Here is a 144,179-nt window from a genome sequence, read left to right as displayed (position 1 = left end):
GTCTTTAGGTTTTCTATGTAGAGGATCATGTCATCTGCAAACAGTGAGAGTTTCACTTCTTCTTTTCCTATGTGGATTCCTTTTACTTCTTTTTCTGCTCTGATTGCTGTGGCCAAAACTTCCAACACTATGTTGAATAGTAGTGGTGAGAGTGGGCACCCTTGTCTTGTTCCTGATTTCAGGGAAAATGCTTTCAATTTTTCACCATTGAGGGTAATGCTTGCTGTGGGGTTTGTCAAATATATGCTTTGTTATTATGTTGAGGTATGTTCCTTCTATCTGGCCTTCCTGGAGAGTTTTAATCATGAATGGGTGTTGAATTTTGTCAAAGCTTTCTCTGCCATCTATTGAGAATAATCATATGGTTTATCTTCAATTTTTAAATGTGTGTATTACATTGATTGATTTGCGGATATTAAGAATCCTTGCAATTCCTGGAATAAAGCCCACTTGGTCATGGTGTATGATTTTTTTTTAATATGTTGTTGGATTCTGTTTGCTAGAATTTTGTTAAAGATTTTTGCATCTATGTTCATCAGTGATATTGGCCTGTAGTTTTCTTTTTTTGTGGCATCTTTGTCTGGTTTTGGAATTAGGGTGATGGTGGCCTCATAGAATGAGTTTGGAAGCTTACCTTCATCTGCAATTTTTCTGGAAGAGTTTGAGTAAGATAGGTGTTAGCTCCTCTCTAAATTTTTGGTAGAATTCAGCTGTGAAGCCCATCTGGGTCCTGGGCTTTTGTTTGCTGGAAGATTTTTGATTACAGTTTCAATTTCCTTGCTTGTGATGGGTCTGTTAAGATCTTCTATTTCTTCCTGGTTCAGTTTTGGAAAGTTATACTTTTCTAAGAATTGTCCATTTCATCCAAGTTGTCCATTTTATTGGCATAGAGCTGCGGGTAGTAGTCTCTTATGATCCTCTGTATTTCAGTGTTGTCTGTTGTGATCTCTCCATTTTCATTTCTAATTTTGTTAATTTGGTTCTTCTCTCTTTGCTTCTTAATGAGTCTTGCTAATGGTTTGTCAATTTTGTTTATTTTTTCAAAACACGAGCTTTTAGCTTTGTTGATTTTTTGCTATGGTCTCTTTAGTTTCTTTTGCATTTATTTCTGCCCTAATTTTTAAGATTTCTTTCCTTCTACTAACCCTGGGGTTGTTCATTTCTTCCTTCTCTAGTTGCTTAGGTGTAGAGTTAGGTTTTTTATTTGGCTTTTTTCTTTGTTTCTTGATGTGAAGCCTGTATATGCTTGACCTTTCCCCTTACGCACTGCTTTTACAGTGTCCCATAGTTTTGGGTTTTGTGTTTTCATTTCATTCATTTCTATGCTATTTGATTTCTTTTTTGATTTCTTCTATGTTTGGTTGGTTATTCAGAAGCGTGTTATTTAGCCTCCATATGTTTGAATTTTTAACAATTTTTTTCCTGTAATTGAGATCTAATCTTACTGCACTGTGGTCAGAAAAGATGACTGGAATGATTTCAATTTTTTTGAATTTTCCAAGACCAGATAATCTTGATTCCAGCTTGTGATTCATCCAGCCCTTCATTTCTCATGATGTACTCTGCATATAAGTTAAATAAGCAGGCTGACAATATACAGCCTTGTCATACCCCTTTCCCAGTTTTTAGCCAGTCCACTGTTCCACCTCTGGTCCTAACTGTTGCTTCTTGACCTATAAACATGTTTCTTAGGACACAGGTAAGGTGGTCTGATATTCCCATCTCTTTAAGAATTTTCCACAGTTTTTTGTGATCCACACAAAGACTTTAACATAGTCAATGAAGCAGAAGGAAATGTTTTTCTAGAATTCCCTTGCTTTTTATATGATCCAATGGGTGTTGGCAACTTGATGTCTGGTTCCTCTGCCTTTTCTAAATCCAGCTTGTACATCTGGAAGTTCTCAATTCACATACTGTTGAAGCCTAGCTTGAAGGATTTTGAGTATTACCTTGTTAGCATGTAAAATGAGTGCAATTGTATGGTAGTTTGGACATTTTTGGCATTGCCTTTCTTTGGGATTGGAATGAAAAACTGACTCTTTCCAGTCCTGTGGCCACTGCTGAGTTTTCCATATTTGCTAGCATATTAAGTACAGCACTTTTACAGAATCATCTTTTAGAATTTTAAATAGCTCTGCTGGAATTCCATCACCTCCACTAGACTTGTTCATAGTAATGCTTACTAAGGCACCCTTGAATTCACAGTTGAAGACGTCTGGCTCTAGGTTAATGACCACATCATTGTGATTTTCCAGGTCATTAAGACATTTTTTTGTAGAGTTCTTCTGTGTATTTTTGGCACCTCTTCTTAATCTCTTCTTCTGTTAGGTCCTTGCCATTTTTGTCCTGTATAGTGCCCATCTTTGCATGAAAAGTTCCATTGGTGTCCCTAATTTTCTTGAAGAGATCTCTAGTCTTCCCCCATTCTACTGTTTCCTCCATTTATTTACACTGTTCATTAAGAAGGCTTTCTTATCTCTCCTTGCTATTCTCTGGAACTCTGCCTTTAGTTGGGTATATCTTTCCCTGTTTCCTTTGCCTTTTGCTTCTCTTCTTAGCTATTTGTAAGGCCTCAACAGAAAACCACTTTGCCTTCTTGCATTTCTTTTTCTTTGGGATGGTTTTGGTCACTGCCTCCTGTGCAATGTTATGAATCTCTGTCCATAGTTCTTCAGGCATTCTGTCTACCAGGTTTATCCCTTGAATCTATTCATCACCTCCACTGTATAATCATAAGGGATTTGATTTAGGTCGTACCTTCATGGCCTCATGCTTTTCCTTACTTTCTTCAACTTAAGTCTCAATTTTGCAATAAGGAGCTCATGATCTGAGCCACAGTCAGCTTCGAGTCTTGTTTTTGCTGACTTTATAGATCTTCTCCATCTTCAGCTGCACAGAATAGAATCAGTCTGATTTTGGTATTGACCATCTGGTGATGTATATGTGTAGAGTCGTCTCTTGTGTTGTTGGAAGAGGGTGTGTGCTATGACCAGTGCGTTCTCTTGGCAGAACTGTTAGCCCTTGCTGTACTTCATTCTGTACTCCAAGGCCAAACTTGCCTGTTAATCCAGTGTCACTTCTACCATATTATATTGACCAGAACATTCACAAAATCCCATTCAGTTTCAGGGGGTGGGGATAGAGACCTTGCCTCTCAATGGGAAGGGTTTCAAAGCTACATTGTAAGAGTATACAGGAGGAAAGATGTTGCAGCCATTTGGGGGTGATAGAATCTGGAACACAACTCCTCCATCTGATTTTTTCCCTTTTTTTTTTTTTTTTTTTTGGTATGACCAAGAGTTTTTAAATTATGAAATGCATCAGTCATATAAGAAAAGTACAGAGAATAATATAATAGACACTTTCATATTCAGCACCTTGCTTTTGAAATAAAACATTTAAAATAGTTAAAATCCCTCTCTGTTTACAGTCCTCTTTCCATTTTCCAAAGAGATAAACATTATCTTATTTATTATTGTTATGCCTGTCTTTACACTCCAGTATTTTTGCCTGGAAAATCCCATGGACAGAGAAGCCTGGCAGGCTACAGTCCATGAGGTCAAAAAGAGTTGGACATGACTTAACCACACGAACACACACACACACACACACACAGCTTTATACAAAATGATTCTTTATAGCATTGAAACTTATTTTTAAACTCAGTATTATTTTTCTGAGACTTACTCATGATGTAAGATATGTAGCTTTAATACAAAGTTTTTTAAAGGCTCAGATGGTAAATATGTTAGATTTTGTGGGCAGACAATCTCTGTTTCAACTACTTATTCTGCAGTTGTAGTACAAAAGCAGCTCTACTCAATATGTAGATGTATGGTGTACCTGTGTTCTGATAAAACTTTAGTTATAAAAATAGATGACACAGTACAGAATTTGGCCTGTGGATCATAGTTTGCCATACTATGCTCTAGTATGCAATTTATGACACTTTAGATATCTTGTGTTCACTGAAAGCTATTCCCAACCCCATCCTTATCATGCTTCTTTGCCTTAAGAAGAAATTTTGAGACACACTAATTTAGGAATAAAATTGACAGATTTACTAAAGTTTTGATTTATGAAAAGCCACACTGGACTCCACTTTTCATCATTTATTCTTGAGAGTAAAGGTCAATGAACATCTACCTTTAGACCCCTCTAGTCACCCTCTTTTGAACTCAGACTGGCTTCTTCCTACCATGCCTTCTCTGCCTATATGAATATATTTAATTCATATATTAAGATTTTCCACAAATGCCACTTGCCCTAGTATGCCTTTCTTGATACCTCCCAGCTGAAGGAAAGACTGCTTCTGTGTTCCCATACTTAGTTCATACATCTAACACTAAATTCAGAGCTGTAATTATTTGTTTACATGATTGTCTTCTCCACTGAGACAACAGAGACTTATTCTATTTATCTTTGTTTCCAACACAGAATTCAGTGCTTGGTACCTAGTTGTACTTAACAAGTGGTTGTTGCAAGATGGAAGGGAGGGAGGAAGGAACTAGTATTTAGGTGTCTGCTTGGAAAAAAGCAAGCTCGCTTAATATGCAATTCTCTAAAAGTAGACACCTCTCTTCATCATTCTACCCCACCTCACCTGAGAGTATTTCTTCATGCCCTCTCACTTCCTCTTTGCAGGGAGGCAGATAAATTGTGTCCTTTATGTGGTTATAATTTTTGCATAGAAAAAACTTGCCTGTACATTTTCTCATGGTCTTAATTCCTAGGTTCTAAGGTATTGAACACCCTCAAAACTATTACTATTTATGAAGGACAAGAAAATTGGGATAATAAAAAATGGATTTTATTTCCTAGACTATTTTGGACAAAAAATAATAGTGTTTCAGTCTCACTAATATAATATTTAGCTTGTTATAAGGATTATTGCCTGTGAAGAAGAAAAGTTATTGACCTTAAAATATTGATACTTCCTATAGAAAAATATGTCCCCTTCTCATTTCCAGTTAAAAATACATGTTAAATTTATTTTGCAGATTTGCATAAGTAAGAAATACTGTATAACTTATCTATATCCATTTAGTAATTATTTGTTTAATACAGATTTAATGAAGTTATGTAGCATGATGGAAACAACAGGTACTTTAGAATTACATAGACCTGAATTTGAATCTGGGTTCAGCTCATTACCAGTATTATGGCATTGGGTGACTTACTTAATTTCCCTGAGCTTTGATTTCTGTATCTGAAAAGGGTATCATAATCCCACTCATGCTTCCTGAGTGGCTCAGTGGTAAAGAATCCACCTGCCAATGCAGATGTGGGTTCAATCCCCAGGTCAGGAAGATATCCTGGAGAAGGAAATGGCAATGCACTACAGTATTCTTGCCTGGGAAATCCCAGAGACAGAGGAGCCTGGCAGGCTACAGTCCATGGGGTGGCAAAAGTGTCAGACACAACTAAGCAACTAAACAAAACAAACTTCTAAAATGCTATTTATACAATGTGAGTAAACCAGATACCTCTAGCAACCCCTTCCCAAAACATACTATTAAAATCACATTTTATAAAGTTTCCACACAGGGAAGAAATTTTGTTATTTCTTGTAGGTTTTTGAAGAGAATTTTTCTAGAATATTTAGCTTACATATTTTGTTTACAAACTACCACAATGTTTTTTTATCATAAGCATTAATGCAATTTATAGACTACAAAGAATTTTAGCAAAAGACTATATTATACTGGGAGTTAGAAGGAACTGCTTTGGGCAAATCATAACTTTTCTTGGCTATCAATTTTCTATATGTAAATCAAGATGAGCAGGAAAGGTAGTATTGGGTTAAACTACTTGCTCTCAGCTGATGATACAATGGTTCAGAACTTAAGCTTTGGGTTCAGTTTTGGAGTCAACTGTGAAGCAAATTTCAGTTTCCTCAACTATAGCTGATTAGATACCTAGTAGATCTGTGGTAAGAATAAATAAGATATCATGTAATAAATAAGATACATATAATACTTAACATTACCATTTAGTGAATGTTGACTGTCACTGTCAGCAGCAGCTGTTGGCAGGGTTCAGAAGTGTGAGTTTCTTGGAATAATACTTAATAATAATTAAGAATTCCTTTCCCATCGAGTACTTGAGATATACTTCTTGTATATCTCTTGTATTTGTTATATTTTGCTGCCTAAGAGACCATCTCAAAACTTTGGGCTTAAAGCAAAAGCCATTTATTAATATTTAATTCATTATTCTATGTGGTAACAATTTGGTCTAGGCCAGTTGAGCAGTTATTCAACTCTCAGATGACAGCTGGCTGGATCTAGAATGGCCTCACCTGGGATGATCTGTCACTGCACCATATGGGTCTAGCCTGGGCTTGTTCACATGGTGGATGTGCAGGGTTCTAGAAGAAACAGTGAAAGCCACCAAGGCCTCTTGAGATCTAGACTTGTAGTTGGCACAGGGTCAGTTCATCAGTTTTATTGACCAAAGCAAGTCATATCAGCCCAAGCTAAAGGAAAGGGAAAATTGACTCCTTCTCTTAAAAGGAGGCGCTGCAACGACTCATTGCAAAGGGATAGAGAGGGAAATAATTATGGCCATTTTAAAATTAATCTGAAACACCATCTCCTACCAATCCTAGTCAAAATAGATTACCCATTAATAATATTTTATGGCTTTAGTAATTTTGTTACTCTGCTTCTCATAATCTTCCAGTATTTCAGTCTAGCACAGATTATTGCTATAAGTGTGCACATATATGTGCTGGTACAGGCTGAAATTTTTTGTCACATTACTGGGTGATGCTCCTAAACTGATCTATCTGAAATTTGTGATCAAGTATCATTTCATCTAATTGTAAGATGAAATTAGATAATTTATTGAGTGACCTCTCAGAATATATTATGATAAAATCTGAAAGACTTCAGAAAAATTTTTTTTGTTTTTATCCATAAAAATAAAAACTACTTTTAAGAATATCACAATATTTAGTTTCTTAAAACTTATCACAAGTCTCAGTAGAATGGACTCAAGATAAAAAGATTAAAAATGCTGAGTGTTAGCCAGAATATAGAGCCACTGGATTTTAATACATTGCTAGTGAGAGTACAAATTAATTCAATCAAATTTGAAACCTGAGCATAGAAATTAGTGTATATGTTTTAAAAAATGTATATAAGAATGTTTATAGTAGCTTTAGTTATAATAGCGTCAGATTGTAAATTGCCTGAATGTCTATAAATAGGAGAATGGATGAAAAAAATTGTAGTGTCGTCCCCTTCTCCTCCTGCCCTCAGTCTTTTCCAGCATCAGGGTCTCTTCCAATGAGTCAGTTCTTCACATCAGGTAGCCAAAGTATTGGAGTTTCAGCTTCAGCATCAGTCCTTCCAATGAATATTCAGGACTGATTTCCTTTAGGATGGACTGGTTGGATCTCCTTGCTGTTCAGGGGACTTTCAAGAGTCTTCTCCAACACCACAGTTCAAAAGCATCAATTCTTCAGTGCTCAGCTTTCTTTATAGTCCAACTCTCACATCCATACATGACTACTGGAAAAACGATAGCTTTGACTAGATGAACCTTTGTTGGCAAAGTAATGCCTCTGCTTTTTAATATGCTGTCTAAGTTGGTCATAACTTTTTTTCCAAGGAGCAAACATCTTTTAATTTCATGGCTGAAGTCACCCTCTGCAGTGATTTTGGAGCCCCAAAAAATAAAGTCTGACACTGCTTCTACTGTTTCCCCATCTATTTGTCATGAAGTGATGGAACCAGATGCCATGATCTTAGTTTTCTGAATGTTGAGTTTTAAGCCTACTTTTTCACTCTCCTCTTTCACTTTCACTTTAGCCTCACTAAAGAGGCTCTTTAGTTCTTCTTCACTTTCTGCCATAAGGGTGGTGTCATCTGCATATTTGAGGTTATTGATATTTCTCCTGGCAATTTTGATTCCAGCTTGTGCTTCATCCCCACAGTGTTTCCTATGATGTACTCTGCATATAAGTTAAATAAGCAGGGTGGCAATATACAGCCTTTCCCGATTTGGAACCAGTCTGTTGTTCCATGTCCAGTTCTAACTGTTGCTTCTTGACCTGCATACAGATTTCTCAAGAGGCAGATCAGGTGGTCTGGTATTCCCATCTTTTTAAGAAGTAAAGCAGAAATAGATGTTTTTCTGGAACTCTCTTGCTTTATCTATGATCCAATGGATATTAGATCATATAAAGCTCAAGAAGATGCAAATTTAGTCCATATTGTTAGATGTCAAACCTTTGGGGAGTAAAAGAATTTGTAATGTTAATTGTTAACAGTAAAAGTGAAACTTCTGGGTTTTGGTAATATTCTGTGTTTTGATCTGGGTAGGAGCCACAGCAGGGTTTAGATATGTAAAAATTTAGTGAACTATATACTCATGATGTATTCACTTTACCATACATATAAATTATACACATACTTATATAGATGTTCTTTTTAGAAAAAGTGGTTTTTAAAATTCTATCTAGTGGTGTTATAAATGAAAATATAAATCTTACTCATGGCCTCAAGTTGATCTGTTTATCGAAATTAAAGTTTTCTGCTATTCCTCCTCCTCTTGCAGAGATTAATTAGGAGGAAGTCCAGTATAAGAATTTGATCTAGTCAAAATTATAAGACAAACTAAATTTAAAAGCTTCTTAAAAGACAAAACACACCAAAAAATAGCACACATACAAAATAAATAAAAGCTTCCTAAGTGTTCTACAGTTTCATGAATTAAGAATATTGATGAGAGATTGGTTGTTCTATTTGTTGGGAAAGGTATGGCACATATACACATGTATGAATATGTATGCATTTGTGTAACCATGTGTGTTCATATGCTCTGTTCACACTAATGTGTACATGTATGCATGTGTGTTTTCTACTAAACTCCCTTAGTAAGAGTGAGGAGGCATAACTGTTCTCTAAAACAGCAGAAGTTTCATGAAAGGGTGTAGGCTTTGAGTCCCAAAATTCTGCTGAAGATCCCAAGGGCTATTATTCTGGATAACAATGCAGATTTGGGGAAATGTTCAGCTTCAGATGAATTTCCCTAGATGGAGGTGAGATACAAGGCAGAGAGCCTAGGACTAGGAAGTCACTTGTGTGTTAGGGACTAGAATATTTCTAAAGTGGGTTAATACCACATTGTGAAGAGGAAACAAGGGTAAAAGTGAACTATGAAGGAGGTTAGTCAAAGCAAGTCTAGAACTAAAGTGCTGGTCCAAGGGGACCCTTATTTCTGTTCCTTTAGACCTATATCATCCAGTTCTATGTTTTTTCCTATATTGTAATTCACTCTATATTTCCCACAATTTTTCAGGAAAGCATAGTACTCATTCTGCAGCCTTACGTGCTTGGTGTTGTGGGGACAGTGGGCAGGGAATTAAGAAGACAAGGCAGTAAACAGAAGAGTAGCCTTACCACCTCACTTCTCCCTGGGGCCAATGTAACTAGATAAACAGGATGTAGTGAGGGAGGATGGTGATCCTAGACTTCACAAAGCCACCAGTAGTGAAGTGAAACAAACCTCACTATGGAGGTGGTGGTTAGGAGTTATGTGACCACAGAGAAGCTGCTATAGCATGGACAAATGCAGGAGGGGATGAGAGACAATCTCCTGAGGTGAGGCAGGAGTGAAAAAGCTGGGGGAGAATGAGCAGACACTTGGCTCACAGTGTGGTATAGGATCTTTGATAAAGAGACTGGGATGACATGTGAATGAGAAGATATGAAAGAATAAGAGCTACTGGATTTTTATTTTTTCCATGTGTTGAGATATCCCATGCATATAGTTTTAAAAAGTCAAAAATTAAAAGCCAAAATACATTTGCATTTAGCTTCCTGATATCATAATTATGGGGACAAACTGAAGAAAAGTGTGAATTTTTAAAAGTAGGATCATATTAAAAATATATTCCTTGAGGTTTTTCAGCTATTCTGAATTAATCATAGATCGGTGGTGGAAAATAATGGATTAGGAATGAATGTGACTGAAATCATTGCATTGAAATTATCTTCAACTACTTTATCCAAAGTCAGCATATATGCTGAATGAATTATAATTGTCAAAGAGGTCAAAAGAAACTCAAGGACAGTGGATGTAATTGAGATAGGGTCATGGCCTTGTCAGATTTTATATTCAGTAACTTTAGCAAATCAACCCTTAAAATATTGCTTGAGGGTTTTTATATGTCCCATAGTTTGGGAAGCTAAGTAGAAATAGAATAGATGCCCCTGCATGTCTCCTTTGAAGAAAGAAGTCCAATCAAAACAATAAGAGAGGTAGTAGTGGTTCACAGAGGAAGTATGATTTCTCTGTATCTTTTCTGGGCTGAGTCCCAACCCATATATGGTGATTAAGTTGGTTACTCTGAATGTAGCCTAGCTTTGGAGCAATCAGTTTAACCATGGTATAGTCATTAAAGCATCTAGACACATGGTCTTTCTATTTGCTATTGTGTATAGAACCAATTTATTATTTTTCTGTTAAATTATTTGCAAGATTCCTGTGGGTTTTTTTTTTTATTATCATTTGTAGACATTTATCTATGACTTAAAAGTACTTGGTGATTTAAATGCCTCAGATGTTGTTATTAGTTTTCTAACGTTGTCATGACAAAACACCACAAACTTGGGTTACTTAAACAAAAGAAATTTATTTTCTTACAGTTAGGAGGATGGCAGTCTAAGATCAAGGTGTCCAAGGTTTGGTTTCTCCTAGGCCTCTCTCCCTGGCTTTCTAATAGCTGCCTTCTCACTGTATGTTCACATGGTCTTTTTTTCTGTTTAGGTGCATTCCTGGTGTTTCCTTCTTTTCTTATAAGGATATCATGTTGGATTAGAATCTTACCCTTATGACCTATTTAACCTAGTTACCTCTTTAAAGGCTTATCTCCAAATACCATCACCCTGGGGATTAGGACTTCAGCAGATAAATTCTGGGGAGGGGGATACAGTGAGTCTATGGGATGATGCTATACCATGAACTTAAAATTGTCTTGTTATCCACTTTCCTTTTAATATTACAACTTACTACTAATCACAAGCAGTAAAATACCTTAAATAAAGGGTAAATTGCTATTTAAAAAACAGACAAACCAATCCAGAACTAATTTAGGAATTTAACATTTGCTTCAGCCAGGTAGAACTTCAGATTGCTAACAGCTGAATGAAGTATAACCACCACCTCATGCGAAGAGTTGACTCATTGGAAAAGACCCTGATGCTGGGACAGATTGGGGGCAGGAGGAGAAGGGGATGACAGAGGATGAGATGGCTGGATGGCATCACCGACTCAATGGGCATGGGTTTGGGTAGACTCCGGGAGTTGGTGATGGACAGGGAGGCCTGGCGTTCTGTGATTCATGGGGTTGCAAAGAGTCGGACACGACTGAGCAACTGAACTGAACTGAATCAATATTAATCTTAGAAAACACAATTATCTAAAAATGTTAGCACACTGGCAAATAGATAACAACAACAAAAAAAACACTGCCTAGAGAAAACACTGTGAGAAATAATACAATGGTCTTGTCCTTTTTACTTTGCAAAAAAAACTCTAGATGAGATTATTCTCAGAGTTCCTTTTCTTTTTAATAAATCAGATTAAATCCTAAAATAGCTTAAATAAAGAACTTTGCTTTCTAAAGCTAGATAGTTAAGATGAAATGTTTTCCTTAAAAAACACAAAACTCAATAATTCAAATTAATAATTTCCAAAAATAGGTGGTAAGAAAAGACAGAGTTTTGTATACATAACCTAAAGAGATAGAATCTATATGTATATTTTATCTTAAGAATAGATACTGGCTTTAGAGAAATAAGGAAGAGTATACTGAATCTCTTTGAAAAATAATTGTTCTTATTTGGCCTTCATGATGTGCATACAAGCAAAGAAGCCTGTGGTTGCTTGGCTGGTTTGTCCACAAATCTGGAGTGGCTCCTGTGTGTTGGCAAGTTTTGGTGTGCTTGTTCTCAGAAATTCTCCCTATTTTGAAAATCCAAACCTTTCATTGAGGTTTAAAATATGATATCTTGATCACATAAAGTTACAGATATAAAAGAAGTTTTTAATTTGCTTTTAAAAATTCAGGTTAGAAAAATTTACAATCTATTCCTTTTCTCCCAGCAGCTATAACCACAGATATTATCTACTGTAAATATTGTAATTTTGTTGAAAATCATCCAGGAAAGATATTTTTGCTATTACTGCTCAATGATGTTTTCTGAGGCAAAGGAAATGGTTATATACCCATATGCTTCACTGTAATAGCTTCTAGAATGGCTTATGAAAATCAGGAGAAAGTCATTCCCATTTCATTTTTTCCCACTCTGATTCTGGTAAATAAATGCACTTCAAAAGCCTATAAAGCAATAATAAAAAACCTATTGCAGGGAGTAGCATGATATGTCAAAGTCCTGAAAAGGGAAAACCTACAAACCAGCGTGCTCTATCCTAAAAGATTATCATTTAGAATAGAAGGAGAGAGAAATAATTTCTCAGACAAGGAAAAAACTGAAAGAACTCAGCAACACTAATCCTACCCTAAGAGAACTATTGAAGGATCTTTGCGAAATAAAAAAGAAGCAAGATTCCATAGGAAAGGGAAAATCATAATGGGAAAGACACATATATAAGAGGACTGAAGATCATTTAAATAAGCCTTTACACATATTAAATAAATAAATTGTAAAAGCAAATTACAACTACAATTAGCAGTGAAAAATAAGCATGAAGATGTAAAAATATGACACCAAAATCATGAAGTATGGGGGAGGGGAGGGTAAAAGTGTAGATATTTTAGAATGTTTGAACTTGAATGATTATCAGTTTAAAGGGAGTGGATATAGTATTGAGTCACAACACACTTGAACTCTATACTATGGGAGTTCAAAAATATGCAATAGATTCACATAAATAAAAAAGAAAGGAATTCAAGTATACTACAAAAAACCCCATCAAACCACAAAAGGAAAAACAAAAAAGGGAATGAGCAAAGAAGAACTGGAAAACAAGGATTAAAATGGCAATGAGAATATACTTATCAATAATTATTTTAAATGTCAATGAACTTAATATTCCAATCAAAAGACGTAAATGGCAGGTTGGATTTTTTTTTTTTTTAAACCAAGGACCTACAATATACTGCCTACAAGAGGCTCACTTCAGGGTGAAAGACACACAGACTGAAGGTGAGGGGATGGAAAAAGATTTTTCATACAAATAGAAATTACAAGAAAGCAGGGATAGCAATACTCATATCAGACAAATGAGAGTTAAAACAAAGGCTGTGAAGAAAGACAAAGAAGGGCATTATATAATGATAAAGGGACCAGTACAAGAAGAGAATATTACATTTGTTAATATGTATGTACCAGAAATGGCAACCCACTCCAGTATTCTTGCCTGGAAAATCCCACGGACAGATGAGCCTAGCCGGCTACAGTTCATGGGGATGCAAAGAGTTGGACACAACTTGGCAACTAAACAACAACAAAAATATAGGTACATCTAAATATATAAAATAAACGCCAAAAAACATAAAGGGAGGAATCGACAATAGTATAAGAGTAGAAGATGTTAATACCTCTGTGACATCAATGGGCAGATCACTCATAAAGAAAATAAATAAAGTAACAGAGGTCCTAAATGACACAATAGACCAACTAGATCTAATCAATTTCTACTGGACACCACAGCCACCCCCTTCAAAAAAAAAAAGGAAAACAACCAGAATACACATTCTTTTCAAGTGCTCATGGGATGTTCTCTAGGATAGACCACATATTAGATCATAAAGTAAACCTCAACAAACTTTAAGGATAGAAATCATTTCAAGATTTTTTTCTGACCACAACTGTGTGAAACTAGAAATCAAGCAGAGAAAGAAAAACAGGAAAAGAATGAACATATGGAGACGAACAACATGCTAGTAAAAAAACCAATGGGTCAATGATGAAATCAAAGAAGAAATGACAAAATATCTTAAGACAAATGAAAATGAAAACACAATCTTGCAAAATCTATGGGATGCAGCAAAATTGGTTCTAAGAGGGAAGTTCATAGTGATACAGGTCTTTCTCAAAAAAAAAAAAAAAAAAAAAAAACAACAAGAAAATAATCTATCACTTAAAAGAATTAGAAAAAAGAAGAGCAAAAACCAGCAGCAGGATGGAAATAATAATCATGCGAGAAAATAACTTAATTAGAGATCAAAAACAATAGGAAAGGTCAATAAAACCAAGAACTGGTTTCTGAAAAGATAAATAAAAGCTTATTTTTATAAAAGCCTTTAGTCAGACTCACCAAGAGAGAGGACCCAAATAAACAAAATGAGAGAAGAAAAATAACAACTGATACTACAGAAAAACAACAACATAAAGATACAGAAATACAAAAATAAAGGAGAATATTATGAGCAGTTTTATACCAAAGAATTGGACAACCTAGAAGAAGTTTCTAGAAACATACAGCCTGTTAAAGCCAAACCATGAAGAACAGATAATTTGAACAGATTGATCACCAGAAGTGAAATAGAACCTGTAAAAAAAAAAAAAAAATCTGCAAATGAAAGTTCAGGACTGAATGGCTTCAATGGAGAACTCTATGAAACATATAAAAAAGAACTTATACCTATCCCTCTCAAACAATTCTGAAAGACTTACAAGGAGAAAACAATCCCAAATTCCTTCTATGAAACCACTGTCACCCTGATACCAAAACCAAAGACACTAAAAAAAGGGAATTACGGGCCAATATCTTTGGTGACTATAAATGCAAAAATTCTAAACAAAATATTAGCAAACATAATCCAACACTACAAAAAAGTATCATACACCATGATCAAGTCATGATCACCGTGATCATCACCATCATCAAGATTTATTCCAGAGTCACAAGGATGCTTCAACATATGCAAATCAGTGTGATACAACACATTAACAAAAGGAAAGACAAGCACTGAATCATCTCAATAGAAGCAAAAAAAGACTTTGACAAAATTCAACATATATTCATAACAAAAACTCTCCTTTAAGTGGGTTTAGAGGGAACATATCTATCTCAATACAATAAAAGCCATTTATGACAAACTTAGAGGCAACGTAATACTTACTGGTGAAAAACTAAAAGTCTTCCTGTTAAATTCAGAAACAAGACAAGGATGCCTACTTTCACCACTTTCTTTTAAAAATTTTATTTAAATTATTTCTTTATTTTACTTTACAACATTGTATTGGTTTTGCCATACACTGACTTGAATCTGCCATGGGTGTACATGTGTTCCCCATCCTGAACCCCCCTCCCAACTCCCTCCCCATCCCATCCTTCTGGGTCATCCCAGTGCACCAGCACCAAGCATCCTGTATCATGCATTGAACCTGGACTGCTGCTTCGTTTCACATATGCCATTCTCCCATATCATCCCACCCTCACCCTCTCCCACAGAGTCCAAAAGACTGTTCAATACATCTGTGTCTCTCTTGCTGTCTCACATACAGGGTTATCATTACCATCTTTCTAAATTCCAAATATATGCATTAGTATACTGTATTGGTGTTTTTCTTTCTGGCTTACTTCACTCTGTATAATGGGCTCCAGTTTCATCCACCTCATTAGAACTCATTCAAATGTATTCTTTTTAATGGCTGAGTAATACTCCATTGTGTATATGTACCACAGCTTTCTTATCCATTCATCTGCTGATGGGCATCTAGGTTGCTTCCATGTCCTGGCTATTATAAATAGCACTGTGATGAACATTGGGCTACACATGTCTCTTTCAATTCTGGTTTCCTCAGTGTGTATGCCCAGCAGTGGGATTGCTGGGTCATATGGCAGTTCTATTTCCAGTTTTTAAGGACTCTCCACACTGTTCTCCATAGTGGTTGTACTAGTTTGCATTCCCACCAACAGTGTAAGAGGGTTCCCTTTTCTCCACACCCTTTCCAGCATTTATTGCTTATAGACTTTTGGATAGCAGCCATCCTGACTGACGTGTAATGGTACCTCATTGTGGTTTTGATTTGCATTTCTCTGATTATGAGTGATGTTGAGCATCTTTTCATGTGTTTGTTAGTCATCTGTATGTATGGAAATACAAAAAACCTCGAATAGCCAAAGTAATCTTGAGAAAGAAGAATGGAACTGGAGGAATCAACCTGCCCGACTTCAGTCTCTACTACAAAGCCACAGTCATCAGGACAGTGTGGTGCTGGCACAAAGACAGAAATAAAAATCAATGGAACAAAATAGAAAGCCCAGAGATAAGTCCATGCACCTATGGACACCTTATCTTTGACGAAGGAGGCAAGAATATACAATGGAGAAAAGACAATCTCTTTAACAAGTGGTGCTGGGAAAACTGGTCAACCACTTGTAAAAGAATGAAACTAGAACACTTTCTAACACCATACACAAAAATAAACTCAAAATGGATTAAAGATCTAAATGTAAGACCAGAAACTATAAAACTCCTAGAGGAATACATAGGCAAAACACTCTCCAACATAAACCACAGCAGGATCCTCTATGACCCACCTCCCAGAATATTGGAAATAAAAGCAAAAATAAACAAATGGGACCTAATTAAAATTAAAAGCTTCTGCACAACAAAGGAAACTATAAGCAAAGTGAAAAGACAGCCTTCAGAATGGGAGAAAATAATAGCAAATGAAGCAATGGACAAAGAATTAATCTCAAAAATATACAAGCAACTAGTGCAGCTCAATTCCAGAAAAATAAAAGACCCAATCAAAAAGTGGGCCAAAGAACTAAACAGACATTTCTCCAAAGAAGACATACAGATGGCTAACAAACACATGAAAAGATGCTCTACTTTCACCACTTCTATCCAACACAGTATTGGAAGTTTTAGCCATAGCAGTCAGACAAGAAAAGGAAGTAAAAGTTAGCCAAATTAGAAAAGAAGAGGTAATGGACACTATTTGTGTTTAGTCACTCAGTTGTGTCCAGTTCTTTGTGACCCCATAGACTGTAGCCCGCCAAGCTCTTCTGTCTATGGGGATTCTCCAGACAAGAATACTGGAGTGGATTGCTATGCCTCTGTCCAGAACACTATTTGTAGATGATATGATACTCAGAACCGCAAGGTCTCCACACAAAAAGTATTAGAACTAATGAACTCAGCAATGTAGCAGCATACAAGATTAAAAGCATAAATTTGTCCATTTCTTTACACTAATTAAGAAATATCAGAAAGAGAAATTTAAAAAAAAATCCAGTTTAAAGTCACATAAAAAAATACCTAGGAATAAACTTAACCTAGGAGATGAAATACCTATATGCTGAGAACTGTGAAACGCTAATAAAGAAAATTGGAGATAATTCAGAGAAATGGAAAGATTATCCATGCTCTTGGATTGGAAGAATTAGTATTATTAAAATGACCATGCTACCCAAAGCAATCTACAGATTTAATACAATCCCTATCAAATACTCACAACATTTTTCACAGAACTAGAACAAATCATGCTAAAATTTATATGGAACCACAAAAGACTCAGAATTGCCAAAGCAATCTTGGGGAAAAAGAGCAAAGCTGGAGGCGTAACCCTTCCATAGACATGAAGTCAATGGAGCAGAATAGAGTCCAGAAATAAACCCATACACCTATGGCCAGTTAATCTATGACAAAGGAGGCAAGAAGATACAATACAATGGAGAAAGGACAGTCTCTTCAACAGGTGTTGTTGGAAAAGCTGGACATGTGTGCATGTTCAGTTGCTCAGTCATGTCTGACTCTTTGCAACCCCATGGACTGTAGCCAACTAGGTTCCTCTGTCCATGGGATTCTCCAAGCAAGAATGCTGGGATGGGTTGCCATTTCCTCCTCCAAGGGATCTTCCTGACCTAGGGATCAAACCTATGTCTCCTGTGTCTCCTGCATTGGCAGGCTGATTCTTCACCACTAAGCCACCTGGGAAGCCCTTGGAAAAGTTGGACAACTACATGTAAATCAGTGAAATTAGAGCACTCCCTCACACCATATAAAAAAAGAAACTCAAAGTGGTTTAAGACCTAAACATAAGACCTAAAACCATATAATCCTAGAGGAGAACATAGACATAACATTATCGGACATAAATCATAGCAATGTATTCTTAGATCAGTCTCTAAGGTATAATAAATTTTAAGAAATGAGACTTAAGCAAACTTAAAAGCTTTTGCATAGTAAAGGAAACTACAAACAAAAATGCATTGGGAAAAAATATTGTAAACAATACAATGACAAAGGGTTAATATCCAAAATATACAAACAACTCATATAACTCAACATTGAAAAAACAAATAAGCTGATCAAAAAATGGGCAGAAGACCTAAACAGATATTTTTTCCAAAGAAGACATCGAGGTGACCAATGGGCACATAAAAATATTCTCAGTACCTCTAATTATTAGAGAAATGCAAACCAGAACCACAATGAGCTATCACCTCACACCTATCAGAATGGCTGTCATCAAAAAGTTTACAAATAATAAATGCCATAGAGGGTGTTGAGAAAAGGGAATCTATCTATGCTGTTGGTAAGAATGTAAATTGGTACAGCCACTCTGGAGAATAGTATAGTAGGTTCCTTAAAAAACTAAAAATAGAGCTGTCATATCAAGCAATCCCATTCCCGAGTACATATGCAAAAAGACAAAAGTTCTAATTTGAAAAGATGCAGCAATGCTGTTTACAAGCCAATACACGGAAACACAAATGCCCATTGACAGGCAATTGGTTGAAGAAAATGTCATATATATATGTGTGTGTGTGGTGTGTGTGTGTGTGTGTGTGTGTGTAAAATACCAACCAACCATTTCTTAGGTGGGCAATTAGTCCAAATATTTAACTCAAGGATGAGTCAAAATGTTTAACTCAAGGATGAGTTAAATATGAGCAAATGGGCAAAATTTCTCATTTGCCCACAGTCTTCTAACAAAATTTGGTTGAGATAAGATATAACCTATCCAGGTCATTTACCCTCCTTGATCCAATAGAGTATTACTAGAGAAATAACTCTTTGGAAAAGAATTCTCTCGGTTCAGGTTTCCTATGATAGAGATTTTTGACAATCTAATATTCAGATTTATTTAAAAAATTTGAAGCTAGATGTTTGAAAAGTCCAAATGCATCTTTGCAGTAGGGAGTAGAGCCTCTGAAGCCACACCAGGTAAGTTTTTCACAGAGTTGAATTAGGATTCAGAGGTAACTCCGATTGCTGGCTCTATATCTGTATTAAACAATTTCAGAGGGGCAGCTTCTCAGTTTTTACATAAGTTGCTTTGCTGTTAAACTGACTTTAAATAAACCAGCAGCCAGTTAAATGAAGTCAGTGAGACTAAAACATGAATTTATAATAAGTAGGTGGCAATGCCTGATATCCCCCCAAACAGCAGCAGCAACAACAGCAACAAAATACCAATTTCTCTTTGAACAATAAGAAACCAGAGTTATTTCACACCTTTGGAGGTTTAGAAGCTTAATTAATCTTAATTGCAGTGTCTTTCAGAGAAGAGTCAGGAGTTGAGGAGATGTTTTACAGTTTTTCTTGCTGTTTTTTTCAGGGTTGAGGAGATGGTGCTTTTTTTCAGGATTGAGGAGATGGTACTCAATTGCAAAGGAAGATAATCTTCTTACTGGGATTTCTGAACTTTTTTTTCCCAACTGGGGCTCTGGGACACTGAACTAGCTTGGTGAGTCAGGACTGGCCTGCTGGAGTCAGTGGAGTCAGAAGAGAATGGCTAGAGGTCTGGACAGAGTTGAAAACTGAAGAGACTACATGTGGCTCTAGAAGGCTAAAGTAGGGGTCTTATTTTAAGGTGGCTGAGGTTTCCATCTGCAAGTCAGGCAGGAACTGTTAAAGCCTCCAGGCTTCTTAGAGGAGTGTGGGACTAAATGTACATGTGTTTGTGCATGCTAAGTTGCTTCTGTAGTGTCTGACTTTTTGTGATCCTATAGACCAACCTCGCTACCCATTTTTAAAATATAATTTTCCTCTTCCCTGACTTTGTTGAGCTTCTACTTACTTTCTCCCTCTCTCCACTTCATCTTTCTCCCTTTAAAATGCCCAGTCACCTCTACATGGATCAAAGTTGAGCTTGGTTTACATTGGTCTCTCTTAACTATAGCAGTAGGTACTGAGTAAATCTGTTTTTACTGCCTTTAATTCATATCCAACTTTGTTCCTCTTTGAGAGTTTTAACAATAATTTTGAATGGCTCAAAATTGTGAGAGAACATTTCTCCCTACTTGTGCTATGGCTATGCAAGACCTAGACTATATATCTGTCTTCATAGATCCATTATGTTCCAAGGTTCTTCACTGCTTATCACAGTAACTCTATGACCTGTTTGATCGATCTGGAACCAGTAGATGTTTAGAGGGAATGTGGAAGAAGGGGCATTAATGCTATATGAGGCAATCTTGTCTGAAGAGAGTAGGAAACAGAAAGCAATCAGTAGATAAATTGCCCACCTTTCTTTTCCCTAACAGGTAATTTCAAGACACTGTAGCTCTTACGGTTTTTCTAGAGAGGTCCCATGATGACTGGACATTTCATTGTATGCCTTATGGAGCTATGGTCAACTTATTAATGCTCTACTTTGTATTTACCTCCTCTCCTTCCCTGGCTGACTTCTCTTTTTTCCTCTTGCTTCTGTAGAATTGCACTCCCAATAAAACAATTGCACAAAAGCCTAGACTCAGTTGGAACTGAGGCGAAGAAAACAGATTCCAGTGTGTGCATATGTGTGTGCCAAGTTGTTTCAGTCAAGTTGGACTCTTTGTGACTCTATGGACTACTGCCCACCAGGCTGCTCTGTCCATGGGATTCTCCAGGCAAGAATACTGGAGTAGTTGCCCCGCCCTTCTCCAAGGGATCTTCCTGACCCAGGGGTCAAATCTGTGTCTCTTATGACACCCTGTGTTGGCAGGTGGGTTCTTTACCACTAGTGCCACCTGGGATGCCCCAACAGATTCCAGGATTAGTCCTAAGAAGCAAACTCTCAGGATGGAATTTTGGAGTTGAATTGCCTACTTGACTAAAGGCAATAGAGACCCCACTGCTCAGTGGTAGTGGGGGTAATAATAACCCCTGGCAGTGAGGTCACAATTAATGAAATTTCACCCATGATTAGTTGGAAGGAGATGCAAGGCAGAAGGCAAGGCACTGTGAGATCATAATGTGGTAAATGGTAATTATGAGATTTGTTATGTGGGGTGGCTGCTTTTGGTGGCAGTGCAAGTCTTATTAAAAGAAAATGATAGACTCAGGGCAGCTCCTTGCTAACTTAAAGGATCCTCTGAAAACCAAAGGTGTCAATAGCAGTCTGGTCTCAGAGTAGAATGAGTTGAAAATCAGATACAGATTATAATTATAAAGACAGTAGAGAGGTAAAGGGAAATTAAATTTGTAGCATCCATGAATATGCTATATGAAAATCTCAGGACCCAGGTGGGAAAGAGGGCAGGAAGACTTGTCTGTAGTGAAGATATTTGAGTGGATATACCTAAGAAAGAACTAAAAAAAATTTCCTGGAATGTTTCTGGGCCAGTGGAATCTACCTGCTTTCTTTGCCAAAGGGAAGCAGCCTCCTCTTTCCCTTCCTAGAGGCTGTGCAATGATCTCACCAAAAGGTGCCTAACAAGGTGATGCTTGTTCTCAAAAACTGCCTCTACTACACCTCATTGGCAGCTCCAGACAAGGAACATTAGAATGGAATTACCATGTACAGCTGGAGAGCTTATCACTGATTATATCCCCTGGAAGGGTGCAGAGCTCACTCCCATCTCTACAGCAATAAGAAATATACTAGTGCTAGGTATTTCAGTTTCTTTAGGAAGCTTGGTGGTGCCTGTTCTCTGCTGGCCATGACTGTAATTGCGGCATAGAAGTTAAGCTGCCTGATATTAATGAGGCTGGTGGGATTTCAGAATGACAGAGACCAGTGGCAGGACTTAATTCTCAGAGTCACAATGGACACAATTACAACAACGGGCATCAAAGTCAGAGTAGAAATCAGAGTGACTTGGCCTACATGGATCTATGGTGATTTTAGGGGTAAGATAGATGGAGAACTGACCTGGGCATTGTTTGATTTGTGTAATAGAAAATTGAGAGCTGGAAAGCTGACGTCAGTGCCACAGTGAAAAACTCATCCAGTTTCTAGAACTAAATAGGATTATAGACCTAGAGTTCATTTACTGAAAGGGAGACCTGTCCCCATGAGGAAGAGTCTGTCAGTGTCACCGTAGATATATATGATAAATGTCTTTTCTGATTCTTCCCTAAGGGGACCTTTGGTCATTTATTGGAGTAACTGTTCCAGAGGAAAGGGCAACTACTCAGGCTTTTCAAATCTGTTAGATATGGGGTTTGAGCTGGCACTGACACTGCTATTGTGCTGTGCTGTGCTTAGTCACTCAGTCGTGTCCGACTCTTTGCAACCCCATGGACTGTAGCCCTCCAGGCTCCTCTGTCCATGGTATTCTCCAGGCAAGAATACTGGAATGGGTTGCCATGCCCTCCTCCAGGGATCTTCCCAACCCAGGGGTCGAACCCAGGTCTCTCACGTTGCAGGTGGATTCTTACCATCTGAGCCACTAGGGAAGCCCGACACTGATATTAGGAGACCCAAAATGCTATCCTGGCCTTCTAGTTAGAGCAGAAGTTACTGTAGCCAGATGATAAACCGGGTATTAGCCCAAGTCCAATTCAGTAGGACAACTGAGTCAGCAGACTGGCCCTGTAGTCTGTGGTTATTTCCCTAGTCCTTGAATATATAAATGGAGTAGGTGTCAGCTGGAATAGATATCAGAACTCTTATATCAGATATCTTCCCTCCACTATGTAGATTAAGGACCATTATTTTTAGAACAGCTAAGTGGAAGTTCCAGAAACTGACCATTCCCACCCTCCCATTCAAGAATGTAAATTAGAAACAAATGTCTCACCTGAGGAAAGATTGCAGTAATTAGTGCTACTATTGGACTGGAAGGATGCAGGGATGGTGGTACCCATCATATTCCCTTTCAGTTCACTTCTATGTCCTCTCAAAACCATATGGATCATGGTGGATGATGGTGGGTCCCCATTCATCCAGTCTGGTGACAGTCCCAGTAATGGCTAGTGGGCAGGATATGGTTATCTTTACAAAATCATATCAATTTATCCTCTGGCATTTGCCATGCAAGTATTGGTTAATAAATGCTTTTCTTCCAGTCCCCAATAGGAAGTATCAAAATCTCTTTGTCTTTACATGGCAAGAACAGCAACTGAGTTAATGTCCTATGGGAAACCGGACAAGGAAAAAGAGCTGAAAGATAAATTTCTTGCCCTTCAAAGATTCCAAAATGCAATAATTCCAAAAATGCCTTCCTGGAGATATCCTACGTTACCAAACAACTTGTGAAGTCTCTTTTAAAGGTCTAGTGAGCTCAGTAAATACGAGAAAGAGTCTATTACCTTTTTCTTCTTTGCCGTCTTTGCTTTTTCCCTTCATTCTTGCCACCCTGGGACTGAATCCTCAATGAAGGGTTAGGAGAAAGTTTTACTTCATGCTCTTTTCTAATAAATTTGAGTTAAGAAAATGGATCTCCACACACTCCAAGTGGTTTAACCTAGAAAACATAAATATGTAGCTAAGCAGAGGTGAGTTTTGAAAGAGCGCTGCACTTCTCCTTACAGACCTTCTGAATAGCCATATAGCATCTGGTCATTTTAATTTACATTTATCATTTAGTTTGTATCAGCAAGCCAGTGTCCATGAGCAATTATTTTAAGACTGCAGATACTAAATATTCTCATCTCTGTACCACAGTCCAAATATGATTGACATTCTGGCTTGGAAAATATTTTAAAAAGACAGTCTTTACTGTCAATGATAAAGTTTGTGTTGTAGCACTGATTTGGCAATGAACTTGTGAAATGCTGGGTTTAATCCTCAAACCTTGAAGCACTGCATATATTGAAAGACTAGGAGCAAGTTCCTGGGTTTTCATCAAAAGAGACAAAAACTAAAGTTGTCTTAGGAGTAACTTGAGCTCTGAGTTTCCCTGACTTTCTAGTTTAATGAAGTTTTAGTGAGTTGATGTTCAGGCAGGGCACAGCTGAAGGCACTGCTTTTAATTTAACTCTTCATATTTCTAACCAAATATGTTGAATAATTGTATTTGTTTGTTCAATAACTACATTGTGTCACTATATTCCAAGATATGCTACATAACAGAGAATCTAGAGGTGGGGATGGTTCTCTCAGGAGGATGAAGGTAGGGAAAACCTCCTTGCAGGTTCTAGGGGCAGGTTGAAGGCTGTTTGGCCAGAGCCTTCTGTGGTCCTAGGAATCCCAAGTGTGATCTGAAAGGATGGGAGGCACTGGGTCTCAGTGGCATCTCCATTGTCTTGTGACCTCACCCTACAGGGAAGGACATGAATGAAGGAAAGGTAGATGGAACCCTATAGAGTACAGGACTTGAGGCAGGGCCTGGGTCTAGGAGTGGAAGGGGAGCTTGGAATGATCAGGGGACAAAAAGACTAGTGAAGCTAGAAGGAGGTAAGCATGGGAAGCTATAATAAGTTGAGACTGATGATCTAAGCTTTGAAGACCATAAAAAGGCTTTCAGATTTTTGTTCTATCATATCTTCTTTGCCAGTCAGCCTGCAGTTAGGTCTGCAAAGCTTTAAGTGAGAGTTGATTGGGACCTTGAGACTTATCTGCAAAGCTTTTAGGCAGAACATCTGAAAGAAGGAACTTGAGATTTCAGCTGGTCTGTGGTCAAATATAGGTAAAAGTAGACAAAAATATTCAGAAGGAGCCAAGGTAATATCACAGCTCTGAGGAAGGAGTTTTCTATAGTGTAACCCACTGATGCATACTCCTGGGCCTGAAACTGTTCCAACTCATGTGAAGGCTGGGCAGGAGCAAGAAGTATGCATACTTTGCCGTAAACCTGACAAACCTGCCTGTATATCCTTTGGCTCAGATGGTAAAGCATCTGCCTACAATGAGGGAGACCTGGGTTCAATCCCTGGGTCAGGAAGATGTCCTGGAGAAGGAAATGGCAACCCACTACAGCATTCTTGCCTGGAAAATCCCATGGACGGAGGAGCCTGTTAGGCTACAGTCCATGCGGTCGCAAAGAGTCAGACATGACTGAGCAACTTCACTTTCACTTTCTTTTTCACTTACAAACACTCTAAGGTTCTTTACAACAGTGCCCTTAGATACCTTTCTTTGCTCTCTACCTTCCTGTGTAACAAACTGAATCACAGTTTGTCTGATTCTCAAGTCTTTGTTTTGAAATACTAATTTCTGGCCTTTGGGTTATATATTAGCTATTTGTCTTGCCAGCTTTCAAATGTAAGATTTCCCTACTGGATTGTGACTTAACTGGCCCAACTGACCTCCTGATGTCACATGGCAAACACTGTTCCAGTTCTGACCACTTGGAATCTAACTTCTATCCTAGCTAGAACAACTTCTGCCTCCAAGCAAGGAGAAATTGAGCATTTTGTTATGAACCACTGGATTCAGAGCACCTGTTTGTTCGCCCTGGCAAGAAGGCAATGTCTCTGCTTTTCTTTACTCCCTTGTTGTTTAGTCACTAAGTCATGTCCAGCTCTTTTATGATCCCATGGACTGTAGCCCACCAGGCTCCTCTGTCCCTAGGTGTGGGGACTATGACGCTACAAAAGGAAAATTCAAAATCCTGAGGACAGATTTCTGCTGGATCCATCCAGTCAGTGGAGGCTGAGATGCAGATTCAGACCCTGCTTTCACGGATATTGAGTCTAGCAACTGTTCTGAGCAGCTAAGCCTTTCCTTATTCACACATCCAGAGAAATTTAGAGGCAATTCAGTAGAGCTCACTGGGATTAAGTAGTCATAATAATTCATGAATATCCAGAGCTTTGGTTGGGAACTGGTGGGGAGTTGGGGTGGGTAATACTGTTGGGTGCACACTGATTGCAATTCTGAAATACTACATTTTAGGAGACATGGAGGGTGATAGCTTTAGAAGCCTAGCAGTCATTTCCCAGGAGGGAAGAGGAAGCAATGAAGGTCTACCCACAAGAACTGATAGACATTGATCAGCTGCCAGGAGAAAGAATTGACAGCTCTTAAGCTTTATGGACTCTCTTGGGGGAAAGGATCCAAACTTCCACCACAGTTTAGCCAGAGCCTCAAGAGTGGGTTATGCAATGAACTAGTTCAGGTTACTAGACTTGAAGCTCCCAATATTAACAAGCTTCTGTATAAGGCTAGAGATGGAACAGACCATGACTCCCTTTTTCTCTTGGATGATAACAGAACTGTGCCTCAAGGTGCACACACATGTAAACACTCTTGTGCCCCTGTGTTTGCCTGTCCACCTCTGTTTGCCAGCTCCCCCAAGCAGGGCATCTATGTCCCTCCAAGACATTATGCTTATTTTTATGCAGATTGCATTAGTCATGGCTTATTTCTAAAAATGGTACTTGTTTAGATTGTTTATTGCCCAAAAAGTATAGATTAAGTTTAAGGATTTGTTACTGGTAATGATATTCAGAAACACCTTCCTCTGGCAAGTGTACTCTTTTCTAAAGAGAAACCCTTTGGGAGTGTTTTGCACATGATACTTGCACTACAAAGATCCCCGTGGGCAATTCTTGGTAATAATGGCTAATGTTTAATAGTGGCACTTGGACTTCTGCCATTTGTGAGGCAGCAGAGTAGCTGAGAACCTGGCTGTGAGTTATCTGCACCTGGATTCAAGTGTCCATTCTGTTATTTGCAGACTTCGAAGACTTGGGCAAGTTCTTTAGTCTCTCTGCCTTAAGTTTCTCATTGATGAAATGTGGGAGTTAATTTCTTCCTTTAGTGAGGATTAAAGAACGTAATAGAAGTAAATCCCTTAGCACATAGGAAGTGCTCAAATGTGTGATATCAAGGTTTACTGGACTTTTTTTTTTTTTCATCTCTGTCCTGACACTTATGAATGTTCTTTAAATATTTGCAGGACATTTCTTTTATGTAAAAATGTTAATTACTGAAGAATAATTTTTAAAAGTCTGTTTCATCTCTTGCATTTTCAAAGCATGGGGTTTCTTTTACCAGAAAAAAATGTAAAAATATTTCCGTGTACTAGAAGTTAAATGTTTAATTTTGCTAAGGGCCCCCAAAAAGGATACATGTGATCTGGTGGCTAACTTGCACATAAACAATGAGCTATAGCTCACTTAATAATGGCATCTTTTCAAGGTTAACTAAACTTTCAGTTTCACTAAGAATAACTGCACGAATAATTTTCTCCGTTTCTCCCTAATCTGTGTGTATGTGCATGCACACATACAATTATACTAAAGTGGTTAAAGTACAGTTTAATAATCTGAATTTAGATAAACTTAATTTACTGATCTCACTTTTATTTGGTATACTTTAGTAGTTTTCATTATCAGAATACCCAAAGAAGCTAAAATTAGATTTCCTTCTGATTTTTACTCATTCTCTTATATTTTACTTGTTCTCTTGTATTTCTTTATCTCTAGAATGATCAGGAGGCAATATAAGAAAGCTCTCAAGCAAAAAGGACACAAAGTCTTTCCTTGTCTGATGAAGTCAACAGTCCCAAAACACATTAATTTATCTTCCTCTCTCATTTGAGAGTTGCACAGTCAGTCCTGTTGGAATGCCAGAATTCCAGTGGTTTGTTTGTAGAAGTGAGTTATGTGGAACTCAAAATGCATTCTCCATAGAAACCATATTATACATGGTGGTTAGTTATATTTAACCCATAATACTTTGAAGTAAAGTTCCAACAGAACTATATTATGTGGCCATTCAATGAGCAGTATTTTTACAGGGAAATATGTTCAGGGATCTAACTATGGATGCCAGGAATGGAGCCTCTTCTGTCCTTCCCATCCTCCATTTCTGAGCCTCTGTTGCCTACGGCAAAGAATTTCCCTAAGAGATGATTGAAAGGAGGGTAATGAGGTGTGGAGCTGGAGGCTCTCAGAGTCTGGGGACCAGAGGATGATGTGTTGTGAGAATTCTCCCTTGCTTAGCTTCGGAGTAGTTCCTGATATACTTTCTTTTTTTAACTTTCCTTTTAAAAACATTTTTATTTTATATTGAACTATAGTTTATTAACAATGCTGTGTTAGTTCCAAGTGTACAGCAAAGTGATTGAGTTATACATACACATGTGCCTGTTCTTTTTCAAATTATTTTCCTATTTACATTATTACAGAATATTTAGCAGAGTTCCCTGTGCTGTACAATATGTCATTGCTGGTTATCTATTTTAAATAGAGTCATGTGTATATGTCAGTCTCAGACTCCTAGTTTATTCCTCTTCTCTTTCTTTCCCCTTTGGTAACCATGAGGTTGTTTTCTAAGTGTAAGTTCATTTGTATCATTTTTTTAGATTCTGCGTATGTGTGTGCATGCTAAGTCACTTCAGTCATGTCCAACTCTTTGCAACGCTATGGACTATAGCCTGCCAGGCTCCTCTATCCATGGGATTCTTCAGGCAAGAATACTGGAGTGGGTTGCCATGCCCTCTCCAGGGGATCCTCCCGACCCAGGGATTGAACTCACGTCTCTTACTTCTCCTGCATTGGCAGGCAGGTTCTTTACCACTAGTTCCACCTGGGAAATGTTTTTCTTTTTTTTTTTAGATTCTGCATATAAACAATATTATATGGTATTTGACTTTCTCTGTCTGACTTAGTATGGTAATCTCTAGATTCATCCATGTTGCTGCAAATGAAATTATTTCATTCTTTTTAATGGCTGAGTAGTATTACGAAAAAGCAAGAGAGTTCCAGAAAAACATCTATTTCTGCTTTATTGACTATGCCAAAGCCTTTGTGTGGATCACAATAAACTGTGGAAAATTCTGAAAGAGATAGGGATACCAGACCACCTGACCTGCCCCTTGAGAAACCTGTATGCAGGTCAGGAAGCAACAGTTAGAACTGGACATGGAACAACACACTGGTTCCAAATAGGAAAAGGAGTATGTCAAGGCTGTATATTGTCACCCTGCTTATTTACCTTATATGCAGAGTACATCATGAGAAACGCTGGGCTGGAAGAAGCACAAGCTGGAATCAAGATTGCCGGGAGAAATATCAATAACCTCAGATATGCAGATGACACCACCCTTATGGCAGAAAGTGAAGAGGAACTAAAAAGCCTCTTGATGAAAGTGAAAGAGGAGAGTGAAAAAGGTGGCTTAAAGCTTAACATTCAGAAAACTAAGATCATGGCATCTGGTCCCATCACTTCATGGGAAATAGATGGGGAGACAGTGGAAACAGTGTCAGACTTTTTATTTTTGGGCTCCAAAATAACTGCAGATGGTGATTTCAGCCATGAAATGAAAAGACGCTTACTCCTTGGAAGGAAAGTTATGACCAACCTAGATAGCATATTAAAAAGCAGAGACATTACTTTGCCAACAAAGGTCCATCTGGTCAAGGCTATGGTTTTTCCAGTGGTCATGTATGGATGTGAGAGTTGGACTGTGAAGAAAGCTGAGCGCCGAAAAATTGATGCTTTTGAACCATGGTGTTGGAGAAGACCCTTGAGAGTCCCTTGGACTGCAAGGAGATCCAACCAGTCCATCCTGAAGGAGATCAGTCCTGGGTGTTCACTGGAAGGACTAATGCTGAAGCTGAAACTCCAGTACTTTGGCCACCTCATGGGAAGAGTTGACTCACTGGAAAAGACCCTGATGCTGGGAGGGATTGGAGGCAGGAGGAGAAGGGGACGACAGAGGATGAGATGGCTGGATGGCACACCGACTTGATGGGCATGAGTTTGAGTAAACTCCGGGAGTTGGTGATGGACAGGGAGGCTTGGTGTGCTGCGATTCATGGGGTCGCAAAGAGTCGGACACGACTGAGTGACTGAACTGAACTGAGTATTACATTGATATATGTACTACATCTTCTTTATCCCTTCCTCTGACAATGAACTTTTAGGTTGCTTCTCCTCCCTCCTTCCCATAACCACCACCACCTCAAAATAGCGTGTGACACTCCTGTCCCACAGCACCCCAGCCAACTGGCGATACATGTCCAAGGCTCCCAGGCACAGGTGGCCCTCGGATCCCACCGTGCCTGCACTCCATCCACCCCCCAGTCCTCAGCCTGTGTGCCCCTCCTCTTTTCCTTTCTTTCCATCCACCAACCCCAATAATTGATCCTGTTCCTTCTCCCTCCACTGCCACAAACAACCTCTTTCTTCAAAGAAGGGTTTCTCTCTTCTCATTTTGCATCAGAACAAGCAGTCCCCTCTCCTTGCCTAGTCCTGAAATGAATACACAGAACACATAGAATCAGATACTCTATGGAGTTAGCAAAAGAAATTCCCCCCTGACCTTATTCTCAGTATTTCAAGTAGGTTCTACAGGTTAAGGTCAAAACCCTAGTTAATGGTAAGTTCTCTTCTATCACATAAGGAACAGGTGCAAGATTTATCCATATTTCAAGAAGGGCCATGGATTTAGTCTTTAGCCATAAACATATTAAGAAATGTAACTGGTGGTTGGAGGTTTAACAGGGTAAAATGACAGTGTGACTAGCACCCCCTAGTGTTGAAGGGAAGCTATGAGTAGAGGGGAGGTGGCTGAGAGATAGGGGTGTTACAGAATTTCTCTTTGTTGGTGCTAAGTCTCTCAGTCACGTCCGACTCTTTATGGCCCAATGGACTATAGCCCGCCAGATTCCTCTGTCCATGGAATTTTCCAGGCAAGGATACTGGAGTGGGTTGTCATTTCCTACTCCAGGGGATCTTTGTGACCCTTGGATTGAACCTACATCTCTTGTGTCTCCTGCATTGGCAGGTGGGTTCTTCACCACTAGTACCATCTGGGAAGCCCCTTCTCTTTATTGCTGCTTTGAATCCACTTTTTCAGGAGCAGAATTCCAGGATGCTGGATTCATATGCTAAGAGACTTCTGAGTAAAGTGCTTAAGGTAATTCAAGAGAAGCATCCAGGGATGAAACCAAAACTAAGATGCCATCAAAAGAGAACGGGGAGAGAGGTGAAAATCAGGTTGCCAGGAATGAGCTATAGACAGTAGTGGAAGCTAGGCGGAAGCAAGGGATTCCTGGTGGAGCCTGGAGAGACTCCTAGCTGCTACCTGAGTGAACATTATAAGCATTTATTTTTCTAGGACTCTCGAGCTTTTAAGGGAAGGAAATTTTTGAAGACCCTGGGTAAACTTGCATATCATTCCTCAAATCACCACCAATCTTGCCTTAGCTAAGGACAAAAGTGCTAAAGTAAGAGTGAGAAGGCTTCTGGAGGCAGAAGCATTCTGAAGACAGACATCTGAGTAGGTAAAATAAGCAGAAGTAAAAGTCACAAGCATTGAAAGTGAAGTTGCTCAGTTGTGTCCGACTCTCTGCGACCCCGTGGACTGGAGCCTACCAGGTTCCTCCATCCATGGGTTTTCCAGGCAAGAATACTGGAATGGGCTGCCCTTTCCTTCTCCAGGAGAGCTTCCTGACCCAGGGATTGAACCGGGGTCTCCCACATTGTAGGCAGATGCTTTACCATCTGAGCCACCAGGGAAGCTCCCAGTCATGAGCCTTAACAAGCAGGTATAGGGTAGAGTTAGTCATTGGTTGCCTAGATGCCCTTAAGTTTTTAGTGATTTTAGATGTCTCTTTGGTTTGCTTTTCTGACTCTGGCTACTCTGATTGTTTGTAGAGGTTGGTATTTGTCATCATGCTGAAACCATTCTACATACAGACAAGGTTTCATTTATTGTCCCAGCCCTGCCTCCTTTCTGTCCTGTGGAGTTTGGTGAGATATGAGGAGAATGGAGCCAGTCAGTTCCTGGACTCTCTTTCCTCCTTTCATTTATTTACTAAACACTTAATTTGTGCCAGACACTTCATTATACACAGGGAATATATTAGTGAACAATATGACAAAAATCTTGCACTTATGAAGTTCACGTTCTAGTGGAAAAGGCAGACAATAAACAGATTGCAAAAATATAATCTGTGACATATGATGCTAAACCCAGAAACAGGGATATAGTGGTTAAAACTGTACATATAGGGTGGCCAAAGGGGTTGTTTTTGAGTAAAAATTTGAAGGTTAGTCTGGTAGGGCTGTCATAAAAGGATAGCATAGACTGGATGGCTCAAATTGTGGACATTTGTTTTCTCATAGGTCTGGAGGCATAGCAATTGTATAAATTACTAAATAAAACAGAACATATTCTGGGTTTGGCCCATCATGTTAGCTGGAGATTTTCTCTAACACAAGGCTTTCTGTAATATGGGGTCAAAGACTTTGCCTGTTGGGCTACTTTGGCTTCATGAATTCTGCAAGTTTCTCTCTAGTTCTTCAACTCATAAAATTACAACAAATTGGACTTCCCCAGTGGTCTGGTGGTAAAGAATTTGCCTGTCAATGCAGGGGACACAGGTTCAATCCCTGGTCCAGGAAGATTCCACATGCTTCAGGGCAATGTACCACAACTACTTAGCCTGCACTCTGGAGCCCATGAGTTGCAACTACTGAGCCCATGCAATGCAATTACTGAAGCCCAGGTGCTCTGGAGCTCATGCTCCACAAAAAGAGAAGCCACCATGATGAGAAGCCTGTGCACAACAGAGTAGCCCCTACTCACTTCAACTAGAGAAAGCCTGCAGAGAGCAACGAAGACTGAGCACAGCCGAAAATAAATAAGCCCCAAATTTTAAAAACTACAACAAATTAAAACACAACTTGTAAGACAAGTTGAACATCTTGTTTTAATCCAAGCAAAACTTTGTTTTCAGGAATAAGTGGACTTTGTATCAGTGACTTTATAGTTTACCAAATGCTTTTGTATTTATAGTGGTATTTTGTTTTGCTTATAGTCAAACCAAAAGAATATAGGTGAAGCAGTCAAAAATCAACAAAACAGGATCACTTTATTACATTGTAGGGACTACTTTTAGGCGATGAGACGTTATCAATATATATATCCAAGAAAATAAAGACTCTAGACCCCTGCTAAAAGCCAATATAAAACATAAGCTTTTAATCCAGGCAGTGTTACAGGAGGAGTGAAAGAAGCTGCCAGATCCTGACAGTTGAAAATAGAAAAAAAAAAAAAGTAGCTCCTATGAAAATCAGATATGAGAAAGTTCAAATAAACCCAAACCAGGTCCTACAGGGTCCTATTATCTTGATATCCCCTGAGAGTTGGGTTTTTGTTTCCTTCTCATTCGGGATTAGTACAAACAAGTGCTTATAAACAAGTACAAACTTGGAGTCAAAATGACCAGTGATGTACAATCAGTTAGGTCCATTCAAAGGTATAATGGCCAGAATTTCAGGGGAAAGACAGTCTGTCTTAAATGTCACTTAAGACAGAGGTTTACCTTTCTTGAATTTGGCAATGCTCTTTTCCCTCAGTCTCTCAACTGAAAATGATAACTAGGAATTGCTGCAGAACAAAGAAACAATATTCTTTTTTTATAGGTAGCATGCTGCTGTGGCAGAGACACATAGCCACAATGATTAAATTATAAGGCCCTCATTTTCATATATAAAAAGATTATAAACAAAGCACAAAGCAGAATAAAGTTGCAATTTCAGCTTGAGTCCAAAGTACTTGACAATCCCTAAATTGAAGCTACTTTGCTTAATTAGCAATTAAAAAAAATCATTTTATAAAAGTCATAGTATCCTGTACCAGTTAGTCTACTAGTATTTCCCCCCTTTCTGAGGGTCTCAGAGAAAAACAACAGTTTTATCACCTTTAAAAAATAAAAATCATAGGCCAGGCAGACCTTTCAAAGTTCTTTCTAAGATTTAGAGAAAGGAGGAAAGAAACTTGCAGTTCTTTCATACTTTGTTCCTAGATCTAAACAGAAGCCTATTTTGCCCTTTTTGTGCACTAGTTTTTTAAAAAAAAAAAAGTTTTGGCTTTGGCCTAAAATCCCTCTGGAACCATACTCCTGTCCATTTAAATGCAACCCCGGGAAGGCTAGTATAGTGATACATTTCATCTACAAACTTCAGTGTAAAACAACTGGGTACAAAACGTTGGACTTTTTTATCTCAACAGTAGCAAATATCTATGTACAAACGGGGATTGCTTTTCTCAAAACCGGACTCTCTCCATTTCCTAAATTCACTTTACCATTGTGGTTTGGTTACTTGTTTTTGATGGGCAGAATTGCAGTTGGGATCATGGAAGGGAGTTCTTGCACTGGTTACGTGACCAGGCAAGTTAACCAAGGAGTTCATTCTGGCTCCAGAAAGGGAAGTAGGTCATCCCTACTTGCCAGAACTGGATCATTCCCACTCCCTGACACCGGGAGCGGATCATCCCTACTCCCAGAAACTGGGAGTGGATCATCCCCACTCCCCGCTGAAGAAGGAAGACAGTCACGGCCAAGCTCTCTGCTACCCGCGACTCTGGACTTGATTGTCCCCATAAGACCTTCAAAGGATCTGAATGTGACTGATTTCTTCATGTCTCCAAGCTTCCTGCAGATGGCAGAGCTCATGGTGGACAGGGCAGCTGACGTCTTTTGTTTCACGTAGGCGTTGGAGACCTGAACGTCGTGCCAGCTCTTGGACAGATTCTGCCTCAGCCCCACTAAGGCTGTAAGGCCCAGCTTCCTCTTGAGCTCCACGCAGCGTCTTTCTTTGGCTGCCAGCGCCTGGCGTAGTGTTACAATTTCTGCCTCCAGTTTAGCGAGCTCAGATTTGAGCTCCTTCTGCTCTGCCTCAGTAAGATCCTCTGGTTTGGCAGTCGAGTGGGATTCATAAGGGCCTGCAGAGGTCTCTGTCAAGGCGTCTGGCATAGACTGAGAAAGATCTTCATTAAGAGAGTCCAGGTCCAGTTCTTGGTAGAGAGAGTCGAACTCGTGACCAGAGGAGAAACAGTCTTGGCCAGCAGAGTTGAAGTCTAGGCCTTCCGGGTCAGACTCTAGGGTGGGGTGGGACTCTAGGCAGGAAGGATCCATGTCTTGGCTGGTAGAACGGATGCCTTGGCCAATGAGTGAATGTCCTGGCTGCGGAGTAGATGCCTTGGTTTATAGGGTCCACTTCCGGCTAGGGTTGTGGGGTGGGGGTGGGGGTGGGGGTAGGGGGGTGGCCGGAGGGTAGGGTAGTTGGGTTGGGGTGGTGGAGGTCGGACTTCCGGCCTGAAGGTGGCGGAGGGCGGAACTTAGGCTCAGTACCTGCGCCTCCAGTATTCATAGTGGTTTCGACATCACAACGTCCCTGTGAGGTAGATACTGCAGCAGTTGTCAGGGAGAGGAACTTTCCCTCCTACCTCAGTAGGTGACTGGTTCTGGCCTTCAAACCAAATCTGACTCCGTGTACGGACCTCTTTCCATCACAGCAGCCATTTTAAAAACTCTGAAAATCAGTTGAACTTTTTTGTGCTAACAGATTTATAACAAAGCCTCATACATGAAATAAATGAAAACCGCCTCAAAGTGGGACAGGGAGTCTAGAACTCCAGTTGGTACCCTCCCAATTTTCCCTTCCCAAGTTCCCAACGAGGCCTGAGAAACTTCTGGCACCACTTATAAAGTGTATTTGAAGGCCCCTCAAAGCTCTTAAATTTAACAGTGCCCCCATGGCATGGAGTATCAACAGTGCCAGAGGCTTGGGGTGGTAGAGCTTAGAAAATGATCCTGACCAGTCACAGCTGTCTGTTATTTTGAGGAAGGAAAGGGAGTGAGAATTAGTAAATTTATAATATTTGTGTCAAGTTTAAGCTTAAGAAAAGAAAAGGTTACTGTATTATGAGAATTTAAGACAGAAGAAATATGATATATGCAGATATATGCATGGGTTTTCAATTTTTTTTTCTTTTCCAAGCATCCACTTACATTTCTGAAGGCATGTCTGTCCACATACACAGTTATCAGTTGTGGGAGGTGGTCTGCAAAGAAAAGTAGTAGTAGTATATCCCCTACTTCAATCAGAGCTGGTAACTTATAGAGTGGAAAAATCAGGACTTCAGTCCAGTGAGGGCAGGTGGCTAGGTATCACTTAGCTCATTACCTGACTGCCCGTTCCCAGAGGATAGCCTTGAGGCAGGTCTTAGTTTCTAGTGGTTTTGTTGGATATTCTGGTAATTCTTATAAGCATGATCTTGTGGAAGGTGATATGATTGATCCTCAGCAGATTTCAGCGATTTGCCATACTCATGTCTATATAGCTACAATGAAGCATCTAGCTGGGCATCCAAACCAACCACAAACCTTTGGCTTTATATTTAATAATCCTTTCATATAGTTCAGTAATGTTTATTATTGGCTTACCTTGAAGCATGTGCCTCCCTAGATTTAAAAAAATGAGGATTGCCCTTGTGGAAACATGAAGGCTGATAAGGGATTTTCCTGTATGTATAAAGGCCTGAAAAGGGCAGTAAGGACTGCTTAAAAACTGTTTTATTCCATAGGGTAGACTCTTCCTTCATTGCCTGCAGAAACACTAGTGGTTTCAGGAATGTTCTGACTCTGAACCAGTACTTTTCTTTCAAAACTGAAGGTGAAGGGCAAAGAAACCTCCGAATTAAGCTAAATAATGTGGAGCACACATTTGTCTATTTCAAATCACTGCATTTGAGCTTGCACTTGATTATCCTCTGAATTGTTGCAGCCACCAACCTCACTGCCTATTTTCTTATTTTTCTGTTTCCTCGCCCTTTAGTTTAGTGTATGAAATCTTTTGTTAAGTTTGATTCTTTTTGTAGAGTAATGGTTTCTCTCATACAAAATTGACCTGACCTCTCTGAGCAACTTTGTTTCCAGATTCCGTATCAAAATATAGCCTCTGGAAGGGGGCCTCCTAACTAGTAATGTTCTGACCTGAGTAGACCTGGAAAAATAGGTAACACAATGAAATAATCCATGTTATTAGGCTTATGCATAACCACATACAAAAAACTCATGTATTTTGGAAACATAGATCTATCAAATGAAATTTCAATTGATTTATAGTGATTCTAACAAACTGTTTGAATAAACTGTTTTTTTAAGATGTAAAATGCTGAGCTACTGCCTCATGACTTTAGAAGCTCACATCTCTAGATTAGACAATGAAAAAATCTGTATTATACAGCAGGGCTCACAAAACTGTTCATCTGAAACTGAAAGCTTTCTGATGCTATTTATGCACTAAAAGGGGCTTCCCTGATGGCTCAGATGGTAAAGAACCTGCCTGCAATATGGGAGAGCTGGGTTCAATCCCTGGGTCGGGAGCATCCCCTGAAGAAGGGAATGACTACCCACTTCACTATTCTTGCCACTGCAGTATTGCTGCATGGAGAATCCCATGGACAGAGGAGCTTGGCAGGCTACAGTCCATAGGGTTGCAAAGAGTCAGACACGACTGAAGCAACTCAGCATGCACACACATGTACTAAAACCAGTCGAAATATTTGATTCAGTAACCTCTGAAAAGAGATCTTGAAAATTATTTTTATTCCTACAGTGGTTTGCTATCTTTTGTTGCCAAGGAAGACATTATTGACCCATTTTTAGTGAAAATAAAAATTTGAATTATTTCTCTAGTAAGAGTGGTGGATTTATACCAATCCTTTGTAAAGGTAAATGATACAACAAAATGATTGTTTTTCTTTTACCGTTTAGAAGCCTATATGTTATCTTTTAGAAATGAGTTAGTAAAACTTGAATGTAAAAGCAGAGTTATACCACTCACCAGGTCTGGGTTGTTTTGGGGATGGAAGGAGTGATATTGTATTAATTGATACTCGAGTCTAGAAATGGTTCGGGACTTGCACCAGTGTCAGCGATTTTCACTACTTCTTTTGTTGCACTGTGTTACAGACTAAGTCGCTTCAGTCCTGCCCGAATCTTTGTGACCCTGTGGACTGTAGCCTTCCCTGTTCATGGGATTCTCCAGGCAAGAATACTAGAGTGGGTTGCCATTTCCTTCTCCAGGGGATCTTCCCCACCCAGGAACTGAACCCACATCTCTTAAATCTCCGGCATTGGCAGGTTGGAAGTGCCACCTGGGAAACCCCTTTCATAACTTCTTTTGTTATGAAAGGTCAATATAGAGCTTCCTGATTATATCAACTCGTAAAATAATCCACAACGGTGGTTAAGATTGCTTCTAAAGAAGTGATAACTCACCCTGTAGTCTGATCGTTTGCACTGCTAGATTTAACCATAGTGATTTCCCTAGGGTTTTATTTCTATGATGACAGAACTATAATACTATCATGAATATTTTGTTCATTTTAGCTGAATACCAGAAAAATGTTCAAATATTTAATTGGGCCTTAAAATAAGACATATAGTTGAAAGCCTAATCCAGTCAGAATGTTTCAAGAGTAGGAGGAGAAAATTGGTAGTTAGGCTTTTCTGTGGAAAGCCATAATATTATATTTGATTTCAGTTTGTAAGTTATTTTCATAACTATCTCACATCACAGCCCAGCTCCATCAGTAATGTATGCAGTGAGTCACCCTCTGCATAGATATTCTCCAGCATGAACTGATTTATTTGCTGCAGTTCACAGCTGCTTGAGTTATTGGTAATAATCCTCACAGTTCAGCAGTTGAGTTGGTCTTCATTTAGAACCAGGATGGCATTTCCTTTCAGTATCCCTTCTACATGGACTAATTAACTAAAAAAATAATGAGGTATATTATAGAGTAGGATTTTCCTCTCTGAAGCCCAAACATACTCTCAGGAATTAAATAGGAGCTTATTTTATTTGGAGAGTTATTCACTGTCTTTGGTGGTGTATATAATTGTAGCAAGAATCCTTGGAGGAATCAAATTGAAATTCAGAATCTGGTTGAATCTGAAGAACTAGTGTTCTCCCTCTTCCATTTTGCAATAGATGATATGTATGAGATGAAGTGGCTTATTAGGAGGAATTTTGTGTGTGGCTCCTCAAAAGGAGAAGAAGAGGAATTGACAGGGAGGTGGAAGGGTGGAAAGAAGGGAAAGGAAAATGATCAAAAGATATAGGAACTTCTCCAATTAAATAAATTAATTTAAAAATAGATATAGGAACTTCCCTAGATTAAAAATGAATATTTTTCTTGTTGGGAATGTGAAGGCTATATAAAGACCTACAAAGGGTAGTTTGGACTTCCCTGGTCACTCAATAGTAAAGAATTCACCTGTCAATGTAGGAGACTCAGGTTCAGTCCCTGGGTTTGGAAGATCCCTTGGAGAAGGAAATGGCAACCCTCACCAGTATTCTTGCCTGGGAAATCCCATGGACAGAGGAGCCTGGTGGGCTACAGTCCCTGGGGTCACAAGAGTCAGATATGACTTAGTGACTAAACAACAACAAAGAATAGTAAGGGCTCTTTAACCACTATTTTGTTCCAGAGAATGGACTTTTGTTTTGATACTTGCAGAAACATTAGCGTTTTCAGGCATTTCCCCAGATTCTAAATGAGAAACTCTCCTCTTAATGCTGAAGATAAAAGACAAAGCAACCCCAAAAGTAAGCTAAATAAAGGGCAATATGAGCAGACTTTAGGGGGATTTTCACAACAGAATATGTTCTCATTTGTTTTTTTTTTTTCCAGTTGGATGAGGAAAGTGTAGGGAACAGATTCTCCCTTTCCAGAAGTTTTTATTTTATTTTATTTTCTTCTTACATGATGAAAGATAGTATGTTGGATGGTAAGTCCTGGGAGTGACAACAGGGAGTCATCCAAGAGAAGAATGTATGTGAAGCTGGTATATGAGCCAGAAAAGACTTGATTAGTTATGGGCTGAGAGAAATAGGTTGTCTGTGCTCTGCCAAGGAACCCAGGGATTTTTGTGTTTCTCTAGTCTGGATCTAGGAGAAGGTAATGGCAACCCACTCCAGTACTCTTGCCTGGAAAATCCCATGGACGGAGGAGCCGGGTAGGCTGCAGTCCACGGGGTCACGAAGAGTCGGACACAACTGAGCGACTTCACTTTCACTTTTCACTTTCATGCATTGGAGAAGGAAATGGCAACCCATTCCAGTGTTCTTGCCTGGAGAATCCCAGGGACAGTGGAGCCTAGTGGGCTGCCGTTATGGGGTCGCACATAGTCGAACACGACTGAAGCGACTTAGCAGCAGCAGCAGCAGCAGTCAGGATCTAAGAACTAGGAGGATTCCTTAAAGAGGAAGCAGGGGATTATTGAAAGACATTTTGACACACTTGCTTCTCACTATCACCCTCTTCCCCAAGTAACACACTTCCTGAAGTACATGCAGTTTCAACAAAGGCACAGACTGCTGTTAAAATGTGTATAAGGGACCCAGATTACTTGACACTTTAACTAAGCAGGAAAATTTGTCTGGAGGATGTTGAGATTTTGAAGACTGGACATCTACAGGGAGAACAGATTAGAATCTCATGTAAAGGCTGATCCTGAGCATAGAGGACTTCAAGAAATAACTGGGGAGACTTGGCAGTGGAAGATGTGCTTAAGTCCTGAAGCTTGGCCCTGAGGATTTAGAACTAGTGAAACATGGGAGCCAAAGCAGTTTGACTCACTTGTATCCATAGGCTGCAGAGGCCTGGAAACAATCAGGCTACAACCAATAGAAAATTCAGTCTTTTAAAGGTTATGGCTATTGTGGTGAATTTGTTATAACACAAAAAGCCTAAGGCCTGGACTCTACTCCATAGTTGCTTAGCTATTCTTGTCTTAAAATTGTCATGCTTTCTATAGCAACAGCTTAATTACCTTATTTCCTTGATTCTGAGACACAATCAATTGTAAGACACATCTTCATTTTAATAAGAGGTTTCTAGGAGGAAAAACCTGTATTAAATCCTGCTGATTAAATCATTCAATCCCAATTTTAGAAACATTAAAATGTCACAAAATGTAACTATTAGAAGTGAAGAAATACAGTAGTAATGAAGCAAAGTATAAACACTAACGGCTGTGCTTGATTCTTCTATTGGAATTCCAAATGGACCTTCATTTGCACTGATTCCTCTTCTCTTTCTGAAAGAAGGGACAGAGGAAGTTAGCATTTATTAAATACCTGCTACAGCACCCTGCTTATTTAACTTATATGCAGAGGACATCATGAGAAACACTGGGCTGGAAGAAGCACAAGCTGGAATCAAGATTGCCGGGAGAAATATCAATAACCTCAGATATGCAGATGACACCATATGCAGAAAGTGAAGAGGAACTAAAAAGCCTCTTGATGAAAGAGAGTGAAAATTTTGGCTTAAAGTTCAACATTCAGAAAACTAAGATCATGGCGTCTGGTCCCATCACTTCATGGGAAATAGATGGGGAGACAGCGGAAGCAGTGTCAGACTTTATTTTTTGGGGGCTCCAAAATCACTGCAGATGGTGATTGCAGCCATGAAATTAAAAGACGCTTACTCCTTGGAAGGAAAATTATGACCAACCTAGATAGCATATTAAAAAGCAGAGACATTACTTTGCCAACAAAGGTCCGTCTTGTCAAGGCTATGGTTTTTCCAGTGGTCATGTATGGATGTGGGAGCTGGACTGTAAAGAAAGCTGAGCACCGAAAAATTGATAGTTGTAGAACCACAGATACATAGGGCCAACTGTAAACTGTATGTAGATATTCAACTGTGTGGGGATTGGCATCGCTAACCTCCATGTTGTTCAAGAAGCAACTTTATTGTGAAATGATCACTATAATAAGTCTAGTTAACATCTGTCACCATTTTTGAATGTTATATAAATGGAATCATACCTTATGTATTCTTCTGTGACTTGTCCACTGTTTTTAAGATTCATTCACTTTGGTGTTATTGCTATAATTTATTCATTTTTCACTGCTGTATAGTAGTCCTTGGTATGCCTATAACACATTGTATTTGAACATTTTATTTATGAAAGTTCTTTACCAAGATACTGAGTGACTAGAAGGTGAGTTTTTCTGGTATACCACCCCCAGATCAGAGGCCTATCCTGTCTCTTCCTGCATATACATTTAATGTTTTCTTGCACACGTGACTGCATTTGTTCATAGTAGACTCTTCTTTCCTGAAATGTATCCTGAAACATATTTGAGGTGTTATCTTTCCAGCCTCATTTCTTTCACTTTCCATCATACACTTTATACTCCAGGGCTAAATTATTGCAGTTCTGAAAATTTCAAGTTTACTGTATCATCTTGCCTATAGGCCTTGACACATGTCACTCTTTCTGCCTGGAATGGTTATTTCCTGGTCAACTCTTGCCCACCTATCTTCCACTACCTTCTGGTTTGGAATTTCTCCTTGAATTAACAGAGGGGACTTCCTGCTGTCATCTCAGGGTTTAGTCAGAATTGGTTTTCTGGAGTATCCAAAATACTATTGAATAAAACTGCATAGTTATACTTGGTGCCTGTAAAGATTGTATGAAAGGTCTGTTTTGTATACTAGTAACTCTAATAAACAGGAAATATGGGAATTCCATTGTTAAAAAATGTCCTTTCTGGAATCAAGATTGCTGGGAGAAATATCAATAACCTCAGATATGCAGATGACACCACCCTTATGGCAGAAAGTGAAGATGGACTAAAAAGCCTCTTGATGAAAGTGAAAGAGGAGAGTGAAAAAGTTGGCTTAAAGCTCAACATTCAGAAAACTAAGATCATGGCATCTGGTCCCATCACTTCATGGCAAATAGATGGGGAGACAGTGGAAACAGTGTCAGACTTTATTTTTTGGGGCTCCAAAATCACCGAAGATGGTGATTGCAGCCATGAAATTAAAAGACGCTTACTCCTTGGAAGGAAAGTTATGGCCAACCTAGATAGCATATCAAAAAGCAGAGACATTACTTTGCCAACAAAGGTCTATCTAGTCAAGGCTATGGTTTCTCCAGTGGTCATGTATGGATGTGAGAGCTGGACTGTGAGGAAAGCTGAGTGCTGAAAAATTGATGCTTGTGAAGTGTGGTGTTGGAGAAGACTGTTGAGAGTCCCTTGGACTGCAAGGAGATCCAACCAGTCCATCCTGAAGGAGATCAGTCCTGGGTGTTCATTGGACTGATGCTGAAGCTGAAACTCCAATACTTTGACCACCTCATGCGAAGAGTTGACTCATTGGAGAAGACCCTGATGCTGGGAGGGATTGGGGGCAGGAGGAGAAGGGGACGACAGAGGATGAGATGGCTGGATGGCACACCAACTCGATGGGCATGAGTTTGAGTAAACTCCGGGAGTTGGTGATGGACAGGGAAGCCTGGCGTGCTGCAATTCATGGGGTCGCAAAGAGTTGGACATGACTGAGCGACTGAACTGAACTGAACTGAACTAGGTTGGGGGTAGGGCACGAATCATATCCTTGTTGGTAAAAGAGAGATGGAAAAATACAGATTATTTTCATTTGCCTTCAGGTCTTTTGGCTAGATTCCAGAGTACTTTCCCTAAGACCAACAAGATAAAACCCACTTTCTTTTCCAGGAGTTTTTTCCTGGCATGGAAAGAAAATCTCTCATTTGTTTCCCTCTTTGTGTTTTTCTGATGCTAGCTGCTTATCTGTTGGATATCTCACCAAGAAGTACCTCAAAAGATGAGTGGAGATGGCAAGTAAAAAATCATACATTTGGTTATATATTTTAAAAGAAATAGCCTTTGGTTTTTGAATAGTTTTAGATTTACATTTTTAAAAAAAGGAGTTTATGCAGGTCATTTTTATTTGTAACACACATTTTAAAAATGTTTTTGTAATTAAAAATTTTATTGAAATATGGTTGATTTACAATGTTGTGTTAGTTTCAGGTGTATAGCAGAGTGAATCAATTATACATTTGCCCACTCTTACTTAGATTTTTTTTCCCGTGTAAACCAATAAGAGTGATGAATAGAGTTCTCTGTGCTATACAATAGTTTCTTATTAGTTATCTATTTTATATATAGTAGTATGTATATGTCAACCCCAATCTCCCAAATTTATCCCTCTTCCCCTTACTCCCTTGGTAACCATTAAGCTTGGTTTCTACATCTTTAACTCTACTTCTGGTTTGTAGATAAATTTATTTGTATCCTTTTTTTAAAAAAATAGACTCCACATATAAGCAATAGCATATGGTATTTGTCTTTCTCTGTCTGACTTCACTGAGTATGACCATCTCAGGGTCTATCCATATTGTTGAAAATGGCGTTACTTTGTTCTGTTTTCGGTCTGAGTATTATTTAATTGTATATATGTACTGTATCTTCTTCTTTTGTTTTTTGGCCGTGTTGTGCAGCATGTGGGATCTCAGTTCCCTGACCAGGGGTCAAACCTGTTCCCCCTGCAGTGGAAGCACCGAGTCTTAATCACAGAACCACCAGGAAAGTCCCTGTGCCACATCTTCTTTATTCATTCCTCTGTTGATGAACATTTAGGTTGCTTCCATGTCCTGGCTATTCTTTTTGAACCAAGGTTTTCTCCAGATACATGCTCAAGAGTGGGATTATTGTGTCAGATGATAGCTCTGTTTTTGGTTTTTAAAGGAATCTCCATGCTGTTCTCCAGAGTGGCTGCACCAATTTACATTCCCACCAACAGTGCTAGAGGGGTTCCCCTTTCTTCATACCCTCTTCAGAATTTATTGTTTGTATATTTTTGATGATGACAATTCTGACTGGGGTGAGATGATACCTCATTATAGTTTTGACTTGCATTTCCCTAATAATTAGTGGTGTTGACTATCTTTTCATGTGCTTTTTAGCCATCTATATGTCTTCTTTGGAGAAAGAAGATCTTCTACCCACTTTTAAATTGGGTTATTTGTTTTTTTAATATTGAGCTGAATAAGCTGTTTGTATATATTTTTTTTAGATTTACATTAAAGTTGCAGAAATAGTTCAGAGCATTCCTATATTCACTTACTCAGTTTTCTCTTATTAGTGTCTTATATTACTGTGCTACATTTGCCACATCCAAGGAACCAACACTGGCATATTTCTGTTAAGTAAATTCCACAATTTGAATCCTCTAATTATTCCCTGATGTCCATTTTCTATTCCAGAATTTCATCCACAATTTGTACCACATTACATTTAGTCCTAGTGCCATTTTAGCTTCCTTTGACCTGTGACAATTTTTTGGACTTGTTTTTGAGGCTATTGACTATTTTGAGTAGTGTTAGTCAAGTGTTTTGTAGAAGTCTATCAGTTTAAGGTTGTCTGATGTTTGGGAGAGGATAAAAGGAGAGTGTCATTCTCATCACATTATATCAAGGATACTATCAACATGACATTACTGACTTAACATACTTTTCAATATCGAGTTAAATGACTGAGTGGTGAGCGCGTCAGTATTAGAGTCTGAAGACTGAATTAGGAATCGTGATTCTGTCATTTATTAGTTGCTGGTAAAGTTGCTTAATCCCTCTGTTCCTTGTTTCTTTGTCTGTTAAGTGATAATAATGATAATATTTACCATATTAAATTAGTAGATAATTTTTTACTGTATTAAATTGGATAATATTTACCGTATTAAATTGGTAGATACATGAAAAACACTTAGAGTAGTGTTTGGCACAGAGGAAGTAGGGTATTGAGAGGGTAACAGGCAGGAAGGCAAGGGGTCTCCAAACGGAGGAAATAGACTGCAAGTGTCAGACATTTTTTAATCTCTCCCTTAAGCGGCAGGAGGAAGCAAACTACAAGTGTCAGATTTTTTCCTTCTCCATACAAAATTAAAAGGAGGTTTCTCTTAAAATTCTGTGTTGCCATGGCAACACCTGGTTCCACCTGAACTTAACTTTTCTCAAACCTTGAACTAACCAATGCGTTTTTCTTATGGAAATGTTTTTATTAAGTTATGTTAATGAAATTATGTATTTGCTTTGGAATTTGCCTTTCTTCAAAATGGTTCCACCTAAGACTAACTTTTTTTCTTTTCTCAAACCTTGGGCTGATAATAGCTCAACAAACCAGTGTTCATATCCATTGTTTTATGGCTGGGGGATGACACACCTCATGCCATCCTATCTCAAAAATGCATATTATGGGAGAGGGGTCTGGTGAAACTCCCTCAGCCTTGAGGTATCTCTCTTATCTGATTAACAGCTTTCTAACAGACATAAAACATCTGGCTGAAGACTAGAAGGGGGCACTCTTTCTGCCCTCTTCTGATGTCTATGTCAGAAGCTTTGTCTGTCTCTTTTATACTTTAATAAAATGTTATTACACAAAAGCTCTGAGCGATCAAGCCTAGTCACTGGCCCTGGATTGAATTCCTCTTCTCTGGAGGCCAAGAATCCTGGCATTTTTCATGGCTCAGCAACAAACTTTCAGTATCAGTTTTGACTATTTTTTAATATTACTGACTAACACGAGATTTGTGTATTTCCATTAATGTGTCCTCTGGTCTCTCTCACCCTCAGAAATTAAACTATTGGTGTTCAGTGGTAAAACAAAAATCACAAATAACCTGGTTTTTACACTTTGAACATGGGAAGACCTTTGTCTTTTATTTCTTAGAGTTTTGAATTATCCCTAAAATATTGAACATTGCTTTAAAATTTGCATTGTCTGCCAACAAAAGTACTTCACAGGGCACTCCTTTGAAAGATTTTTATTCTCATTTTGTTTGTATAATTTAGTTATTAAAATTGTGCTATGTTCAGTCACAATTTGAAAATTTTCTTCAGAATACTGGTTCTTTTAGTCATTGATCCACTGATATGTTTCTGTTTCCCAGGCCAGGAGTGCAGTTCTGATTAAAAATCTATGAAAAAGAGTTATTACTATTTTTTCCCTTTGGCCCAAGCAAAAGAATTTCAGGGTTTATTTCAGCTTTTATGAGTATACAAATGAAGATTTATTTACTTTTTCACCACATAGTTAGTGGTTGATCTGAATATCTCCAATAAGGGAAGTCAATTGCATTTATAAACTTGCATGTCCATTTTCTGATGCATTTTCCAATTTCCTATTTGAAACTCTCAGTGAGAATTAAACATATTTTTGAATTGAAATAATCCATGGGGTTGCAATCCATGGGGACACGACTCAGATACTAAACAAAAATAGTTGATTTACAGTACTGTGTTAATTTCTGCTGTACAGCAAAGTGATTCAATCATACATTCTTTGTAAAATATTCTTTTCCATTATGGTTTATCATAGGAGACCGAATATAGTCCTCTGTGCTATATAGTTTTTTATTGACCTTGTTTTTTATTCCCAAGTGATAATTTTGAAAACTGATGATGAATATTGAAATATGTTCTTTTGATGTTAGGATTTTTGAAAATTCCATTGGGAACTTCACAAAATGTTTTGTGCAAATTGAAATATGCATATTTTAAAATATTTTTGTCTAATACTTTATATTTTTCCTGGAAATGGTGTAATCCTAGCTGTTAGTCTCTTTTCTTTTTGCTTTATTTCTTGGTAATTTTGGCCAATAGAATAGAGGCATTTGTAGAGAATCTGTGTATATGTGTCTGTGTGTGTATGTGTATGCATGCATGTGTGTGTGCAAGTGGATACTCAAACATGGGCATGCTCCTGTGTTGGATAAAAAAAAAATTTCTGCATTTACTTTTAGCAGCAGAGAAATTTTTCCTGAATACAATACCTACTATTGCTCACTTACTCTTTTAAGCACTTCACCTACTTTATCTCATTTGATACTTACAATAAACCTGTGATATCAGTACTCTTATTTTTCCCATTTTTATAGGTGAGAAATCTGAGACAGAGAGAGGTTGGATAACTTGCCCAAATTCACACAGCTGTTAAGTGGCAGAGCTGGGATTCAAACCTAGGTCTATCTGACTCCAAAGTTCAACCTCTTTACCATTTCATGTTACCTGGAACATTCTTATTATTTTTGTCTTGAGATAGGGTATATATAACTCTCATAATTGGAGAGGGAAATGGCAACTTGCTCCAGTATTTTTGCCTGAGAAATCCTATGGACAGAGGAGCCTGTCAGGCAACAGTCTATGGGGTCGCAAAGACTCGGACATGACTGAAGCGAGCGAGCACGCACACATGCACACACGTATCCTTCCAGGCTTAATTTTAAAAATTGAGACATAACATATATAAAGTGGTCAAGTCTTGAATATATATCTCAAGATAATTGTACATATGACACGACTATGTAACATCCCCCCAGATCAAGAGGTGGAGTATTTCTGACACTCTAGAAGACTATCTCATGCCCCTTTCCAGTCACAGTCATTCTTCCCACAGAGGTAGTCACCAATTTGGCTTCTGTTAACATAAATTCTGCCTCTTCTTGAACAGCCCATAAATAGAATCATGTAATAAACACTTTTGTGTGTGTGTGTGTGACTTCTTTTATTTAAATTTATGTCAGATGTTTTTATGTTGTTATGTGTTTATTTTGTTATGTCTTTTTTATAGCTATATATAATATCCATTTAAAGCTAACAATTCTTTCTAGCTGCAAAGGAAAAGTTTTGATTATACCCTGCCAGGCTTTTTTCCCTCTGTGCATATATGATTACTAGATTTGGATTATATATACATTTCTGTTTTATAACCTGTTATCTTCTCTTATCAGTTTATCATGAACATTTTCCATGTCATTAAATATACATTCTTTTATTATGATTTTAAAATACTTTAAAAACATTTTTATTTTAAAAATTGTTTGTGTGTGTGTATGTGTGATGATGGGAGAATATGTAAATCACTCACAAGACACAGAATTCAAAAGATACTAAAAGATATGCAATGAGAAATCTCCTATTCTTACCCTACCCTACCTGCTCCCCACCCCTACCCCAGGATCCTGTGTTGCTATTTTCTTTCTTTCTTTTTTTAAAAACTTTTTACTTTATATTATAGTAAAGTTAATTAATAGTGTTATGCTAGTTTCAGGGGTACAGCAAAGTGATTCAGTTATACATACAGATGTATGTATTGTTTTTCAAATATGCCACAGAAGTTTTTCCCCTGGAGTGAAAGTTCTGAGCCACACATCAGGCTTCCCAGCCTGGGGGTCTGACAATAGGAGAAGCAGCCCCCAGAGAAGCTGGCTTTGAAGACCAGTGGAGTTTATTTACAGGAATTACACAGGACTCAGGGAAATAGAAACTTCACCTTTGGAGGGCATGCACAAGGACCTGTGAGCACCAGGCCCCAGGGGAAAAAGCAGACTGGGCCAGACCTACCTGCTTGTATTGGAGAGTCTCCTGAAGAGGCAGGGTCAGCTGTGGCTCACTGTAGGGACAAAGACGCTGGCGGCAGTGGTTTGGGGATGTACTCATTAGCGTGAGCCCTCCCAGCAGCCTGTAGTCTCCAGTGCTGGAAAGCCTCAGACCAAGCAAGCAACTTGGAGGAATCACAGCTCCACTCATCAGAAGACAAGCAGACTAAAGTCTTATTGAGCATGGCCCTGCCAACCAGAGGGACAAGACCCAACTCCACCCACCACCAGTCCCTCCCATTAGGATGCCAGCACAAGCCTCTTAGCCTCATCCACCAGAGGGCACAGAGCACAAACATGAAGAATTACAATCCTGCAGCCCGTGGAACAGAAACCCCAATCACAGAAAGTTAGACAAAATGGAACAGCAGTGGAATGTATTCCAGATTAACTGACAAGGTAAAACCCCAGAAGAACAACTAAGAGAAATGGAGATAGGCAACCTTCCAGAAAAAGAATTCAGAGTAATGATAGTGAAGATGATCCAGGATCTCAGAAAAAGAATGGAGGCAAGGATCAAAAAGATCAAAGAAATGTTTAACAGAGACCTAGAAGAACTAAAGAACAAACAGAGATGGACAATACAATGTCTGAAATGAAAAATATTCTTGAAGGAATCAATAGCAGAACAATTGAGGTAGAAGAATGAATAAGTGACCGGATATATATAAAAATATGTTTTTTATATATATATATAAATTCAGAAAAACATAACAATTAACACTCCATCAGCAGAATGTGAGAGAGTTTATTTTCTTGTGTTCTCATTAATACTAGGTCATATCATTAGTCTGCCAATTTAATAGGGAAAAATTACATTTTACTGTTTAATTTATATTACTTTAATTACTAGTTGAACTTAAGAAAGATCTCCATTGGCCATCTGTGGCTTTGTTGTTTTGCAAAGTTATCTCCCTGTTTGAGTATAAAATCCTTGCTCTCATTTGTGCCTTTGATACAAAAACCCTGTTTTACCCTTTTCAGACAGTAAACTTTCAGTATTTTGTGATGATTTTGACATAGTTGCTTGACCACAGTTGGGGGAGGGGTTGTAGGAAGTCTAACTCCTTAACTGGATTTTCAACCTGTCTTCATGTTTTTAGTCTCATTTTCATCCCACCACCCTCCTTTATCTACTTCCAGAGACACCTGGTGCTGCCACTTCTTAAACCTTTGGTAGTCATGCCATGTAACTTGCTTTGATTCTTGACTTTCTCCACTAGCAGTTTAGGATTTGTCTTCCAAGCAAGTTACTACTCTTCCCTCTGCTTTCTTCATGTTTGTGGTGATTGTCTCCTCTCACCTCTTTGTCCTTATGGCTTGTGCCTTAAAAGTATGTAATTCCTTCTATTCTCATTTCGGTGAAATCATTGGTGGATGTGGAGTTTTAACAGTAGTCCAGAGTTGAATTTGTATCTTAAAGTTGAAAGTGTTTTACTAAACCTTGTTAGATTGGTAAATACTACAGATGTCTCATAGACTCAGAAGGGTTATAAAAGATAGCTATATAGACCAGAAAACCTTGAAGTTTCCCATATCATTGTGAGGAAGAGTCCTCTATTGATGAAAATTCTTTCCATAACCTCTTAGAATATCTTTGTACTGACATGCATAAAGGTACTAAACAGCTGGGTTGCTCAAACAAAAACATTTATGAACTTGTTCATTTGCATACAATCTGATACATCAGACAGATACACATTTTTACATTCACAATTCAGGTTAAACCTCCCAGGAATATAGCAAATTATTTAATAACCGATGATGCATGAGCACGGATAAACAGAATGGAGAGTGGCTGGAATAAGGTCCAGAAGACCTTTTGCTGTGCTGTTTATATGCTGGGTCATGAGATGATCTGCCACTGGGGATGTCAGTGAGGGAGAGGGGTGAGGTGAGGGGGACACTTTGAATGCTCATTGCAACTGCTGTTTGCAAACTAGCATGGAAGTATTTTCATATTTTACAGTAAGTATTGTTATAATGGGACACATAACTAGTTGTCAACCCTGAGCCTTTCCCTTTTACTTTAACCATGTTGTCCTTATGTGAAGCATTTACTCTCTTCAGGATGCTTTAGATATTACTTTAGCCTATGTTGTCTATTACTGCCTTATTTTGTTACTCAGTGTTTTATCCAGCTCTGCAAATGATGTATCCCATCTGTTAGACTCAAACCCTCTCCAGTTCCTGAGTCTGCCCTGAAAATGGCAGTCTAACAATATCAGTAACCTAGTGTTTGCTTTCCAACAAGAGCCCTGCTTGTCTAGACAATCCCCTGTTGTAGTTTCCCTCATTCCCCTAATTTTGGCTTTATTTGTAGGGTAAGTTTTGCTTCAGTTTTGCTCTCCAGTGTGCTTGGCACATGATTTCTTTTTCTGCATTACCACGGGACTGGAAAAGGTTAGTTTTCATTCCAATCCCAAAGAAAGGCAATCCCAAAGAATGCTCAAACTACTGCACAATTGCACTCATCCCACATGCTAGTAAAGTAATGCTCAAAATTCTCCAAGCCAGACTTCAGCAATACATAAACTGTGAACTTCCAGATGTTCAAGCTGGTTTTAGAAAAGGCAGAAGAACCAGAGATCAAATTGCCAACATCCGTTGGATCATCAAAAAAGCAAGAGAGTTCCAGAAAAACATCTATTTCTGCTTTACTGACTGTGCCAAAGCCTTTGATTGTCTGGATCACCAGAAACTGTGGAAAATTCTGAAAGAGATGAGCATACCAGACCACCTGACCTGCCTCTTGAGAAACCTGTATGCAGGTCAGGAAGCAACAGTTAGAACTGGACATGGAACAACAGACTGGTTCCCAATAGGAAAAGGAGTACGTCAAGGCTGTATATTGTCACTGTGCTTATTTAACTTATATGCAGAGTACATCATGAGAAACGCTGGGCTGGATGAAGCACCAGCTGGAATCAGGATTGCCGGGAGAAATATCAATAACTTCAGATGTGCAGATGACACTACCCTTATGGCAGAAAGTGAAGAAGAACTAAAAAGCCTCTTGATGAAAGTGAAAGAGGAGAGTGAAAAAGTTGGCTTAAAGCTCAACATTCAGAAAACTAAGATCACGGTATCTGGTCCCATCGCTTCATGGCAGATAGAGAGGGAGACAGTGGAAACAGTGTCAGACTTTATTTTGGGGGGCTCCAAAATCACTGCAGATGGTGACTGCAGCCATGAAATTAAAAGACGCTTACTCCTTGAAAGGAAAGTTATGACCAACCTGGACAGCATATTGAAAAGCAGAGACATTACTTTGTCAACAAAGGTCCATCTAGTCAAGGCCATGGTTTTTCTAGTAGTCATGTATGAATGTGAGAGTTGGACTATAAAGAAAACTGAGCGCCGAAGAACTGATGCTTTTGAACTGTGGTGTTGGAGAAGACTGTTGAGAGTCCCTTGGACTGCAAGGAGATCCAACCAGTCCATCCTAAAGGAGATCAGTCCTGGGTGTTCATTGGTAGGACGGATGTTGAAGCTGAAACTCCAATACTTTGGCCACCTGATGCAAAGAGCTGACTCATTTGAAAAGACCCTGATGCTGGGAAAGATTGAGGGCAGGAAGAGAAGGAAACAACAGAGAATGAGATGGTTGGATGGCATTACCGACTCACTGGACATGGGTTTGGGTGAACTCTGGGAGTTGGTGATGGACAGGGAGGCCTGGCGTGCTGCGGTTCATTGGGTCACAGAGTCTGACACAACCGAGCGACTGAACTGAACTGAACTGATGCAGAAAAGGTCTTAATGACCCAGATAACCATGACAGTATGGTCACTCACCTAGAGTCAGGCATCCTGGAGTGTGAAGTTAAGTGGGTCTTAGGAAGCATTACTACAAACAAAGATAGTGTAGGTGCTGGAATTCCAGCTGAGCTGTTTAAAATCCTAAAAGATGATACTTTTAGGATTATCATCTAGTTGAAGTGCTGCACTCAATATGCCAGCAAACTTGGAAAAGTCAGCAGTGGCCAACAGGGCTGGAAAAGGTCAGTTTTCATTCCAATCCCACAGAAGGGCAATGCCAAAGAATGTCCAAACTACTGTACAGTCGCACTCATTTCACATGCTAGCAAAGTAATGCTCAAAGTCCTTCAAATTAGGCTTCAGCAGTGCATGAACTGAGAACTTATATGTACAAGCTGGGTTTCAAAGAAACGGAGGAACCAGAGATCAAATTGCCAACATTCGTTGGATCATGGAAAAAGCAGGGGAGTTTCAGAAAAACATCTACTTTTGCTTCGACTAAAGCCTTTAACTGTGTGGATCACAACAAACTGTGGAAAATTCTTTAAGAGCTAGGAATACCAGACCACCATTCCCGTCTCCTGAGAAACTTGTATGCATGTCAAAAAGCAACAGTTAGAACCGGACATGGAACAACAGACTGGTTCAAAATTGGCAAAAGAGTACAACATGGCTGTGTATTATCATCCTGCTTATTTAGCTTCTGTGCAGAGTACATCATGTGAAATGCTAGACTGGATAAGTCATGAGCTAGAATCAAGGTTGCCAGGAGAATATCAATAACCTCAGATATGAAGATAACACCACTCTAATCACAGAGAGTGAAGAAGAACTAAAGACCTTCTTGATGAAGGTGAAAAAGGAGAGTGAAAAAGCTGACTTAAAACTCAACATTCAAAAAACTAAGATCATGGTATCCTGTCCCATCACTTCATGGCAAATGGGAAAAAGTGGAAGCAGTGACAGGCTTATTTTCTTGGGCTCCCATATCATTGCTGACAGTGACTGCAGCCATGAAATTAAAATACTCTTGCTCTTTGGAAGGAAAGCAATGACAAACCTAGACAGTGTATTCAAAAGCGGAAACATCTTTTTGCCAACAAAAGTCTGTATAGTCAAAGTTATGATTTTTCCGGTAGACATACGAATGTGAGTGCTGGACCATAAAGAAGACTGAATGCCAAAGAACTGATGCTTTCAAATTGTGGTGCTAAAGAAGACTTTTGATTGTCCCTTGGACAGTAAGGAGATCAAAAAAGTCAATCCTAAAGGAAATCAACCCTGAATATTCATTGAAAGCAGTGAAACTGAAGCTCCAATACTTTATCCACCTGATGTGAGAGCCAGTTCATTAGAAAAGACCCTGAAACTGGTTAAGATTGATGGCAAAAAGAGAAGGGAGCATCAGTGTATGAGATGGTTAGATAGCATCACCGACTCTATGGACATGAATTTGAGCAAACTCTGGGAGACAGTGGAGGACAGGTTGTAGCATGAGGTCCATGCTACAATACATGAGGTCACATAGAGTCAGACAGGACTTACTGACTGAACAACAACAAAAACAATTTATTTTGAGATTTGGGAGAGAAAGGATTGGGACTTTGTTTAAAAGTACCTAGTATGAGATTTCCTTGGTGGCTCAGTGGTAAAGAATCTGCCTGCCAATGCAGGAGACATGGATCGCTGGTCTGGGAAGATCACATCTGCCACGAGCAAATAAGCCCGTGACCCATTATTTTGATTGTGTTGTATTTAATGACCCATTAAATTGCTTGTATGACTACTGTGTTATAAATTGCCACCTGAGAAATATTAATCTAACACAGTCACATTTATTTATAAATAATAAATATTTATTATTAAATATTTGGCTGTGCTGGGTCTTCATTGCTGTCAAGCTTTTTCTCTAGTCGTGGCGAGAGGGCTTCTCATTGCCGTTGTTTCTCTTGTTGCAGAGCATGGTCTCTGGGCTCACACGCTTCAGTAGCTATGGCTTGTGTGCTCAGGACTTGTGCTGCCAGGCTCTTGAGCACAGGCTCGAGTTGCCGTGCATGGACTTAGTCTCCTCATGGCATGCTGAATCCTTCAAGATCAGAGATCAAACCTGTGTCTCCTGCATTGGCAGGCAGATTCTTTACCCCTAAGCCACCAGAGAAGCCCTAGTGCAGCCACTTTCTTATACAAAGGCGGAACAAGTATTGGAGAGGTAAAGTTTGCTCAAAATCACACAGCTAGGAAAAGTAGAACTCAGAGCTAGAATACAGATATCGGACTTCTTAGTCCAGTGATGTGTTTGCCATGGCATACTGTATATCTGTTTAATTTTTCTTAGCGTGTTTTCTCTTAGAGCAAAATGGTCCACTTATAAGGACTGAATTGCCTAACTAGTTGAAACATATTGAAGGGTACAAATGTCATTTCCTTAAATGAACCACTAGATGGTAGTGTGGACTCTTGTCATGATGGCCTCTTCAGCTGATCCAAGGTGAATTCAGATTTGTATATTTGCACACTTGTAATAGGACTGAGCGACTGAACTGAACTGAACTGAATGCTTTATCTATTGATATTTCCCTGTCAATTCACAGAGCTTTATTCCTATCCTGAAGGAACTATTTCACATGATTTTGCAAGCAGGATACATTTTTTTATTTGATACATCTTTTTCAATCTGTGTGGAAGAGAGATTTAGGAAAATAAATACTTATTGCTTCTGATATCCCCCAGAGAACCTCATTTTATATTCAGTATGTCTTTCTTTCCTATATTCTTTTTATATGACTTTAAAGAATCATTTTCTGTTATTTAATTATTTAATATTTAAAACTAAATTTATCTCAGAAAGGGGAGTCTATGTGGGCCCTTTTTGTGAATATAAACCCCAAATCTGAAACAGTTTTACATTATTTTCTCCTAGAAAATAACTACTCTATAAGATTTTTTTTTCTCCAGATGTAGGAGCCAAATAATCTATGCATGTTCTTGGAGCTTCTGAGGGAGATGAGCATGAAGACAAATGATGTTTGTTGGAGTTTCAGGGTTAAACAGACTGAACAATTGAGCCCTTCTTCAACCACACCTTCCTCATAGCTTAAGCTTGCAGAAAAAGAGAAAAAAACAGATGGTTATTCTTGAAACTTTCTTTCTATCCCCCTCTCCCTTCTGCTTCTCAAGTTTTCCTTAAAAAAAATTAGTTCAAGAATGTAGGAAACAGAGGAAAGGATAATTGTGATGGCTTATTTTATATGTCAGATTGGTTGGGCCATGGTGCCCAGGTATTTGGTCAAACATTATTCTTGATGTTTTTATTAGGGTATATTTTGGATGAGACTAACATTTAAATTGTTAGACTTTGAGTAAAGTAGATTGTCCTCCGTAATGGGTGGGTGAGTCTTATCCAATCAGTTGAAAGTTTCAGTAGACTGGACACCTTTCCTCCATCCTCCGCAAAGTAAAAAGGAATTCTGCCAGGAAGCTGCCTTTGACGCAAACTGCAGCTCTTCCCTGAATCTTCAGCATGCTGGCCTACCCATCATATTGTAGACTTACCAAGCCCCCACAATCATGTGAGACAATTCCTTAAAATCTCTCTTTTTCTCAGTATGTGTTGTACACACGTTCACAGGTACGCACTCATCCATTTGGTTTGTTTCTCTGGAGAACTCTGACTTATACAAGAAGTAAAAGGATAAGTAAGAAAGATAGGGGACTTCAGAGTGGTTAACCCAGCTTACAAATCAAAGATTCCATTAAAGCAAACAGAAATACAATTAGAACACTGCTCTTTTCTCACAATTTCTTCTGTTCTTTTCTCACAATTTCCTATTTTCTGAAGCCTTGACAAATGCAGGGACTTTTCTGTTTTCTGCACCATTATATCCTCAGTGCTTACCACAACTTTTTGCCACATTCAAGGCTCTTGGTAAGTATTTGTTGGTTGAATGAATGAATGAGTTAATGGTTAAGATTCTTAATTGTACAACAGGTAGGACTGAGTGCTCAAAGTCACAGGAGATGAAAATGTATGACAGGTTTAGAGAATAGTGGATCGTGCAGTGTTGAAGGTATTTGGGGATAAGGTAGCTAGAAGTGAATCTGGAAGGGTATTCTGCTGAGAATTTTGAGTTTATCCTTGTGAGAAGCAAGGAACTATCAGGACATTTTAAGGATTATGTCCATGTTTGAACCTCAGGATGATTACCAGAATTTTCTGAAGTTTTAGCAAAGCTCTAAGGCTTTTATTTTTAATTTTTACTTTGGGTTAGATTGTCTTAAATCCAAATGTACCCCCTTGCTTCTGCCTTATTTAAGTCTCTCTAGTTAAATTTTTGGCCACTGACAAATTGATTAAAAAAACCCAAAAAACATGGGTCTTGGATTAATGTTGAATCCTGGAGTTATCACTTAAAGGCTTTATGATCTTGAGCAACTGCTTTACTGCTGAGCAGTACGATTTCTTCGGCTTTAGATATAGGCATAATTCAGTGTTGAAATGTTGAAAGAATTTGCTTTTAGATTAGGAACAAGAAGAGTGTCTGTCATCTGCTTTCTTTTAATATGGTACTGAAGGTTCTAGCCAGTGTGATATAGCAAGAAAAAAGAATAAAATGTATAAAGATTGGAAAATCAATAGGTAAATTACTAGAATTAATAAGAAAGTTTAGCAAGCCTATTAGGCACAATATAAATATGCCAAAAAACATTGCATTTCTATACAATAGCAAAAAAAAGTATGCTTTAATAAAATTTACAATAACATTAAGAAATGTTAAGTTCTGGAGCAAACCTAACAAGGTGTGTCCAAATAAGTTTTGGCATAAATTATAAAACATTATCAAAAGACATTAGAAAATACCTAAATGGAGAAATAAATCACATTCATGGATTAGAAGATGTGTTATTGTAGCTATTTCACTTGTTCCAAGTGATCAGCAGATTCAGTGCAATTTCAATCAAAGGCCTCAACTGTTTATTCATTTATAATTAAAAAAGACTTTATTTTACTTTTTATTTTGGCTAAATGGGTCTTCGTTTTGGGACACAATCTTTCTGTAGTTGCAGTGCCCAGGCTTCTCCTATTGTGGAGCACAGGCTCTAGAGTCCACAGACTCAGTAGTTGCAGCATGTGGGCTTAGTTGCCCTGTGGCATGTGGGCTCTTAGTTCCCAACCCGGGATGGAACCTGTGTCTCCTGCATTCAAAGGCAGATTCTTAACTGCTGAACCATCAGGGAAGTCCCCCAATTGTATATTTAAACCTGATGAATCAATTCTAAAATTCATGTGGAAATGCAAAGAACTATAAGAATACATGTCATTTTGAAGAAGTATTAGATTGGGGGACCTGCTTCACCAAAATGCTATTAGATATCAAGACAGACAAATAGAGTAATGGGACAGAGTAGAGGCATAAGAAACTGGTCCATGTATATATGAAAACTTACAGTGTATATGAAAACTTACAGCAAATAAGTGAAGGAAAGAATGAATGTTTAAAGAAATGATACTGGGAAAATCGATTATCCATGTGGCAACAATAGGCTGTAGATGCATTCAAATTTCAACGTGAAAAGCAAAATTATGAAATTGTTAGAAACAGTATAGAAAAATGTCTTAATGATGTGGATGACATGGAGTAGGGAAAGATTTCTTTAAAAAATACAGAAAGCATAAATCATAAAAGGTGCATAAACTCAGCTATGTTAAAATTAAGAATTTCCATTTACCAAAGATAGCACAAAGAGAAACTACTAATGTAGGGCACAAATTGGAAGAAGACGTTGGCAACTGATAAAACACAAAAAGTCAGTATCCAGGATATATACATAAGTTCTACATTTAAGTTAGAAAAAAGTTCACAGAGAAATGGGGAAAGCTCAAAAAGCATTTCATAGAAACAGAAAGCTGCATAGCAAATTAACCTGTTAAAGAATGTTCTACCTCAGTAGTTTAGGACATACAAATTAAAATCATAACATAGTACCATGTCACCTTACCCATGAGGCTTGCAAAAATAAAAAGCTAACGCTAAGTAGTTTTGATGAGAATGTGAAATAAGAGGAATACTTAGACTGTGGATGGGGATGTAAATTGGTATAACCACTTTGAAACTAAAGAAAAGTAATATAATACCCCATGATTCATCAGTCCCACCCTTAAAGAGAAATTTTTGCACGTTTGCCCTGGAAGACATGTAAAGAAAGTATAGAAATATTAACAGCAGTGCAGCTTGTAACAGTGAAAAACAGAAAACATTTCAGATGTCTTTTGAAAATGATAAGCCTCATTATTCATGAACTAGGAGGAGGGATGGTCTGACTATCCCACATGTTATGTAGATCATGAGCAGTGTCTGCTATACCGTCCAACAGGAAGATTCAAAATAGCTCAAATTACTTCTTAAACTCAGGAAGTGTTCTTTCTTTTTTCCTCTCATTTAAAAAATAATTCATAGGGATAAAGAGTATGGTGTCAACAATTGGCTATATGAGAGGAATAATTTGCCAAATTGAACATTGGTATTCTGGAAAGTCTAGAGGGAGAATATACAAGAAAATACTTTAAAAGACAATTTCAAGACCAACATTGAAATCAATTTTGGCAGTCTCTAATTTGCATACTTACTTTGTATTAATTTTGAGACTGACTTACACACAGTAAAATGAGACCATATGAAGGGTGTGGTAAGTTGTTTTGCAAAAGCGGAATGCCCTTTCCTCATAATCTACTTGAGTAGTTAATGAATATGACAGCTGTTGTAACAACGGTTCATTCCCCATCCATCAAATCATAATGGTTTTATAATGAAGGCAATGAGTTTTATTCCAGTACCAGACCAGAGTGACTATTTTCTCTCTGTAGCTCTGTTAGTAGCATATTTAACAGTGCCTCGAGAAAGCCAAAATTAACCAGTATCATTGGAATATTTGATTCTTACCCATCTTTCCTCATCTATCACTCAGATAGGAACTGTTTTTTGTGTGTTTTTTTCCCAAATGAAAGAAAGAAAGAGGAGAGAGAAGGAAAAAGGGTTGGGGGAGGAAATCTAGTGGAGAAAAAGGAGACTTGGGACTGGGGAGGGAAGTAATATTTCATATTCTAGGAAAAGAAAATGCTGCTGCTGACATTTTGGGTGGTCATGTTACGTAAAATGACCTCCAAGAAAACGATGAAAGATCGAAGAGGTCAGATAAACTTGATTTCTAGTCCTAGCTTTATTAGTCACTAAGCTATGATGCCAAATATCACTGAGAAAATGCCTTAATCTAAGCCTTGGTTTTTTCATTTGTAAACTAGGCAGAGTAATAGAACCACTTTGCAGAATATGATAATACATGTAAAGCATGTAACCTAACACATGGTGGGTGCATAATCAACCTTAATTTGAAGGCCCTTGGGTTCATGAGCTCAGTGATCCATTTCATTTGTTAAAGTTTGCTTTATAAGTGTTTTTATAACAAGTCTTTAAAAAGAGTCTCCATACTGCCAAGTTTATGCTAGGATTTAAGCTGCAATTTCGTGGTGACTAAATCTAGAAGATACAGTGATGAAATTGTTCTCTTACTGAAAATAGAATTAGGTAATAATAAAACAACTATGGTGCAGATTATCTCTGTGAATAGTGCCTCTGAGGTCCAGAATTGAAACTTGTTTGGTATCTACATGTGGATATGTCAAGCATCTCAAACTATTGAAAATGAAGCACTTGCTCATCCATCCATGAATCTGTTTCTCTTCAGGTTTTACCATCTCACTGCCTTTGTGCATCTCTGCTCAGGTCAGAAAACTGAATCATTTCCAAATCACTTCATCCTTCAGTTCTCAATCCAGTTCATCTCCAAGTCCTGTTTAAAACTCTTTCAAATATATCTTCAATCTGTGTACTAATTCCATCGTCTACTGCCATCACCCTAAACCAAACATCATTTTAAAAACTTGGATTATGGTAATAGCTCTCCAGATAATCTCTCCACTTCTTTTATTCCTTCCTCCCAATCCACTGAATCTTGTCATCTTGCTCCAAAGTTTGATGGATTCCCTTTGCACATAGGGTAAAAACAAAAATTTTAACATGACTTATAAAGCCCTGAGTGATATGTTCCATGCCTAACTTTTTAGCCTTTTTCCATCAATATTCACTCCCTTACCCTGTTAACGTGGGAACTCAATTTTCCCAGTGTGAGTATTTTGCATCAGTAATATGGTACACTTGAGAAGACTTTACCAAGATCTAAAGAATTAATTTGTTGTTGTTCCGTCATTCAGTCCTGTCCAACTCTTTGTGACACCATGGGCTGCAGCACACCAGGCTTCCCTGTCCTTCACTATCTCCCGGAGTTAGCTCAGACTCATATCCATTGAGTTGATGATGCCATCCAATCATCTCATCCTCTGTCACCCACTTCTCTTTTTGCCCTCAATCTTTGCTAGCATCAGGGTCTTCTCTACTGAGTTGGCTCTTTGAATCAGGTGGCCAAAGTATTGGAGCTTCAGCATCAGTCCTTCCAATGATTACTCATGGTTGATTTCCTCTAGGATTGACTGGTTTGATCTCCTTGCAGTCCAAGGACTCTCAAGAGTGTTCTCCAGCACCACAGTTCAAAAGCATCAGTTCTTCAGTGCTCAGCCTTCTTCATGGTCCAACTCTCACTTTCGTACATGTCTACTGGAAAAACTGTAGGTTTGACTATATGGATCTTTGTTGCCAAAGTGATTAATAGATGTTTGAGAAGAGAATTACATAGGACAAAGTTTGGCATATTCTCTGAAAGATGTGTTCTGACAAAAGTTTGCTATAATCCTGGAATGAAGACACAAATAAGAACAGAATAAAGTTAACTTGTCCTAGTTATAGATCACTGTGTGTCCTAGCAAGAAGATTAAAAGAAAAAAAAACACATGTCCTCATGGTATTACACTCCTTTATGGAAGATAAATCATGCATACATACAGTGCTAGGCAGAATACAATCAACTTTGTCACCAGAGTCAGAGTCATCCATAAGTCTTGAAAGTATAATAAGATGATGGAGACAACTGGATTTTGAAGGAAGCATGGGAAAGACATTGATAGCAAAGAATCCAGAAGATATATCAGGTGTGAAAAAATAGACTTGTAGGAATTAGTGTTTCAGGTAGAGGAGCAATAAGGAGACTGCAGGAGAGAGGCATCATGGTATAAATAGAGAAGAATCAAATAGAAGTTTCCTTTTTTAAAATTGAAGTGTAATTGATTTATAAAATTGTGTTAGTTTCAGGTGTACAGAAAATGATCTAGTATTTTTGCAGATTATATTCCATTATAGGCTATTATAAGATAATTGGTATAATTCCCTGTACTATCAATATACAGTGTATTCTGTTGCTTACCTAAATGATATGTAGTAGTTTGTATCTGTTACTCCCATATCTTTAATTTATTCCTCCCCACTTCCCTCTGCCCTTTGGAAACTACACATCTGTTTTCTGTATCTGTGAATCTGTTTCTGTTTTGCATATACATTCATTTATTTATTCATATTAGTTTTTTAGATTCCTTGAATAAATGAGATCATAGTATTTGTCTTTCACTGACTTATTCCACTAAGCATATATTCTCTGGTCTATCTATGTTCCTGCAAATGGCAATATTTCATTCTTTTTTATGGCTGAGTAATATTCTATTGTATATAATTATATAATCCATTATCTATCTACATCTATCACATATTCTTAATCTAATCATCTGCCAATGGGCACTTGCGTTACTTCCATGTCTTGACCATTGTAAACAGTGCTGCTATGAACATTAGGGTACACCTGATGCGAAGAGCTGACTCATTTGAAAAGACCCTGATGCTTGGAAAGATTGAGGGCAGGAGGAGAAGGGGACAACAGAGGATGAGATGGTTGGATGACATCACTGACTCAATGGACATGGGTTTGGGTGGACTCCAGGAGCTGGTGATGGACAGGGAGGCCTGGCGTGCTACAGTTCATGGGGTCACAAACAGTCGGACATGACTGAGCGACTGAACTGAACTGATATTTTTTAATCAGTTTTTAATTTTTTCCATATATATATATATATACGCAGGGGAGGAGTTCCTGGATTATAGTTCTATTTTTAGTTTTTAAGGAGTGTCTATACTGTTTTTTCATAGTGATTGCACCAATTTACATTCCCTCCAACAGTGTCCAAGGGTTCTCTTTTTTCCACATCCTTGCCAACCTTTGTTATTTGTAGCCCTTCTCCTTTTAAAGGTCTTTTTAAAAAAATTAATTTATGTATTCACTTATTTTTGGCAGCACTGGGTCTTCATTGCTTTGTGCAGACTTTCTCTAGTTGCCTGGAGCAGAGGCCACTCTTACTTGCAGTGCACAGGTCTCTCATTGCAGTGGCTTCTCTTGTTGCAGAGCAGGGGCATGGACTTCAGTAGTTGCAGCATATGGGCTCAATAGTGGCGGCGTGCATGCTCTAGGGCATGCAGACTCAGTAGTTATGGCTTGCAGGTCCTAGAGTGTGGGCTCAATAGTTATGATGTACGGGCTTAGTTGCTCCACAGAATGTGGAATCTTCCCAGACCAGAGATTGAACCTGTATCCCCTGCATAGGTAGGCCTGTGCATCACAACTACTGGTCCACTGCACCACCAGGGAAGGTCCTATTCATTGAGTTTCTGATGACAGCCTTTTTGACAGGTGTGAAGTGATACCTCATTGCATTTTTGATTTACATTTCTCTGATGATTAGTGATATTGAGCATTTTTTCATGTGCCTGTTGGCCATTTGTATGTCTTCTTTGGAAAAATGTCTATTCAAGTCTTCTATTTTTAATTAGGCTGTTTGTTTTTTTGATACTGAGTTGTATGAGCTGTTTATATATTTTGGATATTAACCTCTTATTGGTCATGTTGCAAATATCTTCTCCGATTCAGTAGGTTGTCTTTCTGTTTTGTTGATGGCTTCCTTTGCTGCGCAAAAGCTTTTAAGTTTAATTGTGTCCCATTTGTTTATTTTTGCTTTTGTTTCTTTTGCCTTATGAGACTGATCCAAGAAAATACTGCAGTGATTTTTGTCAAAAGAGTTTTTCTGCCTCTGTTCTCTTCTAGGAGTTTTATGGTTTCAGATCTTACGTTTAGGTCTTTAAACCATTTTGAGTTTCTTTTTGTATCCGTTGTGAGGGGCTGTTCTGATCTTATTGTTTTACTTGTGGCTTTCTGGTTTTCCCAGAACCACTTGTTGAATAAACTTTCTTTTCTTCATTGTATTTTCTTGCCTCCTTTGTCATAGATTGACCATAGGTGCATGGATTTATTTCTGGATTCCCTATTCTGTTCCATTGATCTATGTGTCTGGTTTTATGCCCATACCCTGGTATTTTGGTTACTATGGCTTTGAAATATAGTCTGAAGTCCTGTGACTCTCTGTCTCTGCGTCTGCTGTGCCAGCAAAGCAGCAGAGATTTTGAACAGAGGATATCCAGATCTGTCTGTGTGGCCTTTTTGATCTGTCATTCCTTCCTAGTACCATGAATCTGGTGCCATATAAAAATAGATCCTGCCATCTATCCCCTCGATCCTGGATCATCTGCCTCAGTCATCACACACTCTGTGACTAACCTTTCTCCTGCAGTCCCTGAGATTTGTTTCCTTGTCTACAACCTTTCATCAACAGCATGATGTATGGTGTTATTTCCTTGGATCTGACTTCTGGTTGCCCTCCTCCATAACAGCTCATCATAAGCCCTAAGGTGGTCATATAAATTTTGGCCATTCTCAATCTAGCCTGTCCTCAGGACACTATACCTTTTCATAAGACTTATAGTCACAGAGTTTCAGATTACCAAAACTCTGAGTAGGATAGAATCATGTGAGTGACATGATGAAATCAGTGGTTTAAAAGAATTATGAGTCTGTCTTCATAACAGTGCAGGGCTTGCCCGCTGATGTCATTTGTAATTATGTTCTGTATCCATGGCCATTATTGTTAAAATCCTTTGGAGGGTGACTTTTCTATCTTCCTCCTGCTCTTCTGTACTTTTCAGGGGCTGGAAGTGGGCTTTTCTCATATTGATGCTCACTTTATGCTTACTGATAGATTGAATTTTATTATAGAATATAATTTGAGTGTGAGGAGTGGTGGCTGGTATTAGGGTTAACATTATAAATATGATCCTAGAAGGATCCTTTTGGGAAAAAAAGATTTCAGAGTCTGCTTCTGAGATGATAGACTCAGAGTTGTCAACTGACACCCAGAGACTGGACTTTTCCCTGGTTAGTCCACCCTCAGTCTGCTGCAGTCGAGAATGGCCTTGGCTGAGTCCTAGAAATCAATGTACTACTCCAAAAGCCACCCATCAGGAGTTGTTACGGCTACTGTACCTCAAGAGAAACACAGAACAGCTGCAGAAATGACAGCTGTGAGAAATAAAGTGATTGGGGATTTCCTCTTCCTTCTGCTCTCCCCTTTTCTCTTGCTGTCTCACTTTCTTCCTTCTCAAGTGCACTTTCTTCCTTCTCAAGTACTTTTGTGACTCACATCTCCCTAAAGCATAAACAATGCTCCTTAGATATCAGTGATAGCATTGGAATTTTTAAAAATTAAATTGATCTTTTAAAGGGCACAGTTTTTAAGTAAACTGCTTTGTAATATACAAAAACTAATACATAATATTTGTAATATATACAATAAAATGATTTACTTAGCCTATCTTTTATGATGAGTGATAGAAAATTTAAAAGTTATGAAATTTGTGTAACTTATGTTTTGCATGTGGAACATACATAATAAATGCCTATTTGAAAAGTTTAAGAGGTGACAAATTTGTTTCCAGTTGGGGACCACCATTAGTAGGATGACAAATTTGGGCAGAAAGTCAACTTCTTTGAAAACTCACATTAAGAAAAAGAGAACAAGATGAAAGTCTCAACAGTCAGTTTAAGGAAAAGAGATTGGATCAGCAAACTGAGTATACTTCCCAGCCTCAAAGAGTCATACATAAGCTTTAGATTGGTTTTCCAGTGATGATGCTGAAAGTGTGAGAGGCGGTACTACACAGATGTTCAGAACTCACAGGCTGGCTTCAAATTCCAGTTTAACCCCTTACTATGAGTATGATCTTAGACAAATCATGCAACTCTGTGCCTCATTTTTTTGTTTTTGTTTCTTAAATTTAAAATAGGGGAATGTTTTAGTTATCTATTGCTGTCTAAAAGCCATTCAAATGTAATGGCTTATGCAGCAATCATTTCTTTTTTCCCAAAAATCTGCTAAAAAATTTGTGGAATTGGTGAGGAATCCTGTAATCTATATAGAGGTGACTTGAAGGCTAGGGTTGACTTGATTTTTGGAGGTGGCATTATCTGAGGGCTCATTTACTCATGTGTGGCATTGATGCTGGCTGCTGACTAGGACTTCAGCTAGGGTGGTAGGCTAAAACACCCATACCTGTCTTCTCCATATGGCTGCTTAACTTCCTCACAGTATAGTAGCTGGGCTCCAAGTGCAAGCATGCCAAGAGAGCAAGGCAGACTTGCCTGATGTTTTAACAATCTAGCCTTGGAAATCACATAGCATTCTGCTATGTTCTCTTTGTTCAGGCAGTCATGGAGGTCTGCCCAGGCTCAAGGGGAGAGGAGAAAGATCCTACCTCTTCATGAGAGAAATGTCGATGATACTTTATAAGAAGAGCATGCAGTTTGAGAAATATTGTGATAGCCATTTTTAGAAGATAGAATTGGCTCTCATCTGCCTTAGAAGGTTTGTATTGTCTGTATGAAAAGACCTGTGAAACATCACTTGGAGGGAGTTTGGGGCATAGTTTGATTGTCAACTTTATATTGAAAGTCCAATGTCTATTCAGAATTTATTTTCAAAATGCTTATCTTTAAGGGTCTTATTTAATATCTCTTAGGTAGTGGCTCAAAGGATCTCACCCATGGATAAAGCAGTGTACCTCTGGATATCAGCATCCTTAAAGGGATAGTTTTTGCCCTTGTAAATGTTATGAGATATAGGTCCTTCTTATGCCATATGGATCTTTAGTCTGTAGGGTCAAACTATAGCAGAAAAAAATACGCTTCTGTAAAAATTTTCATTGGATACGGATTGGCTTCATTGATGTTTGGAATCATGTATTAAGATGTATCTTGGCATTCCTTAGAAAAATAGCAGGTTTGGCCAAAGTGAGCCAACACCTGTTAAAGTTTAGTATGAAAAAACAAAGGTGACTAAAGCTAAATGTTAAATGTGTATTAGTTTCAAACTTTAAGCCAAAAAGATAAATTACTGAGCATCAGTGAAGTGGTTCCGAACTGGTGATGGAGTTGTGTTAAATCATCAGTATCATGTAACTTAATTCTTTCTAGGAACAAAGGCACTTACATGACAGATGGTTACTGTTGCAATGAGTTTAATCTACTGTAGTCTGTTTTAAATAAGATACAATTGACATAACATTATATTCGTTCTAAGTATGCTATATAATGATTTGATATTTGTTTATATTGTAAAATATAACAAATATATAATTATAAAATATTCTTCTAGTACAAGAAATTGGTATATCTTTCCATCTGTTTGTGTCTTCTTTATTTCATCAGCATCTTATAGTTTTTGGAGCACAGTTCTTGTGCCTTCTTCAGTTCAGTACAATTCAGTTGCTCAGTCATGTCCAACTCTTTGCGACCCAGTGGACTGCAGCATGCCAGGCTGCAACTCCCGGAACCTACTCAAACTCATGTCCATTGAGTCAGTGATGCCATCCAACCATCTCATCCTGTCATCCCCTTCGCCTCCCGCCTTCAATCTTTCCCAGCATTGGGGTCTTTTCAAATGAGTCAGCTCTTCACATCAGGTGGCCAAAATATTTGAATTTAGCTTCAGCATCAGTCCTTCCAATGAACATTCAGGACTAATTTCCTTTAGGATGGACTAGTTGGATGTCCTTGCAGTCCAAGGGACTCTCAAGAGTCTTCTCCAACACCACAGTTCAAAAGCATCAATTCTTCAATGCTCAGCTTTCTTTATAGTCCAACTCTCACATCCATACATGACTACTGGAAAAACCATAGCCTTGACTAGACGGATCTTTGTTGGCAAAGAAATGTCTCTGCTTTTATAATAAGCTGTCTAGGTTGGTCATAACTCTTCTTCCAAGGAGAAAAAGTAAGTGTCTTTCAATTTTATGGCTGCAATCACCATCTGTAGTGATTTTGGAGCCCCCCAAAATAAAGTCTGTCACTGTTTCCACTGTATCCCCATCTATTTGCCATGAAGTGATGGGACCAGATGCCATGATCTTAGTTTTTTGAATGTTAGTTTTAAGCCAACTTTTCACTCTCCTCTTTGACTTTCACCAAGAGGCTTGTTAGTTCTTCTTCACTTTCTGCCGTAAGGGTGGTGTCATCTGCATATCTGAGGTTATTGATATTTCTCACAGCAATCTTGATTCTAGCTTGTGTTTCATCCAGCCCAGTGTTTCTCATGATGTACTCTGCATATAAGTTAAATAAGCAGGGTGACAATATACAGCCTTGATGGACTCCTTTCCCGATTTGGAACCAGTATGTTGTTCTATGTCCAGTTCTAACTGTTGCTTCCTGACCTGAATACAGGTTTCTCAAGAGGCAGGTTAGGTGGTCTGGTATTCCCATCTCTTTAAGAATTTTTCATGGTTTCTGGTGACCCACACAGTCAAAGGCTTTGGCATAGTCAATAAAGCAGAAATAGATGCTTTTCTGGAACTCTCTTGCATTTTTGATGATCCAGTGGATGTTGGCAATTGATGTCTGGCTTTTCTAAAACCAGCTTGAACATCTGGAAGTTCACGGTTCACATACTGTTGAAGTCTGACTTGGAGAATTTTGAGCATTACTTTACTATTGTGTGAGATGAGAGCAATTGTGTGGTAGTCTGAGCATTCTTTGGTATTGTCTTTATCCACTATCAAAACACAGGCATCTAAGTGACAAAAACCACCATACATTTGAATATTTTAATCAAATAACACTGACTATAGTGATGGCAGAAAGTGTTTTTTAAAGGAAAATTAAACATGTAAAATAAGAAAACCAGGTTGGAAGTCTTAGGTTAAAATTATAGTGCAAGTACGTGTTGGCTGTTTGATCTTGAGTTTAAGTCACTGAATACCTACTTTGTGCTGGCCACCATGATGGGCACTGGGAGCGCATAGATGAAAAAGACACAATCTCTTCTCTGGAAAATTTTACTTAATTTTGAATCACCAAAAATATGAGACAAATAACTTCCTCCACTTACTAACATTGATGGATTAAGGTATGTGTACTTTCATTTAAGAATTTCACAATATTCCATATATATGCGTTAGTATACTGTATTGGTGTTTATCTTTCTGGCTTCTTTCACTCCGTATAATCATTTTATGATAAAATCACTATGGTCTCACATACTTTTGAAAAACACAGTTTATTCAAAAATATGAACAATGTAATGGATGTATTTGGTTACTTAATAATAGTCATTTTAAGTATATTATACAGATACACATCATCAACATTTAGTGTTTTTCAGAGGGAATGATTTAGATTCTGTTTTTATTGTTGTTTCTATAGTTAAATTATTGACAAACTAATGAAACAAAGATATATTATTCTATAAGATTTTGCCCTCATATAGTAATTCTCAGTCTCTTTCACGTTACACCAGCAGTTATAGTCAATATATCTCAACAACTTAAAAAGCCTACACTTTCAGAAAAAGTCTTATTTTGTAAGTATTTTGTTATTATGTTTATCATTTATTGTCAGTGTTACACCTATGAAAAATTATAGTAGAAATTGCTAAGGTTTTAAAATAAGCAAAACTTATTTAGTAGTTGAGAAATGTTGTTATATGATTGACTATAAGCTTTAGTACCTTAGTAACAATAAAACACAAAGATGTTTAATGAAAAATATTGCCACCAATAGGTTTATGTAAAATTCTACAGCATAAGGTAGAAAAAGCAGAATAAACATATTGGCATGAGAGATCAGGTGATATAGAAGTGAGGTCAGGGAATACAAAAGGACACCGTTGGTCAAAAGAAATGAGGAAGGAACAAGTCACATGAATATTCCATAGTAAGCGGGGTCATTGGGAAATCAGATGATAAAAGGACTTGTGCATGTGAGAAGAAAGGATTAGAAAAAATTTTGTTTAAGGTGATGAATATATCAAAAGTCATAGGTTCCTGAAAGTCAGGGTCAGAAGAACATATGAGGGATAGCCAGTTATTGAAATTGTAATATTAATCCTATGTCCCATATAAGCTCTAGTAGGTTAGAGGACTTCTGGCCCCTCCATAGTACTTGCAGTCCATGGTATTTGGATGCCTGAACATATGTTGTGGCTCAATGCATCAAAAAGTAATTCCAGTTTGTTAGATATTCCTAATAATTTCAGTTTTATGTCTGAAATAAAATTTATTTTACTTTCTAATGTAAGAATGCCTTGCTTAAAGTTAACACAATCTATAAAAATCGAAATTTTAAAAATGAGAGATGGAATTATTCACTTTTAAATACTAGGTTTAATTTTCTTAATTTTAAAATTATTCTTGCCTTTTCACATATTCATATTACCTGCTTAGCCATTTAGGCATCTGAAGTTTTGAGTATTTATAAATAATCTTGATGTTTTATTCTGGTTGTGAAATGGTCAATCTGTGTAGCTTCCAGTTGTCTTTTTATTAGTGCCTCTAAGTGTTTGAGGCTATTATTTAGAACCATGGAAAATGATGTCCCTATGCAGTTCTTTAAAATTGATCTTTGCCTAAAGCAAGACTAGGGATAAGGCCCTTTGCTTCTCCCCAGAGGTCTCACTCTAAATACTAAGTTCTTTCTGGATTGCAAGTAGGAAAAAAGTAAAGGTCGGGTGTATACTTCAGAATGTTGGCAAGTCTCTTTACCAGTATGCTATTAAATATTCCAATATTTGTATTGAATATGCAGTAGAATATACAGAGAGATATACAGAGGGAAATGAAAAACACAACTGAAAGTTTACAAAAATTTTTTGTACATAATAAGGAAAACATTCCACACCATACTAAACATTCCATTTGCCTTCGTGTTATCTGTCTCTTTATATCTCATATTTTCTCCAGTGGTAGCTATTTGGGCTACTCACCCCAAGATCTGCAGCTTTCCATCACATTAAGTTTGAGAGCTTAAATGTGATATTCTGTGTATTTGAATCCTCGGGGTGTTCCCCTCTTTTAATTAGAGCTAGGTGGTTATCCTTTACTCCTAGAAACACTCCAGGATTGCTCTTACATTCAAATGAAACACACTGGGAGGACTTCTCATGAAGGACAAAGAAGGCTTGTTCTGGTAACTGGTTTTCACATTTTTGTAGCTGAGGAAAACAAGAGAGAAAGTAACCAATATGTGAGTGGTAAGTTCAGAGTCAACTTTACATCCCTGTGTTGGAAACTAAAAGAGAATAATTATTCATAACTTGATATTTCTAGCAAGCCTGCTTACTGGATAGGGGATAGAGAGTGGGGAGGAAGTGAGCAGAGGGCCCAAGTAGGGGAATTTGATTTGATTCACTGATAGTATATTTTGAGAGACATAATGGCTTAGAATGAGTGGGTCTTGATGCAGTAGTTCTGGATTCATACTTCTTTTTTTGCCATGTGGTATCTCTGAGAACTAGACACTTTGCTTTACATTTCAAGTCTCAAGTTTTTATTGCAGCCAGTTTTCTAGTTCAACCCCTAACTTACCCATAGATATGTAAGTGATATAAATGAGTATTATTTTAAGTTATTAAGTGGTTCGTCACACAGTGTACCTGACCAATACAATGACTTCATAAGAGAGTTACTGTGAGAATTAAATAAGACAGTATTTAACCTTTAGCACACAACTTGGTATATATATTAAAGCTCATTAGGTAGGAGTCAGCTTATATTGTTGGGTAGTTATATATATGCCAAACACTGTTATATAAACTTAGAAATGTTTTGTTAAGGGAGATGCATCCAGAGTTTACATTAGTACCTTGCATGGCTATACTGCTGTTGTTGTTCAGTCACCAAGTCATGTCCAACTTTCTGTGATTTCACGAACTGCAGCACGCCAGGCTTCCCTGTCCTTCACTATCTCCCTGAGTTTGCTCAGACTCATGTCCATTGAGTCAGTGATACCATCCATTTTATTCTCTGTTGTCCCCTTCTTCTCTTGCCCTCAATCTTTTCCAGCATCAGAGTCTTTCCCAGGGTATTGGCTCTTCAAATCAGATGACCAAAGTATTAGAACTTAAGCTTCAGCATCAATTCTTCCAATGAATATTCAGAGTTGATATCCTTTAGGATTGACTGATTTGATCTCCTTGCTGTCCAAGGAACTCTCAAGAGTCTTCTCCAGCATCACAGTTTGAAAGTATCAATTCTTTGGTGCTCAGCCTTCTTTATGGTCCAACTCTCCCATCTGTACATGACTAATGGAAAGGCCTTAGCTTTGGCTATATGGACCCTTGTAGGCAAAGTGATGGCTCTGTTTTTTTAACAGACTATCTGGGTTTGTCATAGCTTTTCTTCCAAGGCACAAATGTCTTTTAATTTCATGGCTGCAGTCACCATCTACAGTGATTTTGGAGCCCAAGAAGATAAGTCTGTCAATGTTTTCATTTTATCCCCATCTATTTGCCATGAAGTCATGGGACCAATACCATGATCTTAGTTTTTTTGAATGTTGAGTTTTAAGCCAGCTTTTTCACTCTTCTCTTTAACCTTCCTCAAGAGGCTCTTTAGTTCCTCTTTGCTTTCTGCCATTAGGGTGGTGTTATCTGCATGTCTGAGGTTATTGATATTTCTCCTGGCAATCTTGATTCCATCTTATGCTTCATCCAGCCCAGCATTTCACATGATGTACTCTGCATATAAGTTAAATAAGCAGGGTGACAACATACAGCCTTGATGTACTCCTTTCCTCGGTTTGAACCAGTCCGTTGTTCCATGGCTGGTTCTAACTGTTGCTTCTTGACCTGCATACAGGTTTCTCAGGAGGCAGGTAAGGTGATCTGGTATGCCCATCTCTTTAAGAATACTCCACAGTTTGTTGTGATCCACAGAGTCAAAGGCTTTAGCCTAGTCAATGAAGGCAAAAGATGATATTTTCCTGGCATCCCCTTGCTTTTTCTGTGATCTAACAGATCTTGGCCATTTGATCTCTGATTCCTCTGCCTTTTCTAAATTCAGCTTGTACATCTTCAAGTTCTCAGTTCACATATTATTGAAGCCTAGCTTGAAGGATTTTGAGCATTACCTTGCTAGCATGTGAAACAAGCACAATTGTGCAATAGCTTGAACATTCTTTGGCAGGGCCCTTCTTTGGGATTGGAATGAAAACTGACCTTTTTCAGTCCTGTGGCCACTGCTGAGTTTTCCGAATTTGCTGGCATATTGAGTGCAGCACTTTAATGGCATCATCTTTTAGGATTTTTTTTTTTTTTTCTTTTAGGATTTTAAATAGCTCTGCTGGAATCCCATCACCTCCACTGGCTTTGTTTGTAGTGATGCTTCCTAAGGCCTGCTTGACTTCATACTCCAGGATGTCTGGCTCTAGGTGAGTGATCATGCCATTGTGGTTATCTAGGTCATTAAGACCTTTTTTTGTACAATTCTTCTATGTATTCTTGCCGCCTCTTCTTAGTATCTTCTGCTTCTGTTAGGCCCATACCTTTTCTGTCCTTTATTGTGTCCATCTTTGCATGAAATGTTCCCTTGGTATCTCTAATTTTCTTGAAGAGATTTCTAGTCTTTTCCATTCTATTGCTTTCCTCTGTTTCTTTTGATTGTTCACTTATCATGACCAATATAACAGTTCTATTTACTAACTGAGGAAGACAGTGCAGTGAATCCTATGATTAGAATGTAGGTTGTTATGCTATCTCTATATCTTGGCATATGGAAATGTTTATGAACCCACCCCTTTAGCAGTTTCAGACTATAAAATTACTTTTCAGTTGCCCAAGATAATGATATTTTACAAGGAAATACTGCCTGGAAGAAAATAATAGTTCCTACAACCAAATAGAAAGGATTTTATATCATTCTATTCAGCAGTGCTTCTCAAACTTTAATGAGTCTATGTACCTATGAGTACGTATGTACCCAGGAGTACCTATGAGTCTCCTGGAGATTTGTTAAAATGCTCATTTTGATTCAGTTGTGAGGGAGTCTGAAAGTCTACATTTCTAAAAAGCTCCCAGGTAATGCTGCACTGCTGGCAGAGACCAGACTTTCAGTAGGAATTTTACTCCCAATTTTACTCCCTTCCCTATTTCAGAAACAAGGTATTAATTGTAACTGATTTTGTTTTATTTACAATATTACAAACAAAACTTCTTCAAAGTACCCCAAACCCCCAATTCTGCACAGATGAGTAGAGTCAATCATGACAATTAGGTGTATGTTTCTGTTACCTCCACAGAGTGCTCCTTACTGTTTGCATGCAGCAAGAAGTCTTTGTCTTTTGTGGGGCTCAGGTTTACCATTAACTTCCGATGATTACCACCACCATCTTGCAATTAAAAAACAAAAATTATAAAGTTAAGAATTGTAACTCATTTTAATTTAAATGAATTTAACACCCAGGAAAAGAGTCCAAGATGTAAAATGACTACTTCATTCACCAACACATCTATTAGAAATATTTGTACCCAGATAAAACTAAAGAGTCATTGGACAGTAAGGTGTAATTCTAAGTCCCCTTAGGAGAGAGGTTAGTTTTCTTATACGCTTTATAATAGTAGAATTGAGACTCTAATGGGTATTGCTCTCAGTGTCAGTTTCCCTGTCTGCATAGAAAGCCACTGATAGTTGTCTCCCAATATATAACTCCTCTTTTGTGTAATAATAGAATGTTTCCAAGTCTGCCTTATGTAGCAATATGTCTTAGTTCTGACCAACATAAGGTGAATGTAAGTGTCAGGTACAACTTCCAGGTTGTGTTCTTAAAGGAAATGAAACTCATAGTTTGTCTTCCTTTGTCCTTCTGATAAGATATTTCATGGTGGCAAGGAATCTTGAATCATGTGGATGCTACAGAGCCACAAAGATGAAAGGAGTTCAGTCCCTGGGCAACCTGTTGAACTGCCATTATGCCCTAGCTAAAACAGAAATAAAATTTTGTGTAACTTAAGACACTATTATTCTGAATCTCTGTTAAATGCAGCCAATTTGTCCTAATTATTAAACTGCAAAATGGATGAGATGGAATAAGTCCTTTTAAAATCTAAAATCCAATATTTTTACCATGAATTGGGTAAGAGAGAACCTTCTGAGACACCTTCCATTCCCATGGAACCTGTTTGGATTTGTCTTTACCTTAAATTTAAGAATTCAAGCCAAGCCCAGAGCTACCCAGCCTCCCAAATTACCTGTTTCACTTGAGGGGAATTGGGAATCATAGTAACGGAGTAACACCTTGTCTGAAAGAGAATGCATAAAATCCCTTTAGTGAGATACAATTTTATCAAATGATTTCAGTTTCAACATATATATAAAACATCAGAAAATATCCTTTTATTATGTATCAATGAAAGCAAAACTTTTGTGGCTTTGAGAACGGTCTTAAAAATGTATAAATATGCTCTGAGGATTTCTCCAACAATGTTGGTATTAAAATATTTAAAATGTTGTTCAGAGCATTGGTATACTCTTTTGCTAGAATTCCACTCTAGTGGTATTGAGAAAACTGGAAAGACCTAGTAGATATTAATAATTTAATGACAGTAAATATGTGTGGTACTTCCTTCCGTATTTCACAGCAGATACGACTTCTCAATATCATCATTCTTCCTTGATAAACCCTGAATAAGCTTCTGAATCCTCCCCAATACAGTGATATTCAAGCATCTATTGCCAGTGTTTTGGAGTTAGCACATAGCATGAAATTTATTAGCCATATCTGAGTTAATCTATTGTTTACAGTTTGTTAAATTTATTAATTTTTACTTTACTAGTCATCATTATATCATTACAGACAAAAGGAAATAGTCTACCTTTCTCTTGGTCTCCTATCAAGTCATCAACATAGATCTCATAGCTTCCATCCTCAAAAACAAAAGTAATGAACTGATCGTTGTATGTACTCAGGGAAGCAGAATGTTCTGTAACAAGTAAAAATCTTGTCATTAAGAATTAAAAAACTTGTTTCCATGAAAAATTTTTTTGAAATTAAGAAACCTTCTAAATGTGTTGTGTTTTTTTTGGTTTGTCTTTGCAATTTGAGCTGTACTTTGTCTATCACCGTTGCATAGATGAAAGTCTCAGGCACAACTTAACATAGCTCAAAGGTTGAACTACATTATGGGATGATAAGATGCTAACCTCCTGCATGAAGGAGATCAAAGATGCTAGCCTACTGTGTGAAGGCCATGGGAGGCCATATTAGTGTGCTTAGGGGAGGGTTTGATGGGGAGAAAGAAACTGGAAAAGTGATAAACATTGCCTGAAGAAAACTCTGCTTCTTAATTTCACATGATTTAGGAAACTGTGGGCAAAAGGGAACTGTATTTTGATAGACATGGATAAGTGAATACCCATCTGTAAAGATGGAGTTACTTGGAGACTTTCAGCAGTCCTGGAGGATGCAAGTGTGAGCCTCATTTTGTCTTCTGGCTAAAAAACTGCAACACTTAAATCTGTACTCTTAATTTTTTTAATATATCAGCACACACAGAAAATGATATTTCTGCAGCATGTTGGGGTAAACTGGATCAGATTTAGAGACTACATATATAGGCCTTAGAGGAAAAAAATCATTATATTTTATTTATAGTGTAGAATTATGCTAAAGAAAATAATATATAAAACATTAGTAACTTTAAATATTGAATTTACTTGCATGTGTGTGATATAATTCAAAACAATCAACAATTATTTAAAATTTTTGAGTTGAAATTGTATTTGAAAATATAATAGCTCTTCCTTTTCTTTCATTGTCAAAATGTTGAAATTTGGAGAGTTAATGTGTTTTTTTTTTCCCCAAAAGGATAATATATTTTTTTCAGGAATTATGTAGCAGAAATTCCAATCCATAGCAAGCATTTCAAAATAATAATATAGCTCTGACTATAGAATGCACAAGTACTGTTAGAGCAGATACCCTGCACAACTTTGGATATCACTTAAAAAGGACAGAAGTTTCTGATATACATGAAATTGTAGAGTTGGGGCTGCTGCTTGGACCAGCACTTGCAAGGGCCCCATGTCCTACCTCCCTTCTCACCCTCACACACTCCTGTGACCAATCTTACCTTTGATAGTTGGATGGCCAGTTGGTGTAGTGTATTTCTGGACCCCCGTTTTACCCAAGGTGATGTCCTGGTTCACAGACCGTTGAAAGTGTTTCAGCTGCTCATAGGTAGCTAATGCCAGATGCTCTTCACGCTTCTCAGCTGCAGGACAGGGGTGGGGATAGGAGTGGACTGTCAGTCTGCACTCAGTGCCGACCCCTACCCATCACCCCTTTGAGGACTTCCAGGCGAGGCTGCTTGCTCACAGTCATGACTGACGCCAGGGCTTTGGTCATGCTATGGTCTGAAGGAATCAATACTTTCTACATACTTATATTCCAATAGGGCACACTCACTGGAGTCCAGGAAAGAAGAAAACTAGTCACTCATGGTCTCAACACCCCAAAGGCAACCACTATTAACATTTTAGTTTACTTTCATTAAATGAAAGAAAAAACATTTAAAAATATTATAAAATATATTAAAAAAATATTATAAAATATATTTATAATTTTGTATCCTCTGTTTTTACTTAACATGATATAACCATTTCTTCCACACGAAAAACTTTATATGACCTTCTGAAAATGACTAAAAAATAGTTCCTCATCCTTACTCTTTTCCAGAAGGAATTTGGATGAGGAAAGAAATTATGTATCTTGATGTGATAAGTGAAGGTAAATCAATGCCCATCATTATGTTGAAAAATTATCAGGAAATGCATAGTTTCTCCTTACCTGTTGATGAATGCCTTCTGGTGGTTTCTTTCCTAAAGTAACAGACCTTTTTTTCTATTTTAAGGCCAGAGCGTAGCTGCATATAGTACATCTGACAGACTTCTTCGGCCTTCTGTTGGGATTCTAAGTAATTGAAAAAATTGTGATACCATTTCACTCCATCCTTCTTTATCCTTTTACAAACCCTGAGTGTAGCAGATTAAGAAAGCAACCACAGTCCACAGTATCTTATCACAAACCTTGGGGCCAGTTGTTGTTCAAAATTCAGAGTTTTTTAGATTTTAAGATTGTCATGTAGAGCACATATTGTCTATAACTAGCACATCCAGCAGGGGCTAGGGAAACACACCCAGGAGGGACTAGGTGAGCATCCCATAATAAAAAATTAATAACTTTATAGTGAAGCACAGGAAAATTTACATCTAGTGAAATAAGTAAAGACTTCATGTTGGTTTAGGTCAGGATTTAACTGTTAAATGAGTTTGGGTCATATTTTGCTGTCAAATGAGTTAATGAAAAGCTTTAGGTCTTTAGAAAAAATTTTGGTTTAAAAATTGGCATAAGAGAGTGTGGCTCTACATCCAACATATATCAATCTTTGCCTGGCTGGCAGGGAGCTCTTTGGTTATTTGAAATCTATAATCCTTTCTACTTATCTAGAATCTACTTTTAATAATTTTAGAGAGATGACTATAGTCTGTAAAGGTTATTAAGAATAGCTGACCCAGGTCAGGGAGCTTTTTGACTATGTTTTCTTCTAGGAGTTTCATGGTTTCAGGTCTTACATTTAAGTCTTTAATTCATTGTGAGTTAATTTTTGTGAGTGGTGTAGATAGGGGTTGTTTCATTCTTTTACAAGTTATAATCCAGTTTTCCCAGCACCATTTATTGAAGAGACTGTTTTTTATTCCATTGAGTATTCTTGGCTTCCTTGTCAAATATTAGTGTGTCTACAGTGGGCCAAGCACTGTGCGTAATTTTCATTTAAACCTTCACAAATAATATTACAAGGTAGGTATTATTCATTTCATTTTACAAATGATGATTTGAAGTTCTTAGCAGTCATGACATTTGCCAAAGATCTGATGAGAAGTTGTGATTCAAATGTGTCTAATATCAAAGCTATATTTCCATCTACTCCATCTAAGAAAATGCTATATTGCAATTTTAGAGACTAACAAAACACAAACTGAAATTAAATCAGTTGAAGTAAAAAAAATCAGTTATTCATAATTCTTATTTATCCAAATAAAAATTAAAATTTCAAATAAAATTAAATTTGCCACTTGAAAATCATGAAAAAAAGCCTTTAAAAGTCAAATAGAAAAGAAAGTTATAATCGAGAAAGGTCTCGATTTTCAACATTATAGTAAATGAATTATCAAGAAATTTATACAATATAGCCAAATTCAATAATTCACAGTAATTCAGAAAATGAAAATAATTACTTGTGATTTTGAGAGACATTCTATGATCTTTTCTAAAATTCCCTAGAAGATTTGCCTTCCTAATATGATTATCAAAGTTAAGTGGATAAGCTTTTGTTAGTTACTGGTTTGACTTTTCTATATCTTGCCTCCAATTCAGATGAGCATCTACCATTAGGTGTCTTCAACTGTTTGAACAGGGTAAGGCTAGTTAATCATACTCATTTGCCCTGGAAATTCCTAATATTCCTTTATAACTTTAGATATGTCAACTGTGGTATCTTTTACATGTATTTGATGCAAAGATAATTTACAAAGCTGTGCCAGAGTCAACCCTGAACTTGGCCTCCTGACAATAATTTAATACAATATGTTATTAATTGTATTTTTGTGCTGATCTTAGCCTATTAATAATAACCAATGTTGTATTTGGACTGGCCCTTAATGTTCTTATTATGATTGCAAAATGCCCTTCAGCAATAACCATCAGGAAATTGAAGAAATAAAGGTTAATTAATTATTTGTTGTTGTTGTTTAGTCACTCAGTTGTGTCCGACTCTTTGCAATCCCATGGACTGCAGCACACCAGGCTTCCCTGTCTTTCACCATCTCCCAGAGTTTGCTCAAACTCAAGTCTATTGAGTCGGTGATGCCATTCAACCATCTTGTCCTTTGTTGTCCCCTTCTCCTCCTGCCTACAATCTTCCCCAGCATAAGGGCCTTTTTCAGTGAGTCAGTTCTTCATATCAGGTGGCCAAAATATTGGAGTTTCAGCTTCAGCATCAGTCCTTCCAATGAATATTCAGGGTTGATTTATTTTAGGATTGATTGGTTTGATTTCCTTGCAGTCCAAGGGACTTTCAAGAGTCTCCTCCAACATCACAGTTTAAAAGCATCAATTCTTTGGCGCTCAGCCTTCTTTATGGTCTAACTCTCACATCCATACATGACTACTGGAAAAACCATAGCTTTGACTATAATTATAGGATTTGGAAATTACACTGCATATCTGGGACCACACAGAGAGGTCACAGGTAGAGAGAGTGCATGGGCCTAAGGTTCTGCTTTTTATTGGGATTGAGTATGTGATCCTAGGATAGTGAGAGCTCACTGTTTATTGGTGAGTTTAAAACATAGGAGCAGGAATTTAAAGCACGGGAAGAGGAGGAAAAAAAAAAAAAAAGCAAGTAGTCAAAATAGTCAGTTATGGAAATCAACCAAGATCTTCTGATCTTTATCTAGTTTCGTGACTGGCTGTGTGTATTTGGGCTTCTCTGGTAGCTCAGTTGGTAAAGAATCTGCCTGCAATGCAGGAGACCCCGGTTTGATTCCTGGGTCAGAAAGATCAACTGGGGAAGGGATAGGCTACCCACCCCCATATTCTTGGGCTTCCCTTGTGGCTCAGCTGATAAAGAATCTGCCTGCAATGTGGGAGACTGGGTTCGATCCCTGGGTTGGGAAGATCCGATGGAGAAGGGAAAGGGTACCCACTCCAGTATTCTGGCCTGGAGAATTCCATGGACTATATGTGTGTTTATTTGAGATGATCATTTTTGAAGTAGATGCCTCAGCAATCAAAGCTTAAGTCAGGCACTTGCATTACAAAATAGAAAAGCAAAATCCAACTGTCATGGCTTACACTATATTGTATCACATTGTCTTTTCAGAGTTAAAAGGCATAAGATGATACTCTAAACATGTTCATTCCTTATAAGCTTATCTTAATGTATAGCATCCCATGGGGCCATGCCAGGTATGTCCAATATGGAAGTGGACTCTGTGGGGAGTAGGATATGGGTCTTGGGCAGTTAGAAGTGAAGGTCATAGTACCGAGGAAATATTGTGGATGTAGAAGAGGATTAGGGGCTGAAGATAGTAATGTAGCAAGTAGCATCTAGTGAGACAAAATCTGGATATAATTCCTTGGGAGCTGACTGTGTTTGAAGTACTTAAAATACTTTACATTGGGAGAATTTGGAAGAAAGTATACTTTGATGTTTGGGGTAGCTGAAACTGGTGTGAGGGTTGTGTTCTTGAGAGGAAAGCATAAAGCAAGCATGGCTATAAGAACTCTGTTGAAGAGAGTGTTCCACTAGGGTCAAAGCCTTTCAGACTTACTGTTGCCATTTCCTGTGTCTCCATTCTGCTTGATATCTGAGGGCACTGTCTTTATATGGCTTTTAAGGAAATTCTCATAACCCATAATTTCATCATAGCAATAGCATGATGAAATCCCTCAGGCATGTCATGGGAATGGGCCCAGAAATCTTTTTTTTTTTTCCGTAATTATAGTATACATTTATTTTTTTTCCATTTATTTTTATTAGTTGGAAGCTAATTACTTAGAAATCTTTTTTTTAATTCTGCTACTGAGAGAGCCAGACCATGGCTGACAGAAACTACAGAAGTGAATGACTTCATCTTTCTTTTTTCCCCAAGCACTAATTTCACCAAAGGTCTCCCCTCACTGTTTACTATCTTTGACCTGTCTGTGGCATTTGATTTGGGGACCACATCCTTTCTGAACCCTTCTTTCCTTACTGTTGTATCAGCACTCTTCTTGGATTCTTTTTGTTTCCCTCTGACCACTCCATCTCTGTCTCTTTGTTGTTCTTCCTTCTCTGCTTGCTCCTAAAATGTTGGTGTTCCTAAAGATTTTGTCCTTTGTCTTTCTTCTCAGTCTAGACTTTCTGGGCAATCTTGCTTGCTCCAATGACTTCAATCATCTTTTTATATGTTGATGATTCCCCAAACTGTAAGTAGACCTTTGGTCTCTCTCCCAAGCTTTGTATCTTTTATTTTTTCTCCACAGAAATTTTGATGCCGTGGGGCATTTTGACTTAAGTTTCCTTAAACATCCCTATTTCTATCTATGTAGAGCCTCCTGAATTCTGGATATCTTGACCCAGATGACCTACACCTACTCCAAATGCAAATATACTTACAGTAAAAAAAAAAAAAAAAAAACTAAACTTTATCTACGCCCAATATATTCGTGAAGAATTCCCCATCTTTAAAAATAGTACCGTTGTCTGCCATTATCTGCCCAACTTTAAAATCAGAGAGCTGAGAATTATCCATTTCCCCACCTGTCTCCATTCTTCAATTTATTCAGTTTGTTATTAAGCCTTACTGAGTTCATTTTCTGAATGTGTCTGAGTTGTAGTTTTTCCTTTCCATTCTGTCACCTTGGGTCAGGCCCTCGTCATCAGCCCCCTAAGATGAATGCAGTAGACCTCTGACCAGTCTGTTTCTGCTCTTGCCTCTTTACTGTATCTTCACTACCACCAACATGATCTGTCCAAAGTAAAAAGTCTTATTATTTCCCAATTAAACATTTTCAGTGGTTCTCTGCTATCCACAGGATAAAGTTAAAGCTCCTTCACTGTAACAGAAGATTATCTTATAGACAGCTCTAAACTAAAGGGGGCGATCCCTACTCTGTTCTGCCTCCGGCTATTGCCATGTAGGGATATATGGACCCAGTTGTTGCTAGATCTTCAAATTTCTCCTGAGAAACCATAATTCAGATTTTTATGCAAAATCTCCCAATTTTTAAATGTTTACCTCAATTGAAAAACAACAGTAACACTGTTCAGGCCAACTAAAATACTTCTGTTGAATGGATATGGGCCAAGGCTTCCTTATTGTGACTTCTGAATAGATCCATAAGGACACTGGATTGTCAGGGCAAGGAAAGGATTAATGGGTATGAGGGAGAGGAAATAGTAGGGGAGAATGGGCTAACTCTGAGGAGTAGCTTCCTGGAAAGGAGATAAATTTGGGGAGAGGCTTTCCTCTAACTACTGAAGTTCTGTACTATGTTGGCACTAGAGGTGAAAACGAGGTGAAATGCTCTGGTGCTGACCACAACTCATGTGGGATCTGACTGTATGGATACCGGTAGAGGTTAAGTACTGAATTTTGTGGCTTTTCCATTGTGTAAGATCCTGCTAGCCCAGAGGAGGAGAAGGTATTAAAATGGACTTTGTTGCTTGGGTACTCAGAGCAGTTTATTTACAAAAATAAGGTGTGACATTTCTTGCACCTTCAGTTTTGAGAAGCAGTTCATATCTGTCAGATACCACATAGGTATCTGTTGAAATTTTAGCCAGAAGTGTTTAAATAATGACAATTTTAGTATTAAACTGAACCAGTTATTATTAGAAGGGGAAAATATGCTAAGGAACAATAAAAATAATGTAAAGAGATTTGGGGATACTCTTTATCATTGTTTCTCTAAATGGCATAAATAAGCTGTTGGGTCCATTGCACCCTTAAAGGATGGGTTACATTTTCATTTTCCATTAATGCCAGCGACTCTGGTATATATTCCCAGCCTGCTGCATCATATCAGTATCTATAGAGAGCCCACATCTCCTAGGGTACAAAGAAAATGCATTCTTTATTAAGAGGGAATTTGGGGACACAGAGTCACTTCTAATGAGTCACTGTTCTTGAAAGGAGCATTTTGACTCAGACATAAATAAAACAACTAACTTAGCTGTGATTTCCTGGTGATTCAGAAACCACAGCAGATTGGTCTTCCTACTTATAAGAGAGGAGCACTAATGGGCCAGAGCCTCAGGGAAGACAGAAATGATATTCTGTCTGACATTGTTTTCTCTTCTAGCCTTACATGTTCAGGGAAATGAAGAGGAGCACAAAAGACAAAGATATGCCAGTCCCCACTACCATTTTTCATTCTCTTTTTTGTCTCAGTACACCAGAGCTCTGTTAATTCTCTGGTGTTACTGCTCTCAAATGAAAAACATGAGTGTAAATTTGCATAATTCTTTCCTAGGATAGGTAATTTTAAGAATCAAAGATGTTAATAATTCTTTCATCTTGAAGGTATGGCTACTCTCTGACTTTATCTGCCCTTCAACTTATTTCAGACACTTTGAGTTTGCAGCTGGATAAACTTGAGCATCATTTGGTCAGTTCTGCTTTATTGGTGCCCGGATTATTCAAATATCTTCACTTGTTATTCTCTCCTTTATCTGAAGTCAAGACCAAAAATTTGATATAGCAAAGGTCTTAATAAATGTTTGCTGAATAAAAGTTGGTCAGTTTAAATTTTTGTTAGGTGATCTGGGAAAAAGGTTTTGGGATTTGGTGGCAGTAGGTTTGGGTAGAGAAGGAATTGATATGACAGGCTGTAATTATATTTATCACTATCAGCAGGTTTACATCACCTAAGCCACTCTTGTTCTGTGATATATCAAATAAACAAAAGTTGGCCCTTTATAGTCTGATTTTACAACCAAAGCCTTCTCTGTTATACACTTATGAACCATCTTAGTAGTTTTTAATAAGGTAGCATGTATAAACATTGGAATAATAAAGATTTGGTAACAGATAAACAATAGTGTGTAAAACAATCAGAAAGACTTAAGTCCTTACTTCTCAACTTGGGAGATTTTACCAAGGCTTTGCCTGCTGAGCTTTTCATCTTTGCTGGAGAAATTTTGGTGGTTGAATACTTCACTTTAGGCTTCATTTTTCAGGCTTCTGTTGAATTAAAATATAATGTTAGGTCAGTTGTCTCAACTTGAAAACAAACAGAAACAACTGTGGCTAACTCAATATAAAATTGATAACAAAGCTACATAGAAAAATAATTCAGTAAAATTTGAATATAGTATTCTGAATATATATATATATACATACACACACACACACACACACACACTAGGACTATTGTCAGAGGGTGAAAAGAATTCCAGTCTTTACTTTGTGGGCTTGTTGTTAGTGGAAATATTGGTTTGGAAATTCTGAGACTGTTTTTTGCTGTACTATGGAATAGAACAAATGTATTGGTGTTATAGGATTTTTACTGCAGTGAAAAGGAGATATAAATATAAAATAAAAGTAGAAAACAAATCCCTGTAGTGTTAAATTTGAATTATCAGTATCAATGTGCCTGTATCTTAGTTTCTAACTACTTTATCCACTGAAGGGAACCAGGATTCTAGATCTGGGTTGGGAAATAATAGAAGTGAACATTGAGTATCTCATTGTGCCAGAAAGCAGTGAATCATTCAAAAACTAGTGAGATTGTGTCAAAAGGACATAAGAGTCCCCTTGAAAGGTCTCCTGCACAAATTTGGCATAGTTTGAGCATCAGAAAAAATGATGGTAATTGACTCTAAAGCATTTTATTAAAAAAAAAAAAAAACAATGCTGCAAGTCCATAGCATTTCTTAAGAATGAATAAGATTTATTCATTATGGAAGGAATGATAGAATTAGATAAATCACCATTTTTCAGCCCCCAGTTTAATATTTGATTCAGGCAAGGATCATCAATGATGCTGTTCCTTAATTATCAAGCTGGGTCATTGTACCATTTTGAAGGAATATGGAATTGTCTTATAAATTGCCTAGGTCAGGAAGATTCCTTGGAGAAGGGAATGGCTACTCACTCCAGTATTCTTCCACAGAGAATTCCATGGACAAGGAGCCTAGTGGGCTACAGTCCGTGGGATCGCGAAGAGTCAGACATGACTGTGTGAGGAACGTTTTCACTTTCACTTTCATGTATTCTCTCAGTAGGGTATTGCAACCAGGCTTCATGGTCAAGGTAAGGCACTGTTGCTGTGGTTTGTGGAGGGAGCAAGATTGCTCCTCCAGTCTTAAATTCTCTATTATTGCCTGAAATTCTATAGTAGTTGATATTTCTTTTAGTAAGCATTGCTCTCTTTGTGCTAGATTTTAAAAAAATTGAATCCAAATTATCCCAAGAGTGGTTACTATTTAAATCTCTTATAAGCTTCATTAGGACCAGCTCTTCTAGCAGAGTAAAGGAAGAACATTGAGTTCCTGGGTTAGAAGACTCATTGGAAAAGAAACTTCCTGCCCCTTTATTTTTGTCCCTTGCAAGTCCCCAGTAGGCTGAAATTCCAAATTTTCTTTTATAAATGGAACTAGAATCTTACACAAAGCCATTCTGTTTACAGACCATCTCATGAGCAAAATCCTTCAATGATAGCACAATTGAGATACCCTATTCTGCCTCTAGAAATGAATGTATCTTCCAGGGAGTAAATATTATCCTTGCAGAGCATGAGGGGCTCACATCAATCCTTATCTTCTTCCTCTGATTCTACTACCTTTATTGATCAAGAACAGTTGAACATAAGAAGCAGAGAAACTTAGACATCATTTACTGAGCACCCCACCCTCCCATCTCTGTAGTTGAGTAGGCTAGGACTGAAAGGTTAAGTGCCTCGCCCAAGTTCACAGAAGCAGAACCAGGAATAGAATCTAGTCTCCTGATTTCCATCTTTATGCCAGAGCTTCCTGACCCTGGCTATTCTCTTCTCCCTACAAATGTAGAAAGAAGGTAAGCAGAAATGAGAATTCAGCTTCAAACGCTCAAGCAATTGTCCAAATTCTTTTAAATAATAAATTTCAGAATATGATATTTAATTTGTAACCATAATGTGGGATAGTGCATTTCAGTAGCTTTATTGTGTTAAATTTTAAATTGTACAGAAAATAGTTCAAATAGTACCCTGCACACAGTAGGTGTTCAGGTAATATTTTACTGATAACATGAAGATTACATTGCTGAATTTGTTTTTCTCTTTTATCCAAGAATCCTATGTCCTATAAAAAAATCCCTTGGATAGCCATTTTTAAAAGTTGTATTTTCAAATAAATCTAGGAAATATTTCAATCTATATTCCACTTCTTGGAAAGTCAGAATTCATATTAGCATAGTAAAGGTGCTGACATTCCCTCAGTGTAGAATTGTGGGTACCTTTGTTTAACAAATTATTTTCAGTGATTATTTGATCTCAAATAATCTCCTCAACTCACTCTGTTAGCATTCCCATGGTTAATTTGAGAGAACACAGTTGGAGGAACTCTGTTCTAAACCAATATTGGCCTGTGGATTCATGTAAGATAGATAAAAAACTGAAATATAACATTTAAAATGGAGTCATTGACACAGAAAAGGTCAACTGCTTTTTAAGGAGCATGTGATAAATCAAAAGCAGGAAATATTTTCTAATCTTTGTCTGAAAAACAAAACATTTTCTTTAAACAACCTACAAATCTTTTACCTTAAAAAATACAATCACTCTTTTAAATTTTTTCTTTAGGCTTAAAATTTACTGTTTATTCTCTTATTTTAAAATCGAAATATTAGAGTATGGCATTATAAATATTACTGTTCTTTTGAGCTGCTCTTTCCAATAATATATGGCAAATATTCTCACATACTGGCTATGATACCCACCTAAGTTATAAATGTGAAGGGCTGGTCTCAAATGATGAGGCTTCCTGTTGTCCACACTTGGTAGTAGTTGATGCAGTTATATTCCAACTCTACTTATATATACACACTCTTGGATTAAGAAACGTTGGGTGACAGCATTAGATTAATGAGGCAATCCTAGTAGAGCCAGCTGAGTGGGTTAGAATGTGTGGGAATGCATTCTCATTCCTGTCAGGGGACATTCAACTTTAAGGGATCCAATATGTTATTCTCTTCTTTTGTGTGCCATTTCTCAAGGACTCTCTGTTCCTTTTCAGTTCCTAGGAAACAGGAATGAGCAGAGCTGCATGCAGTTCTCAGGACTGAGATCATGAGAAAGGGCACCTTCTTGGATTGTTCTCAGTGACTTCCCTTCAGTGACTTTTTACTTCAGTTCAGTTCAGTTCAGTCGCTCAGTCATGTCCGACTCTTTGCGACCCCATGAATCACAGCACGCCAGGCCTCCTGTCCACCACCAACTCCCAGAGCTTACTCAAACTCATGCCCATCGAGTCGGTGATGCCATCCAGCCATCTCATCCTCTGTCGCCCCCTTCTCCTCCTGCCCCCATTCCCTCCCAGCATCAGGGACTTTTCCAGTGAGTCAACTCTTCGCATGAGGTGGCCAAAGTATTGGAGTTTCAGCTTCAGCATCAGTCCTTCCAATGAACACCCAGGACTGATCTCCTTTAGGATGGACTGGTTGGATCTCCTTGCAGTCCAAGGGACTCTCAACAGTCTTCTCCAACACCACATTCAAAAGCATCAATTCTTTGGCGCTCAGCTTTCTTCACAGTCCAACTCTCACATCCATACATGACCACTGGAAAACCCATAGCCTTGACTTGACAGACCTTTGTTGGCAATGTAATGTCTCTGCCTTTTAATATGCTATCCAGGTTGGTCATAACTTTCCTCCCAAGGAGTAAGTGTCTTTTAATTTCATGGCTGCAATCACCATCCGCAGTGATTTTGGAGTCCCCCCAAATAAAGTCAGCCACTGTTTCCACTGTATCCCCATCTATTTGCCATGAAGCGATGGAACCAGATGCCATGATCTTAGTTTTCTGAATGTTGATCTTTAAGCCAACTTTTTCACTTTCCTTTTTCACTTTCATCAAGTGGCTTTTTAGTTCTTCTTCACTTCCTGCCATAAAGGTGGTGTCATCTGCATATCCGAGGTTATTGATATTTCTCCTGGCAATCTTGATTCCAGCTTGTGCTTCATCCAGCCCAGCGTTTCTCATGATGTACTCTGCATATAAGTTAATTAAGCACAGTGACAATATACAGCCTTGAGGTACTCCTTTTCCTATTGGGAACCAGTCTGTTGTTCCATGTCCAGTTCTAACTGTTGCTTCCTCACCTGCATACAGGTTTCTCAAGAGGCAGGTCAGGTGGTCTGGTATTCCCATCTCTTTCAGAATTTTCCACAGTTTATTGTGATCCACACAGTCGAAGGCTTTGGCATAGTCAATAAAGCAGAAATAGATGTTTTTCTGGAACTCTCTTGCTTTTTTGATGATCCAAGATGTTGGCAATTTGATCTCTGGTTCCTCTACCTTTTCTAAAACCAGCTTGAACATCTGGAAGTTCACAGTTCACGTATTGCTGAAGTCTGGCTTGGAGAATTTTGAGCATTACTTTACTAGCGTGTGAGATGAGTGCAATTGTGCAGTAGTTTGAGCATTCTTTGGGATTGCCTTTCTTTGGAATTGGAATGAAAAGTGACCTTTTCAGTCCTGTGGCCACTGCTGAGTTTTCCAAATTTGCTGGCATATTGAGTGCAAAACCTTCACAGCATCATCTTTCAGGATTTGAAATAGCTCAACTGGAATTCCATCACATCCACTAGCTTTGTTTGTAGTGATGCTTCCTAAGGCCCACTTGACTTCACATTCCAGGATGTCTAGCTCTAGGTGAGTGATCACACCATCATGATTATCTGGGTCGTGAAGATCTTTTTTGTACAGTTCTTCTGTGTATTCTTGCCACCTCTTCTTAATGTCTTCTGCTTCTGTTAGGTCCATACCATTTCTGTCCTTTATTGAGCCCATCTTTGCCTGAAATGTTCCCTTGGTATCTCTAATTTTCTTGAAGAGATCTCTAGTCTTTCCCATTCTATTGTTTTCCTCTATTTCTTTGCATTGATCACTGAGGAAGGCTTCTTATCTCTCTTGCTATTCTTTGGAACTCTGCATTCAAATGGGATATCTTTCCTTTTTCTCCTTTGCTTTTTGCTTCTCTTTCTTTTCACAGCTATTTGTAAGGCCTCCTCAGACAACCATTTTGCATTTTTGCATTTCTTTTCCATGGGGATGGTCTTGATCCCTGTCTCCTGTACAATGTCACGAACCTCCATCCATAGTTCATCAGGCTCTCTGTCTATCAGATTTAGTCCCTTAAATCTATTTCTCACTTCCACTGTATAGTCATAAGGGATTTGATTTAGGTCATACCTGAATGGTCTAGTGGTTTTCCCTACTTTCTTCAATTTAAGTCTGAATTTGGCAATAAGCAGTTCATGATCTGAGCCACAGTCAGCTCCCGGTCTTGTTTTTGCAGACTATACAGAGCTTTTCCATCTTTGGCTGCAAAGAATATAATCAATCTGATTTCAGTGTTGACCATCTGGTGATGTCCATGTGTAGAGTTTTCTCTTGTGCTGTTGGAAGAGGGTGTGTGTTATGACCAATGTGTTCTCTTGGCAAAACTCGATTAGCCTTTGCCCTGCTTCATTCCATACTCCAAGGCCAAATTTGCCTGTTACTCCAGGTGTTTCTTGACTTCCTACTTTTGCATTCCAGTCCCCTATAATGCAAATGACATCTTTATTGGGTGTTAGTTCTAAAAGGTCTTGTAGGTCTTCATAGAACTGTTCAAGGTAATCTATTCAGTTATGCCCCTCTTACTCCGGATATGGAATGCTTTCTGGCCTTTTAAAGATTGTTATTTAATTGGCTTTGTTTTTGCTCAATTTTTTTACTGCCTAAAGCTGCCTTGTATGAAGATATATAAATGTGCATTTCTGCAAATAAAGCACCCTTGTTTCACTCGGGACTTGGGTCCCCTGCGTCCCTCTTCTCATTGACTTCAGTCTCCAGGGCCCGGTCTACAGAGACTGTGACAAGTGGCGCCTGAACAGGGACCTGGTGAAGCCCTTGGCAAGCAGCTGGAGTGACTGTTAGGACCTACGGAGGTCGGTAAGTGTGGGGTTATGGGACAAATGGCTCAAAAGCCCCCACCACTTTTCTACTTTACTTCATCATTTATTTAAGGTTCAAGGACTTTCGGTTTCATGTCAGCAGATAGAGTCTTGTCTCCAAACAGTGGTTGAATATAATCCCTGGTTCTTTGATGAAGGCAGTTCCAATTTAAAAGTTTGGAACTGGGTTAAAAAAAAAAATTAAACGAACCACAAGATGGGGAGAAAATATTCCAATAGATTTCTGGCCCTTGTGGACCCTCAATAAAGCCATAATCTTGCCATTTCAAGACAATTCTAGCATCCCTGATATTCTTCAACAAGCGTAATGCTCATTATACGAATATAAATTAGATGATAAGACTTTACAAAAGGCCCAATTACAGCAACATAAAATGTTTCAAAACTTTTCCACCATCCCTGCTCCCGCTGTCCCAAGTCCACCTCCTCCTCTAGTAATGGGCACAAAACCGAAGGTCCCCTCAATTAGAGGACAAAGTGAATCTGATGATGATTCTTCTGCTGTTCTGACACTAAAGCCAACAATACTTTTTTTATGACAATAATAAGCCCCTAACACACACTTATATTTACGAATCCAGACGATCCACTCATTCTCCTTCACAACGAAGCTTTCTGATTTACTGACTTTGCAATCTCAAGTCTGAGGCTGATGATCTTTTTGCCTTTCCTGTGTTAAGAAATATTAATGCTCAAGGGCAACTAATACCTCAATACGAAGACATTGATTTTTATCACATGCAACAAATGAAAAAGGCTGTAACTATGTACGGCCCTCATTCACTTTTACTAAAGAGCTTCTAAACACTATGGCATCTTCTATTGAAAATTTTATTTCTTATGATTGGCAAATTTTGATAAAAGCTCTTCTTAAACCAAGAAAATATCTTCAATAGATAATATGGTTTCATGATGTAGCCCAAGATCATGCCAATTCTAATGCTCGAACTGGCACTCCCCAAAACCAAATTACTTTTGAAATGTTAACTGGTATAGGGCAATTTGATTTGGTGGAAGTTCAAATACAGTGCCCTCCTTTGTTGCATGAACAATTAAAAGAAGTTGCCCTTGACGCTTGGGATCAAATTACTCCTCAAGGGGAACCTAAAGGTAGCTACACAAAGATATTACAAGGGCCTAATGAAGCCTGTGCTAATTTTTTAGCTAGATTGGGAGTTGATATCTCCCATAATGTTGTCGGAGAAGAAGCCAAAACACAGTTAGAAAAACTGCTTACATATGAGAATGCGAATCAGAAATATCAAAGAGCCATCGCTCCAGTTCATGAGACCCAGGAATGTTATTATTTGAAGGCTTGTCACAACTTAAGATCAAAAACTCAGAAAATGCAAATGTTAGCTGAAACAATGGCTGCTACCTTTAAAAAGGGAAATGAAGATGTTTTGTTTATGGAGATAAGAGTTATTTTAAAAAAGATTGCCCTAAAACACACACACATACACACACACACAAATTAAAACTATTAAAAAGCCTCCAAAAGTCTGCCCTCACTGTCATAAGGGGATACACTGGGCCAAAAAAATGTCAATCTAAATATGATGTTGAGAGAAACTATCTCAGGAAACTCAAAGATGGGGACTCCCCAGGTCCCCATCAACAAAAACCAGAGGCAAACTCCATCTTTTCCCTCAAACCCTCAACATCCGGCAATGCTGCCGTCAATATACCAACCCTAAATGATTTTCTTCTTTTTCCTCAAGCAGTCCCTTCTAGAATACTATACCTTTACGCCCTCTGGACCGAGAGAGATTTGCTTTCTCTCTCCCTTATCCTATCATATCGGGCCTCACAAACAATATCAATAGACTGTATTGCCTCAAAAAATGATGAATTCTTCCACCATATGTCAATATCATATAGCCGAAGCTCTTAAACCTATGAAAAAACAGTTTTCTAACTTTCTTGTTATTCACTATATAGATGATATATTGTTTTCAACTCCTTTTATTTTAAAAACTCAACAGATGTTTAACATAGCTCAACAATACTTAAAAGAGTCTAGATTAATCATTGCCCATGAAAAGATTCAAACCTCTACACCTTACCATTACTTAAAATTTATTGTTAATAGACAACATGTTACTCCTCAACTAACACAGATTCATGTTAATGAATTATCAAACTTAAATGATTTTCAAAAACTTTTAGGTGATATAAATTGGATTAGACCCTCTTTAGACATTACAAATTAGCAACTGACTAATTTACTTAACACTTTAAAAAGAGATCCCAATTTAAATAGTTCTCATTCACTTTCACAAAAGACACAAGAAAAACTTTATTTAGTAAAAAATAAATTGCAAAAACAGTTTCTTAGTCGTATTAGACTTGATTTACCTCTAAAGTTATTTATACTCCCCTCTCTCCATTCTCCCACAGGACTTCTTGCCCAAAAAAGAACACCCAATAAAATAGATCTATATCCATTTTAGAAGGATAAGGTCGCTTACACCCTATCTTGATTTAATTGCTTAATCATTATCAATGAAAGAAATAGAGCTAAGACTCTAATTGGCTCCAATCCTCATAAAATTGTAATAACTATTAATAAATCTCAATTTGAGAATGCACTACAAACTTCTACCAATTTCCAAATAGCCTTTCTAGAATATTTTAGAGAAATTTCATTTCATTATCCTTCTAACAAACTCTGAAATTTCTTCAAAAATACTAAATTTATTATCTCTCACATTGTCACATCACAACCTATACCTCAAGCTGATGTTTTTTATTTAAGACTAAAAGTGCTAATCATGAGAAATGCTGGGCTGGAAGAAGTACAAGCTGGAATCAAGATTGCTGAGAGAAATATCAATAACCTCAGATATGCAGATGACACCACCCTTATGGCAGAAAGTGAAGAAGAACTAAAAAGCCTCTTGATGAAAGTGAAAGAGGAGAGTGAAAAAGTTGGCTTAAAGATCAACATTCAGAAAACTAAGATCATGGCATCTGGTCCCATCACCTCATGGGAAATAGATGGGGAGACAGTGGAAACAGTGGCTGACTTCATTTTTTTGGGCTCCAAAATCACTGCACATGGTGACTGCAGCCATGAAATTAAAAGACGCTTACTCCTTGGAAGGAAAGTTATGACCAGTCTAGATAGCATATTAAAAAGCAGAGACATTACTTTGCCAACAAAGGTCCATCTCGTCAAGGCTGTGGTTTTTCCAGTGGTCATGTATGGATGTGAGAGTTGGACTGTGAAGAAAGCTGAGCGCCGAAAAATTGATGCTTCTGAACTGTGGTGTTGGAGAAGACTGTTGAGAGTCCCTTGGACTGCAAGGAGATCCAACCAGTCCATCCTAAAGGAGATCAGTCCTGGGTGTTCATTGGAAGGACTGATGCTGAAGCTGAAACTCCAATACTTTGGCCACCTCATGCGAAGAGTTGACTCACTGGAAAAGACCCTGATGCTGGGAGGGATTGGGGGCAGGAGAAGGGGACGACAGAGGATGAGATGGCTGGATGGCATTGCTGATTCGATGGGCATGAGTTTGAGTAAACTCTGGGAGTTGGTGGTGGACAGGAGGCCTGGCGTGCTGTGATTCATGGGGTCGCAAAGAGTCAGACACGACTGAGTGACTAAACTGAACTAAACTGAAAAATGCTAAAGCCTCATTCTGGTCTCTCAAAGAATATAAAGTTTTTTATACTAAATTTCACTCTGCTCAACAAAATAAATTACATGCTCTAATTCAGGTTATTTACCTATATCCTTACCCTATTAATATAGTTTCTAATTCTTTATATTCAGTTTTTGTATTATGATATATAAAAACTTCTACCATAAATTCTAATCAGTCTATTATTCAACAATTTTTTCTTGAACTACAATCTATTGTTAAGAACCGCACTTCCCTCATTTATATTACCCATATTCAAACACATTCTTGTCTTCCTAGCCCTATGGCTCATGGCAATGAACAAGCTGATAAACTTGTCTCTTTTGCTACTCCTGAAGAACAACATGCTCTATTACACAATAATGCTGGCTCATTACATCAAATTTGGAAAATTCCATACCAACATACTAAAGAACTCATTAATAATTGCTCTACTTATAGGCCCCTACATCTTCAACCCATTACACAAGGTATCAATCCTCGAAGATTACAACCCAATGAACTATAGCAAATTGATATAACTCATTGCCCTGAACTTTCTCCCTCTTCCCTCCTACATGTCTCAATCATACAAATTCTTCTTTTATATGGGCCACACCTCTCCGAGGTGAAACTACACGACACGTTATAACCCACCTGTTAGCTTGCTTTGCAATAATGAGAACACCTAGTTCTATAAATGAAAAAGGAAATGGCAACCCACTCCAGTACTCTTGCCTGGAAAATCCCATGGACAGAGGAACCTGGTAGGCTACAGTCCATGGGGTCGCTAAGAGTCTGACATGACTGAGTGACTTCACTTTCGCTTTTCATTTTCAAGCATTGGAGAAGGAAATGACAACCCACTCCAGTGTTCTTGCCTGGAGAATCCCAGGGACGGTGGAGCCTGGTGGGCTGCCGTCTATGGGGTCGCACAGAGTCGGACACAACTGAAGCGACTTAGCAGCAGCAGCAGCAGCAGTTCTATAAAAACAGACAATGGCCCTGCCTATATTTCTAAACAATTCAAACAATTTTTACAATCATTTTCCGTTAAACATATTACAGATATTCCTTATAATCCACAAGCACAGGATTGTGCTGTGGATTTGAATGAGCACATTTGAATGAGCCCATCACACACTGAAACAACAAATAAAAAAATTTAAAAAGGGGGAATACACAGGAACACTTCTATCTTCCTTATCCAGAGCAGATTTTACTAGATTCCAACACAATATATTCTTTAATCCTATAACTATTGTTAATACAGCTTTATTTGTTTTAAATTTTTTAAACGTACCACAAGGAGATATTTTGACAAAAGCAGAAAAACATTTTGAGGCATTGAAGGACACCTCCCTTCCTCTGCCCATTTGGTATCAAGACGGGTTGACTAAACAATGGAAATCTGGAAAATTAATATTACAGGGAAAAGGGGTATGCTTGTATTTCTCCAGATGGATCCAATGAAATCAGTTGACTCCCTCTTCAGAAGATCCACCCCAGGGGAGCCACCAGCATTCAAGATAGAGAAGAAACAGCAAAATCCCCAGTACAAGCCATGTTTGTTTGTACAAGTTTCCAGTACAAGCCATGGCGGCTTTAAAAATTTCCAAGAAATGCCGCATTTGACATCATTGACTTTATGATCTCCCAACTTGGGGACAGATAAAACCCTTACTAATCAAGCTGAAAATCTGGTTTCTCAACAGGGAATGCCTTGGAATCCTGAAAATATTTTAGTTGCTATGCTTGCGTTGCTTGCTTTTGCTTCTCCCGCTCAGGCTGACTTGATTAATCACCCTTATTGGGGCTTATATACCTAACCCCCCTTTATTGCAGGCTATAAAATGGACAGACATAGGACTGATCATATCCACTAATGACTCAGTACATATGCCTCCTCCTTGGAACTTGGAGGGGCCCTCTCATCCTGAGAAAGAAGACTAATTAACATTTCTCCAGGCTATTAAATTCTTCCTTTATGCATGGGCCCAGCAGAATTATGTATTAGTGTTTGTCAACAAATGTGGACTTTCATCCTGCCTCCAAAAAAGAATTTCCGCACATTGCTTGGACTCTTTACTGCCCTGTCCTTTTATGAGAACCATGTCAATACTACCAAATCTCTAGGAAAAGGACAAAAGTTGGAATGTAAGGGGTTTACTTATAAGGACTTTAAATATACTCCTGTTTATTGGGATAGATGTCAAGCTAAATCAGGTAAATTAATGTTTATGGCCAATTACCCCATTGTTGATTGGAGACCCTATGGTATGTGGTTATCTAACTGCTCAGACGATATTAACAGTACTGTGTATGATTATGTTACTCAAGTAACATACAGGGTTACCAACAGTTCGATGAAACACTTCCATGACAAAGGACTTCTTGGCTGGCTTGATGGCAGAATGGCACCTCCTCGCCCTTGAATTGTCCTCAATAAACAGACTGGGCCTAAACAATGGGACATCTGGAGACTTGCTGCAAGTACTGAAAAACTTGAAACTTGGACTAGATATTTCAGAGACAAGTTGTAATCATAGTAACTATTCCTTCCGTTATAATCATTCATATTTTATACAAGCTTGTGTTCCCCTTCCTTTTGTTATAGCCATAGGAAACTTACAATTTAATAAGACTTTATGTTCTGTGACTTGTATAGATTACAAATTGTATACTTGTCTTAATTCCTCTATTTCTCTAAAAAACAAATCCCTTTTGATTCTTCAATCTCGACGTAGTCTATGGTTGCCAGTAAATCTCCAACGACCCTGGGAAGAGGGTCCCATGACAGGACTTGCCTCCTGGTTACTCACTAAATTACTCCGACTATCTAAGCGATTCATTGGATGGCTAATTCTTGACATTTTGAGATTAATAGCCATTTTCACCATTGCTGCTGTCACAGACATTGCTTTACAAACTTCAGTTCAAACACAAAACTTTATTCAGAATTGGACTAAAAATGCTGATACTATATGGGTCACTCAGGTTCAGATAGATGAAAAAGTTCAAGATAAAATTCAGAGATTAAAAACAGCCATCCAATGGGTTGGAGATCAGTTAATAGATTTACAAAAACAAATATTATTAAATTATGATTGGAATTCTACTCAATTTTGTATCACTCCATTTCGGTTCAACCATAATGCTTACTGTTGGGAACAAATCAAATTTCATCTGCAAAATATACATAATAACACTTCCTTAAATGTACAATTGTTGCAAAAGAAAATTTTTGAAACTTTCTCTAAGAGTTTACTCTCTTCCAACAATTTGGAAACCTTAGCTGAACAGCTAATTGATCTGGGCTGGACCCTCGAGGATGGTTTCAAAACATTACACATAGTACTGGATCTGAAACTATAATGCTGATAGTTGTCCTGGTGATTATATTTGTAGTATACCAATGCCTTTCAACTAAAATTGTTCAAACTAAACAAACAAAAGTATCTACAGTCACCCCCAATTATGAAAAAATTTAAAAAGGGGAATTGTCAGGGGACGTTCAACTTTAAGGGATCCAATATGTTATTGGATATCTCTTCTTTGGTGTGCCGTTTCTCAAGGACTCTCTATTCCTTTTCAGTTCCTGGAAAATAGGAATGAGCAGAGCTGCACGCAGTTCTCAGGACTGAGATCGTGAGAAAGGGCACCTGCTTGGATTCCTTTCAGTGACTCCCTTTGGTGACCTTTTACTTAAAGGTAATCTATTCAGTTATGCCCCTCTTACTCAGGATATGGAATACTTTCTGGCCTGTTAAAGATTGTTATTTGCTTGGCTTTGTTTCTGCTCAATTTTTTTACTGCCTAAAGCTGCCTTGTATGAAGATATATAAACATGCGTTTCTGCAAATAAAGCACCCTTGTTTCACTTGAGACTTGGGTCCCCTGCTTCCCTCTTCTCATCCACTCCAGTCCCCAGGTCCCGGTCTACAAAGACTGTGACACATTCCCACAACCAAGTCCTAAACAGAGCTTTTAGATTATTTTAGCCAGAGCACTTTCAGTGAGTTATACTCAGTCATTAACTTTTATAAAACCTCTATCATTTGGACTCTACACACTTATTACTCACTGTAGAGCATATAAGGACCCAGATTATTTAATTGCCTTTCTCTTTCCTACAGAAAGTTGAAAACTTTTTAAGTAATCTTTTTCTAGTTATAAAAATGATATATGTACACTTAGAAAATGTGTGACAGGAAAGCATGTATACTGTAGATCCTAACATTCTTTTTTCCAGTGAAGAAGTATTATATATATCTATTTTTAAATAAAAAGTAGAATCATACTGCTGTTATTTTGTAAGCTTTTTTCATCATACAGTTAACATGCATCATAAGCATAAACATGACGTTTCTACATGTCAGAATAATTTTTTTTACAGGAAGCATTACAAATATGCATAATCATATAAATATACTATAAGCACTCTTGTATTGATTAATTCTTTGACTGTTTCCAGTTTTTCCCTTTTCTTCTTTTCTGCTATAACCAGTGTTGCAACTGACAGGTCTGTGTGTGTGTGTGTGTTGTGATTCTGGTAAGCCTTTGTAAGTTCATTGGTAGCATACATTCCTTGTAGCAAGATTTCTGGATCAAACTGTATAAGCATCTTATATTTTGATAGATGTTATCCAACTCACTTCAAAAAGTTTGTACTGATTCATAATTTCAGCAATTCAAGTGAATGCCCTTTCTCCATTGCTTTAGCATCAGGGGTCCAGTGAGGGTAGGGGAGGTCATCACCTTTAAAATGTTTGCTTTCTTTTTTTTTTTTTTTCATATATTTTTATTAGTTGGAGGCTAATTACTTTACAATATTGTAGTGATTTTTGTCATACATTGACATGAATCAGCCATGGATTTACATGTATTCCCCATCCCGATCCCCCCTCCCACCTCCCTCTCTACCCGATCCTTCTGGGTTTTCCCAGTGCACCAGGCCCGAGCACTTGTCTCATGCATCCAGCCTGGGCTGGTGATCTGTTTCACCCTAGATAATATACATGTTTCGATGATGATCTCTCGAAACATCCCACACTCGCTTTCTCCCACAGAGTCCAAAAGTCTGTTCTGTATATCTGTGTCTCTTTTTCTGTTTTGCATATAGGGTTATCATTACCATCTTTTTAAATTCCATATATATGTGTTAGTATACTGTAATGGTCTTTAAAATGTTTGCTTTCTAAAGAGTGGGAAATAGCTTATGGTTTTGAATTTTGTTTCTTTAAATATTTAGTGAGATTTAACTTTTTTTTAAAAAAAATGTGTTGTCAGTGTCTGTAAATTAATGACATACGAATTCTTTGTAAATTAAGAGGTGAAATTGTTGTCTGTGAAAAAATTTCCCCAGTACTGATTACTATTTGTTAATTGCATTTAAAATTTTTTTGACATAAGTTTTCAAGTATTATGTGGTAAACTTTTTAAAGATATTTTAAATATTTATTTTTAATTGAAGGATAATTGCTTTACAGTGTTGCACTGGTTTCTAGCAAACATCAACATGATCAGCCATAGGTTTACTCATGTTTGATTGATTTTGTTACCACTTTATTTATTTTCTAATTGAAGGATAATTGCTTTACAGAATTTTGTGGTTTTCTGTCAAACATCAGCAAGAATCAGGCTTAGGTACACACATGTTTACGAGGTAAATTTTAATCAACTTTTCCTTATATAACTTCTGGATGTTGTGTCCTGCTTTGAAGACGCCCTCTCCTCAAAGATTATAAATTAATTTATCATGCCACTTTCTGAAAGTTTTATTCTTTACTATTTAATATTTAAATCTTTAATCCCTTATTATGTCTAGTATAAAGAGTAATTTAGGGATTTTTTTCCCCCCAAATGCTTATCCCAAACACCTTTGTAATACAATTTAGATAAAGTGAGGCTTCATATGTTATGTGGGGAGTAGAATGCAGGGAGCTGTGAATATAATGGTAAGGAGTTTGACTTTTACTTTGTAGCTAACAGGAATCTTTTATAAGTTTTTTAAGCAAGTGAGAAATATCAAAGATGTGTTTTATGAATGTAATTTTATGGCTGTATGAAGGACTAGAAGAAAGGAAAGAATGCCAGTTAGGAGGCCAATTAAATAACCCAGGCAAAAAGCAGAGAGGATGGAGCTAGGGCAGTGTCAGTGAGACTAGTCAGGAGGGGATGAAGGTGATTAGTGCTGCAGGCATAGTTCATAAGAGTCCTTGAATGTTAGAGTGAGAAAGGGCTCCAGATCCCTGGTCCTACCTCTATTGTAGCATAGCTCTTTAGCGGGTCAGTCAGGATTAGAACCAAAGTTCATTCGCAGTTCAGTGTTGTGTCTGCCACAGAGCCTCCATAGCTCTTTTTGGATGTGGGTATATCAGCTCTGGACAGGGGACGGGAAGGCAAAAGGAAGTGAAATTGGTGCCAGTGGTTCTGGGTAGAAAACTCAGGTGGGGAGTTCATTGACAGGAACAAGCAATGAGTAATATGGGGCAAATGGTATCTCAAACTTAAGGAACAATTATATGGAAATTTCAGCAGGGAGCTGGAGCTGGGTTGTTGGTTGAGAAGGCCAGACTTAGCCATGTGGATTTGTTCATTTGTGAAAGCATAACTATTGATTATGTGGGAGCAAAGTGATATTGGCTCAGCTGAGTGTGGAGCAGGAAGAGAAAGCTGTGTCTAGATGGAACTGTGGAGACTCTTACATTTAAGGGGCAAGAGAAGAAAAGGAGTTAGCAAAGAAGATCAGAAAGAGAAGGGGAAAAAACAGGTCATATTACGAAGGCTAAGAAAGCAGATCCTCTCAAAAAGGAACATTTGATGAACAGTAGTGAGCAGTGCAGAGAACTGGCAGATTAGAGGCCTTGGAGAGAGTCCTTTAAGTGTGGTAGGAAAGTGCAGTGTGCTGCAGTGTGAAGAAGAAAGGAGAAAGACTTTTTTAAAAGTATAGTAATGGAAGGGAAACACAGAGAGAATGGTATCTTGACAGCAGCATGGAGAAGGGAGGATGCTGCTAACTAGTTAGGTGAAAAGTCTAGGGCATGTTACTTGATGTCTCTAAAGCTTCAGTTTCCTCATAATAACACTTTTTCTTATAATATTTTGAACTCATGGGTTTTTTATGAGAATTATATAAGGAGGTACATTTTAAGCACTTAGCATAATAGCTAGAACATAGTAAAACTTAACACATGTTAGTATTTTTTTTACTTTTTTATTAGAATATGAAACTCTTAGGTGTGTTTCAAAGTAGAGAGAAAGTAGTGAATGAGAAAGAGAAAACTGATATAGTTTTCTATATCAAAACTATATAAATAGTTTTCTATATCAAAGTCCCAGAGGAGACAGAGAAGAGAGAGGGGGAGAGAATACTAGTGGAAGGTTTGAAAAGGAGAAGGCATATTTCTTTGTGTAGGAGAGGAGGAAAAGTGAGAGAATGGGGGAGATGTGAAATGTCGGGTATAGGAACATGAACTTGAGGATCTTGGAAAACGGCCGGATTCTTCTTCATAAGGTAGGTTGTGAGAAGCTTTACAGCAATTAAGGGAAATATAAATATGCTTAAAAGACTTAACTAGGGGATGGGGTAATACTGTTCATGGATCATCAAGCTTCATTTCTGGAAGATGAAAAAAGTTTTGGAGCTGGATTATGATGGTTGCTCACTAGTGTCAGTGTATTTCATATTCACTTAAAATGATTTAAATGAAGATCAGATATATTATATTTATTGTTACATTTTAGCACAATTTCTAAAGGTTTTAAAAATGGGAGTGGGAAAAGTAAAAATACAGAAGCTTGTTTTATATTATGAACAGGTGAATTCCAGTGTTCCTGTCTTGGAGGTGGAGATGTTCTGATGATAATGGTGGTCCGGATGAGGCTTTGTGAGTGAGCTGTGCATTGCAGGCGCATTCTTTATCATCTGAGCCACCAGCAAAGCCCTGTAGAGGACTAAAGAATCATTAAAACAGGCAATGAAGTCAACTGAGGGTGATGATAGAGGAGGCAACTCAAACAGAAAAGGATGTTGGGATCCCTGGTAACCAGAATGGAAAGACATTAACATAAGTAGTTGGGCCCAGGGTTGAGGTTACCAAGGGCAGTGGAAAATGAGAAATGTGCCGCTTCCTGTATTAGTGCTGGGAAATGGGCACACAATGAAGGAGAGTGGGTTTAAGAATAGTGGGGTCACCAGGGGAAAGCCATATTTTAGACAATACAAGGAAAGAGAAGGAACTTTTTAAGAAAGAAGGAGGAAGAAGAGGGTATTAGTGTACGTGTAGTGGAAAGGAACATTCCAGAGGAAATGACATACATTTAAATCACTAAACCCTGGAGAAGGAAATCGCCACCCATTCCAGTATTCTTCCCTGGAGAATTTCATGGACAGAGGAGCCTGGCTGGCTATATAGTCCATGGGGTCACTGAGAGTCAGATATGACTGAGCGACTAACACTAAATCACAAAAAGTAAAATAAAAACCTGAAATGAGATTTTAATCAAGGAATAGTATCTTAAATAGAAATTCATTAGTTGGTAACTCATTTCTGAGCAACAACAACAACAAAAATGTATGCGATATTATCATTTCCAAAGTTGCCATGTGTAATGATTGCTTCTTTGGCTGGAGAAGGCTTCCAGAAACCTACATTCCACAAATACTGAGGGCCCATTAGTTGCCAGCGACTATGTATTCCATCAGCGTTAATCCATGGGACACTGCACAACAGTTTTCATTTTACTTTGTCATATAATCTACATTTGATCAAATAGAAAATTGTTTATTGAATTGGTAAATGTCTCTTATATGTCAGGTGATGCTGTTTGATTAGCAATTTCTCTCTTCCAAAATATTGATACCCTTAAGAGTGTTAATTGGCTGCTGGTTTTTCTTTCCTCTTTGTGGATTTTCCTTTTAAAATAAATGAATTTAATCAGATTGGAGTGAGGAGTCTTGTTAAAATGCAGAGTTTATGAGAAATTTTTATTAAAAATATATGTTCATTATGGAAAATTTGGATGATACAGAAAATAGAAAGTTTAATCTTTGATGTCCTAGGAAGTAGTTAAATGCTTTGAAAAGAAATATAACTGGTAATCATTATAGAGAAATCCTAACCTCTCTGAGGTACCGAGTTCACAAATGGTGTGGATTTGTATCTGTACAGGTGCTAAGAATAACAATAATAAATCAAACACTTTTCTAGTGCTCAGCTAGGTGCTAGGGATACAGTAGTGAATAAAGCAAACTTCTTCCTGCCCTCCTGGAGTTTATTCTTTTGGGGGGAGATATATTTTGAGAAAATAACCATACAAATAAATCATTTATGAATATGATAAATAAGAATTAGATTGATGAGGAAGTTTAAGGACTAGAATGGTACTAAGATAGTGTGGTCAGAGAAGGTGGCATTTAAGCTGTGCCCAAAGGGTGTGAAGAACATATGGCCGAGAGGGGACAGAGGATGCCTTCTGGATAGAGAAAACTCCAGGGGCAAAGGCCCTGATAGAACTTGCAGTTTTTAGGGAACTAAGAGTGCCAGTGTGGCTGGAGCATATTGGGCAATTGGGAGAGTATAATGTAATGGGGTTGGAGAAGAAAGGAGGAAGAAACCAAGGAGGGCTGGGCCCTGGAGGCTAGGGGAAGGAGTTGGATTTCATTCAAAGTGCAATGGGAAGCCAAAGAAGGGTTGTAAGTAATGTGGAATATGACTGGGTTTTTTAAAGAGTGCTCTGCCTGCTATGTGAGGAACAGATGGAGGGCAGTAAGAGAGAAGGAATAAAACCAGCAGGGAGTCTGCATTAGTTCAGACTCTTAATAATGATGGTGGTGGCGATGACACTAATGGTGATAACAGTTACAGTATCGTGGGCATCTTCTGTGGATCAGATGTTTTACATACATTGTTTATAATAGTCACCATATCACCAGTATTTGATATGGTTTCCTCCATTTTAGAAGTGAGGAAATAGAAACTCAGAGTGATTAACTGTCTTGCAAAAGGCCACATAGTCAGTAAGTAGCAAAGGCAGAATTTGAAATCAAATCCATTTGGTTCTTTCTCTTATTCCATGGGAGCCATTGGTAGAATAAGGTGAAATTGAATTCCTGGGCCTTCAATTCCATTCACTGTGTTGTCAGGCTTGCATGTTCTTGTTTGTGCAGAGGAACTCTGAGGGTATGGTGGAATTATACTAACCCATTGCTGGGTACCAGAAAATTATTGAAAGAAGTCAGCACCCCAAAATTGATCCTGGCTGGTAGGAGAGAGGGGAAATGGAAAATATGACTAAGCTTGGCAACACTGAATGACTTAATTCTGAGAGATTTTACAGGGAAGCAGAAGGGAAAAGATAAGAGGGAAGTGTGTGTACACTGACCTCCTCCGTTGGTTGTGGTGGCTTTAATTCTTTCTTGGGGGAGATCAGACTAACTGATATGGAAGAAGGAGGCAACAATGAGCACTCAAACTGAATCACTTCCTGTTCTCCACTCCCCACCACTCTGAAAGTTTCTACATGCCTCCTAGGGAGAGGAAACACTCTGTTAAGAAATCTGGCAAATCAATCTATGACTCAAGCCAAACCTTTTGTGAGTAAAGGGGAGGAATGATGTGAGTTTTCAGGGAGAATTTCTTTTATGTATTCAAGGTAAACTACAGCATTTGTAAAACACTCTATGCTTTCTTACAGTTCCTCTGGATGCATCTTATCCAATCATTTTTATACCCTGGTGCGACCTGCTCCTTCCAACTTTCTGGCCTCACACACCCCCTTGCTCATTACCCTGTACATTTTAGACCCACTGGACGATTTACTGTTCCTCAAATTACCATGTGCTTTCACACCTGCATGCCTTGTTCAAGTTGTTCCTCTTGCTAAACTTGCCTCTTCCCCTTCACGTGGGAAACTTCTATTTAACCTTTACAGCTCAATTGAAATGATTTTGTCTACCAATCAGCAGAATTTATTGCTTCATTCCTTACTTGCTTATCATATCCAACGTGTTTCTCTTTGTTTCATCCATTGGCTGTTAGCTCCTTGGGAATGAACATTATACCTTAGTCATCTTTTGTTTTCCAAGCAACTACTCATAAGCAGACACTCAATAAAATGTTGTATAATTTGTATAGGTCCTTTCAAAAACCCTACAAACTAGGCAAGGCAGGCATCACCAGCTGGACAGATGTGGAAGCCTATCCAAATCCCAAAGATCACCACAGAGTGGTGTAGCAGGAACTGTGGGTTGAGCACTATGAAACTGGCACTACTGAATTTTGACCTATAAAAATAACACTTTTATATGACTCAACCTGATAGAACCCAGGTCTTCTTGTTCTTGGGTCAGTGCTTGTTCTAAAGCATTTAAAGAAGCTGACTTTGTTTAGTCTCTGGCTCTGTGGTTTTAGTGTGATCAACATTTTGAATTATTCATGCCCCACCTCATGCCTCACATATGTGACAAATAGATTCAAGGAATTAGATCTGGTAGACAGAATGTCTGAAGAACTATGGACAGAGGTTCCTAACATCGTACAGGACGTGGTGACCAAAACCATCCCAAAGAAAAAGAAATCGAAGAAGGCAAACTGGCTGTCTGAGGAGGCCTTACAAATAGCTGAGAAAAGAAGAGAAGTAAAAAGCAAAGGAGAAAAGGAATGCTATACCCAACTGAATGCAGAGATCCATAGAATAGCAAGAAGAGATAAGAAAGCCTTCTCAAGTGAACAACGCAAATAGAGGAAAACAATAGAATGAAAAAGACTAGAGATCTCTTTAATTGGAGATACTAAGGGAACATTTCATGCAAAGATGGGCACAATAAAGGGCAGAAATGGCAAGGACCTAACAGAAGCAGAAGAGATTAAGAAGAGGTGGCAAGAATACACAGAAAAACTATACAGAAAAAATCTTAATGACCAGATAACCACAGTGGTATGATCACTCACCTAGAGCCAGACATCCTGGAGTATGAAGTCAAGTGGGCCGCAGGAAGCTTTACTGTGAAAAAAGCTAGTGGAGGTGATAGGATTCCAGCTGAGCTGTTTAAAATCCTAAAAGATGATGCTGTTAAAGTGCTGCACTCAATATATGCTAACAATTTGGAAAACTCAGCAGTGGCCACAGGACTGGAAAAGGTCAGTTTTCATTCCAGTCCTCAAGAAAAGCAATGCCAAATAATATTCAAACTACCAAACAATTGCACTCATTTCATATGCTAGCAAGGTAATACTCAAAATCTTTCAAGCTAAGTTTCAACTGTACCTGAACTGAGAACTTTCAGATGTACAAGCTGGATTTCGAGAAGGCAGAGGAACCAGAGATCAAATTGCCAATAGCCAATCTGTTGAATCATAGAAAAAACAAGGGAATTCTAGAAAAACATCTCCTTCTGCTTCATTGACTGTGCTAATGTCTTTGTCTGTGTGAGTCACAACAAACTGGAAAATTCTTAAAAAGATGGGAATACTAGATCTTGCCTACCTCCTGAGAAATCTGTATGCAGGTCAAGAAGCCACAGCTAGAACTGTACATAGAACAACAGACTGGTTCAAATCACTAGAACTGTACATAGAACAACAGACTGGTTCAAATTTGGGGAAAGAGTAGTACATCAAGGCTGTATATTGTCACCCTGCTTATTTAACTTATATGCAGAGTACTTCATGTGAAATTCCAGGCTGGATGACTCACAAGCTGGAATCAAGATTGCCAGGAGAAATATCAACAACCTCAGATTTGCAAATGTTACCACTCTAATGGCAGGAAGCAAAAAGGAACTAAAGAGCCTCCTGATGAGGGTGAAAGAAGAGAGTGAAAAAGCTGGCTTAAAGCTCAACTTTCAAGAAACTAAGCTCATGGCATCTGGTCCCATCACTTCATGACAAATGGGGAAACAATGGAAATAGTGACAGACTTTATTTCCTCAGGCTCCAAACTCACTGTGGATGGTACTGCAGGCATGAAGTTTAAAAGACACTTGTTTCTTGGAAGGGAAGCTATGATAAGCCTAGACAGTATATTAAAAAGCAGAGACATTACTTTACTGACAAAGGTTCTTATAGTCAGAGCTATGTTTTTCTAGTAGTCATGAACAGATGTGAGGTTTGGACCATAAAGAAGGCTGAGCGCTGAAGAATTGATGCTTTTGAATTGTGGTGCTGGAGAAGACTCTTCAGAGTCCCTTGGACAGCAGGGAGATCAAATCAGTCAATCCTAAAGGAAATCAACCCTGAATATTCATTAGAAGGACTGAGGCTGAAGCTGAAGCTCCAATACTTGGCCACCTGATGCAAAAAGACAACTCATTGGAAAAGACCCTGATGCTGGGAAATATTGAGGGCAGGAAGAGAAGAGAGTGACAGAGGATGAGATGGCTAGGTAGCATTACTGACTCAGTGGACATAAGTTTGAGCAAACTCAGGGAAATTGTGAAGGACAGTAAAGCCTGGCATGCTGCAGACTTTAGAATTGCAAAGAGTTGGACACAACCCACCAACTGAACAACAATTGCAACATGAAAAGTCAGCCCCCACAAGTCTTTGCAGCCTGAAATCATACTCACTACCTGTGTGCTTCCAAAAGCCTGAAATAGAGAATTAAATATAAAATGGTTGTAGGTTGCTAGTATCCCAAGTCATATTGGAAGGGCAAACTCAGATCTTTTCTTGATGAATCTTGTGAGCTGCATCCCAAGCTGCAAAACATTTACACACAAAAATTTCCCAGATGAATTAGTAATTTGCAGCTAAGATTTGTTAAGCAAACGAGAATAGTAGGCACCATGTTGAGAGCCCCAAAAGGGAACAGACAGCAGAAACCAACTTGCAAAGACTTTATGTATCAGAACAATCAGAAATGACATATAAAACAACTGATTTTAATATGTTTAGGTAGTGTTCTAAAAAGATTGAAGACATGAACAAAGAACAAATGGATATGAAAAAGATCCAAATAGAGTATCTAGCAATGAAAAACATATTGTTGAAATTATAGCTCCATGTATTGATTAAACAGATTAGACACAAATGAAGAGTCAATAAACTAGAAAATATACCTGAAAATATTCCCTGGAATACAATCTAGGAATACTTAAAGATAAAAATGTATATAAAAAAGGAGGTAAGAAACTGAAAGAACAGGATGAAACAGTCTAATGTGTATCTAGTTGGAATTTTAGAAGGCAGTAGAATAAGAAAGAAACAATATTTGAAGAAACAAAGGCTGAGAACTTTCCAGAATTATTGAGACTCCAATCCTGAGATCTAAAAATCCCAGTGTAGGTTTAAAAAACAAAAGAAAGAAATGTACATCTTGACATATTATGAAACTGCAGAACATTTTTAAAAAGAGAGAAGATTGTAATGTCAGTCACTAAAAACAATGAAACAAATTGGATTAGAAGAAAGGAATTTTTTATTGGATTTATGGATGGGTATGTGGTCTTAGAACTTATTTAGTCCAGAACCCATGAAATTAGCATCAGATATTTGTAGAACCACTAAAGCACATTTTTCAGTCTGCTGAGTACCATTAAAAACTGCAGGACTGGTTTAAAATTCCTTATTTTACAGATGAGGGAAGCGAACACTCAAAGCTAGTCTTCTTCAAGGTCACACAGCTAGGGAGTGAGTACATGGTGGAGGACCAGAACGCAGGTCCCCACCTCACAGAGCCGTAGCTATGACTGCTCTTTCCTCTATAACCTGATGCTGTTTCTTTAAAAATTTAAGCAACAGCAGCAAAGAAAAACAAATGAAGAAAGCACAGGGAAGACTTCCGTTTTATCAGGTAACTGTTTGATGCTGTCGTTTTGTCTCACTTACAGAATGTAATAAATATTTGAATAACTTCTTCCACAGTACAATGTCCCACCTCTAGGAATCAAGGAAACTGCTCACTTTTTTGGATGGGGATAAGGGCATGCAGCCTTGCTTTGTTTTCTTCTAGCTTGTAGGACAATATGAGGGAAGAGTGAGAAAGGTTTTAGAAGATGCGATTAAAACTGAATCACAGAAAATATTTCTGGCATAGCATTACATTAGTGGCAGGGGAACAAGGAATGGGAGCAAAATTTCAGTCTGGACAAAGGCTTTGCTGAGAAATACACAAGGTAAAAGCAGGTGTCAAGCCACAGAGTGTGAATATACCTGAGTCACTAGGTCATAAAATCAGCATTCAAAACTGAAGATAAAGTCCCATCTGTTTTGCTTCGGTTCACTATTTTAGACATGCCTTGCTTTGCTTTCTAAAAAGTTTATACCTAAGAACTATGAAGTAGCTTGTATATTATTCCTGCTGGTTATTGCCACGCAGAAATAGCTGTCCAGTGTTGTTGAATTTCCTTATTTCTTGAGGAAAGCCAGAAATCCAGATTTATGAGAAATTTACTTAATTTAAATCCTGACAACAAATTCAGTATTTTACAGAAGCCTGGTAGACCATCAGTTTGTGGCCTCTTCTACCACCAAGTGGTAGAGATATCTAAATATTTTCTGCTTCCACTCTTCTAACTCATTAATTTCAGCCACTGAAGTCTGGTTACTGCCTACCATCCCTTTTTAAGAATTCTCCTTATCTCTTAAATGGAGAATCCCCAAGATTCCATCAACCTGATTTACTCTTTTCTGTCATTTGTGGCTGATTTTACCCACTCCATGACTTCAGTACTGCTCACCCCTGCATTCATCATGCCCAAATCTAGACCTTGAACTTTCAGCATCCACATACCTAACCACCTATTGGGTATCACCCCCAGAACTGTGGCTGTGCAAACTCAGCTTGTCTACACCTGCACCTTTCCTGTATTCCCACCACCATCCAGCCAGCTGTCCAGATTAGAAATCACTGCTCTTTCCTCTCCTTCACTACCAGAGTCTAAAATCTTCCATCTTAGAAAGATCCCCACAATCCAGCCCAGCCTCTCTCTCCACCTCTCATGCCACTGCCTTAGTGTTGTTCCACATCTCTCACCTTGACTGTTGAGGGTAGCCTGAACCATTTCTGGGGGATTTCAGAGCTAAGAAGAAAAAAGAGCAGATTTAGATATGTTGTGGGAAGGGGTGAAACAATGAGAAGAAAAACTAGGATGGGAAGTAGCCACATGGCCACAGGTCAAGCTAGTTGAGATCATGAGGTATGACGCCCTTCCTGGTAATGCATGCCAGAACTCCCACTCCCCTTAACATAAGTTCATTTTACAAAAATAATGTTTTCATTATAAGAAATTTAAGCAATAATGAATAGAATTTATAATTCCATTATTCGAGTGGAATTATTTTACATTCTGTTATCTATCTTAGTGTTTTTATACACACATATTTTTAAATACCCGTCATCTGTTACTATTTTATAATTGTTTTCATTTAGCAATATGCTATAATAAGCTTTTTATGATTATAAAATCAATCTGTGTGTCAGAAAACTTGTGAAAATAAATATTACCAGAAATTGCACTGCCAAAAAAGTTTATACCTAGATCCACAAAGGAAGACAACTTGCAAGGGTAGACAATGAAGATATATCAAACTCTATTATTCCTGTTTATTTATAAAATGATAGTAATTGTATCTGTTTGTATGTATGCTTGTAAGTGTTATATCTGGACCTTGCCTAGTTTCTGCAAATACATACTAACAAGTGTGAACACCAATCTGGAATTGGCAACAATTCAACCAAAACAATTGCTTAATCAAAGATAAGAGTTTGCCCATTAAAATCACCGTTGATTCTGGAAATAGTGCCCAGATTCCAGAGCCTAACATGGCTTATTATTTGTGAATTATTATAATTCCAAAACCCTATCCAAGGATAGGGTTCTTTGGGCAGCATCCGAAATTCTATCAGATGATTTGATGTGTGTGTTTTTTTTTAAGAGAAACATCAGATTTTAGACAGGAAAAGCATTAGATTTTGAAGTCTATCGTCAAAGAATGCAATATTTATCTTTCAGTTCCTAAAGTAGTAGCCTGATTTGGGTGTGGTGCATTTCTTAACTACATAAAACATTGATAAGAAGAGTTTCCTCGAGATACCACAGATATATGTATATCTTTAAAGCCAGTGAAAGTGTACCTAACTTCCATTCCCAGTGCAAAGAGATGCCACTAAATACTTCTGGAATTGATCCTGGAGGTAGTAGACTTCATTTGAAGGCAGACATGGAAAACTGAGGAATAACAAGAGGAGCTTCTGAAAGGGTGAGCCAGATATTTATAGTAGTGGGGAAATAAGGAATCTAATCTCTAAAATTTAAGACCAAAAGGGACTTCTACAGCAACAGTGTAGGCAAAAAAATAAAATTAAGGGCCAAGAGAAGGCAACCCAAAGTGGTAGTTGATATAGCAAATCTTTGCATTGGTGGAAGATAAAGGTACCAGACCTGCTTTAAAAATAAAAACATTTAAGGAAAAAGCTTCTTTAAGAATGGAAGTCAACTGCTAGGTAGTACTTTCTAGCAATATTATGAAGATTAAATGTAAGTTTTAAAAATATGTCTTGCTTTGTCTGAACTTTCTATTTTAAAGCTTCTGACACTCAAGCAAAAGATAAGAATTGCTGCTGAGCATCCATGAAGATAGTGAACTCTGAGAGATGGTGTTTTCAGTGTCCTACCTAAGAAAAATTTGCCTCCCCCAGTGTTATGAAGAGGTCTGGAAGAAAACTAAACCCCTAAGAGATGTGATTGCTGTCCCAGTTCACAGCACAAGGATACATCAGGAATACACATTCACACAAAGAAGTGCATGCAGAACACCCACTGAGAGCAAACAGGAGTACCTGACCAGCAGAAAAGAATATATAGACCCATGAAAAACTCGAGATCAAGCTCTGAGCCTTTGGAGTGGGAGCACTGAATCCAAGACCCTAGACTACCAGAGAACTAACCCTAGGGGGTATCAAATAGTGAGAACCCACACAAAGGAAACCACCGTAATACAAGACCCAGCATCATCCAACCACCAATAGCAGCACCCTGTGCAGGACACCTCATCTAAACAGCAAAAAAACAAAAATACAAACCCAGTCATCAGCAGACAGGATTAGCACCTCACTCAGCCTTCCCCATCAGAGGAAAAACAAGCAAAAAACAAAACCTCAGCACAAATCTCACCCTATAAGAAGCTTACACAAACCACTGGACCAAATTTAGAAGGCAGAAACCAAAAGGAAGAAAGAATTCAACCTTGAAGCCTGGGAAAAGGAGACCTCAAGCACAAGAAGTTAAAATACTAACTAATAATGAAAAAGCAGAGAAATAGTACATGAATGAAGCAACAAACTAGAAACACAGAAGTCCAAATAAATGAAGACGGAATAGGCAAACTACCTGAAAAAGAATTCAGAATAATGATAGTAATTGATCAAAAATATTGAAAGCAAAATGGAGAAAAAGGAAGAATCCGTTAACAAAGACCTAGAAGAGTTAAGAATAAACATACAGAGACAAGCAACACAATTACTGAAATCAAAAATACTCTGGAAGGAATCAACAGCAGAATATCTGAAGCAGAACAAATCAGTGAGCTGGAAGATAAAATGGTGGAAATAACTTCTGAAGAGCAGACTAAAGTAAAAAGAATGAAAAGAACTGACGATAGTCTCAGAGACCTCTGCAACAATATCAAACACACCAACATTTGAATAATAGGGGTCCCAGAAGAAGAAGAGAAAAAGAAAGGGTATGAAAAAATTTTTGAAGAGATTATAGTTGAAAATTTCACGAACATGGAAAAAGAAATAGTCAATCAAGTCCAAGAGGCACAAAGAGTCCCATACAGGATAAAACCAAGGAGAAACACACCAAGACACATGCTAATCAAACTAACAAAGACTAAACATAAAGAAAATATTAAAAGCAGCAAGGGAAAAGCAACAAGTAACATACAAGGGAAACCCCATATGCTTAACAGCTGATCTTTCAGCAGAAATTTTGCAGACCAGAAGGGAATGGCAGGTTATATTCAAAGTACTGAAATGGAAAAATTTACAACCAAGATTACTGTACCTGGAAAGGATCTCATTCAAGATTGATGGAGAAATCTAAAGTTTTTCAGACAAGCAAAAGTTAAGAGAATTCAGCACTACCAAACCAGCTTTACAACAAGTGTTAAATGGACTTATATAGTCAAGAAATACAAGAGAAGAAAAAAGATTTACAAAATCAACCCCAAACAATTAAGAAAATGGCAATAGGAACATATATATCAATAATTACTTTAAATGTAAATAGATTAAATGCTCCAACCAAAAGACACAGATTGGCTGAATGGATACAAAACAAGACCCATATATATGCTGTCTAGAAGAAACCCACTTTAGACCTCAAGACACATATAGACTGAAAGTGAGAGGATGGGAAAGTAAATTCCTTGCAAATGAGAAGCAAAAGAAAGCTGGAGTAGTAATCCTCATATCAGACAAAATAAACCTTTAAATAGAGAAGATTACAAGAGATAAGGAAGGACACTACACAATGATCAAGAGATCAATCCAAGAGGAAGACATAACAATTGTAAATATCTATGCACCCAACATAGGAACACCTCAGTACATAAGGCAAACACTAACAGACATAAAAGGAGAAATTGACAATGACACCATAATAGTAGCAGAATTTAACACCCCACTCACACCAATGGACAGATCATCAAAACAGAAAATTAATAAGGAAACACAAGTCTAATGATACATTATGATTCATTAGATGAGATGGATCTCATTGATCTTCAGGACATTCCAACCAAATTCAGAAGAATACACCTTCTTCTCAAGTGCACATGGAATGTTCTACAGGATAGACCACATCTTGGTCACAAATCAAACCTCAGTAAATTTAAGAAAATTAAAATCATATCAAGCATCTTCTCCAACCACAATGCTATGAGACTAGATATCAATTACAAGAAAAAAATACAAGAAACACAAACACATGGAGATTAAACAATATGCTTCTGAATAACCAACAGGTTATTGAAGAAATCAAAAAGGAAATCAAACAATTTCTAGAAACAAATGACAATGAAAACATGACAACTCAAAACCTATGGGATGCAGCAAAAGCAGTTCTAAGAGGAAGTGTATAACAATACTATTCTACCTCAAGAAATAAGAAAAACATCAAATAGACAACCTAACTTTATACCTAAAACAATTGGAAAAAGAATAAAAAATTCCCACAATTAGTAGAAGGAAAGAAATCATAAAGATCTGAGCAGAAATAAACGAAAAAGAAATGAAAGAAACAATAGTAAAGAACAATAAAACTAAAAGCTGGTTCTTTGAGAAGATAAACAAAATTGACAAACCATTAGCCAGACTCATCAAGGAAAAAAGAGAGAAGAATCAAATCAACAAAATTAGAAATGAAAAAGGAGAGGTTACAACAGACAATGCAGAAATACAAAGGATTATAAGAGATTATTATGAACAAATATATAGCAATAAAATGGATAACCTGGAAGAAATGGACAGATTCTTAGAAACGTTCAATCTTTGAAGACTGAACCAGGGAGAAATAACCCAATTACAAGCACTGAAATTGAAGCTATGCTCAAAAATCACCCAAAAAACAAAAACCCAGGACCAGATGGATTCACAGGAGAATTCTATCAAACATTTAGAGAGGAGCTAATGCCTGTCCTTCTAAAACTCTTTCAACACATTGCAGAGGAAGGAATACTTTCAAACTCATTCTACGAGGCCACCATCACCCTGATAACCAAAACCAGACAAAGACAACACAAAAAAAGAAAACTACAGGCCAAAAAAACTGGACAGCTACGTGTAAAAGAATGAAATTAGAACACTTCCTAACATCACACACAAAGATAAACTCAAAATGGATTAAAGACCTAAATGTGAGACGAGAAACTATAAAACTCTTAGAGGAAAACATAGGCAGAACACTCCATGACATAAATCAAAGCAAGATCCTCTATGACCCACCTCCTAGAGTAATAGAAATAAAAACAAAAGTAAACAAGTGGGATCTGATTAAACTTAAAAGCTTTTGCACAGCAAAGGAAACTATAAGCAAGGTGAAAAGACAACTCTCAGAATGGGAGAAAATACTAGCAAATGAAGCCACTGACAAAGGATTAATTACCAAAATATACAAGCAACTCATACAACTCAATACCAGAAAAACAAACAACCCAATCAAAACGTGGGAAAAAGACCTAAACAGACATTTCTCCAAAGAAGACATACAGATGGCTAACCAACACATGAAAAGATGATCAACATCGCTCATTATCAGAGAAATACAAATCAAAACCACAATGAGGTATCACCTCACACCGGTCAGAATGGCCATCATCAAGAAGTCTACAAACAATAAATGCTGGAGAGGGTGTGGAGAAAAGGGAATGCTCTTGCACTGTTGGTGGGAATGTAAATTGATACAGCCACTATGGAATACAGTATGGAGATTCCTTAAAAAACTAGGAATAAAACCACCATGTGACCCAGCAATCCCACTCCTAGGCATATACCCTGAGGAAACCAGACTTGAAAAAGACACATGTATACCATTGTTCATTGCAGCACTATTTATAATAGCTCGAACATGGAAGGAACCTAGATGCCCATCAACAGATGAATGGATAAAGAAGTTGTGGTACATATACACAATGGAATATTACTCAGCCATAAAAAGGAACACATTTGAGTCAGTTCTGATGAGATGGATGAACCTAGGACCTATTATACAGAGTGAGTCATAAAGAGAAAGATAAATATCATATTCTAATGCACATATATGGAGTCTAGAAAAATGGTACTGAAGAATTTATTTACAGGGCAGCAATGGAGAAACAGACATAGAGAATAAACTTATGAACATGGGGAGGGGAAGGAGAAGGTGAGATGTATGGAAAGAGGAACATGGAAACTTACATTACCATATGTAAAATAGATAGCCAATGGGAATTTGCTGCATGGCTCAGGAAATTCAAACAGGGGCTCTGTATCAGCCTAGAGGGGTGGGGTGGGGAGGGAGATGGGAGGGAGGTCCAAAACGGAGGGGATATATGTATACCTATGGCTGATTCATGTTGAGGTTTGACAGAAAACAACAAAGTTATGTAAAGAAATTATCCTTCAATAAAAAGATAAATTAAAAATAAATAAATAAAAAGAAAAAATAGTAAAATAAATAGACAACCAAAAAATTAAAAAATAAAGATAAGAATTGTGCTTGTGCTTAATAAAGAACCCAAACCAGCCAACTCATCAGCTTTTAAAGCTTTGATGTCACAAGTAGAGCCTCTATTTTATCTGGTTTATCAGTTTTCTTGTTATAAATTAAATTCTATGTCATTTGAACTATGTTTTAATTAAGAAAACATTGGGGTGGATTATTAGCTCATAATAATTCAACAATACTTGACTAAATTTTCTTAAAGTATGTTGTGTTCAAGGTCTATAGAAACTCCATTTGTGATCATGGGGATAAGAGAAATTATCCATTTTTTTCCTACTATAGTGTAACATTTTTATTTTATTTTTAATTGGAGGATAATTGCTTTACAATATTGTGTTGGTTGCTGCCATATATCAACATGAATGATTCATAAGTATATGTATGTCCTCTCTTAACCTCCTTAACCTCCTTCTTGCCTCCCACCCCATTTGACCCCTCTAGGTTGCCACAGAGCACTGGATTTGAGCTCCCTGCATCATACAGCTATCTAATTTTACATATGGTAATGTATATGTTTCAATGCTACTCTCTCAATTTGTCCCACCCTTTCCTTCCCTCCTGGGTCCACAAGTCTGTTCGCTATGTCTGCATCTCCACTGCTGCCCTGGAGATAGGTTCATCAGTACCATCATTCTAGATTCCATATATATGTGCTAATAAACATTATTTGTCTTTCTCTTTCTACTTACTGCCCTCTGTATAATAGGCTCTAGGTTCATTCACCTCATTAGAACTGAGTCAAATGCATTCCATTTTATGGCTGAGCATTCTTTTTATTCCATTGTGTATATGTACCACAACTTATTTATCCATTCGTCTGTCCATGGACACCTAGGTTGCTTCCATGTCCTAGCTATTTTAAATGGTGCTTCAGTGAACATTTGGGCACATGTGCCTTCCTGGTTATATTTTTCTGAAATCCAAATATAGTATAATGGTTTGTTTTAATGTTTTCCTCTCTAACTAATGTTTTCTTACTGTTGGTATACAACAGAGGAATACTTCAACTCCAAAATATAGTCATAGGGAAGATATCTTTTTCTAAAGTGTGTTTTTCAACTAACTTAAGTGTAGTTACATTAATTACAAATAATATTAAGTCAACTAACTTAATATGTAGTTAAGTGCACATATTAACTTAAGTGTAATATATAAATAAAAGTTACATATTTCTAGGAAAAGTAAAAAAAAATGCATGCATTAAAGGAGAACCACAATGCCTATCAGAATGAATACAGTGAAGAAGACAGAAAATACCAGTTATTGCAAGGGTTTGGGACAACTGTAATTCTTATACATGGGTGCTGAAAGTGTGAATTGCTAGAACTACTTTGGAAAATATATATATATATATTATAAAACATATATATATACTTTTGACCCGACGGGTCTACTTAAAGGTAATATATCTAACAAAAAGACAAAAAATATACTTGCCAAAATATATGTAAGGGAATGTTCCTAGCAGTCCTAGTCATGTAACTCCAAGCTGGAAACAATGCAAATATCCATCTACATCATAAATTATGGCATAAATTATGGCATGTTCATTTCGAGGAATTCTAACTAGTAATAAGAGTAAACAAGCTAATTCTATATGCAACACAGAGGTATATCACAACCATAATCTTGAGTGAATGAGGCCAGACACAAAAAGATAAATAATGTGTGAATTTATTTATAAATAGGTCAAAACCCCCACAGGCAAATTGAATGTATATTAGAAAACCTAATAACGGCTTTTCTTGAGGTAGAGAGAAATGACTAGAAGAGGGAAAGAGGAGGGTTCTGGAATCCTTTATTCTTCTGTTTCTTTTTATGGTTGCATAAATTTGTGCAAGCTGGAATCAAGATTGCCAGGGGAAATATCAGTTATCTCAGATACGCAGATGACACCACTCTTATGGCAGAAAACAAAGAAGAACTGAAGAGCCTCTTGATGAAAGTGAAAGAGGAGAGTGAAAAAGCTGGCTTAAAACTCAACATTCAAAAAACTAAGATCGTGGCATCTGGTCCCATCACTTCATGGCAAATAGATGGGGAAACAGTAACAGACTTTATTTTCTTGGGCTCCAAAATCACTGTAGATGGTGACTGCAGCCATGAAATCAAAAGACGCTTGCTCCTTGGAAACAAAGCTATGATCGATCTAGACAGCATAATGTATGGCAAAAACCACTACAATGTTGTAAAGTAATTAGCCTCCAACTAATAAAAATAAGTGGAAAAAAAATTTAAAAAAAAAACCACAATAAGAAGCAGAGACATTACCTTGCCAACAAAGGTCTGTCTAGTCAAAGCTATCGTTTTTCCAGTAGTCATGTATGGACATGAGAGTTTGACTGTAAAGAAAGCTGTGCTTCAAAGAATTGATGCTTCTGAACTGTGGTGCTGGAGAAGACTCTTGAGAGTCCCTTGCATTGCAAGATCAAACCAATCAATCCTAAAGGAAATCAGTCCTGAATATTCACTGAAAGGACTGATGCTGAAGCTGAAACTCCAATACCTTGGCCACCTGATGCAAAGAACTGAGTCATTGGAAAAGACCCAGATGCTGGGAAATATTGAAGGCAGGAGGATAAGGGGATGACAGAGGGTGTGATGGTTGGATGGCATCACTGATTTGATGGACATAAGTTTGAGCAAGTTCCAGGAGTTGGTGATGGACAGGGAAGCCTGGTATACTGCAGTCCATGAGGTCGCAAAGAGTCAGACACGACCGAGCAACTGAACTGGACTGAAGTTTGTTCACTTTGTGATAACTCATTAAGCTGTATAGTCATGAGTTGTACAATTTTCTGTGTTTATGTTATATGTTAATTAATTTTTTAAGTTAAAGGAAACAGAGACTGTCCATGAATTCTAAAATATATGGATTCTACATTCTCAAGTGTGGTGGTCAAAGAGACTCATTGACAGAACTAAGTAAGCAATCTGTTTTGTGGTTTAAAAAAATTAAATGAAACACCATTGTCTGTATTTAAGAAATGAATTGAGCTGATTAGAAAAATGGTTAGATGGGAAATGAACACATTCCTCTCTTTCCTTAATATGGTAGAAGTGCTTCTCGTATACCTGATTAAAGACTTAGTTTTCTGGAATTGAGCTTCAGGAGTTGCTTGTATATTTTTGAGATTAATCCTTTGTCTGTTTCTTCATTTGCTATTATTTTCTCCCAATCTGAGGGCTGTCTTTTCACCTTACTTATAGTTTCCTTTGTTGTGCAAAAGCTTTTAAGTTTCATTAGGTCCCATTTGTTTATTTTTGCTTTTATTTCCAATATTCTGGGAGGTGGGTCATAGAGGATCTTGCTGTGATTTATGTCGGAGAGTGTTTTGCCTATGTTCTCCTCTAGGAGTTTTATAGTTTCTGGTCTTACATTTAGATCTTTAATCCATTTTGAGTTTATTTTTTGTATGAAGTAATTAGGCTCCAACAAAAAAAAAAAAAAGACTTAGTTTTTTGTTCTGAAAGAATTGAAAAATCACATTAAAGATGATTTTTGAGGTATTTTTCAGACTGAGGCAGAATCCTCAGGATGACTTTGAAAAAATTTGACTGCCCTTCTCAGCAATGAGCAAGAAGTTCTTAAAAACCAAAAATGGTTGGAATTCTGAAAGAATGAAATGATGCTGAGACTTACCTAGTATAGATGTTGTTTCTTATCCAACAAATATCTTTTCTTCCACCAAAGAAGAAATTTAGATATGCAAAAACTAAGCCATTTGTGGCAATACTGTTTTCATCTGCCAATAACAGGTCTAAGTATGGGCATGTGACACAGATCTTGCTAATGAGACAAAGGTGAGGCATGTCTGAGACTTCTGAGAAAATTTTTCTCCTTAGAAGTAAGTGCTGTTTAACTTCCACTCACTTGGCTTCTGTGAGGGTGTTATGCTCAGAGCTAGGCCAGCCATCCTCTCCCCTGAAGGGAGAGATCATGGATAGGCTACCAACTTCAGAACCTCTTGTTAAGTGAGCACTAAGTGTCCTTATGTAGTCAATTTATCCTTGATTCTAGTTAAAGCTTATCAAGTGATACAAATTATTTCTTTTCTTTTTTAAGGCTGAGTGATATTTCATTGTATGTTTATACTATATTTTCTTTATCCATTCATTAGTGGACATTTGGGTTGATTCCACCTCTTGGCTATTTTAAATAATATTATAATGAACATAGGTGTGCAGCTATCTCTTCAACATCCCATTTTTTATTCTTTTGGATATGTATCCAAAAGTAGGAATGCTAGATCATATATGGTGGTTCTATTTTTAATTTTTTTGAGGAATCATCATACTGTGTCCTATTGCAGCTAGTTTAAAATTTTAATATTTAAGTAATGTTATATTTTAAGCAAAATTTTAGTATAATAATATGAATATACAAATTGATATTTTAAAATCAATAAAAACATTATTTATCAGAAAACAGCAAGAAACACCAGAAACAGAATGGGTAAACTGAATTTTTTTGTGTGTATCAGGAAAAAATTTTGAAATTTATAAGTAACTATTTCAGTTCTGTTCTTTTTCTTTTTTTAAATTCAGATTGCCAATAATGGTACTGTTATTACTATTTTTACTACTAATTTTACAGATTGCCAATATAGTACTTTTATTGATATTTTACTCTTGTAAAACACCAGTTTTGTTTGTTTGCCATAATTTTTATATATATTAATTTGTGTATAGAATTAATTATGAAAATCATATCTTATAATGATGCATTATCTCATTATGAGTGGACAAATAGTGACAAAATGAAATGACTTATAAAGACATTGAAGATCAAACTTCAGTTAACATCCTACTTATAAAGTGAACTGTTAAGCAGGTAGAACCATGCAGAGGCTAGTAACCCCAAGGACTGTGGTTCACTGGTAGATCCAGATAACTTCTGTACCTATCATATGCCATACCTCTACTTGGCAAAGTAATGGACACAAGTTACACCATATCCTCCAGTAATGTGGCCGATTCTTTGCAACCCCATGAACTGTAGTCTGCCATTCAGCCTGCCTTGAATTTCCCAGGCAAGAATGCTGGAGTAGGTACTACTCCAAACTAAGGTAGGAACCAAACAAAAACTGTCAATTAATAAGATATCAACATTTTCAAAGTTAAAAAAATTTAAACAGTTGGACCAAAGTGTAAATCAAACAAATGATTATATACTCATAACAAAATAAAATATTAAAAATAATTGTAAGAAGTATTTTGACATATATCATAGAACTCCAGTGATAATACAAATATCAACTAATGATTTTATATAATATATAATTTTCTTCCCTCTATCTGGTAACTGAACTGCTTTAATTTTAGTATTAAGATGAAATAATCCAGTGTGTATCCCAGGGCCCAGATTTTCAGTAGCCTAATAATGTTCCCCACTAAAGAAATTGGGGTTCTTTGGAGAATGGCTGATTTTAATATTTCAGGTAAAAGAAATGCAAGATAAGCCTGAATAACTTTTGCCTGAAAGCAATGATGCATATTTTAAAGTTCTGAGAAAATTTTAAAATGAGCCACCATGAAGGGGCTTCTGTGTGATAAATTATGACCATGTGGCTCAGCACAACAAAAAAGTTGTAGCTAATCAAAACAAGTCTGAAAAGGAGTTAATTGTAATATCACCAAAATCATGAGTCCATAATGATGGACTACAAAGCTGTTTTTAAGTCAAATATTATCTCAAATTACCTCCATTCAGAAGTTAATTATAAATATAGTCTCATAGTATGTGAAAGCATTTCCTTGTACAAAGACTAAAATTATTGCTAGCATAACTTTTATAGGATTTTTCTCTTCTGTTTGGAATTTGCATATCAAACAGTAACAGAAACACTGGCCAACTTGTTAAAAGTTCTGTAAACCTTTAGCATTTCCACCGCCCTGTCACTCCCATGTTATCCTAGATTGGCTGATACACATCAAAGCCACAGTGAAGGTCCCTCCCAGTGCTGGCATTCAGCTGGCACACTCCAAATGGCTAGTTCCTTTCCCACTATTATATCCGCTCATGCCGTGCCAGCTGTTAAATGTTTTGCACCTCACCCTGTACAGACTGTGAGATTTTCTTTCTCAAGCCAGTGGCCACCCAGTGATATACTGCACTGTGTATTAGATATTAAATTTTATTGTTAGAAGACATTTAAAAATCAAGAGTATAAACTCTTTCTACTCACAGATGTTAAGAGTTCCTCCACAATGACCTGAACAGGCTAAGTTGCAATCCACATCGTGTATATTTAATTCCCATAAGAATTTCAATAGAGTTACCTTGTTCAATGATCAGAAAATACAATTCAGAGGTCTGGAAACATGTCCACCATGGAATGATAAACCTTGTCTCCCACCCTGCCTAATTCGTGTGCTGCAACCATTTCCCAAATTGCTGACTTTATCATCCTTACATGGGAATCTAAGTAGGCTTACCTGGTAGCTGGGCTTAAAGTGAAAAGATTGTGCTAGACACTTCTCTTATTCTCCAAGACAGACCTAATCATTTTCCTTCTTTGGAAAGAGATGACCTCTTTCTGAATATATCTAATGATGCAGGGCAGAAGAATGTAACTGGGGTCTCTTACTTTGCCAAGAAGGGGTGTTGCATGGGATAGGTAAAGAAGTTATCTAGATCTAACAGTGAACCACAATCCTTGAGGCTACTAGTCCCTGCATGGTTCTACCTAGATAGTAGGGAGAACCAGTAAGTCTAAAAACAGATGCTCTTTTAGGAGCATTTGTCACAAATAACCGGAAAAAAATGGATGCTCTAAAAATTGGATTTCTATCCAATTTTTGTACTTTTATGAATTAAAAAAATACAAAGATTTACAGATAGTATTTTTTTCCAACTGACACACCACAATGCAAATGACTTTAATGCTTCTAAATGCTGAGTCTACTCTCATGGACCTGTAGCACTGAGTAGAAATCTTTCCACTTGACATTTGAAAGGTAATAGTAATCAGACAGCCAGATGTAAGCATTATATGTCACATCCTAGGCATGGCACTATCCAAACTTGTTTATTAAAACAGCTTATACTGTTTTATACCACATAGTGACCATTATGATTATGATTATGATTTCACAAGCCATATGGCACTTGAGTAAGTGAAAAAACTGTGCCTGCTCTTTGATAAATAATGCTACATATACATTGATGTAATATGAATCTTATAAAAGTCACATTGAAGAAAAAAAAGAAGCTAAAAATAACCACCAAATTATATTAGAATGAATGTTGGCACCTAGGTCTGTGGCTCAAACTTTTAAAAAAGACTAGAAGAAAAGAAATATTTACTCAAAAAAACAATCCTACTACTATTCATTGATTAGCATGAAGTAGCCATGCTGACTACTGATAAACTGTTTAAACACCTTTGCTAAGGAATGTGGGCAATTGCCATATAATATATGTATAAAAGATAATGAATAAATAAAACTTCAGGAAGGAAAACTTTTGGAACTAGTAAATTCAGGTTAGAGGTAAGTTCGTGATTGGGTTTAATAAGCTCCCAGATGAAAGAACATGAGAGAAAGGCACATAATTTCCCTTTTAAAAAGAAAATATAAACTACTTAAAGTCTTCCCAGGTGGTGCCAGTGGTAAAGAATTCGCCCGATAATGCAAGACACTCAAGAGACGCAGGATCAATTCCTGGGTCAGGAAGATCTCCTGGAGGAGGACGTGGCAACCCATTCCAGTATTCTTGCCTGGAGAATTACATGGACAGAGGAGCCTGGTGGGCTACAGCCCACGGGGCCGCAAAGAGTCAGACACAACTGAGTGACCAAACACACAACACACACATAAACTACTTAATAGCATTTCTTAAACAGCAGCCAATGATCGAGCCAGCAGGCTAAGGAGTTAGAGTGGCTGAGATTTGAACAGAGCAGATATGCAGAACTATGAAGTTCTTTAAGAAAATATCTAATCTTTGCTAGGAAATCCAAGAGAAGTAATGAGCAAAACATTCTTACACTTGCAAAAGGTCTCAGGTGTATTAGCAATTCTGGGGAAAATTCTAATGATGACCCAATTCATGATCTGTGCAAAGTGAGGGGGAACTAGATGTAGACTGGTGTGCTGGTTAAAAGCGAAGCCAAGTTTATGGGTGGATGCTGTTCTGGCATTACCAGTGGCAGTGACAACAGAAAATTACTTAAGAGAATAGTGGCTGACAGGAACCCTTTCCTTCAGATGGCAATAAATGTAGTCCTAAAGAAAATAGCTGAAAGATTTTAATGTTATTTCATTAAAATTTTTGTTTGAAAATGACTGAAACCTTAAATAGAAAATGGCTTCACAAAGATGATTAGAGATGCATTAAATAAAGTCATTTGGAATCCATCTTCCCTGTTGGTTCTTTCTCCTTCCTGGAACTTGACTCTGGGTTTTAATTGCTGGTTTGAAATTTGCTGGTTGTGTCATTTTAGGTTATTACAATCTTTCTAAATCTCACCTGTTTAATTTTATAAATGGAGAAGATAATGTTTATTTCATAGAGATTCTGTGAAGATTAAATGAGAGAATGTGGAATTAATGTCTCACTTTTAATGAAATTTAAGTGATTATTAACAGTTACCTTTCATGACTGCTTCTTACTTGCTTTACCTTCAAAAGCATCTCAACACCTCTCTAAGGTAGAGTATCTTATTATTCTTTTGTTTTTGTTTTACATTTTACACAAGAGAAAATAATTCAGGTTTAGGAATGTTAAGATACAAAATCACACAGCTAGTCAATGACAGATGATTGAGTTGAGGCCTATCTTCCTCTAAAATTTTGTGGTTTTTTACTATTATGCTACATTGCAGTCTACACTTACAGCAAAAAATGAACAGAAACAAAAATCTTCACAGTTATAGGATGATTTACCACTAATAGAAAGGACAGCATGTGAGCATGTCATGCCAGGAGTCTGCTACAGTGAGGAAGTGCCCCAAACTCCTTATACCACCTTGAACACCCCCAACAGTGAACTTTGCCTGTCCTGTAAGACTGTGTACCCTTAAAGATTCCTTGTGTGTACAGATATCAGCACCAGGGAAACCAGATGGAAAATGAAAAGAGATTGGAGGTTCTACTATGTCCCAAAGTCCTTGAACCAAATATTGGGTTTTTTTGTTTGTTTTTAATGGAATTAAAATTTCTTTCTGCTGTTCAAGATTATTTTCGGTCTTAATGTTTCTAAATGTCCCTGCTGCAAATTGAGATATAAAAGAAGAATTCTATCACTTGATTCCCACCGTGTTTTCCAAAATTTTACCTTGTTGAATGAAAGATACAATGATTTTGGCACAGTCACACTCTCATGTCAAAAACAGACTTCCTGCTGTCAGATTTACTGGCATAAATTTCTCTGATGTAATATTTTTCTTCCCCCAGTGCTACCCGCCCTGCAGTTCTTCCATGTAATGATTTAACTTTGCACTCATATTCTCCAAAAAGACCTCATGCTATCAGGTTTATTGGCATGAACAATTCTTGGTGCTTTTTCTTTTTCTTCCCTCATTGCTGCACTGCTATCCCACTTCTCACCTCCCACAGTATTTGCTGAAATGATTTAATTCCTTCATGGAGCAGAACTTTTTACAGTGACTCAGTACATTCCCTGAAGTTGGTTGAAAGCTGTTTCTTTAATCCTTTACAGACTGTATCCAAGAGAGGTGGCTCCCATTTCTCAATCTCTTCCTTTACTTTTTAGCACCGTTTCAATGTTTCAGTGAAAATTCCCCTCAGAATTCTTCCCTCTCTATAAATGGGAAAGGAAAAGAGGTATCTTTTGGCTTTAGATATTGTAAGTTAAACAGTGATGGGAAAGAGTAAAACATCTAGGTCAATACATTGCTGAGAAAATGAATTAGGCAACCACCAGTTAAAGATTAATAGGAAATCTAGGATCCTTCCAGAGAAGCATGTGGAAGAAAATGTGAAATTTGAGTTGCAGATGCCTGTGAGAGTTCTTTACAATTTATGGATACTACCCAGTTGTATGATTCAGCTCAATCACCCCAGACTCTAAGAAATAGAGAATTCTGAGGTTTTCTGAACACAAAGCTATGCCTTTTCAGGGTCAAAATTAAAAGAAGAGCATTAAGTATTCAAAAGACAAATATGAGAAGCAGTAGGTAGGAATATAGAGAACAGCATAGGATGACATACAGGGATGACTCAAACAGAATAAGCACAGTGCTGAGGAGGGAGTGACAGTCAAGTCCAGCCACCCCTAGTCCTAGTTACTTCACTCTCAAGTCTCCAAAAACCCTCTAGAATCAACTTGTGTGCAGCCACAGTACTTAGGACTGAGAGAGTCAATCCCTAGGCAGGTTGATAAGAAGTCTAGGGGTCCCCATGGAGACAGGGGTTTGGAATTCTCAAGGAGGAAGAAAGGACAAGCTTTTTTTCCCCCTCTACATTCCTTAGGCTTATATAACAATAATGTATCCTGCTTGAGGACAGTCTCTGAAAAAAACCTTCTGGCTAATTCTGTTATCTCAAAATGTAAATCATGGGAGTAGGTCTGGTGAGGTCTTTACAATCTCCAGACATTCTTTTGATTCACTGTAATAACTAATTTGAGAGTATATAATTCCAGTGCTAAGACTAGCAAGGTGGTACTCTTTCTACCCCCTTCTGATGTCTATGTCAGAAGCTTTCTCTATCTCCTTTATACTTTAATAAAACTTTATTACACAAAAGCTCTGAGCGATCCAGCCTCGTCTCTGGCTCTGGATTGAATTCTTCTCCTCCGGAGGCCAAGAATCCCGGCATCTTTGCATGATTCAGAAACAACCTTTCAGGACTTTGTGCCATTTTTTATTTTAATTAAAATAGCCTGCAGGCAAGTATTTATGCAAGGAAATATAAGGCAGAGAAGAGTGCAAGACAGCAAGAATTAAAGAGAAAAAAAAAAGCGATTTTCATTCTAAATGAAGAATAGTAGCAAAACTAATAAGCTTTTGAATTTACTCATTTAGTACGTCAATTCCTTATTTTTTCCACAAATTGTTTTTGAGAGGATGACATCTTTAGTTCTTATATTTGTCCTTCTTTCTTAAAAACCAGTTGTGAACAATTGTGAGTAGGTTTGCCTTGGATAAACATTTCAGGAGTAAGAAGTAGAATATCAACTTGCTTTATGAAGTTTTGTGGTGCTAAAGGAGAACATGTACTATAAAGACAACTTATTTTAGCAATTTATTAATAATTTTATAAATCACTCAAAAGAGAACAAAGTGGCATTCTAAGTTAGCAACAACTGTTATCATCAACTTTTATTTATATTGGCAGTAATAATAAATCAACCTAATTCTTTATTTTATAGAAGTAAAAAGCTTTTCTCTGTGGTTCTCAAGATTTTACTTTGTAAGACCTTATTAAAATGTACCAGAATATTGATTTCATTCTTACCTTGTGATCTTGTTTTGATTTCTCCCCTGAAAAGCTGCAGCTCTGTGTTAAAACGCTTGCAGGCTCTATTTGTTACCGAAAGTTTGGCAGAGAACCAAATGGATGTGGAAGGAAGAGCTGATTGGGTAACATTTTAGCAGGTTTTTAATAGCATGTAAACAACCAATAGTTATAATCCTGTCAACTAAAATTCACTGTCTTCTCCCCATTTCCATCTTAAATTAATCCTGCAATTATGGATTTGATGTTCTGTGTTTTATGCTTCCAACTCTCATCAAAATCAACTCATATGCAACCCTTTCATCATCCCCAAACTTGAGCAATGATCTTGAGCAAGCCAAGTTATTGCATTTGTGAGGAATGAAAGAAGACGGCTGTATCCACTCTTGAGAGAAAGCAGTGAAGGAAGAACACAAACAGGCAGGAAGCTGGACAATCTGTGCTGATTAGGAATTGAGCTGTACTCCGGAAGTACAGTAAATGGGAGGGAGAGATGACAGGTATTAATAGCAACCAAGGGACTGTCATTATGTTCTACCTTGGAAATTCTTGCAAATACTAAGAATACAAAGAATAAACAGTCCGATTCTTTGACTTTGTTGCTACAAAATGCCCCTCTTTATCTATTTGAAAGTGAAACTCGCTCAGTCGTGTCCAACTCTTTGCGACCCCAGGGACTATACAGTCTATGGAATTCTCCAGGCCAGAATACTGGAGTGGGTAGCCGTTCCCTTCTCTAGATCTTCCCAACTCAGGCATCAAACCCAGGTGTCCTGCATTGCAGGTTGACTCTTTACCAGCTGATCCACAAGGGAAGTCCCTCTTTATCTATTATCTATTGATGTTTATTTAAGAAGTGTCTCATAAGCAGGGTATAGTTGATTTTTGTTTTGTTCTGGTTTTAACCAGTTTGTCTTTGTACTAGACTGTAATTGCTGGTGTGCTGCTGCTGCTGCGAAGTCGCTTCAGTCGTGTCCGACTCTGTGCGACACCATAGATGGCAGCCCACCAGGCTCCTCCATCCCTGGGATTCTCCAAACAAGAACACTGAAGTGGGTTGCCAAGTCCTTTTTCAATGCATGAAAGTAAAAAGTGAAAGAGAAGTCGCTCAGTCATGTCCAACTCTTCACGACCCCATGGACTGCAGCCTACCAGGTTCCTCCATTCATGGGATTTTTCCAGGCAAGAGTACTGGAGTGGGTTGCCATTGCCTTCTCCCAATTGCTGGCGTATCTGCATTTATTTCTGAAATTTTGCTTTATTCTTTCTATATTTTGTCAATCTTGTTTATGCCTCATTTTCTTTCTTTCTTTGCTTCTTCTGGATTAACAAAATTTTTAAATTATGAACATTTCCCCTAGCATTCATGCACTATAACTCTTTTCTCCTCAGTGGAGTAAGATTGCAAAATAAAAACTGCCAAAACTTCAGCTCTGCTTTTAAGTGACTTTCTTTCATTTTTTTAAGCCTCTGCCTCATGCAACTGTGTAATTTGGCAAATGTTTTGAGATGAAAACTCCTTGTATGTCAGGCTCAGTTTTCACCAGCCCTCTGTTTTCACTGAATTCCTGGCCTTTCAAGCCTCCAATTTTGTCTCTTCATCCCCACAAGAATGAAAGATTTTGTTGATTTCCCTGTTTCATAACAGTGGCCTTCTGCCCAGAAATCCAGATTGCCTGCTTCCTGGTACACACATGGAATTGTCAAATGCCCCTGGAAAAAACCAGCTGTAGTTTCAGCTTCTGTCTTCCTGGAATCTTGATTCCTCATCCTCAATGCATCTTTTCTTTCTCTTACGTTTATATGGATTTTAAATTTTTGTTTGTTTGTGGTGTTTTTTCAGCCTTTCTGGTTAATCTTAACAATACTGGACTGCCACAGGTACACCATTCCATTCAAATTGAAATTTGAGTTCAGTGCAAATGAAAGCATGTCTCCAGAAGCCAGGAGGACTGCAGGTCTTTGGGGCTTTGTTCAAGTGACAATAGAATAATTTATTATCAAAACTGTAAAACTTTTGAGAATGAAAAGAGTGTTATTAATAATTAGTCCAAAGTAATAGGTGAACTTTGAGATATGGTCACCCCAGTTTTATGACTTATATAGTTGTTTCTCCTCTCCTATTCCTTCTCAGATACCAGCTGCCTTCTTTCAGGGTAGATGCAAAGTGACTGTCTGAAATTTTGCTGACCCACAGGCACATGTAGATATGATGATGATGATGTTTTACAGCTGTTAAATCATGTCCAACTCTTTGTGACCCCATGAAATGCAACACATCAGGCTTTCCTATCCTTCATATCTCCCTGAGTTTTCTCAAACTCATGTCCATTGAGTCAGTGATGCCATTCAACCATGTCATCCTCTGTCACCCCCTTCTCCTCTTGCCCTCAATCTTTCATAGCATCAGGGTCTTTTCCAATGAGCCAGATCATCACATCAGGTGGCCAAAGTATTGGAGCTTCAGCACTAGTCCTTCCAATGAATATTTAGGATTGATTTCCCTTAAGATTGGCTGGTTTGATCTCTTGCTGTCCAAGGGACTCTCAAGAATCTTCTCCAGCACCACAGTTCAAAATAATCAATTCTTTGTCACTCAGCCTTCTTTATGGCCCAACTCTCACATCCATACATGACTACTGGAAAAACCATGCAGATGACCTGATACTACACATAGAAAAAAATAAAGATGCCACCAGAAAACTACTAGAGTTAATCAATGAAAGGGTAAAATTGCAGTATACGAAATTAATGCACATAAATCTCATGCATTTCTGTACAGTAACAACAAAAGATCAGAAAGATAAATTAAAGAAACAATTTCATTTACCACTGCAAGAAAAAATAATAAAATACTTAGGAGCAAACTTACATAAGGGGACAAAAGACCTGTACTCAGAAAACTATTTCTTCTCAGTGAGAGAAATCAAAGATGACACAAACAGATGGAGAGATACACCATGTTCTTGGATCGGAAGAATCAATATTTTGAAAATGACTATGCTACCCAAAGCAATCTACAGATTCAGTGCAATCCCTATCAAATTACAATGGTATTTTTCACAGAATTAGAATTTAAAAAATGTTAAATTTGTATGGAAACACAAAAGACCATGAATAGCCAAAGCAATCTTGAGAAAGAAGAATGGAGCTGAAGGAATCAGTTTCCCCAACTTTAGACTATACTACAAAGCTATAGTGATCAAGAGAGCACAGTATTGGCACAAAAATAGAAATATAGATGAATGAAACAGGATAGAAAGCCCAGAGATAAACTCGTGCACCTATGGTTACCTAATCTATGACAGAGGGGGCAAGAATATACAGTGGAGAAAAGACTGGGAAAACTGGACAGCAGCATATAAAAGGATGAAATTGGAACACTCCATAACACCATACACAAAAATAAACTCAAAATGGATTAAATGCCTAAATGTAAAACTAGACAGTACAGAACTCTTAGAGAAAAACACAGGAAGAACACTGACATAAATCATGCAAGATCTTTTTTAACCCACTTCCTAGAGCAATGAAAATAAAAATAGTTTCTGGTCTTACATTTAGATCTTTAATCCATTTTGAGTTTATTTTTGTGTATGGTGTTAGAAAGTGTTCTAGTTTCATTCTTTTACAAGTTGTTGACCAGTTTTCATGTCAATGTATGACAAAAACCACTACTATATTGTAAAATAATTAGCCTCCAACTAATAAAAATAAATGAAAAAAAAAAAGAAAATAAAAATAAACAATTGAGACCTAATTAAGCTTAAAAGCTTTTTCACAGAAAAGAAAACTGTAAATAGATGAAAAGGCAACCCTCAGAATGGGAGAAAATATTTGCAAATGAAGCAACTGACAAGGGAATAATCTCCAAAATATACAAATAGCTCATGCAGCTCAATGACGAAAAACCAAACAACCCAATCAAAAAATGGGCAGAAGACCTAAATAGACATTTCCCTAAGTAGACAGACAGATGGCCAAGAGGCACATGAAAAGGTTATTAACATCACTAACTATTAGAGAAATGCAGACTAAAACTACAATGAGGTTCCACCTCACACTAGTCAGAATGACTACCATAAAAAAAAATCTATAAGCAATTAATGCTGGAGAGGGTGTGGAGAAAAGGGAACCCTCTTGTACTGTTGGTGGGAATATAAATTAATGCATCTGCTATGGAGGACAGTCCTGGAGAAGGAAATGGCAGCCCACTCCAATGTTCTTGCTTGGAGAATCCCATGGACAAAGGAGCCTGGCGTCCATGGGGTCGTAAAGAGTCAAACATGACTGAGCAACTAAACTACCACCACCACCACCACGGAGAACAGTATGGAAGTTCCTTAAAAAACTAAAAATAGAACTACCATATGACACAGTAATTCTGTTACTAGCATGCCCCGAGAAAACCATAATTCAAAAAGTCACATGCACCCCAGTGCTCATCAGGCTTCCTTGGTGGCTCAGATGGTGAAGTGTCTGCCTGCAATGTGGGAGACCTGGGTTCGACCCCTGGGTCGGGAAGATCCCCTGGAGAAGGAAATGGCAACCCACTCCAGTAGTCTTGCCTTGAGAATTCCTTGGACAGAGGATCCTGGTAGGCTCCTGGTAGTGTTCACTGCAGTACTATTTACAATAGATAGGACATGGAAGCACCCTAAATGTCCATTGCAGTGCCAAAAAGAATAAAATACCTAAAAATAGATTTGACCAAGGAGATAGAAGAATTGTACACTGAAAATGACAAAACATTGAAAAAATTAAAGAAGACCTAAATGAATGGAAAGACATTCCATGTTTATGAATCAAAGTGCTTACATGTTGTTAAGATGGCTACTGATCTACAGATTTTACTGACTCATTTGAAAAGACCCTGATGCTGGGAAAGAATGAAAGCAGGAGGAGAAGGGGACGACAGAGGATGAGATGGTTAGATGGCATCACTGACTCAACAGACATTACTTTGAGTAAACTCTGGGAGTTGGTTATGGACAGGGAGGCCTGGCGTGCTACAGTCCATGGGTTTGCAAAACGTTGAACACAACTGAGTGACTGAACTGAACTGATTGTTTCTTTCATTTCTTTTTCATTTATTTCTGCTCAGATCTTTATGATTTCTTTCCTTCTACTAATATTTGGGCTTTTTTGTTCTTTTTCCAGTTGTTTTAGGTGTAAAGTTAGGTTGTCTGTTTGATGTTTTTCTTATTTCTTGAGGTAGGATTGTATTGCTATTAACTTCCCTCTTAGAACTGCTTTTGCTGCATCCCATAGGTTTTGAGTCATCGTGTTTTCATTGCCATTTCTTTCTAGAAATTGTTTAATTTCCCTTTTGATTTCTTCAATAACCTGTTGGTTATTTAGAAGCATATTGTTTAATCTCCATGTGTTTGTGCTTCTTGCAGTTTTTTTTTTCTTATAATTGCTATCTAGTCTCATAGTGTTGTGGTTGGAGAAGATGCTTGATATGATTTTAATTTTCTTAAATTTACAGAGGTTTGATTTGTGACCCATGATGTGGTGCATCCTGGAGAATGTTTCATGTGCACTTGAGAAGAAGGTGTATTCTTCTGCATTTGGATGGAATGTCCTGAAGATATCAATGAGATCCCTCTCATCTAATGTATCATTTAAGACTTGTGTTTCCTTATTAATTTTCTGTTTTGATGATCTGTCCATTGGTGTGTGGAGTGTTAGAGTCTCCTACTATTGTGTTATTTTCAGTTTCTCCTTTTATGTCTGTTAGTGTTTGTCTTATGTATTGAGGTGCTTCTATGTTGGGTGCATAGGCATTTACAGTTGTTATGTCTTCCTATTGGATTGATCCCTTGATCATTGTGTAGTGTACTTCCTTATCTCTTGTAATCTTCTTTAAGGTCTATTTTGTCTGATAACGGAATTGCTATTCCAGCTTTCTTTTGCTTCCCATTTGCATGGAATTTATTTTTTCATCCTCTCACTTTCAGTCTATATGTGTCTTTATGTCTGAAGTGGTTTTCTTGTAGACAGCATATATATCGGTCTTCTTTTTGTATCCGTTCGGCCAGTCTGTATCTTTTGGTTGTAGCATTTAATCCATTTACATTTAAAGTAATTATTGATATGTATGTTCCTATTGCTGTTTTCTTAATTGTTTGAAATTGATTTTGTAAATTTTTTTCTTCTTTTGTATTTCTTGACTATATAAGTCCATTTAACATTTGTTGCAAAGCTGGTTTGGTGGTACTGAATTCTCTTAACTTTTGCTTGTCTGAAAAGCTTTTGATTTCTCCATCAATTTTGAATGAGATCCTTGCTGAGTACAGTAATCTTGGTTGTAGATTTTTCCCTTTCAGTACTTTAAATATATCCTGCCCTTCCCTTCTGACCTGCAGAGTTTCTGCTGAAAGATCACCTGTTAAACGGATGGGGTTTCCCTTGTATGTTACTTGTTGCTTTTCCCTTTGAGAGGGTAACAGGCAGGAGGACCAGGGGTCTCCAAATGGAGGAAATAGGCTACAAGTGTCAGACATTTTAAAATCTCTCTCTTAAGCAGCAGGAGGTAACAAACTACATGTCAGATTTTTTTTTACCTTCTCTATACAAATTTTAAAAGAAGTTTCTTTTAAAATTTTGTTTTGCCATAATGACACCTGATTCCACCTGAACTTAACTTTTCTCAAACCTTGAGCTAACCAATGTGTTTTTCTTATGGAACTGTTTTTCTTAAGCTATGTTAATAAACTATGTATTTACCCCAAACTCTGTCTTCAAATCTTTGCCTAAGACTCAGAACCAACTTGACAAACCAGTATGTTTTACTCATGCAAATGTTCTCTTAAGCTATGTTAATGAGACTGTGTCTTTGTTTGGATACCTGCCTTATTTCAAGATTCATGTCAATCATTTTATGGTCTGGGACAACTCACCTTGTGCCAATGTCATCTCAAAATGCATGTTGTGGGTGAGGGGCCTGATGCCTATATCTAAGTTTTGAGACATCTCCTTTCTCTAATTAGCAGCCTGCTAGTGTTTCAGGAAGGGGGACCCCTTCCAGGGCCTGAAACTGGGCTCTTGTCTAACACTTGGAAATTAATTGTCCGAGGAGACACATGTGCTGACAAAGCAAAAGATTTTATTGGGAAAGGGCGCCCGGGTGGAGAGCAGTAGGTAAGGGAACCCAGGAGAACTGCTCTGCCGCAGTCTCGGGTTTTATGGTGATGGGATTAGTTTCCGGGTGGTCTTTGGCCAATCATTCTAATTCAGAGTCTTTCCTGGTGGTGCACGTTCGCTCAGCCAAGATGGATGCTAGTGAGAGGGATTCTGGGAAGTGGACAGACACGCGGTGTCTCCTTTCAACCTTTCCCGAACTCTTCCGGTTGGTGGTGGCTTATTAGTTCTGTATTCCTTATTAGGCTCTCCTGTCATAAAACAACTCATGCAAATGGTTAGTATGGTGCCTGACCAGGGTGGGCGGTTTCAATCAGTGTGCTTCCCCTAACAACTCCCCCCTGAGAGACTTCATACTCAAGATACTTCTTGGGAATTGGGGTGGAGGTCTCTTTCTTCTGTAACTTCTTCCTGCTGTGCATAGGCGTAGGCCTGCCTAGCAGAGTAGAAGTCTCTCTCTCCCTGATCTAAGTTGGGGTGTTCCACATCTGAAACCAGCTTTCACCCTTGTAATAACAGCAGTTTAGCTTGAAACTGTTGGCGCCTCTCAGAGATGAAATAGACAGGGGCCAAACAGGAGACCTAAAAGGATGGTCATCACTGGTTCCCAGAAACAGGAGGCAACATTTGGGGTGAGGGATGCAGGGTTTGTTACTTTTTTTTTTTGTTTGTTTGTTTGTTTGATTGGTTGGTAGTGAAGCAACAGAGCTGTGCTCCAGGAATCTTGTGTTTAGTCTGAAGTTACCATCCTCCACCTGGGTGGGGGCTCCTGTGACGTCACTCAGTCGTGTCCGACTCTTTGCGACCCCATGGACTGTAGCCTACCAGGCTCCTCAGTCCTTGGAATTTTCCAGGCAAGAGTACTGGAGTGGGTTGCCATTTCTTTCTCCAGGGAATCTTCCCAACCCAGGGATCGAACCCGGGTCTCCCACAACCTAGGCAGACACTTTACCGTCTGAGCCACCTCAAAAGACACTGTTATGCATATTTCTTTGAGTAGGAACCAGGACCCTGTCTGGAGGCTGTACCACCATTTGATTGTTTCTCCTGTGTTTCTGTATTCCCTCCCTTCCCTGATTAGCAATTATTTGAATCCACCCTTTGGAACTCAGGGAAGGTCAAGGAGGCTGAATGAAGCCCATATCCTACAAATAAGAAATGGAGAACACACAGCAGATCTGTACTCCAGAGTTGCCACCCCACAGAGTCCTGCTCAGTTTTAATTGAGGGAATAGGGCAACTATGACTGTGATAATTTCCTGTCAAAATGGGGCATAGGACTGCCTCAGCTTGGAGAAGAGACACTGAATTGGAAGTATTCCTGAGTTCCAAGTCCTAGATCTGAGCCTTTTATGATTAAAATCTCAATCCCTTGGTCTGCCATTTTGTTGTAACAGACCCAATTAGTAGTAGCTGGAGGAGGGATAACTGGAATTTTAACAGACAAAATAAATCTCTTTCTTTTTAGAAGAATAGGCCTGAAACCCAGTCTGGACCTGGCACTTTGGGGAGACTTTTAGCCAGGTGGCCAGTTGCCTAGTTTTATAAGAGGTAAGGTATAAGTTACTAGCTTCCAGCAGTCATTGTTTTGAGAATGGTGGCATGTAAGCCTGATACGACTCAGAAAACTCAAGTGTTTAGCAATACAATGTCTAATCTGAAATTTCACCCATAGTAACACCTGGTTATTTCCCAGGATGTCTGAACCATAGCTGAGTACTCTATTTTGACTTTTAATTGTAAAATTTTCCTTAATAGCCAAAGCAGATGTCACCATTAATGATGTCAGTGTTTCTCTAGGTATGAGAAGATGCAAGAGTTGGGACTCATAAAATCTCCTGAAAAGATCTAACTATCTGAAGGCCTGTTCTGCCGGTTTTTCTCAGAGCACAGAGTGCCTCATTCCTGATTTTCACCCTGAACTCCTTTCAGGGCTGTTGAAAGTCAGAAGTTGCCATGATTTAATCTCTGTAGATGTAGATGGCAAGTGTCAATCTTCAGTTGGCAGAGCCCCTTTTTGCTCATAAACTTGACCATGATTTTGAGGGGGGCATTTCATGACCATTTTATCCCATGGTGCTGAGAATGTCCATTCTCAGGTTTGGCAAAGATTTTGTTAACAGGCCACTCAATGTGCTGTTACTGGACTAGGCCATAAAACAGTATCCAAAATTCTCTGGACCACCTGTCTTACTAGCCTCTTGGTCCAGGAAAACATTCCCTCTTGTTGCTTCTTTCCATATCTAGAGTTACACTGTTATCATCCTCGATCTCATAGGGAACTATATATTATCCTATCAGAGGCCTCAGTCACACATTTGGCAGTGTAAGAAACAGCAATTTTGTAAAACAGGTGAAATACAAAGAACATAGCCAGCAGTATTAGTAAAGTCACAAGTAAGACTTAAGAGCTTCCATTAGATGTAGTCTAGTATATCCCAGGTCGTCTGACTTAGTCTACTCTGTACGAATCTTTATCTTTCAGTGAAATTATACATCAGCACCACCGTCTATAAGGCACATAGCCCAGTTTTCTAGTGTTACTAGACTGATTATCCTTAGTATGATTTAATTGTTTCCAACACAGAGCAGACTTTAAACCTAAATTACCATAGCCTGGTGTTATCTATATAAATCCATCTCATAATTGTGGGAGATTTCTTTCTCCCTTGCTGAAACTTTTCTTGTTGCTCTGATTGAGCTTGAGTAATAGAAAAAGGCTCAAATTTATGGCTAGAGTCAGAGCAGGCATTATTAATTGGCCCAGTGAGGGGATCCCATCTACTAGTATCACAGTGACCTGAATATGACTATAATTTTTTTTTAAGTAAATTTCCTCAGGGCCAACCAGTTAGAGTCTTGTAGTAGAGAAATTTACCAAGGTAACCCAGAACTAGATACAGGTAATTGGCCACAAACCCAACAATTGGATTGATTTCTAAAACTAGCATAGGATCAGGCCTATGAAAGAAAAGCATTTGATTTATATGCAAAGGTCTAAGAAGTCAAGAAAACATTATAAATGATCATACGTATCAGGTGCAGCATCTTGGGCAAGCTGTCTATCTCTGATGTCGTCTTCTTCTCATCCTGGTGTAGTGTAGTTTCTCCTGAAAAAAAGTCCTTCCATCCAGGTTGGAGACAGTCCCTTAAATTATGTCTTTTTCCAGTCCTGGTTGCAGGTCATGAGGCATCTGATCTTCATCCAAAGATAGATTACTGAGATAAGTTTCAGAAACAAACTTAGGGTGTTCTTTAAGAAGTCAATTAAATTTTGCATTAATATCATATAACAGCAAAGAACTATCCAAGAAATGAGTCTTACTACATGTAGCCCTCCATTAACAAACTGGGATTTAACATTTTTTGAAATATCTTTTTCTCCCTAAAGTTACCCTCATTTTTATCAAATAAACAAACAACCAAATTAAGGCTAGTTTCTTTGCAAAATAGGTGTTCTCACTAATTTTGGTCTGATGATTTATATAACCATAATTGATTATAGACTTTTTATTTTCCTGAAACATTTATAGACTCTCAGACTGAACTTTTAATATAAAACAGGGCTGGGAAACTCACACCAAAGGCTTATCACAGATTTTGCCTAACAAATCTAGGTGAACTCTTCCCTTTTTAAGGTCTCAAAAATTCCTTGAGATTTTTGTACCTGTTAGTGAGATAACCTTCTTAGCTCATTTGATAAACTTACTGGAAACCTAAGAGTTTCAAATTTCTGGAGGAGTCAGATAGAGAGAAAATATAATTGTTTTGTTTATAACATATAATTTTACCAAATTATTTTCATAATTAGTTTGAGAGGAAGGTTTTCCCTACTCCCGGAAAACACAAGATTCAAACCTGTAATTTTTCAGATAGAAACCATAAAAATTATAAGCATATTCGCTGGTTCGTTCACTCCTTTGTTAACTTTTGTGAAGTCATCAGGTTTCTCATTAGAATACCAACTCATATCAAAATGTTAAGAACTCCATATAATTTCTAGGATATCTGTATTAGTAATTTTACCATACATTATAACATGAGTGGATTTATTACTCATTTGATAATCTTTTTTATGTAATTTAACCAACCAAATAAACACAGTTTAATATCTCTCTTTGGGATGTTTCAGGGGCCCTCTGAAGCACCCCAAAGTTAGCTAGAGGTCAAAGGAACTTCAAAAGAATTCGATTTAGGAAGTTTTATCGAAAAGATCAGTTAAAAGTTTAGAACATTTGGTCAGATTTAGTCAATGTTGATGGGTGTATCATTTAGCTTGTTGATATGTCACAATGGGCAGAAATACCAAGGCTCAAGGTCTAGTGAAAGTCAGCTCCATCTTGGACCTAAATGGCTCTAACCAGTTTTTTTTTATGTCATTCACAACAAAATCCATTTATCTAAGTAATTGTAATCCAATTTTAGAAAATCCTGATCATGCGTAACTCTTTTTAGTATTTTTTCTACCTTTTTTTTTTTTTTTTTTTACTGAAAGCACACTTCCTGCTTTCCTTTAGCAACCAAGAGCTAACTTTTATACTAGTATTTTATAGATTGGTGAGCATAAATACCAGTGATAATTTCTAAAACCCTTGCTTTCTTAAAACATTTTAGGATGGCATCAAACATTATTCATTTATAGTCCCAAATCTCTTTAGTTTTCCTGTAGAAGGAAATCAGTGTTTAGTAGTAAATGTTTCAATATCTTATTTTATTTGGAAATGACCTGATTATTCAATAGACTTCCAATACTTAGTTTAGCACAACCCTTAGAAATTCAAGTTATGCCAATCTGGAAAGACTATTGTAGACAGATATTCTTAAAGAATAATTATTCTTAATAGAGTTTATATACAAACTCATATCTCATTTACATTTTATAGAAGTTTTTTCACACAAGGTAATTTTCTTGTTGAGAAACTTGTAACAGATATAATATCTAACTTATATTAATCCTAGTTACAATGAAAATATTCTATTTGATGTTAATTACTCTAAGACAAGTCTATATTAGATAGGTCAACAAACATTAATATCAGATATTTAATACTGAATATTTCCCAGTTCACCTGAACCTGGAATTTGTTTAATTTAGAATTATTTGATTTGTAAGTGCTTACCTTTCTTTAAGCCAATTAAATAGAGCTCATTTACAAATTAACCTAAAAAATATTACCCAGAGACAAAGACATACCAAGACATATTTCAACAGACATAGTGCAAGATCTAGCTTCATTTTCTAAGTTTGGTCATGAATTAGATATTACAATATAAAATTTACTAGTTTATAAAAAAAGTTGAAATAAATAAAATTTTTAAAGGCTTTTTCCCTTTTTCCCTCAGTTTCAGGAGTTAGAGATGGTCTAGATAAGTGTTCCTGAGAGCCCTGGTCTCAAGGCACAGGGAAAGAAAATCAAGTTCTAACAAAATGGCGGCAGGTCTAAACCAAATGGTGGCCAGACAAAGGAAAATGGCCATCAAAAATCACAACACAGAACAGAGTTAAAACACACACGTATAAACCTGGCAGTCCTCATCAGACACTCCCTTAAATACAAGAATACAGTCTCTCAGAAAACCTTCCATAGAGACACAGAACTTCAGATGTCTTCAAAGATTTCAAAAAGAGGAAAGGAAGTTAGGTTGAAAGAAGAAGGGGAAGGAGGCGGGAAAGGGGGCAAAAGGGGTGGCCTTACAGATGTCTCCTGCCACCTGCAGATACCCAGCGTTACGAGACTTTTCCCTGGGCTTCCAGAGAAGGGAGGACTGGAACTCAGCCCTACCAGAACCAGAATTCGTGTTCTCTGCCAAGAGGAGGTGATCAGTCTCCAATCCTCAGTTCAAGCTGAGGCCCTTTGACCAGATTCCTGCTTCCAGGTCCGGGGGACTAGAAAAATGGGAAGGATGGGAAGGGCTAAGGAGAGGAAAGAGAGAGGGAAGGGGAGAGGTCAATAAAGTCTCTTGTTCCTTACCAGTCGGGGCACTCTGGCCAGTTGTCCGTGTCAGGAGGAGACCAGGGACAAAAGGGTCCCAGTTGCAGCCACTGGGTCTGGTCCATTGGCAGGCAAAGTGGCCCTTGAGTACCCCGGGTGGTCAGGATGTCAGTCTCAGTGAAGAGTCCCCACCAGAGTAGCCATTTGTTGCAGGAAGGGGGACCCCTTCCAGGGCCTGAAACTGGGCTCTTGTCTAACATTTGGAAATGAATTGTCCGAGGAGACACATGTGCTGACAAAGCAAGAGATTTTATTGGGAAAGGGCACCCGGGTGGAGAGCAGTAGGTAAGGGAACCCAGGAGAACTGCTCTGCCACTTGGCTCGCAGTCTTGGGTTTTATGGTGATGGGATTAGTTTCTGGGTGGTCTTTGGCCAATCATTCTAATTCAGAGTCTTTCCTGGTGGCGCACGCATTGCTCAGCCAAGATGGATGCTAGCGAGAGGGATTCTGGGAAGTGGACAGACACGCGGTGTCTCCTTTCAACCTTTCCCGAACTCTTCCGGTTGGTGGTGGCTTATTAGTTCTGTATTCCTTATCAGGCTCTCCTGTCACAAAACAACTCATGCAAATGGTTAGTATGGTGCCTGACCAGGGTGGGCGGTTTCAATCCGTGTGCTTCCCCTAACACTAGTATCTACATAACATTCAGCTAAAGACTAGCAGGGGACACTCTTTCTGCCCACTTCTGATGTCTATGTCAGAAGCTTTCTCCATCTCTTTTATACTTTAATAAAACTTTCTTACACAAAATCTCTGAGTGATCAAGCCTCATCACTGGCCCCAGATTGAATTCCTCTCCTCCAGAGGCCAAAAATCCTGGTGTCTTTCACGGCTCAGCCACAACCTTTTACCTTGGTGCTTTTAATATTCTTTCCTTGTGTTTAGTCTTTGTTAGTTTGATTAGTATGTGTCTTGGTGTGTTTCTCATTGGTTTTATTGCCAACCTTGGACTTGGTTGACTATTTCCTTTTCCATGTTGGGGAAATTCTCAACTATAATCTCTTCAAAAATTTTCTCATACCCTTTCTTTTTCTTTTCTTCTTCTGGGACCCCAATAATTCGAATTTGATGCATTTGATACTGTCGCAGAGGTTTCTGAAACTATCCTTGGTTCTTTTCATTCTTTTTACTTTATTATGTTCTTCAGAATTTATTTCCACCATTTTATTTTCCAGCTCACTGATTCGTTCTTCTACTTCAGATATTCTGCTATTGATTCCTTCCAGAGTATTTTTATTTTCAGTAATTGTGTTGTTTGTTTCTGTATGTTTATTCTTTAATTCTTCTAGGTCTTTGTTAATCGACTCTTCCATTTTCTACATTTTGTTTTCAGCTGTTTGATGATATTTACTATCATTATTTTGAATTCTTTTTCAGGTAGTTTGCCTATTTTCTCTTCATTTATTTGGACTTCTGTGTTTCTAGTTTGTTGCTTCATTTGTGTAGTATTTCTCTGCCTTTTCATTATGATTATTATTTTAACTTCTTGTGTTTGAGGTCTCCTTTTCCCAGGCTTCAAGGTTGAATTCTTTCTTCCTTTTGGTTTCTGCCCTCCTAAAGTTGGTCCAGTGGTTTGTGTAAGTTTTGTATAGGGCGAAATTTGTGCTGAGTTTATTTGTTTATTTGATTTTCCTCTGATGGGCAAGACTGAGAGGTTGTAATCCCGTCTGCTGATGATTTTGTTTGTATTTTCGTTTGGTTTGTTGTTGAGATGAGGTGTCCTGCACAGGGTGATATTGGTGGTTGGGTGATGCTGGGTCTTGTATTCAGGTGGTTTCCTTAGTGAGAGTTCTCACTATTTGATACTCCCTAGGGAGAAGGCGGACCGAGAGGAGCTTCTCCTCATTCAAGGTCACGAGGGGCGGCCGTGAGAAGATACCCCTCGTCCAAGGTAAGGAGCAGTGGCTGTGCTTTGCTGGAGCAGCCGTGAAGAGATACCCCACATCCAAGGTAAGAGAAACCCAAGTAAGACGGTAGATGTTGCAAGAGGGCATCAGAGGGCAGACACACTAAAACCATAATCACAGAAAACTAGCCAATCTGACCATAGTCTTGTCTAGCCACAGGACCACAGTCTTGTCTAACTCAATGAAACTAAGCCATGCCGTGTGGGGCCACCCGAGACGGTCGGGTCATGGTGGAGAGGTCTGACAGAATGTGGTCCACTGGAGAAGGGAATGGAAACCACTTCAGTATTCTTGTGTTGAGAACCCCATGAACAGTATGAGAAGGCAAAATGATAGGATACTGAAAGAGGAACTCCCCAGGTCGGTAGGTCCCCAATATGCTACTGGAGATCAGTGGAGAAATAACTCCAGAAAGAATGAAGGGATGGAGCCAAAGCAAAAACAATACCCAGTGGCGGATGGGACTGGTGATAGAAGCAAGGTCCGATGCTGTAAAGAGCAATATTGCATAGGAACCTGGAATGTTAGGTCCATGAATCAAGGCAAATTGGAAGTGGTCAAACAGGAGATGGCAAGAATGAATGTCGACATTCTAGGAATCAGCGAACTAAAATGGACTGGGATGGGTGAATTTAACTCGGAAGACCATTATATCTACTACTACGGGAAGGAATCCCTTAGAAGAAATGGAGTAGCCATCATGGTCAACAAAACAGCCCAAAATGCAGTACTTGGATGCAATCTCAAAAATGACAGAATGATCTCTGTTCGTTTCCAAGGCAAACCATTCAATATCATGGTAATCCAAGCCTATTCCCCAACCAGTAATGCTGAAGAAGCTGAAGTTGAACGATTCTATGAAGACCTACAAGACCTTTTAGAACTAACAGCCAAAAAAGATGTCCTTTTCATTATAGGGGACTGGAATGCAAAAGTAGGAAGTCAAGAAACACCTGGAGTAACAGGCAAATTTGGCCTTGGAGTACAGAATGAAGCAGGGCAAAGGCTAATAGAGTTTTGCCAAAGAACACACTGTCATAAACACACACCCTCTCCAACAGACACAAGAGAAGACTCTACACATGGACATCACCAGA

The 144,179-nt window shown here is 37.9% G+C and overlaps 2 protein-coding genes across 3 annotated transcripts; both read right to left on the bottom strand.

Annotated features, from left to right (window-relative positions):
- Window positions 1-34,385: 34,385 nt before the first annotated feature.
- TPD52L3 (TPD52 like 3) lies at window positions 34,386-34,807 on the bottom strand. Its single transcript, XM_043486989.1, is given in 2 exon segments — window positions 34,386-34,405; window positions 34,408-34,807. Coding segments are annotated over 2 exon segments (420 nt in total).
- Window positions 34,808-69,056: 34,249 nt separating this feature from the next.
- On the bottom strand, window positions 69,057-128,188 carry IL33 (interleukin 33). Of its 2 annotated transcripts, none has more exons than XM_043487059.1 (8): window positions 128,036-128,188; window positions 84,686-84,793; window positions 77,853-77,975; window positions 77,137-77,277; window positions 75,880-75,987; window positions 75,256-75,306; window positions 74,299-74,396; window positions 69,057-71,223 (listed from the first exon to the last, which is right to left on the bottom strand). In XM_043487059.1, the coding sequence occupies exons 2-8, from the start codon at window positions 84,780-84,782 to the stop codon at window positions 71,017-71,019; spliced, it is 825 nt and encodes a 274-aa protein (XP_043342994.1). In that variant the 5' UTR covers window positions 84,783-84,793; window positions 128,036-128,188; the 3' UTR covers window positions 69,057-71,016. The 2 variants fall into 2 exon arrangements, with proteins under 2 accessions (XP_043342994.1, XP_043342995.1); XM_043487060.1 differs by lacking the exon at window positions 128,036-128,188 and adding an exon at window positions 87,530-87,685.
- Window positions 128,189-144,179: the final 15,991 nt, after the last annotated feature.

The sequence above is a fragment of the Cervus canadensis genome, chromosome 14, assembly GCF_019320065.1.
Source record: "Cervus canadensis isolate Bull #8, Minnesota chromosome 14, ASM1932006v1, whole genome shotgun sequence".
Classification (NCBI taxonomy): Eukaryota; Metazoa; Chordata; class Mammalia; order Artiodactyla; family Cervidae; genus Cervus; species Cervus canadensis.
Note: the sequence above shows the minus strand (reverse complement) of the source record. Positions and strands in the feature narration are given on the sequence as shown.

Excerpts from the sequence above, each read along its gene's own strand:
- IL33 (XM_043487059.1), bottom strand. The coding sequence starts at position 84,782 with ATGAAGCCTAAAGTGAAGTATTCAACCACCAAAATTTCTCCAGCAAAG. Across the intron at positions 77,278-77,852 it reads CAGAAGGCATTCATCAACAG|CTGAGAAGCGTGAAGAGCAT; the intron begins GTAAGGAGAAAC and ends CCTGTCCTGCAG. Across the intron at positions 75,307-75,879 it reads GATAGGAGACCAAGAGAAAG|ACAAGGTGTTACTCCGTTAC; the intron begins GTAGACTATTTC and ends ATTCTCTTTCAG.